General features: G+C 53.1%; 2 protein-coding genes across 4 annotated transcripts; both read left to right on the plus strand.

The window, feature by feature from the left end:
* Positions 1–27,663: 27,663 nt before the first annotated feature.
* WHRN (whirlin) lies at positions 27,664–90,421 on the plus strand. Of its 3 annotated transcripts, XM_067309118.1 has the most exons (12): positions 27,665–28,324; positions 48,733–48,948; positions 61,582–61,707; positions 72,569–72,771; positions 73,217–73,253; positions 75,674–75,886; positions 76,297–76,509; positions 84,327–84,398; positions 84,817–85,414; positions 87,466–87,644; positions 88,343–88,465; positions 89,594–90,421. In XM_067309118.1, the coding sequence occupies exons 1-12, from the start codon at positions 27,728–27,730 to the stop codon at positions 89,774–89,776; spliced, it is 2,760 nt and encodes a 919-aa protein (XP_067165219.1). In that variant the 5' UTR covers positions 27,665–27,727; the 3' UTR covers positions 89,777–90,421. The 3 variants fall into 3 exon arrangements, with proteins under 3 accessions (XP_067165220.1, XP_067165219.1, XP_067165221.1); XM_067309119.1 differs by lacking the exon at positions 84,327–84,398 and having other exon boundaries at positions 27,664–28,324; XM_067309120.1 differs by lacking the exon at positions 61,582–61,707 and having other exon boundaries at positions 27,739–28,324.
* A 1,084-nt stretch (positions 90,422–91,505) lies between these two features.
* Positions 91,506–116,056, plus strand: AKNA (AT-hook transcription factor). The gene is made up of 22 exons (XM_067309371.1): positions 91,506–91,577; positions 98,799–99,276; positions 99,848–100,887; positions 101,010–101,084; positions 102,858–103,014; positions 103,211–103,386; positions 103,561–103,620; positions 104,603–104,721; positions 105,340–105,556; positions 105,761–105,915; positions 106,373–106,546; positions 107,260–107,515; positions 107,857–107,963; positions 108,273–108,523; positions 108,990–109,140; positions 110,275–110,445; positions 111,037–111,140; positions 111,425–111,544; positions 111,664–111,797; positions 112,450–112,921; positions 113,245–113,407; positions 113,648–116,056. The coding sequence occupies exons 2-22, from the start codon at positions 98,964–98,966 to the stop codon at positions 113,937–113,939; spliced, it is 4,707 nt and encodes a 1,568-aa protein (XP_067165472.1). The 5' UTR covers positions 91,506–91,577; positions 98,799–98,963; the 3' UTR covers positions 113,940–116,056.
* The last annotated feature ends 824 nt before the right edge of the window (positions 116,057–116,880 follow it).

Raw genomic sequence — 116,880 nt, forward strand, 5'->3', positions numbered from 1 at the left:
ATATTCACTTCAATCAAAGAAAGATATAAAGATGGGGCAAAGAGCCCTGATCACAAATCTGTGTTTTGAACCAAGCCTGGAAACTAGCAATTTGGGTAATCACAGGAACAGTTGCTGAGATGCAGATATACATGCGCGCCCACTTTCTGCCGTGATACTATTCGGTCTCACTACCACAGGTCACTTCCAGGCGTGTGAGAGTCCATGTCCCGTGCACCTGTGGCATTGTCCCACTCCCATCCCAGCCCGCTGAAAACCTCACATGGACATCTGGGTATATCCGTACCGCTCCAAAAGAGCAGTTTCAAGGCCAGCTTTCTGCCCAGTGTGGACACCCATCTTGCTCCAATTCTTAGGAGCCACTCGCCCATCTCTCACTGCAGAGACACCTGTGCAAGAGCTATGAAATCATGAGACTTTCCACTGACTCCTACAGCCTTCCAATGACGCCTGTTGTTGCTGTTTCCATCTAAACGCTCACCATTCCTGTTAGCTGCGGCCGTTGTTTTAAGATGTTCATGTGCTGCTAATTAAAGCCCTGGAGCTGAATCCACAAATTATCCCCACAGCCAAGTGTTTTGAAGGCAAAGCAACTCATTTAAATTGGTTTGCAGCAAACCATTTGAAACAGACGTGTCTCTCTCCTAAAGTTATGGTGGTCAGTGGGGCATTATTTTCCTCCTGGATGACTGATTTTCAGACTCACTGCTTCTGCCTGGAAGATAATGACACCCTTTTCTGCCACTGGAAACATCCTGGTTATAATCGCACAAAGTTTTCAGACAAAAATCCCTCTGAAAGTACAGCATGGGGTTGACCAAAAACATTTGACGAGTTTATGACAACTCATTTTGTTGCTAAACAAATGGGGTAAAAACAGTTTGTATTTAAAACAAAATTTCATTTGGTTGCACTTCTTTTTAGTTTCAGATAACTCAAATGCTAATTGAAACCTCATGATGTGAGTCACATGAGACATTTGACTCTAAAAGATGTTTCATCAACTTTGCAATTCACTTAAAATTTTGAAAAATTTTTTCTCTTGATTGGGAAAAATGTGTTTCCAATTCTTAGACCTGCATTTGCATGAATAAGAGTTGTTTGTACAGCTTTAATTCTATCTGCAATGGATTTGAAATTAATTAGCATCACAAATACTTCTGAACTTGTCATTTATTCTCCCCAGATTCATTGTACGTGTGCTTGTCACTGTATATTACAGAGGAAGAGGCTATCCCAAAACTCTGATACTAGCATCCCATTTTCTCTCCAGTGCTGATTTCTTAATACCATAAACTTGATGACTCCTAAATGTCACGTACCTCACATTCAACAGAAGACTGAAGGAAAAATATCTGTGGAAGATTAAGGCTAGTTCCACTCTCCTCCACGGGGAAATAAATTGCTCAAATCTTTCTGACACAAAATTACTTCCTCTTCTGCTACTCTGCCTCAGCTAGGCTGGCTGATAAATCAAAGAGCACAAATTCTGCCCACTGTCGGCCTTCACCAAGCTACTGCTCACCCTACTGTACTGGAATCCAGTCTCTTTGGATACATAAACCCTGATTTAAGGTATTTAGCAACATGAGAAGTTTAGTATTTCACAAATATTATCTCCCTATCTGAAGTCTGTCAGCATCTGAAGCTTCATGACGACTTAGAAGAAATAAAGAACACTGGGTGAAGCTGGTGACTCACAGTTCACAGTCAGGCTTTTTTTCCAGAAAAGAATGACTGTTCTGCAGAGTGTGAAGAAAACAAAAGCATTTTATTTTTCTTTGGCTGTTTCTACAGATCACTTTCATTAGCAAAAAATTAGACACATTTTCTATTTTTTAATTCATTTTCTTTCTTTTTCCAAAACAAAAGAAAAAAACAATCTGTTCTTTTCTTGAAAGTATTGAAGACTGATTTTCATTTTGGAATGGTATCTTTCTTCTTTTTGTTCTGCACTGGATCATAACTCCAAGCATGTGTTAAACTGGTTTCTGAATCAATAACTCAGAAGATGTTTCTAGAATCAGAAAGAAAAAAATACAGATTGCTTTCTCTTTTTGTTTTTCTTTTAGTTTCTAAGCACAAAAAAAAAAAAGTGTGCGTGACGTCTTACAATCTTGTAGTCATTAAAGATTCCAAGACACTTTTCATAAGAAATGAGTTTTTAAACATTGTGTCTGGCTTCTTTCCAGATCAGGTAATTACATTCTTCCTCTCTAAATTCCCCTGCACTTTCAATTGGATGCATTATTATTCTCCATTCCCTGACTTAAATTGTTGTGTTTTGCAATAGTCTACTCTTTTAAAAAACCTCTGTGTTGAAGCCTGAGGTATCTGTGATGATTGCCTTTTAATAGGAATCAAAGTGATTTCTGAGGTTTAATTCATTAACACAAATCACTTTGCGGCATTGAGATGATGTGACTGTTGGTTGTTGCTAATTGATTGTTGGTTGATAATAATTAATTACTCATTGCTAGTTTTTGTTTTAAACAGAACTCATATTTGGGGGGGGGGGTATTTTAAATTTATGAACTGAGTATTAGAAATCTAAGGCAATATAGCAGTAGAATTTACATGGAAAAGTCAACCAAACTTTCAACTGCACAAACCAATACTGCTTGACTGTCTCTGACATAGGACAAGAATTTGTCCTAATATCATCCCAGAATAAGAAAGAATATTTCATTTTCAATCTAGGGTTTCTTCATGATCAAGGGCAATTTAAATCCTGGGAAAACTTGATTACTGCTGATGGAATTATACCAGAAGAAGGGACCTATGTTTACAGTGTAAGAATTGATTTTCTTAACAGAATTTTCAAGAAATCATATTTCTGGTGCCAGCTCATACTAGCTTTCATTGGGACGAATGTGTTGCTTTGTGCTGCTGTGTGGGAAGCGGTGCAGGCTTGTTCCCAGAGTTTGCGCGCTGTCCATGGGGCAGCGAGTGACTTCCCACGGTTCCCCACTGAGCACAGGACTCCCCTTCCTTACCCTCTCCCGCTGCCACGTCCTCATTGCGGAGCTGAAGGGCCGCGCTGCAGCCCCTTACCCACTCGGGGTCACAGGCACCACCCTGGCTGATGGCAGGAGCTTTTCATAAAAATAAGAGAAGCAACTCTGTTTATATATTCTTCTATTATGACAAAATATTTCAGTGGAGCATATTAATACCTTCTGTACCAAAAGCAATCTCAAATCATAATTCCTTGACGTCTATTGGTGTCCAGTCTTAAGCAGAGGTTGAACTGAAAAGCAAAGGGGTTCTAATGTTCTTTGCAAGGGATGTGATTGGAAACTTTAATCCATTCTTTGAGAAACGGGTGAATGCTCCCAGTGGAGCTGTTGCCTCTGCGTTACCAGCTGCTGGTGCATCTGACATTTGTGAAGCCATTTGGGCTCCTGGCATTAGGGAGCATCACTCCCAAGGCATCAGTTCCCGTGGACTCGGCCACGAAGGTCTCAAGCCACTAAACTGTGATGACAGTAGAATTGGGGACTGAACTGTCGACACATACATATAGTCTGTCTGGACCAGGATTTTAGATGTGATGACAGCAAGAAAAAGTAGATCCTTTCATACATTGAAAAGTGGTTGTTTTTCCTATAATAAGTAGCACCAAATCTTTGACTGCTGGAGACTATCAGTTCTCCAGTTTCTGCAAGAACAGAAGTATTATTCCTGTTCTGCAGGGGAAGCAACAGTTCAGTAACATTTTCCCTATTGTAAGACTTCTCCCCTGGCTCTTCAATTCAGCTTTCCCTCTGTCCCAAAGCACTGAGTAACATTGTTGTGCACCACCATACAGCCACTGCTTTCAGGTGGCTGAATTTTGTTGATGGATGAAGCAATTCCTGCATATGTAGATTGTTTGGTGCTTTGAGAGGTGTCTGGATACATGACAGACTGCAGTATAAATCTCATTCATTATCAGTATTGCTTGGAAATATCAAAAGTGTCTGAGGCCTCAATTTAATCTGGATGCTCATTACAGGCTCTGGAGAACAGGAAAATATACTGTGACAGTAATGCAATACGGTGCAGCACAGTGATGCTGAGTAGCATCAAGCCATGGTAAAGAGTTGCTACATTTCTAGGCCACAAGGGAAGATGCGGGTGCTGGAGGGATCCCTCTCAAACAAACTCTTGTTCATCCAGACAAAGGTGAGGCTGGAAATCATCCAAATGACTGTTTGGGGCTCTAGCAAGTAGCCTGTTTCCCTCTGGGGCTCTGATGAGATATATAACAAGAGCTGCTGCTGTGTACATCCCTTAAGGGACTATTCACAGTCAGCTGTAGGACTCCTGCCTGCTAAATAAACCAGCTTTTCTTCTTAGAAAGTCTGTGGAGCGAGGCTGACGCTTCACTGCAGAAGTTTAACTGTTTTGCCCTGGGAGGAGACTTTCTCCACTCTCAGCTTAGCTGATTTAGGAGCCTAAGCTTGGACAGTGTGAATAGCTGCTAGACTAAGGATTTTCAAAGGTATATAAACACCTATACACTGAGGTAGCTACCTAGTGGAACTAATTTGCTTACAACATTAATGGAAAAATTCTAATAACAATCCCTGATTTTAGACTTTGAAACACCTTTGGAAAGCTGAGCTTTACACCCCTGTACTTATGGGCCCTATCCACTTGCACAGGACCGTGGGGGAAGGCCACAGAAGTAAACTGACACCAGCACAACCCTCCCATGGCTTTGATGCCTCTGCCAAACGAGAGTCCCAAGGATGCTGGTCCATTTTGGCAGCACTGTATACCCATTTTTGACCTTAACTAACAAAGGCAAAGTTCATTGCTGGATCAAGCTTACTCATTTGACCTGAATTACCCTCTCATTCTCTAACTGCTCTTCCTTCCCCGGATCAAAACCCTACCCCGTCCCACTCACCTCCACTGCAATTTGCCAGACATCTCAGCTGTGGAAAAATCAATCTCTTTTCCCACCACATCATCCATCAGCTTCGTGAATCTCCCAGCAGCAAGGCTTCTGCTGACAAGATATGTTCTTCATCAGCTGGTGACTGCAGAGCAAGCCCAAGGCCATTCTGTTTACTATATTAAAGACTTGCTAGTGCAGGGGCTGCAATCATCTAGCTAACTGTGCAATGGGCAGGGGTAGGAGAGCGGAGTTTGGGCTCCATGGAATGAAATAGCAGTTCAGGAGGTTTCAGTACATTAATAGTGTGATTAACCTGAAATAACCATGGTAACAAATTGATAATCAAGAATAAATCATCTTTTTACATACACATGGGTGGACAGTTTTTTGGGGTTTTTTTGCTTGCCTTGGAAAGCTGTAAGTCAGCCCACAAGACCATAATATCCTTCAGCACACAGCAATTACCTAGGAAAAGGTCAGAAGTACTTGATTAAACTCTATTTTGGGAACATGGAAGACACAGGAGGGGGACTACTGGCTCTCTGATCTTTAAGACAAGGACAGAACTAATTGACAGCTTTCATCCTAATTTCCCCCAAATCTACTATCTAGTCCTTTTGCAGAAGAGTGGAACTAGAAGAGCCTGGAACTAGAGCAAAATGGTTGTCCTGTGCTTGAAGGACACTGGGAGGAACATGGTTACTCCACCTTAAGCTATCTGGAATATGTAAAATGCACCGGGTCTCCTCAGTGATGGGCAGGGGACACCAGCACGTCCCAAAGGCCTGAACTCTCCAGATTTGCTCATGCAGCTTGCTATATACAACCCTTTGGTTAGACTCTGGGCTCTTGCTAAAGGCCCGACCCAAATCTTGCTGAAGTCAACAGCTACCTGTCCACCAGCAGTAATGAGAGTCCAGCAAGGCTCACTGTGCTGTCCTGGGATTTCTGAAGAACTTTAGGGCATCAGACACACAAGTCTCACCAAATACAAACCTCAGTTGGAAGCTGAACTCATTTCCTTTGAGGTACAAGTGAATAACTCCTACACATGGAATAACAGTCATCTGCTCTTCTCCTGATCCAGAAAGGAAACATTGAGTGAGCTCCGAGAAGGGCCCAGCTCACAGACAGGGAGGATGAGTTATTGTCCTGCCTTGGTGATTGCACCTTTCATCTGGAGAGGAGAGGCTCATTTACTGTCTGCTGTTGCATTGCAGTGCACATTCACATCACAGCCTCTGGATTGACAAAGAGCTGGAGATAAACATGACCAAGAAGAAACAAGTATGTGCCACTCAGCCCCTGACGCAGGCTATTTATAACATCAGGGAACGTATCAGGAGATAATGTGCAAATATACACAGGCACAGGAACAGCTGCAGAGAAATCAATTTGGCTTGCCATTAGCACCTGGAGTCCTCTGCTGTACCTCGTCACCAACTGCTTGCAAGGAGGCCTCAACAGAGCTCACATCACACCAGCCCTTGGGGTGGCCAGGGCTTATTTAGCTTCCAGGCATCTCCTGGGTGCTCTAAAGTATGCTTCAACTGTAGCACCCCCCTAAGAGGTGCTCAGGAGATGCTGTAGCTGAGAATACACCATCCACATCCCTTCTATCAACTGATCAGCAGTGGGAAATAGCAGATAACAGACCCCTTCATAGTCCTGCTGCCCTGGCAGGCTCTGGTGCACAAGGAGTTATGCAGCTGCTTCGTGCTCATTGTACCGAGGCTGAGCATTGAGCAGGAGTGTTCGTATAGACACATGGGAGAAGTGCCAACTGCTGCTGTTAATAAATCACATCCAGAGCAACTTCTGACATCCAGTCCAAATTGCTGGGCCACAGTTCTTCCCTTTAATTGGAGATGAATTTAAGGATGGTGACTAAAATTGGATCCAGGGCAAGGAGAATACAGAGACCTTCAGGGAATGAGCCAGGGTAAGTCTGTACCATGCGGTCTGTTAACCTGTCTTAATGCCGGCATCAGAGGAAAGACGTGGCCACTGTGGGCCATTCAGGCTCTGTGAAACTGCTGTGGCCAGGAACCCCTTGGAAACTGCTGTAAGGCTTCCCTGCATCCCATTCATTACATCCGTCTTCCCAGAAGGAAGACTTTTGTATAGACAAGTCCAGGCCAGGAGTCCAGAAACAAGTTGACAGGGTCTGTATCCCAAAGACTGTTGCACACTGCAGTGGCGGAGTCAGGACATAGCCATGCTGGAGATGACAAGGTGAGAACTTGCCCTCCTACAGCCTCAGCAGCCCTGCTCCCAGTCATGTGAGGCTCACCCAAGAGAGTAGAACAGATCACTCCATCCTATGGCATCTTCTAGCTGATAGGTTGCAGTATTTCAATAATTCAGCTCTACTGCCATCCCCAGAGCCACTGAGTCACTGCAAGCACTCCCTTTTCTCATTGAGGAGCTTGCTGGTTAAATGGACAAAATTCCTTCCTTCATCTTAGACAACTGCAATATATAGGCCATAAACTTTGATCCACTTTCCCCAGCCTGTCCACAGCCCCAGGAGCCCTTCCTGACAGCCAGCCAGGGCTCCCTGCTACCTCAGTTTGCTGCCAGGAACTGAGGATGGAGGTGGAAGGGAAGAGCGATCAGTCATTTTAGTCTGCCAGTGATGAGACATGGGATCCCAGGAGAGACATTGCAAATTCATCTTGCAGATAATAACATGATATATGAACACAGGCAATTACTTAGAGAAGGATGCAATCTGTTAGAGCAACACTGGCCCATTAGCATTACTAGCAACTGTGATTACAACCTGTGATGTTGCTTTGCATTCATGCTGGGCCTGGATCCAAGCCCCAACAGCATGGATCAAGAAAATCCATTGATTTCAGTGAGCTTTGGATGACTATCCCAATGCCCGAGGCAGAACAATGCTCCTATGAGAACTTCTTTGCATACACGAACCTTTAAAAGCAGCACTTCGATTTTGCCAGTATAAATAGGCTTTCTCTTTTCCCATGTAAGGCTTTCTGTTGGTTTGATCTTTTCATTCCCTTTTGCAATTGATATGTCTAAGCTTCGAAAGATGTGAATGTTATGGAGTTCGGTGGCTAGCTCTGATGGCAATGCTAGAGTGTTATCTGGGTTGTATCCACCTGTGTGTGACTGAACAGAACCCAGGGGTTTGCACACTTGAGATTTTCAACGCCTTGAAGAGTGTTTACCACCCAGCCAAATGGATTCAATGGTATTAGATGTCTGTGAAAATCCACATGATTATCTTAGCAAATAGAGGCTGAAATGTTTGAACAGGATACAAGACCATGCTTTTAAAACCATTTTGGCACCTACAGACAACAATAAGGGCCTTCTGGTATTCTCAGAATAAGGTTCCTAACCCCTAAATGACATACAAAGAGAATGGAGCCTAAATCCCTTAAGCCTTGCCTATACACCACAGCTGCTTAGACTTCACACTGGATCAGTTAACACCCACCCTTACTAGTATGAATACAAATACACTAGCATAAAAAAAGATTTATTCTGCTCTACATACTGCCATGGAGAAGGGAATTAATACCAGTAGAGGCATCTTCATATAAGTAAAACTGCATTCAGCCAAAGGATCATACCATATATCAGCATCACTAAACAAGCAGGACAAGTCCTAAGGTGATGGACACAGAGAAGTGAACTCCGAGGCGCAGAGCTGGAGCAATGTGCACTACAGCAGCTGCCTGCAAATGAGGTAGCTGTGCCTGTGCATTAGAAGAAGACGTTAGAAAGAAGAAAGAAAGTGCAGTTGATTCACCCAGGGATATGTTTGCACTCATCGTGTACAGGTGCATCATGTTTAGACTTGCGGTATACCTGCTGACTTATCTCAGTTTGCCACATGTTAATGCATGGGCTGAATGAAATCTTTATACCTGAGCAAAGTCCATGAAAGACTCTCACTTTGTTCCTCGCCAAAAAAAATCAGCCTTTGCAGTCCTTTACTTCTGTGCTTTGTAACCTTTATCACCCAGACATGATATTGTTGAGATGCCAGTGTAACAAATCAGAAATCTGAGAGGTAAGGCAGCACTGATTCTTATGTTATCAGGCAAGGATGGATGGTTGAGTTATCTAAGGCTATTTTAGTGGGAGCTTCTGGTTGAATTATGTAGCAAAAATCAAACGGAGGTCAAACATTCACGAAAAGAATGGAGAGTCCTTCTGGGTTCTTCACACCCTCATTAGATGCCTGAAGTATTAAGTAACAGGGACTGATCCCTGGGTAGGCCCATTGGGTGCTGCTGCAGTTATAACTGGCAAAATTATTTACTTATGGTACTTAGCTGCAACTTTTGTCTGTTAATTCTCATGATTTTCCATGGGTCGATTTTTTCATGGAAAGAAATTGCTCATTAGCACTTACTCCTGCTAGAAATGACATCCTCACATCTCCTGCTATGTGCAAACTGTGGATGCAGCTTCCCTTCTGATTCCTACAGTGCACTAAGCGTTCGTCTGGTCCACATAGCTGCCATCCTTCAGTCCTTGCAACTTCCCAAGTTTCTGCTGAACAACTAGCCAGTAACAGACAAGATAAGTGTGGAAAAAACCTGCCTTGTCATAGCATACACCTTTAATTCAGAAAGTCACTCCATGGGCAATAAGCTAGTTCTACACTGCCAGTTCTTCACTTCAGACCCATACCCCAGCACAGGGTCTAAGGGAGCCATGAGTGGTGTAGAAGCTTGATTTTTTCCTCCCAGTGATAAGAGTGCAGAGCCCATCAACATCTTATAGCTTCTTTATATCCAAACCACATTGATTTCACAACCGACCTCATGATGTAGCCTAAACAAGTCCCTTTGGAAAAGTGTATATTAAAGCCCATCCAGCTCCAGGAGCACAGCCCCTGCTCAGCTACTTGCTGTGTTGGTTGTTCTATCCAACATAAAATACAATAAACTGAATTTGCAATAAAAAGGAAAGAAAACATAAGAGAAATTTCTCTTTGCTACCTCATTCTGCTCCCAGGTAGGACTCCAGCAGAGTCCAAGCTTTAGCTCTTTCAGCCAGCCCAGCAAGGGAGATTTGATCAAAGTTTTGCTGTTGGGAGCTCTGTAGATCAAGCATGACAGGGAATCGGCAATCAGATCGCTTGTTCCTACCCATGTACATTCTCTCCATACCTCTAGGAAACCAGATACTACTACTGTTATTAGTCCTGGAAAAACACATTTATGACAGGTAAAACCACCTATTCAGTTATAGCCTGAGTTTTCTGGTATAGAAGGTTTAAACCCTGGGATTTTGTTTTCAAGAGGAGTGAGGTTTGTCTACCCACAACACTCCAGCAAAGAAGAGTCAAAGTGGCAGGCATGCTTGTAAACCGTATGTTATTAAAACAGAATTCCAGGTGTGGATAGAGCAGTTAAGCCTGGCATGGTCCTCATTTCAGCTGGAGGCAGTGTGGTGGGACACAATGGGGGTTAGCTTCCAGTTGTGTTTGTTTTCCATGCAATTTCTTTTTTTTTATTTTATAAAAAGTGTTTGTTATCAAATCAAACATGTTTCATATATACAAAATGTATACACATATGTATAAATATATACATATCAAAGCTTGCTGAGGCTTGGGGTGTATTTATGTTTTCAGCCCTGCATATCCCCTTCCTCCACTCCCTCTAATTTAGATGACATGTAGTTTTGGGCTAACACTCAATGAGTCGCATCTGAGTGAAACACCCCATGTGATCAGCTACATATTTTATTACAAAATGCTCAAACACTTTCTTTTTTAAATCCCTGCTTTCCCATGAATGACAACCGGTATTTAAACAAGCACCTGGTATTTTATAAAGCGTTTTATCCACTTTAATTAAAAACTAATATTTATAGAGCAAGGCAGATGTGCTATACACCAAAGAAAATAACACTCAGTCTCCCCTTTCGTACCACTAGCATCTTTTTGTAGTTACTAGCATATAATCACTGTTAAACTAGAGTAAGCACTATTGATTTTTCTCTCTAATGGAGGATATGATTTTTTTTTTTTTAAGAACTTGCAGTCCTGGACTATTCAAGCTCATTTCATTTATCAATTAAGACTATGAAGACTATAATCACATGTGAAAAGACAGGGTTGTATGTCATACATTGACCATTAGAAAGAAGTACCCAATACTATGACTGCCTCAGTGAAATAAAGCAAATGCAACTCTGTTGTGGAGCAACTTTATCATCACCACTGTGACTGCAGAGCTGGATTGGAAGATGCCCCATGTGCTGCTCCAGGCACTATACAGAGCTCACTTCTAATCTCCTCTGGAAGTAGAAAAGAAGTCAGCCACATGAAACTATCCCTTACACAAATGCCTTCCCACTAAAAAAAAAGAAAGGAGTAGATTAATGTGTATTCTTCTGGTATCAGCACAGAGAGAAGGCAGCTGTTTTCTGAGCCAGTCATTCAGCAACTAGTTTTCAAGGTGAAAGTTTACAGGCAAAAGAAAGCAAGCTGTTGATGGAATAAAAAGCACCATCCAAGGATGCCAAGTAGCATTTCATCATAACAGTGAAGGTCCAGTATCTCTTCTTCAAAATTGAATCTAGGCATAGAACTGCCTGCAGGCAAATATTCAAGATGGACTTTGTGTAAGCAATCTATTTGTTCAGCATTCAGAAGCTTTCATTGTGTAAGAAAATGTGTGGAGCAAAATCTCATTCCTTTTATGCTCTCTAATAAATTGCCTCTTTTTGTCCAGTGACTATTAGTGTTGCTCTACCCAGGCTCTAGGGATTTCTAAATTATGGTGCTGGCCATTGGCAATTACATGTTATCTTCTCTTGCAACACCACATTTTTATATAACCACAGGTATTCAGCTCCTCAAAGCACCATGTTTGTGCTATAGCTTGGGTAGCAACTGCCAGGTAGCAGCAAGAGGTGGCTGCCACACCAGGGAAGGAGAGCCAGGGGCTGCAGGTGATAGCAAGGCAAGCAGGACAGTAGCCTCACCAACAAGGTGCAATCCTGCAGTACCTGAACAGGAAGGGCAGAGAAGGTCTGAGGACAGCAACCAGGGCTAGCCAGCAATTCCATAATCACCAGATAAGTCCATAGTCACAAGGCAACTCCAAGACCAGGAAGCCAACTCAGCAAGACCAGGCACAACATACACAAGGAGCAGCTCAGGCAAGGGCCTGAGCTTAAATGCAGATCCAAGCCTGTGGGTGGTGGCCCCAGCTGGGGCTGCTTAGAGCAATCAGAGCCTGATGGAAGCACAGTGAGGAAAGGTACCAAATGCTAGTACCCACCAGCAAGGACACTTCATCCAAATAGTCCTACCCTTGTGCCAGGGTCATTAAGGAGGTATTAGGGAAGATCAGTCCCTCGTGATCCTTAAAGAAACTCCATCTTTGCCATCCTTGCAGTCAGACACTTCCCCTCTTGTCGGTGACCGCTGCCTCTCTCCTCTCACCAGATCCTCTCTTTTATTCTTTTCTTCTTGTCTCTGTTTTCTTCACCTTCACAAAAAATTTCCCACCTCAACCTCATAAGAAATGCTTTACCAAAGAGCACTTATATCATTTAATGCCTTTCTGTTCCCTATTAAATCCAGCATCTTGTGGAAAGAAGTACTAAGTTACTCTTGCACGTTCTTTGTCAGATCATAGCCATGTTGATTTTTATAGCGTTTTCCACTTACATCTGGACTTCGTTTTCTCTCTCAAATTTGTTCTAAAGCACTGCATGTTACTGCCATCAAACAGAAGGTCCTGTTTGCTGTTCTCAGGCCACAGTACAACAGTGCTAGGGACTTCCTCGTGTCCTGTCCTGAAGTGCCAAGCCGTAGCTGAGCACATATTTGTTGTGGATTGCTGTTTATAATGGCAGCATGTACTCAGTGTATTGCGACTTTGGGCTTCCAGTTCAACGGTGTTTGCAGTGATGTTATTTACAAGAACAGTCCTCTGTGACTTACTTCTGGGTTGAAAGGGCATAGTCATCTATATTAGAACAAGACACATTTAACTCTGGTAGCATGAAAGCATTTCTTTTTGCATTTCTGTTTCTGGCATTTCTTCTGATATTCCTTGCAAAGCATCCTATCTGTGGTGAAATAAATGGCAGTTCAGAACTTCAAAGGTTAACAATGCTAAGAGCCTCCTGGCCTGTCTGTCTGCATTTTTATGTGTATCCCGAATAGATCTAATTTACTGCTTAAATGCTCTGTTTTGTACTAGAAAAAAAAAATGCTGCTTAGCTCAAATGCTAGGAAATATCTCCTAACACGCAGTGCTAAAATGTTGCGAAACAGATCTCACTCTGCAGTGACTACGCCCCGCAGAGTTATGGGATGCTGCGTTACCTAGCCTGCTGCACGATGCTGTGAAAGCTGCAGCCTCAAGTACGGCATTGATCACTCTCAGAGACAAATTAATTTGAACAGCACCTACTTGTGCCAAAACTCAGTAAACTTGCTGTCATTGAGATTATTGTTTGCAGCTAGTGCAGGGAAGCATATAGTACCCTTCCCTGGGGGAGAAAGGGAATGTCCTGAGCAAACAAGACTATGGACAGCACAGGAATAAATCAGGAAGGGTGGGAGGTCAAGGTGGCATTGGGCTCTCTACACTTATGTGTTTCTAATAGAATAACACAGTAAAAGTCTTGCAAGCTGCAGATGGGGAACCACCCTACATGAGATACCTCTGCAGCTCTGGGGAGGCATTTCTGAACTAAAGCCCTACAAAGGTAACAGGAAACATTTCTACAGCAGTGTAGGACATACGGCAATGGAACAATGGTCATCCAGCTTCAGGACTGCCTCATAGGCACAGCACTTTCTTCCATGGAAAGCAAGGAGGAGATCAGGTGGTGGAAGACTTCAGACTGTGATAGGTGATAATTGGCACAGAGGAAGTCACCTGGCAAAGAGACTGGAGGTTATAAGAGAAGAGGGCTGTAGCTAGCTATTTCTTGTGAAATTGAGGTAGAAAAGCAATGGCTGCAGCTGCTTTGCAATTTAATGGCAGAAGGAGTCAAAGTTTTGTAAAAAAAATTCTGATTTAAGCTTGCTATCATCTTAAAGTAGTGGGAAAATGCAGCTGGTGAGTGTGCAATAGTGTGCTTTTAGTCTTATTATTGTCTTTGCTGTACTGGTCTGCTTGCATGTTCTGTGCTGGTGTTGGGGAAAGAAGAGCTCCTGAGTTAATACAGAGACTGAGAAGGTGAGTTGGGCTTGGGCAGGCACATCATTGGGAGGCTCTAGAGAGCAGAGCCTGTGCTAATGCTGACCCTTGTCATGCTGAGGGAAGCGTAGGAGAGTGTAATCTTATTGCATAAGGGCTGCTGGAGCCCTAGTGTGGCTGCCCTTATAACTCCCTTGCTTGTGCACAAGGGAAAGGAAGGTGTTAAGCTCTTGTCTTTCTCCCAGCCCATCAGTTGGCAGCTCTCCTCCTTTATCATCCTCAGAAGTTTCATTGCCAAGTCTTTATGCAAAGTAAAAAAAGGCTCATTAAATGATGTCCAAAGTACTCCTCTGTTGATGTTAAAATGCGACAACTGTGTAACTGAGCAAAACGTTCTGGTTGGGTTAGCACTTTGTACAGGTACAAAGTGACTCTGCAAGGTATAAAGCAGTGAGAAATCAAACCTGGGAAGGAAGGTGAACTGACTGAGTTTTCAAAGTATGTCAGTCTCAAAGTTTGGAGACAAGCCCAGACATCCCTGTTTTAAGTCTAGTATCCAGCCACACATGCCAGAGGTCTTCTGTTTTCTCTTACAGAGCTCCAGGGAGTGAATCCAGAGGAATAGCGATGTCTCATCTGGTTTGCTCTGATAAGTCAGTGTTTCTTTCAGATCAAGGAGGTGCAGGGTTCAGTTTCCTGAGGCCCTGAAGGTTATACTGATGCAATCCTTGAAGGTCTGGCCTTGGGGCCAGCTCATGAACTGGTGTAAATCAGGCAGCTCTCTTGCAGCCAAAGGTGCTATTGGGATTTGCACTAGGTGAGGCTCTCCTACAGCCACTTCACTGCTGGAAGTCCCTCTGTCCATCATCTCCAGGAGCATCTCATCCATAAAGCACCAGCTCAGAGCAAATCCTTGTGGAACAGGATCAGGAGTTAGTTCAAAAGTGATTAACATTTGGAGCATTTCTAACCATGAGTTTGGGTACCCAAGTGAGAACAAGACGCCTCTGAAAGGGATCTGAAAGTACCAGGGTACTGAGGTGTGTCTGCCTAGAGCAGGTAGAGAAAACAAACAGGGACCTCTCTGTGTGTCCAAAACTCTGCCTTCCTGTCAACTTAGGCACCACACCAGGATCCAGAGCAGGGGATCTTTTGAGGTCAGGTGCTCTGGTTTCTTCTTTGAAAGAAGCTAGCTATGCTCTGCTCATAGTGTGGCCAGAGCAGATGACCATAGGTGACACACTGGTTGATGGCAGCAGTTGTTCAGAAAGTGTTTGTGACTCTGATGCATCTCCAGTGTGCTCTAAGCAGGCAGTTACGGAGAACAAGAGCCATCCTGAACTGCCAGTCTAGCAAATAGTGCTCTCCTTGAAGGAGGACTCTGCAGGTTCTGGTTCTTCAGCTCTAGATGTTAGAAAAAGAGACACTGAGATGGGGAATCACTAAACTAGAGTTAAGTAAGGCTCTGGGCCTTGCGACAGTGTATCCCCTCTTTCCAGAGCTGTAACACTTGTGCACATCATGTTCTGCTGCTAAAAATCAGGAACCCCTCAAATGCTGCTCTGCCTGTGAGGAAGTTCTCTGGTGCTGTGCTGGTGCCTGGATGAATCCCCAGCACCTCAGAGCTGCCTGCTGTTCCAAAATAGGGGTGGACAGGGATTGTATCTCTTTATATTTTCACAATTCTCTTACTTTGAATGGCCTCCAAGTGTTACAGAAATGGTGGCTCTGCAGCTGAGATTTTCCCTGAGAGCAAGGATTTGATTGCTTCTCTTTTGCTTACGCTATGTAAAAATTGTTTTTATCTGTCTGCTGACAGGCTGCTGTGGAAAGCAGAGCACAGGATATATAACCACAGAACTTGTCAGAAAAAAGTGTTTAAAATATCCTTCCTCACTGCATCCCATTACATCTCCTCTCTTCATTCCCTGTCTCATTCAGGATACTATTAGCTCAATTGCTTTAGTCCTGGCTCTGCTTACAGCACTGCATTAAGTCAAAATTGAGCAACAGCTGCTTGAGATGCAGCAAAATTCATCTCAGCTCTCTGTTAGCTGGGGGCCATGGGACCACACCAGGAACAAGGTAACAACTAGTTCTCATAGGAAAGCTGAAAAAGTAGATCTGTTGTACCAGAGAGGAAGACTTAGGCTGGAGGAGAAACTGCTTACTCCACTAGTGCCTGCTGTCATTCCTGATTTTCCAGCAAGGGAGTAATGATGGAAGAGACATTGGGGGTGGGGGGTGTGTGGTGACTGTCTTCATTCAACTGCACAGGTGAGTATTCAAAATTTCCTATGAATTCTGTTGTCTTAATATAGCTTAGGCTGAGCGCAGATATTTTTATTCCAGGCTAAATGAGATGTTTTTATGTCAGCTACTAAATTATCTCAGGTAGTCTAGCTGTTGCCTCCTGTTGAAGCAATGACTGTCTGTGCATGGGGGAGACAGAATAACTTCCCTGTGAAGCTCTTCAGAGTATCCTGCCGGCAGCCTTGCTCTGACAGTAGTTGCAGAGGTGCCATATGGTTACCAAAAGCAGAAATCTTTTCCCAAACCCAGGGTAGGCACCAAGAAGCAGAATAGTCCAGGTGAGTGTCCAGGATGTTGGGCTGAGACCTGTTGCTTGTTCTGCTGCCCATCTATGGAGGGATCATTTCCTTACTTTCCCACTTAGCTTTTATAAAGCTCTTACCAGCTTTTATTTAGTTGGGAGTCTCATTAACAGTGTTTAGGGACAGAAACTAGGGTGGGCAGGCAGCACTAGCTCAAGGCTAGTGTCCTCTGGGAGCTGTTGTAACAAATCTAGTTCGGGAAATGATCACCAGCTGCCCCTGTTGACTGAGATCAGCTCCCACTTTCAGTGACTTTGGCTCTTGCATGGTAGAAGGAGGGAAACACCATATTAAAGCAAGCAGGAGGCTGGGCTTTCTTTCCTCCTTTTCTCCCTTTCCCAGATGGCAGCATTTCCCTCTTTTCTCAGAGCAAGTCGTTGCTAATGATCTCACGTGCAGAGCAGTGATTCCTGCAAGCCCTCTGTCCATGAATATGCCCCCTGGGAGCAGCGGGCAGGTCCTCAGCCTGCTTGTGCATCGAGTCGAGCCAAGACCATGCTGCCAACTGCTTTTATGTGTCTTTAGTTGTTAATCCCAGGGCCATACATGCCCTTGCAGGAAGTGGCTGGGATAAGAGGTCCAGTCTGCAGTTGACTTTGCACCTGCACTGTGTCCTGGGCTCTGCAGCGGAGCTGGGTTGCTGTTGCATTGTGGTGCTGTGTTCATGGTAGGTAGCCCAGCTGCTTGTATTTGCTGGCTTAACCACACTACAGCCCTGTAGCATGTTTGACTGTATCACTGCTGATGCTGCCTAATAAATGAGACTCTTAGCTAAGGCCTGTCTAATCTTGGAGATTTCTTAAACAACTTTGTTGTGGAGTATATGCTTATAATTCAGAGGCAGTGGATGCAGTATGTGGGGCTAGAGACACCAGAGACTGCTAGAGTTAAATCCCAGTTCCTGTGCTCTGATCTTGGACGTGCTGCTTCACCCTTATCCCTTTGATCTGGGAAGTCTCTATTCTTTGTTCAGCAGAGATTTGGTGTCACCTGCCTCTCTTGTCACATCATACACTGGCCTGTTCAGCTTGCCATGCTTAACTCAAGTATCGGAGATATGCTCAGGTTGCTGGCTGGGAGCTGAAGAACAGAGAGGGCAATGCGTGATAGATAATACACCAAGTTAAATGAATGTGAGGGTTAAAGACCCAACTCACTTTCTTTCCACAGAGCAATGTTGTCCTTCAAGTTAGACTAAGCCTGGCTGGAAAACTGCTGAAAAAAAGGCTGGACGTGTTTCAGCCTTTGCAAATGGCTGTTCTAAAGAGGCTTAGGCCAAGTGAACCAGCATCTTGAGAGGATTTCAAACTGGGGTTATGTAAAGCATTTAACACTCACAGCAGTGCACTGCCTCCTGGGCTTACTGTGCTTTGTGCATCACTATTGCATGCAGGTCAGGAAGAGCCACAAAGTCAGCTCCTAGTAAAAAAAAGAATAATATCACGTGGTATAATAGAGCTGGTGGCTTTTCTCCTTGCTTCTAAAAGGATGAGATCAGCTGCCATCTAGTGTAAAACCCTTCTCTTAATGCAGATGTAACAACACGAGCCTGGACAGACTCGGTTCTTCCTTTCCCTGCTTTGATATGTGAGATCTAAAATCCACAATTGCTGTAACAAAAGCAATTCAGTCTTTCCACCCAGAAAGCCTGCAGTAAAACTCTCTCTAAATCCCTGCTGGTGCTGCCTGCAGTGCTAAAGGGAGTATGGTGGAAGTGCAGAGACCTCTGACTTGCAAGATAAATCCATTCTTCTGGAGCCCAGTGGGGTAAATGAAGCGGGGATGGGATGGATGTGCTGCGGGCTTGGACCTGTGGCTGGGGCCAGCCAGGGTGCTTTGGGCTGTGCCTGGTGCTCCTGGGTTGGGGCAGTTGGCCAGGCCTTCTCCCTCTTTAGTTTCTGTAAAACAGTCATGGAAACAGCTGGCTCCTAGGAAGAGTGCATGGGCCTGATCCAGCCTCCATTGAGCTCGGTGGGAGATTCTCCCTCAGCTTGGATAGGAGCAGGTGTACTTGAATTTCGGGGGCAGTGCTGCGTTACAGCATGGATTGCAAAGCCTAAAGACTTATTTGAAACCCCCTTCCCATCCCTGCTCCTCTCTGGGAGGGCACAGCTTCCGAGTATCCGTTGGATACTGGCCAGGAGCCAGGTGAATTATAACTCCTATAACCTCCCTGTCCCCGTGGTAATCAACAGATGACTAGGCAATGAGGAAAAGTAAGACTCAGGAAGGCAGAAGGCTAAAACCACCCTCTAGGGACAAGGAGGGTTGGTATAAGTACAGCTGGTGGTGTTTAGTGAAGGATGTGTCCATAAATATTTATTCTTTTCCCTGCTGCTAGTTGACTTAAAGGGAGATTTGGCTTCTTGTGCTTGCAAAAGTAGTTTAAGCTGGGTGGTATTCCATCAGAATGATTGCTCATGCATTGAGGTGCAAAGGCACAAATCTGCATGCACTGCACAGCCGCATACCTGCATGTCCACACGTGATGTTGTCCCTCCTCGTGCCAAGGCATCTAGGAAATATTTCATTTAACTCTAGTCTGAAATGCAAAGTCATGTTGAGGATTAGTGAAGGAGGAGCTGATGCCTCAAAAGCTTGGATCAGAGGGGTCCTGCCCCCCTTAGGGCACAGGGAAGGGGAGGGCTGGGGAATCAGTGCATCGCTGCCTGGTGCACTGAGCTTTTTCGGAGCAGCTCTGCCAGGCACAGAGGTTCCAGGGACAGAGACAATCCTGCCACAGGGGAAGAGAGAATAAATATTTAAAAATGTAATCAGAGTCATTGGGGAAGTGTGACAGATTTAAATGATGACATACACTTGTCTTGTCTCCACTGCCTGCGCTAATGAGTGTGAATTGAGAGCATTAGAGATGCATCCACAGGCATTAGTGTGTGTGTCAGGGGATCACAGCCTTAATTAGTCTCATCCTCTACTGGCAACGCAGCCGCTGCCTGTCCACAGCAGGCAGAAATCCCCTCTGGGTGCTCTGCAGTTACTCAGGCCTCCTCACCATGCCCGGTGCAGCCCCAGGCTGCTGGCCACTGGTGTCCCTGGGCTGCCTGTGCGGCCCAGGCAGCACCAACACCTGATTGAAAGGGGGTTCTTTCCTTCCAGTCACCCCAAGAAAAAATTGAGCAAACCTTTTTCTCCCTTTTCCAGAAAATTTTGGAAACATGATAGCTCTGAGGCTTTTTTGTTTTAAATTAGTCACTTCACGCTTTAGGAGAACTTTCAGCCTTCAGAACAACTTTTTTTATTTTCTTTAAAAAAAAAAAAGGCAACATTTGTTCCCCTGAAATCCCTTATTTCTACAAGAAAATGTTTCCTTGGGGAAAAACTTCCACCAGCCCTGACTGTGGCAGAGGGAGCATGGCTTGGGAGGTAAGGGGAATCAGCTTTTTGCTCTAATTAACACTTTTTGTAGAAATATGGGTGCTCCAATTTCCTCCCTGAGACAGTGCAGAGTGCTCTGCAAGGGCTGCTTTGGGAATTAATATGATGGAGGTTGAGATGCAGAGATTTTCAAATAGGGGGACCCCAGATAAATGGTTGGATGTGTGGTCAAGCAGAGGACCATGCAGTTTGCTCTCTTGGGATAGGTCCATCTCTCTGAACTCTCCCTTTTGGAGTCCCAGTCTGTCATAGCAAACTTTGCAGTGCAAAACCCCACTGGAGCAGGCTGTCAGTGGTCCAGCTGCTACCTGCTGCAGCCTGGTTTGGTGCCGTAAGCTCAGGCACGGCAGTGGCTGTGCTCCGCAGACATGCCTGCATCTGCTACCCATACTGGGGAATGGGGACCATGCTGATTGATTGCTAGAGGTGTACAAGTAAAAGCCTGTAGGGTAGGATCCGTGGTTCACACTTGTCCTGGATTCTCTCCATGCTCTGAATTCCCTACTACAGCCTTTTCCGTGAAACCTTGTGCAGCCCAGGCAGCGAGGTCTGGCACGGCAGTGATGTGGCTACTGACCTGTGGTGGGTGCTGGGAGGGAGTGAGTTTGTAGGTGCTCAGGCAGCTGCACTCCTGGGGCTAGAGACCAGCCCTCTGGCACCCCTTGATATTGTCCCAACGGCATGAAATGCATTTTGAAAATGAAAATCAAATGGCTAATGTGATTAAATGCCTTTGCTCTGCTACATTTAATCAATGACGGCAGACATTTATTGCCTTATATACTAAAATCAATAGTGATTAGTACCTCATTAACCTATTCTCTTTTGATTGTCCTCTTGCAGCGTTGTAGTAAAGCATGGAGCATCCCTCCACATGAGAGGTGGTTCTGTAGGCTGGAGAAGGTGAGAAGTGCTGATGCTTTTGATGAGGGCTTTGACCCTGCAGCCCTCATCCTCACCAGCCCTATTACTCACCTGAGTAAGGATGTATCGCGATGCTAACTATTGCCACCAGGAGAGAGATGCTCGTAGACCTCGAGGCTCCTGTGGCACAACCTGGCAAACATCTCAGCCCTGTAACTGTGACAATGGCTGAGTGGGGAGCAGAAACCTCAGCACAGCAAGAACTCTAGTGTGGTGAATACGCTTGAGAATTGCCTGATGCCCTGGCATTATTTCAGGGTGGTCACAGCAGGTGGGAGTGAACTGTTCCCCCCTGATTTGTTTTGTCTTGCACTTACCCCTCAGATGCCCTACAAACAGTATCTATTGTGAAAGATGTAACCAAAAAAGTGTGCCTCTGTGAGCAGCTGTAAAGAGTAACCCCCCCTTTCCCCCCAGGCTCACTTATTCTCCCACAACTGTGCAATCAGACCTCAGAGCTGAATTATCCTGTTTGCTGGGCTGAGTTATGCTCCTGAGGCAAACCTCCAGAGATGGTATATATTTCCACCACTGCATGAAGTGGTGTTTTTGCCCACTAGGCTGTGTAATTGGTGGCAATGTTGGCCCATGGAGTGTAAATCCTAGCAGTCTAACAGACTGACAGACTAAAATTTCTTTCAATTAGGCACAAATTAGATTAGCTCTGGGTTTGTCAATTCTCAGTGTGAGTGAAGCCCCCGAATTTCCCACCTGGTGGGAAGCTGAATTTGTGCAAATGAGCTAATGCTCTGCAATGCTCAGGCCAGTTTTGAATTTGTCAGATATATTTAGACAGCCCTTTGGAAAGGGACTGTACTTCTCACCTGAATTCATTTGGTACTGTCCAGCCACGGTGACTGCTGTCAGCATTACGGCTCATGTGGGATGGGATTGAGAGAATGTCTGTGCTGGGCTGAATGGTGCTTGCAAGGGGTCTCTGGTGGTTCAGGTGTCTCCAGTGCAGCACCTAGAGAAGTCAAGGCCTTGGTGTGCAGACACTCAGCGTGAGGCGGTCCTTGCCTGAAGTGTGGAGTCTAGTTGGACCACCGGGCTGGGGATGTGACATGCCAGCTGGAGGAGAATTCAGGGCTGGAGGCATCATTTCTGTACCCTGGCACCCTCTGTGTGCAAGTTAGATCCCAGATGATGCATAAAAGCAAAACTGAGGATAAAGACCATGTCCTCTCCCCTCAGTTAAACCAACCTGCAACCTCATGTGCGAGTCTCCCATCTAGTCCTCCCTTGCCTTTTGGCTCATTTGTGTGATCATATTTGACTTGCTTGATGATTTCTTTGGTTACTATAAATTGTTGCGACTTCCATGAAGCTAGTTATACCACTAAAGCTGGCTCTGAGCTTACCTAAGCTACTGCTCTGCTCTGGAGACGTCACCTCTAATGCCTAAGGACAGTGAACACTCGTGATCAGGCTCTGTGTATCTTTATACACTGAGAAGTTTAACAGTCCTAACAACAAAGCTAACACACTGGCCAAATCATGGACTAGGCAAAAATAAAGACCTATGCCACTCAGCAAGTCTCTTCCTTGCCTGCTGCAGCATCCAAGCCCACATCATGAATTACAGATGACTTGTGCTGGGCATTAGAAGGAAGTCTGTGATGTAAGTGGCTTTTTCTCACAGATATTTGAAAAAGGATTGGAGAGAGCATAAGCACAAGAAATCACCAGAGAAAAGGTTTGCAGCTCTAAATTGCCTGGTGTTGTGATGCAGGGTTACAGTCAGTGGTGCTGGCACAGTGGGGAGATCACTGCAGGTCAAAACTTCTTTAGATGGAAGGATCTTCCTCCAAAAACAGGTAGCTTCATCTAAAGAAAATGCTTCCCCAAATATGATTTTATTTTAATTTGAGCAGCTTCAATGCTCTGTTTTAATATGAGAGTCTCAAAGCATTCTGATGGCATGGAAACAAAACATTCCTGGTGACACAGGCAAAATGAATGCTCTTTATTTGCTTAGCCTGGTGAATTTTTTAATATAGGCAGTCTAACTGGCTGACAAGCTGTAATCCTGTGCTGTCCATCTTTATGGAAACACCGTATCGCAGTGGTTCTGGGCTAAAACACTTGTCTTTGATCTTCTGTTGCAGACCGGGAAGCAGCAGAATTTCCGCCCAAGTGAACCTCTGTTTCAGGCTGACTTTGCTTAGTAACAGTATCAATGTTGCACTGAGCAACATGAGCGTGTAGATTATTAGACATGCAAATGAAGGATTTAAGAAGTACCTTAGTTCCCTATCTCCTCTGCCTTCTTGAACCTTACTCTTAATCATCTGCCACTGGCTGTTAGCTGGGACAGGTCAGATTAAACTTGGTCTGAGCTTGGCAATGCCCATAAATTGGAAACATTCCTGTTGTATGCTAGGTTTATGCTTGTAACTGAGCTTGGAAAATCCCCCTTGAAATGATGATTTCTCACTGTTTCTACTGCTTTTCTTTCACATCTGACTTCTGCCTGTCACCCCTGGAGCTGAAGTGATGGAGCACACATCTCCGCTGCTTGTGCAGCACCCAGCATGGTGGGCAACTTATGCCTGAATGTGCTGGATTCGGCTTTGCTGCAAGACAACCAGTGAGGTGGTGCGGGGAGCCGTGGTGGCCACCATGTCTGCTGGAAAATCCTTATAGCACTTTTTCCTCTGCATTGGCTATTTCGGTAGGCTGCTTAACTGCAGCACTCGGCTGATTCTCATCCATGCTGAGAAAGGCACATGTCTGAACTGCGCAACCCAGTCCAGCTGCCCAGGGACACAGGATTGGTAGCCAATCTGCTAAATAGGGATTTAACCAAGAGGCAGCCCTGAGTGCCAGCCATCTCCTAATACTCTCTTAAGGAGCCTAGCAGCAAAGGCAGCTGCTGCTTCCTCCCTGGCCCTTCAGCAAAATCCTCCTGCTCTGCAGCAAGGAATTTCCAACCAGAAATACCTTTCCTTGTCTTCTTGCTACAGTGCCTTTTAATTAGGAGCACAGCTGCTCTGGAAACATGGAGCTCACTTTTCAAAGAGTGCTCTGGAAAGTGATTACGGTGGATTAAAGTGGAAAAGTTAGGCAATTTATTCATCTGGCACTTAGCAAATGCATTGGATTATTTTGTGGTGCAGGGATGACTTAAAATTAAAAAAAAAAAACAAAAACATCAACCCCCCCACCACCACCTTTTCAGCTCTTGCTAGCCCTGTGGCAGTCTGCTGCACGAGTCAGCTGTTGGATCTGAAATACTGTTTGGGAGTTGAATTATGCAGAATTCAGCTATATATGGCACTGAAGGCACTGGACCGTACATCTTGAGCACTTGCTGCCAAATCTTCAGCTGGCAAAAAACTGGCAGAGCTCCCTTTTTGAAAGGGTTTTGATTTACAGTAGCGAGAAGCTGGCCTATCCAGCTGGCAACTGTGAGCCGCTGTCAATAGCTGTTGCGACATTTGTGTAGCAGCATCACTTGTGCTGAGAAAGCTTTGAGAGACTTTGCTCAGATGTGGGAACTCTTCTGTGCCTAAGAGCTGGGTGAAGCATCTCTCTCCCCTCCTCTTCCTCCCAAGGCCCTGTGCTGCAATCTCTCAACTTGTATGGCTTAAGTGCTTAAAGCAGTGGAAAGGATAAAGCCCCTAGAGATTGTCAGCTTCACTTCGGCTCTGAGGTTCTGCTAGAAGGTTTCAATCCCTTTCTTCTCCAAGGGCAAAGCAGTGTGTGTGTGTGTGGGAGGGGGCAGGCTGGTTATACGGTATAAGATGAGAATCCAACTGGGAGTGAGAGCGATGTAAATCTGTAAAACATCTGGGCAGTAAAACTTAGTGTACTTTTTTTGTATCATTTGTGAGAAGAAGCTAGAACAGGCATGAAATCCAGCCCTGCTATAAAGGGGTGCCTTGGAGCTGTCCTATTGCAACAAGCAACTGGATGGGGCAGTTGCACCATCCCTAACAGCCTCCACTGATGGAATAGTTTCCAAAAGCAGCTGCTGATGTGGAAGCTGTGAGCATTTCTGCTCGGTATCACTGGATTGAACTTGTCTCAGGCTCTGGGAACTGACTTTGCAATAGTTTCCAGAAGGGCAGTCAAAATATCAGGGAGCAAATTCCATCACAGCGCAGCTCTGGGTCTTTGCGTACCGGCAGTTGTTGTGGTTTGGGGACTGAATTTAGACGCGTGCAGGGGGATGAATCAGGGCCTTGGGAGGTGAAGCACAGAGCAGCTCACTGGGGCGCCCAGGCAAGCTGGGGTTTGCTTCTGCAGACCTGCTTAGACACCTGGTAGCGATGGTGCTGTGGCTGAACCGATGTCCCTGCCTCTCTGCATGGCATCGTGGTGCTCTGCTGAACTGGGAAGAACTGGGCATGCTGCTCCGGTCTGGGGCTCGCTCAGGGCAGGGGCAGCTCTTTTTGTATCTGCTTGTGTTAATGCAGCTTGCATCTTCTCTTAGGATAAAAACAAATTTGAGTTGCTCAGATACTGTGCTTGCGGGAATCTTAGCACTTTAAGCAGAGAAGTCCTTGAGGTGGGTTACTAGGCATTAAAATTATGTTTGAGAGCAATGCAAAGACATGCTCTACCTTGTTTTCATTTCTCTTATTTTGTTTGGTTGTGGGCGTATTTTTGTTTTTTACTCACTTTTCTGTCATATATTGTCCCTTTTTTCCAGTTATGTTGACTGTTCCATCTGCTTATTTATCACCCACGGTTAGAACCCGAATTTCAATTAGCAATCTGCTTTGTTTGGTTTTGTTTTAAATAACGCTTTGAAAGCTCCGGCAAAGCTTTAATGCATAAACTATTTGTAATGCAGCTGTTAAGGCTTTTTCATCATATCCATGAATGAAATGAATTTACTGCTATCAAGTGCATCTGATAAAGTAGGTTTAATCCTCCTCTATTGCAGTGGATAGAACACACTTCAGCAGAGACAGAAAGATTTCAAATGGCTGAGATAGCAAATTGTCTTTGCGCAGCGCTCCAGAGACATTGTAGAAAAACTAAAAACTCAAGTAATAAAAAATACTTCATCTAGCCACTGGAAAAATCTCTAGTTTTCTGCACTGACTTCTAATCTTGAAGCATCACTTTGGATCTGAAGGTGTAAGATAAGGGTGTTTGGTGTGAACTTGTGAGGTTTCTGCCCTCTTGTCGTTCTGCCTTCAGTAGCGTTACGGCAGTTTGGGGTGGGAGAGCTCAGCTGTAGCCATGTGGAAGATCTAACCTTACTGATGCTGGGGCACCTCGCGGTTCTGGTGACTTTCTCCTTTCAGATCTTGTTCTGTTGCAGTCAAGTTAGGTGGTACCAACTGAGATGAGAAGACCCTTGCGAGGCTTTCTACACTCATGGAAAGCCAGTCCACCCCGAAAGCTAAGAGCCCAAATTGGAGAGAAAGGGGAGGATTGACGTGGAAGTAGAAAAGAGGGTGGCGAGGTGTGTGGCAAAGTCCAAGACAAGAACAGGCTCGTGAGCCCTGCGGAGCCATGCCGCGATTTGCAGTTCTGGCTACCCATGGCCCTGCTGGATCTAGATCCCTGGGATCCCTGGCGGGAAGGGCTGCTGGGAGGCTAACTCAGCTTGTATTTACCAAATGCTGCCAGTGCACTTGGTTAGACCTTGACTAGATTTACCTGAACTGGTTTAACTGCAGCGTTTGGGTTGGCCTCGAAGCCTGATTTCATGGATTGCTTCACCACCTGCTTGAAGACGAGGCCATCTCCATCCAGTGCAGCACATGCTCAAATCCCGCTGAGGTGTGGTTAAAACGAAGCAAGCGCTGAAGCGCTCTGCTGAGCCGCGGCCTCAGGGTGGATGAGTTATTGGCATTAACTATAACTTAATGACAATCTCTTGTCTGGCACCCGGAGCAATGGAAAGACAGTGGCACGGGTCAAATAACCAGCTCGCCTGGGAAGGGCGCCGCGTGTCCGAGGTGAGCTATTCTCGGAGCGTAAACTGATTCCTCCCCGCTGGGCTGTGCTGCTTTTGTATGCAGCCTCCCCGCGCAGTGCTGGACAGTGGGAGCGTGGGTGGATGCGGAAGCACGGATGCGGGATGGATGTGGAAAAGGGGAGCATCCACCACTGCGTGAAGAGCAGCTTGTTCTGCGCTCTGTTGCCGCTCTGCAGGCGGGAGGCCGGGTGCAAAGACAAGCTGAGGGATTTCTCTGGACGGGGATGCTGTGGGCGCTGCCCCGACCTGCCTTTCCACAGGCCTTCAGCTAGGAAGGGCTGGCCCACCGCCTGCCCCGGAAGGCAACGGCAGTGCGGGTGGAGCTGCCTCCTTTGGAGTTGGGGGGCTGTAGCTGCTGCTGTTGGGCAGCTCACTCCTGCAATGAGCTGCACGCAGGCCTCAGCCCACCCACCATGGGATGGTGAACGGCCCCAGGGCCCTGTGCAGCGGCACAAGGGGCGAACATGGCCCTGTCCCGTGGCGGCTGGGCTGGGCGCGAAGGGGCCCCGCGGGGCCCGTTAGCCCTAACGGACGTCGCTGGGCGGGAAAGAGCCCCCCAGCGCCCGTCAGCCCCAACGGCCGGGGGCGGGGCCGGCCGGGGGCGGGGCCGGCCTGGGGGCGGGGCCAGCGGCCGCCCCGCCGCCGGGGCCGCACTGTATAAGCCGTCTCCCGGCAACGGCGGGCACGTCACTTCCCGGGGAGCCGCCGCGAGGCGCCGGCGAGCGCGCGGCCAAGCCGAGTGGCGCGTGCGGCGCCGTCCGCGGCGGCGGGGTCCGGCGCGGGCCGGTCGGGACCGGCCGGGAGGATGAGCGCGGAGCTGGACGGCGTGTCGGTGCACTCCTCGTCGTCCTCGTCGGGCTCGCTGAGCTCGGCGGCGGGGCCGGCGCCGCGGCCGCTGTCGGCCAACGTGCGGCGGCTGCACCAGGCGCTGACGGCGCTGCTGAGCGAGGCGGAGCGGGAGCGCTTCATCCTCTGCCTCAACGCCTACCACGGCCGCCGCAACGTCTGCGACCTGGTGCGCTCCCTCCGCGCCCTCCTCGACGGGCCCCGCCGGCGGCAGCTCCTGCCGCTGCTGCGCCTCGTCCTGCCGCGCTCCGACCAGCTCCTCTTCGACCAGTACACCGCCGAGGGGCCCTACCTGCCGCTGCCCGGCCGCCCCCCGCCGGCGCCGGCCCCCGCCGCGCCCCCCGGCGAGCTGCGGCAGGTGACCCTGCGGCGGAGCAAGGCCCACGAGGGCCTCGGCTTCAGCATCCGCGGCGGCGCCGAGCACGGCGTCGGCATCTACGTGTCCCTGGTGGAGCCGGGCTCCCTGGCCGAGCGGGAGGGGCTGCGCGTCGGCGACCAGATCCTCGGCGTCAACGGCAAGTCCTTGGACAGGGTGACCCACGCCGAGGCCGTCAAGGTAGGCGGCCCCCGTCCCGCAGCGCGTCCCGCTCCGTCGCCGTCCCGGGGGTGAGGCGCTGCCCGCCCCGTCCCGCTCCGTCCCCGTCCCGGGCTTTGGCCGCTGCCCGCCCCGTCCCGCTCCGTCCCCGGCCCGGGGGTGAGGCGCTGCCTGCTCCGTCCCCATCCCGGGGCTTTGGCCGCTGCCCGCTCCGTCCCCGTCCCAGGGGTGAGGCGCTGCCCGCCCCGTCCCGCTTCACCCAGGATGGGCCGCTGCCCGCCGTGTCCTGCCTCTTTCCCTTACTTCGGGCTGGCCGCTGCGCACCCTGCCCGGTTTCACGCACCCGCCCCGTCCTGCTTCACCCCCTGCGGGCTGGCCGCTGCGCGCCCCGTCTCGCCCTACCCGTGCCGGGCTGCTCCGCTCCCCGTCCCGCTTCACCGCCCGGCGCTGGCCGCCCCATGCCGCCACCCCCCGGCTTTGCGCCGACGGCAGGCGGCTGCAGCACCCCGGGGCCCCCCGCGCCGCTGCCGCAGCCCCTGCGTGGGGCACGGCCGTGGAAACCGGGTCCGCGGGCCGGCAGAGCGGCTCGGGTTGCATCGTGCCGGAGACACCGGGCTCGTCCTGCCGGCAAGCGCACGCCGCAGGCAAACGGACGTCAGCAGTGCGTGAGGACGAGCCGGAAAGTTTCGGGTGAAAATAATAAAGGATCCCTGCTAACGGCATAGGCAGTACCTAGCTCCCGGGGGTAAGTCTAGCATCGTATATAGTTCTTGGCACGGTAGGTTCTTCCCTTCAGAGCCAAATAATGCTTTTTTTTTCCCCCTCGCAACATCTCTATGAAATGTGGCAGTGCGTTTTTTCTCGCAACACTTCTATGAAACGTAGCAGTGCTGCTTGTGTCTTTTTTTCAGCCTGGGAGACTTGTGGAAGTTGGAAATCTGTCTGAGCCTGATTGCAAGGCATGTCTTTTCTAAGCGCTAGACCATGCTGCCTCTTCCCTGAGGTGGAGAAACTGAGGCACAGAGAAACAGAACAGCTTGCCCCCCGCTAGGAGTGCCTAGTGCCAAAACCGGGAACAGAGCCTAGCTCCCTTTCTGAGTAGGTCAGAGCGAGAAGGAGAACAGTTACACAACTGAAGTGCCACTGGGTCTTTCTTAGTATATGTATGCAGCACAACACATTTCCATATGCCTCAGAAATCTGTTGTAGTAAATAACAGCGGGGCTGCTATCCATGAAGGCTTCCATGTAAGGCTAGGTGGGGAAGCTCTGTAAACTGAGCCATTTTTCACCTGAAGCTCGCTGTTTTGTGGCTAAACCCATGTTTGAGCAACCCAAATGATTTTCTGCTGGCGTATAGAACTGGCTTGTTGCTGAATTGGTGGGCTCAGCTCAGAGTTTTCTTATTGCACAGCAGCCATGAACCTAGTGAGCCAGCCTAGACCCTTAGGGCTCCAATTTGTAGGCAGCGCACGGAGAGGTGGTATCTGGGGTGACAAGGCTCTTCTGCGGGTGTTTGTGCTTTAATCCTTCCATAATACATGAAAGCACTTCTGTTTGCAGCCTGCTTCTTGTGGTGCCTTCCACCAAGAGTGCATTAATTTTGCGTGGTTTTAAACAGTGTCTTATACAGTCAACCTGCATGTTCCCCACGTGGTCTTTAAATCTGTTCCTCAGGCAATAGCGTATCTTCCAGGCTGAAAATTAGTCCTGAGTAATCTTGAGACCAGAGGAAGGATTTACAGGAATTCTTTCACTTGTTGCTTTTTTTGTTCTTAATGATAGAACAAACAACGGTAGAAGTTTTGGAAGTTGGCCTGTGATTTTGTGCCCCGAAGATTCCCCAAAGTGTATTTTGTCTGCTACATTGGGATGGGTAGAAACCAGATGTCAGGAATTCTCTGTTCTGTTAATGACTTTGCTACTGATTCAGCCCGCTCTGCTGGGTAATTCACATAATAACTGTTTCAGTTTGTTCTCTAACATAATGTACGTGATGTCTTGTAGACTCTATTAATATTGCGTAAAGCTAAGTGCTTCCTGCGCAAAAATAATTCCTGTAGGATGCAATTTGCCAAGGGGTTGTTCTGCAACAAGAGCTTTATTTTGCTGGTGTGATCTTGACATGAAAGAGAGGCTTAGGAATTTTCTGCTTGTGAGCTGAACTTCTTTAAAAAACAGTTTTGTCATGCACCTGGCTGTACTGGCATCTTCTAGAACTCTTGCACTCTCCTGTTTCCAGAAGGAGTTTTATGACCCGCTTGGTGGTGGTAGGAAGCACCTCTTTTCCTTCTAAAGGGAAGTCAGAGAGTGATTTACATTACAAACTATAATGGCGCCTTTGGACATCTTAAAATTAAATGCTGATTTGTCATTGTGAGTTGCCTACTGTGGAATCGGGGAAAAACAAGGGAAATACAGAGAAGTAGATCACATTCAGACAGTGGGCAGTTTCTGAGTGATTTCCTTGAGCTTAAGGTACAAATACCTCTGTCCACATTTAGGACATCCAGGCTGGAGCTGCGGTGGCAAGAGGTGATTGATACACAGGATGGCTTGACCCTGTGTTCTCTACTTTCCCCTGAAATCCAGCAAGCTCAGACTCACTCTTGGCATGTTTGTTACAACTCGGTGAAGGCCTCTGACTGTGTCCTGGCCTCTTACACCGAAGCAAATCTCACTGACATCCTCACTGATGTCTATAATCTACTCAGTAGTAGATCACTATCTGTTTCTTAAGCAGGCTTGCACCAGAGCTGGGTTTGTTCGTAGGAATTTATGTGCACACTGTAGTCGGGATCAAATACAGAGGAATCTGTATTTTTTTTTGTTGTTTTTTGCCTTCCTAGAAAGGTTAGGATTGTTGCTTGCAAAAGGTGAGCAGAGAAGGGCTTTCTTAATACAAACCAATGGCCATGTAGCCAAATCCCCCCAAACACTGGCCACCTACTTTAGACTAGTAGGTATGGTGACCTCTCCAGCAGCAGCTGTCTGATTAAGGCATGGCTCCCATTTCTGTACGTGGAGTGACCGTCTGGCTCTCCACCTCTCTGAAAGAGAGCTTCATTTCCAGGCCGCGCTTCCATCTTGACTGTCCTGCAGCAAAAAACCGTCTCTGTGTGACAGCCTTGGTATTCGGAATATGCAAAGTGTGTTGCTGTGAGAGAAGTTGTCAAAGCTTGTTCTTAAGGGCGTAAGATGATTGCAGAGGTCAGGAAAGCTCTTTCAGTCCTTCTGATGTTGTCCTGGCCTGCTCCAAAGCACATTGCTCTCTCTAGAGTGCGACAGACAGAAAAGTTGCTTATTGAACTAGAAATCAGCTTTCTATTTGGGTGCTCTGAGATGCTGAGCTATGAATTAGGTAATGAGGCAGTTGTTCAGACAGAGCAGTGAATAAACACATCTTAACCTGTTTGTGACCTCTCTTAACGCGCACGGGCCAGTTATTGCATTCGTTTTACAAATCATAACGCCGTTGCTCTCTTTTTGTGTACGTCTGGCCGTGCAGGAGTACCAGTTCTTCTCCAGGACTTACCTCTAAGAGGAAAGAGGGACTCTCAGTGGGGTAGGAGGCAGTTGCTGTCTGCTGTCTCCTGTTTTCAGGTATCACTCAGAGCCGTGATATACCAAGAGTGGAATCATGGCACCAAATTAAAACTGCCCCCATGTCAGGCGAAGACGACACGAGTAATGAGTTGCACACTGTTCCACCTGAAAATTTATTGGTGTCCTGCGACCAGTGCAATGGGACTTGTAGATATTTTACGGTAAATTAGATAAAAAGTGGAATTCTGAATTAAATGATGAGATTACCTAAGCACTCCAAATCAATTCGCTTAATGACCAGCTTCTTAACCTTTATGTGAGTAGTGGAGTTTTGTGCGTTGTCTGCTTCATGCTCTCTGTGTTTCATCCAAATCAAAATTAAATGACTCCATTACAATTATAGCTCGATCATTCCGGCATTCAAGAGTGCAATTTAGCAAAAGATCATTGTAATTTAAATTATGGTTTAAGTGAAGAAGCTTATATTGTCTATCATATTTTTAGAACTCACTTGGCTTTCATCAGTCTCTCTACAGTACACATTTGATATTATAGCAGTAATGCTGAATGTTTATATCAATAAGCTATAATATTTTGTCCAGAGTAGTTAAAATGAAGGTATTTCTTGTTTTAGACCATCAGAATGTAACACAGGGAGGTATTTCTCCTCTACTCTGATGTTTGCTTTTAACATCCACTCTCTTTCTCCCCCATCCCTTACTTTTGCTGCTTTGTAGGAGGTTTTTGTGTCCTTTAAATTGTTTGGGGAGGAGGAAGGAAGGGGAGAGAAGTGAGTGTGAAGTATCAGGGCTGATGGATCAATCCTGATTTGTAACAAAGGAGTATTTGGCTTTAAGAGTTACTCCCAGCCTTGAAAAAGCTGGGCTGATAGGTGTCGTCAGACCATTTGGCCTGCTCCGCGTTTCTGTTTAACCAGGTGAATCCAGAGTAACTTGATCAAAATCATCAACACTGCTGGTTTATGTGCATCTGTATCTGTCTTGGTGTGATTACTCTGTCCATCTTGGTGTAAATCTGTTGTAACTTTGGCAAAGTCAGTGGACTCGCATCATATTTATTCTGAAGGAACTGGGTTCGTTTTTAAGTTGCTGATACTGTTACTGGTTCTTTAGAGTGGCTTTGAAAGGAAGCTGTGGGTTTTGCTGCTGGCGTGGTGGGGTCAGGAGAAAGCTTGTGCTAAGGCAGATTTGTTACTGGGAACAGAAGAGACTCCAGAATACAGCACAGCAATCCGTGAGCCCACGAGCTCTCTCCTGGTAGCAGGATTATTCCCTGCCGCAGCCCTGCCAGCGAAGGCTCGTCCGTGACGGAACGGGCTCCGATCGCCAGCCGGCCCCATCTCTCTGTTGACGCTGTTTGTCTCTGTTAGAGCCGGAGGTTTTCATTCGCTCCAAACCAGCCTCTCCCTCTCCCACTCTGACGGTGCCAAGCAGACATTAAAAAAAAATTAAAAAAAAATCAATCTCCTTTTAATTATTTTAATGTTCTGTTCATTTGGACCCTTGTGGCAGCTAACAAGGTGATCTCTTAAGTGACTGTAATATTTCATGTGAGGTAGAAAGGGCTCAAGCTGCTTGTGCTCTGGGCCCTTGTGATATTGCTAAGAGACCACTGAGAAATGACAGAAGAGATGTGTCGCTCTGAACCTTGGAAGTATATTTAGAACAATTTTACCTTCCAGGCAGCTTGTAAGAAAGCAAACCTCATTTCATTGCTGCTTCTCGTTGCCCAATTAATTGATTATCATTATCTGAGACTGCTTATTTGCTACAGTCAGTAAGCACCACTGTAGTGTACATGCAGTTGTAGCAGCAGAAACAAATGTGGCTTGTTTTTTTTTTCAGTTGATTTTTAACCCTCCAAGTACGTGAGGCTGTGGGCTGTCACGTATAGTCGTGGTTAGGATGAATGAGAGTGAAATTGATATATGTTTCCTGATTCCAAAAAGATATCAGACTTGTTTCTTTAAATGCCTGTTTGCTTATCTCTGTCTCTGTATTTTAGAAGTCACTGACTGATCCAGAGTCTAGAAATGTCTCCCCTTCCCAAGGGATTTCTTAGATGGCTGGAGCATGGAAAAGAAGGATGTGACCAGCACCTACTGCAATAGTTAGAGCAATAACCTACTCCTCCGTCTCTGGGTACGCTTAGAGACAAACAAACAAAAAACCCCAAACAACATACAAGAAACTGCTCGCAGCTTAAAAGGCAGGTATCTCGCAATGCCTCCGCCTTCTGCTCTGCTCTTCTGTCCTGCAAACAGTTTCCATGTTAACTTCAGCAGCCAGCTGAGCTCCGAGGGTGACAGCGGGAAGTGTAATGTCACTAGGATCTCCCTCTAGGAAAGGGGGGGGGGGGACACTCTTGGCCTTGGAGGCATTTGCATTTTAAATTGGTTTTAATGATTCTTAAAGGGAAGGGCTCTTTGCAGCGGCAGGGTATAGATCTGGCAAGCGATGTTCTTGGTTTCACAGGCGGATCCGATGACGCCGTCCCTTTGGGCCAGGCGTGAGTGTTGATCCTAACCTGATACTGAGGGTCAGGCTGCTGGGCTGCCAGCGATGTTGGTGGTCACTGTGAGCTAAGCTGAGCTGATCAAATTAAAGTAACTTATAACTAGGGCAGTGGGGTGAACTTGCATGTGCAGAAAGCATCTCCCAGGTCCTGTGGAAAGGTGGGTTTGGCTATTGCATTGGAGTAGGGACGGGCTGTGTTTGCTGCTCTGCCACCGATTTCCCACACTGCACCGTGCAAGTTACTTAGTCATCTGTTTCCCTTCGTTATGTCAGCAAATCATAACTGGCTGTATTGAAATCAAATGACATTATACTGATGTAAAAGGTTGGAATAAGGTCCTTAATCTCTCCTTGCCTCAAGTTGTAATGCAGGAATGATAATACTCTATTATCACTCCCTCTCTGTCATCTCTGTTGAAACTAAATCCTTCAAAGCAGGGGTGGCTGCTTCCTGTTGGCACTGATAATGACTTGTTCATCGGTGGTAGTACCGTTGTGGCGTCTTTGAGTTCTTGGAGTATAAATACGGTATTCATTGAGCTGCTTGTAAAGAAATATTTCTGCCTCAGTAGAGAAATTGATAAGGTAGCCCAAAGGATAAAAGCCTGTCTTCCCTCCCAGTGTCTGTCAGAAGAAAACAGAAGCGATAGTGTGCGACATAGCTGGTGGGCTAAAATATCTTCACTCGGTTCCTCTGTCCGCAGGAAAGATGATGGATTTTTTTGACACCTTCCTCAATGCCGTTTCTCCTCAGAGAATGATTGTTTTCTAAATCCCCCTTGCCTGAACTGACAACACATCTGCTAAAATGATTTGGCTTAGTTTCTCTTGACTGGGTGCCCTGTGAATTTTCCATTACTGACCACCAAGGGCTTAGTAAGTACGGGTAAAGCAAGGACTTGCACAGCCCATAGGATCTCCAGTCCTGCCAGCTCCTCGTTGCTGGGGCTCAGCAACTGCGTCTGAAACTCTCAGGATGGGATTTGTGGGCAGAGAAGGCTGGAAAGGCTCTGATTAGGGCAGACCCGGAGTGGGTGTCACTGGGCATTTAAAGTGCCTTTGTCATTTTTCCACATTGATTCTTTCAAGTTTGTTTTTCACCAGGTAACTAACCATATCCAGGCAATAAGCACAGTCTGGATATCTTGGTCGTTCTCATCATATGTATTGCTTTTTTTCAGTGCTGTGGTTGATGTGGAGGAATAAGAGGAAAGAAGGGGAAAAAAAAACATTTGGAGTTTTGATCTAGATTTTTCTTTTTTTCTCAGAAAGCACAGAACAGATTTCCAGGCTTGCATTAAAATAAAAACCATCTGGCATTTTTTGCTGTTTTAAAAATTGTACTGGGCTTGTGTGAGGGATGTACTGGGCAGCGACTAGCTTTGAGGGAGGGGAGGTGACAGAGCCATCGCCTGGAAATGAGGGTCAGCCCTTAGAGGGGCAAGAAAGCCCTGGAGCTAAGATTTCCCTTGACATTCCCAGGTGAAAGGGACATGGGCCTCCCAGTGCCTTGGAGCTTAATGTGCACAATCACCATAATTATATAGTCATTTGCATATATTTGCATAAGTGCCACTACTTGAAAACCAAACTTTTGTCACCTTTGCCTTGGGAGAGGAGGGGTAGGTTCGAGCGGGCCTCCTGCAATTCCCCTGTGTCTTCCTGAGGGGAAGTACAGCTTGTGCTCTCCATCTCCTATCTCTGAGCTACCCCCTGCTTTTTCTCTCGTTCCTCTCATCCAGCACTCCATCTGGAGTGCCTGCACTTCCCCTTTGTATCTCATTTGCTCTCTTTCTCTTTTTCCACCTGCATCTACTCTGTGCTGTCATTTTCTTGCACCAGTTTTCTGCTTCCCTGCCCACCCCAGCCACACGTCCTCCCAGACGGATGTCTCGGATTCACTGCACTGAAGCAGTTCCCCTGGTCTTTGTCAGGCAACATGGGAAGGGGATACCCTTGATCCGCGGCATCTCGCTTACAGCTACAGCCTCAAGACTGTAAGGCCAAATGCCATTTTACGTCTTCCTTGGCATATGCTGTACCTGGGGGAAGAATACTGCCCCATCCCTAGAGTAGAGCTATCCGAGCTGATTAGGATATGGCCAGCCGTTAGTGCTGGGCTGGATTTACTCTCTCTGCTGGTCTCAGCAAGGTCTGAGGTTTTTTAGCACGGAGGAAGGCTCTGAGCTGGCTGGCTGCGGACCTTCTGGCAGCTCTTCACACCAGCACAGCATGGGCAGTGGTTAGCATCAACAGTGTGGCCTTGCCAGGCTGCCTTCTCCCAGGCTGGAAGGACCTGTCTCTAGAGCCCTTCACGCTCATGCCCAGACATTTTACATTCCCTGCCTGTGCTGCCTGTCGGAGCTTACCAGGCTGTGATCTGAGCTGGAGGCTGGAGTGCCAGGAGAGCGTTAAACCTCAGGGTCTTTCCCTGGCTGCTCTTGATGTGGCCTTGGGGCAGTCGCACTCCTTTGCCTCTCTGCTTCCATCTTCCCCCTCCCAACTCATTTGAGCGATTAAGACTGCAGTCTGGGGCAAGGGACAGTGTCTCCCTATGCATTTGTACAGCGCCTGGCAAACTCGGCTTCCAGCCTTATCCTGAGGTGCCTGGTTGCAGCTGTAATAGCCTTATAACACTTGTGCTGGCTGCAGAGGATCCTTGAAGGAAGCCTCCGGGGGTCACACAGGCAGTGCCTCTGCCTGCCGTCTTCTGCTCCATCCTTTCCACCTGCAGAGGAACCCTTTAGCCAATAAACCTCAAACAAACTCATGGAAAAGGTCTGGCAGTCCTGCATCCGCAGTCCTCTCACCTCCATAGCAGAAACAGGGAGCTTCCTCATCCCCACTGGCAGTGAGATGGTTTTGCTCAACCTAACTGAGCCCACAGGGCTGAGATCAACCTGGATCCCCCTGGATCTAATGAGAACATTGCAAGACAGCACAGGAATAGTGGTTAGACAAACTTCTGCAAATTGTTCACTTCAAAGCTCTGAAACACGCTGTAAAAGCTCCCTCTGCCTCCCTCCTGTGGTATCCCTGCCTTTCTCTCCCCCTCACAGTTTTTCCAAGTCTGTGCCTTACTTTTTTGGGCTTAGCTGGTGCAAAATTGTGTGGGACTTTAATGATTGATAACCTGCGCACTGACCTTTGCAGCTTGCAAATGGAGCAAGTGCTTGAACACCCATTATTTGAGCAGCCCGAGAAGCCAAACAGCTCTGTCGAGTCTATTATTGTCGGAAGAAAGCAGCTTGCGTCTGTAGCAAGGGGGAGGATGGCTCATAGTTAATGCTTCTTGTATCAAACTGCGATCTACCCACTAACAAAATGAATTGGAATAGATTGCTCATTTCATTAGTAGCGAAGGTGAGTGGGCTGCATCCGAACAGGACGCGTATTTTATTCAGGCTGCCAGAAGAATGCTGGTGATTAATTGTCATTGATTTCTAACATCTGTCTTCCTACTGGGGGAATTTTTGAAGGCCTGGAAGATGTTTTTGGGCAGCCTTCAACCTTTCAGCTCCCTTGAGAAGCAGAAAGAATGAGGGGGGAAATTACGGAAGAGGAAAGCTGCCATTGGTAATGTGAGACTCGATGGGCAAGCTCAGCCTTGCGGAGGGGTTTCGGGAAGGTGGCATCTGTCAAGGCTAGGCTATGTAGGAGCCCAAAGCCACCCCTCGCTCCCCCGATGTGTGTGTGTGTTTTTTTATGGCTCTGAGGGGTAGCAACTGTTGGGCAAAAGTGTGATTTTTTTTTTTCCCCCTCCCCCTTCTTTTTTCTTTTAAAGGTAATACCTTGTGTGAGCACACGAGATATGCGTGTGTGCATGTTTTTCTTTTTCTTTTGCTTATTTTGAGCAATTACTTTGCTCTTGAAGGACTTGATGGATAATTAAATAAAGTAGTGTCAGAGGATCAGTGGCCTTATGGAATCAATCTGCCCTTCTCTCTACCACTTGCTGATTCTAATAATACAACTAGGCAATCAGTGGCTGTTTCCTAGCTAAATGTTTTGGCAGCAGTCCCCAGATTCACTTGAATTATTTCCTTAAGCTTTTCTTCTACCAGGTGTGCCTGCGCACTCTGATGCCAGTGTTAAACTTTTCGTGCCATGGTCTCCACGCGCATTATAGATGGGGCAAAGCCAAATATATCCGAGTCTGGAGTGGAGCACAGCAACACTGAACAGCATGTAGCAGGTCCCTGAAATGGTTTGAGAAAGGAAAGGGAGATGCAGTCTGCACCTGGCTGATGCTGCAGAGGAGATTAAGGAGGTGGAATTATTTTATTTAATGGTCCAATGCAAATGGGTTGGTTCAGTCTGCCCATCGAATAGCATACTTTCTCAGAGAGCTTGCAGTCTGAATTATGTTGGTACTTTTGTTGCGGTGTCTCTGCTCTGATTGGGCCCAAGAGAACTTGGGTGTCTGTGGGGGAGTTCTCCCTTGTATTATTCACACCCGGAGCCTGTCCTTTGTCTCCGTGGCCCCCCGCTTTTTCTGTTAGGTGAAAGCTCTGATCTGAAGAACTTCCTTCTTTGTCACATGGAGCTGGGGTGACCTGCTTCATGGAAAGTGCATCATTTGTGTGGGCAGGCGCTGGCCCTTGCTTGTTTTTTGTTGGCACCTCTCCCAACCCAGAAGGGCAGGTAGAGGGGATCTCACTGTGCTTTATTTCGTAAGTAGGGCTGATGGCAACACTGAGGTCAGTGGACTTGTGCACTGGACAACCTGCTGGCACTATGGCACCTTGTTGGGAGTGGGGAAAGGGGAAGTGTTAGATGTTCAAGCTTTAGCTGGGCTGCCAGGCACATAGACAAGCGGCCTGAAGGCTTACAAGAGAAGAGGTTGCAGTGAGGGAAACCTGCCATAAACCCCCTTCCACCAAGGGGCCAGTGCACCTGGCAAAAAGCCCTTGCTCAGGTGGATTTTTGGGGCCCTGTGCAAATGTGTCCTAAGAGGCCAGAGTGGATGTACAGTGGGGGAGAAGCCAAGGAGGTAGGGCTAGAAATAAATTCCTGCTGATAGTTTGATGTTCAAAAAGACCAGCTGGAAAATGGATCCTGCTCTCTGCCATGGATGTGGTCCCTACTGGTCAAAATGCCTGCGTGTTGGCAACGACAAATGTGTTGAGGAGGCTGCTTGTGCAGCTCCTGGTTTCTGATTAATTAGTGCTTCTGATCCCCAGATAGTCAGTTGGTCCTTTCTCGCGAGCCCTGAGAAATTAAACTGAAAAATTAAATTGAAAATGAAACAGAAAGAAAAGAGAATAATCCTGCTTCTTGGAGCAGCTGGGCGAAGATGAGGAGTCTCGAGGAGTCCCTGGTGTCAGCCAGTGGCATGAAATGTGGACGGAGAGTGCCAGTTCCAAAGGCATGATTCCACATGGGGTTGTGGAGGCTCCAGGGCAAAGATCTCTTCAGGCCTGGCTTGTCCGTGCTGCCCAGCTCCTTGCCCACACCACCCCGCACTGCCTGCTGTGTGACTACTGCCCATGCTGGGGCAGCGCAGTTGGGAGGGATGGGGGTGCGGGATGTTGTAGGTGAAGGTGGCAGCTGGGGCATTTCAGGCCTTGGAGACCTGCCTGGGTTTCCTCTTCCTGATTATCAAAGCTGATTAACCCTTGTGAGGCCAGAGCTTTGGTTCCCTTCCTGGCTTAGCCTGTAACCCCCTGTGTCATCATGGCTGAGCTGCTGTGACCTGCCATGTCTCAGCTATATCCTACATCAGATGGAGGAAATGATATCACTGGCACCGGCAGAAGGGTCCATGGAGCCTGTGCGGTCCCCTGGAAGGGAGAGGGCACAGAGGGGCAGCTGTCGACATCCCTGTGGAAGAGGAGGGCAGAGTCTGGCCTTAGATACTTGTATGAAGCTGCCCATCCAGGATGGTCTCCACCCACGTCCTGGGGTTCCCAGTGGGCTTAGCAGAGCCGCACTAGTTATTTCTGACTGGGGAGGGAAGATAGCTTGAAGCCCCTTGTGCCTATGGTCCCAGCAGTGCAGCGCTCCAGCCAGAGGCTGTATTTGGACTCTGTTCATCAGCATGAAGTTGGGCTGCCCTGGCTCTAGGCTCTTGCCAGGAATTGATAGGACTCTGTCCACACCGTGTCTCCGGGGAGCAAGGCTGGCTGGCAGCTCCTGCTGCTGAGGAAGGGGCTAAGGCAAGCAGAGCTGTCTCCTGTGAGCAGCAGTGTCTCTTGCTGTGCTCTCCGATGCCCTGGCATCAGCCAGCTCCTCTCTCTGTGCTGAACAGCTTTGGCCCTCTGTCCTTAGCTTGAAAACCTTCCGTGCTGCCAGCGAGGCTGAGCTGCCTGTTTGTAATGCAGCAGTCATTGTCCCCTGGCACTGGTACCTCCCCTGAGGGCTTGTGGAGACTCCTAATGCTCTTGCCTCTCCGGCTCAGGCCATTAGCCTCTGCTCTTGCCTGCTTCGATGGCTATTAATGATTTTCATTTATGCAGCACCTCTCTGCTCAAAGCACTTTCTTTTATTAGAAGCAAGACTTTAACCTCGAGTCTCATTCTGAGGTTGTTTCCTTAGGGCACCCTAGCACCCTACAGCTATGTGCTGAATCAGAGCAGAGCACTGTGTGAAGCACTTTGCAAGCCTCTGGCTTACTCAGAGGTTTCTCAGCTAGGAGCCATCCAGACCTAGCCTTGTTTCATTTGCAAGGGGGGTGGGGGTGTGGGGGGGGGTGAGGAGAGGACCTAAGATCCTGGCCTGATGGTAGCATAGCAGCAGGCTGCACCTCATTGCCTCAGTAGTGAGCATAAATGGTCTCATTCAATCCATGCAGTGTCCCAGTGCTGTAGCAATAAAATTGACAGGACCAAGCTGTTTTTAAGAAATTTACGGCAAATGCTCCACGATGGTGGTCTCTTGGATTCTTCACAGGAGCCAGTGATGAGGCTAGAGCATCCTTCAAGATGAAATCTTCTCCCTTAGCACTTCATAACTGTCAGAAGAACAGGTGGCAGGAGAAAGTCATTATGTCTTATCTTGTGCTGTTAACTTTCCAAAGGTACTGGATAATCATGCTCAGTGGATGAGAAAATTACCTACAAACTTTTTCTTTGGGATGTCAAATCAGTCTAGGTCCCTTCTGACTGAAAGCTACTGAGAGCCTGATGGAAATGTAAGTCAGCAGAACTGAAGGGACTAACTGGGGTGGAGCAGTGTAGGAGCTGCTGAGTATACCCATCTCTTGTGTCCCCAGCGCGGTGGGAGAAAGATTCTTCCTCAAACAGTAAAGTAAGCCAGATACAAGCTTTGCAATGCATGGATGGTCCCCTGCCATCTGGGATCTGGACTGCTGAACCAGCCTGCCCCTACAAGAGAGCTGTACACTTCCAGGAAATGGCGTCCTTCTGGCAGATCCTGTTCTGTTCTGTTGGTGGTGGTCCAGGAGGAGCACTAAACGTTCATCTTGTGTCCTGCTGCACACAAGGGGCTAGAAAACACTTCCAAAAGCTCACCACAAATTTCTCACCTCTGGGAAAAAAAGAGTCAGGTCAGTGTTCAGAAAGATGTCTTCTACGCCACAGAGAGCATCATTTTTCCTTTCTGTTCCTCACAAGGGTAATAAACTTCCTCTCCTTGGATACCAGTAGGGGAACTTTTGCAGACCAGAAGATGAACAGATGCTTCAGCTTTGGTAAAGCCAGAAAAAACAGAAGGGAAATTGGAGAGATTCTCCCTGTGCCGGAAAATGGAGGAAAAAGCTCTGTTCACTTGGAGCTCGCAGAAGCGGCTGATAGTGATTTCTGACTCTATTTAGACATAGTGTGGAAGCTTCTCCCATTTGGCTCACCTGATGCCTCGTAATTTTGCAGCTCTGTGTGCCAAGTGAAAGTCTAGTTCAGTGCGGGGATGTATGCAATCACTTTACAGGCCTGTGCCAGATCTCATTCCCATGCCTGCTGTGCTTTGTTATAGAACATGTGTGGTGCTATTTTCCAAGGGAAAACATTGCTTCCCATCTCATCTCCTCTTGCAGCCATGTGAACTTTCATTTGAATCCCTAACGACTGCCTAAAGAATAAAAAGCTTCCAGGAAGCTGGGATGTTTGAGCAAAACTGGTTCTAATGGTCACCACACTGGAGAAACGGTTTGTGCTGACTTTCCTGTGACTTTGACAAGACTCTGGTGGCCCGCAGGAGAATCCAGGTGGTGCTGAGCAAGCCTTGTGCCCCTCATCCTCCCGCTCTAGTGCTGGGCCCCTTCCTCAAGTAGGATGGTACTTTGGCTTACTGGAGCAAACACACTTCTTATGGGGGGTTAAAAGTGGAGATTCCTCAGGCAATTTGTGCTTGCAGTAAAAGAAGGATTTGTCCCCTGAGCTGGTAAAACCTGGGCTTACCCTCAGCTCAGGTGTACTGCTGTGGACAGTGACAGTGTGGGATATCACTTGCTGGGTTATTCTCTACTAATACATATATTGTCTAGCTCTGTAGTATAGATCGTGAAGATGCATTTCCAGACAAACAGCCATCTTAAAAAACAAACAAAAAAGCTTTTCTGAGTTGATGCAAGCTAATGAGTCTAAAAATATACTTATAAATAGGCTTAGCTACAAATGTGCATCACTGGCTGATTTTTTTTCACACCTATGCTTAAGCATATTATAGGCAGATGCTTAAATACTTGCTCATTTAAATGCATGCCTGAAGGCTGTGTTGAATCAGGGCTGTGGGAGACTGACTTGTAGGAAAGAGCCAGCTGAATTTTTTGCTTCCTCTCTCACCTGGTCCTATAGTGTTGCTGCATACTGTTAAATGGCTACTGCTTTTTATCTGAAAGTAGCTATGTCTCAGTGTTGCCTGCAATGGTTTGTTATATATCCGCATACTTACACTACTGTATACATGTTTGGTGTGGTTTGGGGATGCCTGATGGCCTGTAGCACTTCTACCGGCTCATAGTTATGTGAAGGGTTTGCTCGTGTTGTCACATAGTTGTTTCATAGATTATTAAGCTGATAGAGTGGGATGGCAGCTGTATGAAAGCTTCATATGATGGCAATAGCCATCTGCTGCAGGCTGTGAATCAGGATGGGAGCAGGGCTCGAAGTGTAGACTGACTTGTAAAAGACAGCTCTGGAAAGCAGGTCAGAGATACAGGGAGAAGTATGGAGACTCAGCCACACGCAGAGGCGGTTATCGTCTGGTTGACATGACACCATGCCCAGTGAGAGGCGCTCTCTTATCAACCTTCACAGGGACTTGTGCTGTCACCTTGGACAAGGTGGTTCCTGCATCACATTTCCCCTTTCTTCTTGCTTTTCTTGCCTGCGCTTCTTGAGATGAGGACCATCTCTTTGAGTGTGTTTAGCACCTAGCACAAGGGCAGGGCTGCTGGGTAACTTGCCTCCCTGCCTACTGAGGCCAGTGTTACTGCGTTACCATCGCTCAGCCACATGGCCGGCCCCACTGCCTCACAGTGGTAAGGCAAGTCCTTTGTGGGTGCCGTAGTCATCCTCCACCTGTGATCATCCAACAGCTCTCCAAAAGACGGTCTGCATCTTGTGGTGTTATGCTGTGTGAAGGTTTTGGGACATGGCTCCTGCAGGAGGATCAGCTATCCATGACCTTACTCCTGATGACTGTGAGGTTTGCTGGGCCCTCCCCCAGATACTGGCATTGGACTTGGGGAATGGTGACACCAGAGCAGCTCTGGGCCTCAGAGCAGTCTAAAAAAAGAGGCTGCATTGCTCTTTTCAGGAAAGAGCCTGACTAATCAATCTGGAAGCTGCAGGAAAGGATTTATCAAGGGTTAGTGTTGTTGGCTGGTAAATGTTACTTTTGTTGAGTAAAGATCTAGTTTAGGTAACAGGATGTTTTCAAGACACTCTTGTTGGTGGTAAAAGAGGCTGATTAATCTGCTGTCTCTGGCAATTAACTTCCTTGCATAATGCTGCAGCTTGAAGTAAGCAGCCAGTTGTTTATAAAAGCTAAGATAGGATTTTGTTAGTGGAGGGCAAAGATCCAGTAGCCACTTGCCTGTGGAGTTAAGGGCCAATGGAGCTATTTCATCAGTATTCAAGAGGAAACCACACTGGATCCCATTAGAAGTGACTGCTTAGATGTGGAAAAGGCAGCACTGGGATTGCGGGACCAAATTCTTTTTCTTCTTCTCTGTTTTCTTTCTTTTCCTAACAAATTACACCTTTTGCTGGTGCAAACACAACCCAAGCGCTGTAATAGGACCTCTTGCCTCTGTCAGTGAGGTTTGTGCTCTCTCCTAGCTCGTGGCAAGCCCAGCTGGGCCCTTGGGAGGGTGGCCTTGTGCTGGGAGTTCCCAGACTGGTGTATTTATGTGCTGCTCTCGCCGGTTGCCCTGCCTGGCACTAACCTGGCTGCCTGCATACTCAAGTGGGGCTTTCGGGGTATTTGGGCAGTGTTTGAGTATCACTCAGAGGAAGCTTGAGCCTCACTGCAGGTAGTCATAATGCCCCAGGTTATACCTAAAGACTGGTAGATCTGATGAGGATGCTGAGCACATGTGGGACTTTGCCGTGTGAGTTGTCCCCGCTGGGCTAGGCTAACCTGGACTCCATTTATCTGGGCAGTAGCATTGACAATCTGCTTTGATGTCCACTTTGCTCAATAGCGCCTTATCCTTATAGCTAACAGTTCCTTCTGGCAGAGGGTCTCGGGGAGAGAAGTGGAGAAGCAGTGTGGTCTGGAGACGTTACGCCATCAGACATACTAACCATGTCAGCCCAGCCACATGAAGTTCTTCTGAGCAGCCATCCCCTTACTGTCTTCCTCCTAGTCCTGGGCCCCTGTTCCCGCAGAAACCCTTGGTCTGTCACCCACTTGAGCTGCGGTCGTGGGTTAAGATGAGGTCGGATGGTGTGTTACGGCTGTTTCCTCTGCTATGCTTCTGTTGACACTCCAGAGTTTGGGCTACTGAGGACATGTTTCCTTTTGTGCCAGTGCAGGGGGCTTGGAGGCTGGAGGAGCTGTGTTCTGAAGGGCTCCTAAGTGTGGGGAAGGTCTCTGTGGTGGGGTAGCATCATGGTCCTACACTAGCTCTTCATTTAGACATTTGCAGTGGGGGCATGTTGAGAATGATCCTGGAGAAACACTGCATTGGCCAGGAAACCACTTCACTTACTGAGTCCGTGAGATGCCTCAGGAAAAAAGTATAAAAGACTAAGTAAAGCAGCCCCAACCACCACCACTCCTGGGCTTAGGATCAATGAGCTGTGGGGCATGCTGCAGCTCTCCCTGCTCCTGGGAGAGACCGTTTGCAGTGACATCCCAATGGGCACAGCCGGCAGCTGTTTGTTCCCTCCTTTCCCGTCTCCTCTTGTACTGACGCTGCTGGAGAGCCCTGGCCCAGCTTGCTGCCTCGAGGCACAGCCCAGCAGCTGCTCTCCTCGTCTCCTGGCTCTCTGCTGTCACCTTCATGCATAAAACATCTCCCTGTTGACTGAGATCCCATCTCCTGGCGGCCCCGTCAAGGGAGCTGCAGGGGGACATAAAAAGTCCCTTGTAAATCTCTGGCTTCTTGTCCCTGGAAACTTTACTGTGCCTCCTGAGAACAGGTCTCCGGTTATTCCTGCTCTTTCAGGAGATGACCTTCAGCTGAAGGGACCAGGCAGCGCTCTGCTCGCCTCACCTTCAGCAGCAGCCGCTGCCCTGTGCTTGGGGCAGGCTGTGCCCTGGTGCTGCCACGCGTTCCCCAGAGCAGGGCAGGGAGCCCTGCCTAGGCGCGCGCACGCAGCGCCTGGTGTCCCTGCTGTGTAATGAAAGCCCCCGATGGCGCTCTCCAGTTCTTCTTCCCCTTCGCTGGCCGGGATGCTCTGAGGAAGGGAGGAGGTGGGATGCCTGCATCAGTCCCAAGGTCCCAAGGAGACCCACTAGGGTACTGGGGTGGCAATGAATGCAGGGAGAAAGGGGAGAGAGCAGCTCAGGGAAGGGCCCCATGTGTGCTGTTGGCCCAGCCGCAGCTCTGAGAGTTTTCCTTGCTCCTTACTTAAGTTACGCTGACATTCAGCCCCTGGCTCGGAGGCTCCGTATGAACATATGCATGTGAGGAATGCCCAGGATCAACATAAACATTTCTCAGAGAATCTGCTCCTTCATTTAGGGGGGAAAAAGGGTGGGTGCACAAGCGTCAGTCAGAGAGGGTTGCACAGCATCTCCATGGCAGAGGGAGGACTGGATCCTATGTCTCATAGGACACGGCTTGCTAACACTGTGCATTTGGTCAAATCACTGATGATCTTCGTTATTTGCTTGTGTTTGCTGAGGAGTTGCAGCCTCATTTAGAGATGAGACTTTGCTCATGGGACAGTGCTGTTTTGCTGTCTCGGTACCTGGATAAATAAATGGAGGCGTAAAAGAGGATTTCATAGAAATGGCTCCAATTTGAATGAATGGAGAAAGAAGTTGTTTCTGCGGGATGTTGTACTCCAGCTCACAGGGTGTCGTTCTGCACTGGTAGCTCTCGGGAGGGTGAGAAGCCCCACCACCACCCCCAACTCATCGATGTGGGGTTCAGACTGTCCTAAGTCTGTCTGCGTGGCAGCTGACAAAGGGGCTTTGGGCTGAGGTGCTGGGCTGTGTCCTGAGGCAGGGCTAGGCCCCCGCTCTGCGGTGCCTGTTTGAGAGTGGTCCCCCACGGCCGACGGGGAGGGGGTCAGAAATAGCTCCATCGTCCCAGCAACTCGACTTGTCTGCCGTGCAGTGTGGACCCTGCATGCTCTCGCAGGGAGAGGAGGGGTCATGGCAGATGAGGTGTTTGAGGGAGAAGCCCCCATCGCAGATGTGGGGCTTGGTTAGGGGCCACCCAGTGCTGTTTGCTTGCAGAGCGAGAGCATAACATGTAAAAATGTGCCAGGAAGCAGCAGTGGTACCCCGGGCGGAATGGACCCTAGTGGAGCAGCAAGTCTCCTGCTTTGCACATTTTGGAAAGGCCAATTGATTAATTGTGTGTATCGGTTAATGAAAGCTTGTTCTCTGTTTTAAAAATGCTGATTCTTATTTATGGCAGAGTTTATTTTTCTGGACAGGGCCGCTGTGAGCTCTCCTTGTTTCATTTTCTGAGGTATCGTGCACTGGACTGGGATCTGCAGCATGAATTCGCTGTGGGATGATGTACGGCCAAGGGTGCTACATTAGAGGGGCTGGGGAGCTAAGGAGGCAGGGGGCTGGAGTTAGAGAGCAGCCCAGGAGATGAAAGGGCTCTACATCTCTTCTGATGGGGCTGTTGGTTTCACAGTCCTCATTTAAGCTCTCCAGGCCAAATGACCTTGGTAGCATGTAACAAATTTGCAGCCAAATTGCTGTATATGATGGAGACTCTGAACTGGGAATTGGCTAGCTGGATTCTTTCTAACCCCGGCAGGGAGGAAGAGGAGAGCTGCCAGGTCAGAGCTGGGATCCAGCCAGCCCAGTATTACTGACAGTGTTACTCTTTATCCAAAAGCTGTTAGTATTCGTTCTTCCCTGTCGTGAGTCTCCCTCGGCAGCCGCTCTGCTCAGTGGGGAGAGGAGACCTTGCAAGAGTAGTTCATCAAAAGGACACATATGCAAAAAAAATTCAAAGCAGTCCCTTTCTGAGTGCAGATCCTGAGAACTGATGTTCCTGAGGCCTGAAAAGGGATCAGCACGTACAGCTGTCCCCAGGGAGAACTTCTTTAAAGTTAATTTAATTTTACTGTAAAACCTCTGTCAGCTTCCTGCAGTGCAAGCTGGAGAGGCAGAGGAGTAATTGCAAATTCATCTGGATCTCAAGGTCATCTTGGTGCATGCGGTTTTAAATATATGTATATATTTATTCATTATCGTATTCATTAATTGACTACTTGTGCTGGAGAGGCTACTGGTAATGAAATGGCAATGGAAGCTGAATTTCTGGGAACATTGTCGACTGCCTTTCCAATGACTTAGTGAGTTTGGGATGAAGCCATGGGGAGCAGCGCTGCTGTTTTCCCCAAGCATTGATCCCTGTCCTGCTCTGATCCCCTTCCCTAAGTGGCAGAAACTGCTCGGTCTTCAGAGTCAGTTCACACTGGAGTTTCTCTTGGGCACCTCGCTACCCAGCCTGCCTTCCACGCTCCGTGCCACTCTTCTCTTTCCCTGGCTGATAGGGAGATTGTAGTTTTTGTGTTAGCACCTGCAACCTCCCCTGGATACTGTTGCGGTTCAGGACAGAGAAAAATCCCAGGTCTTTCACTAGCTTTGTGTAGCTCACTTGTTCCATAGGTGTTCGCTGAGCAGCCTGAGATCCTCCAACCCCAAGGAAAGACAAAGCCACATCACCCCAGAGCCCTGAGGCAGAATCGTCCTCCCTCCTCCACTGGCATTAACCCCCTTCTCTCCTTGGTTTGTCTTCCAGGCACTGAAAGGCTGCAAGAAGCTGAACCTGTCGGTGCATTCAGTGGGACGCATCCCCGGGGGATATGTCACCAACCACATCTACACATGGGTGGACCCGCAGGGCCGGAGTGTGTCCCCGCCGACAGGCCTGCCGCACCACCAGAACAGCTCGCTTCGCAAGGACAGCGAGAAGAGGAGCCACCTCCAGCTCCTGCAAGAGGGAGATGAGAAAAAGGTGAGCAAGGGGGATCAGCCATGGGTCTGCGGTTACCTGTCAACCATGTAAGTGCCTACCCTCTTCATTCCCTACGTGATTTACCTTCCTGTGCTTCTCCCTCAGGATGGTCTGTCTCTCCTTTAGGATACACTGGGCCCTGTGCAGTGTCCAGTGCTGCCCAAGTAGTGAACAGCATTTAGCCCTTACTCCGTGTTAGCGCAGTGACTGCTCAAAATACATGATAGGGGAGAGTCTCCCAGCCACCTCCTTCTTGATTCATCCTGCTTTGTCCTTATGGCCCTCCAAGATCCCAGTTTTCTCCCAGGGTCTCTGTCTTTGGCTCCATCTCCCTGGAGGAGTCCTGCAGGGCAGGATGGGTTGGCTTCATTCCTGTTTGAGGTAAGTAGAAGCTGAGCACACAAGAACCTGAGCAGTGACTCTGGGGAATGGGAGCCTTCAGGCTCAGACAGGAGTCCATCATCCTTCCTGGGCTGGAGACAAGACGTCATCCAGGTGGAGACATGTCTGACAGTGAAGGTGCTGTTGGAAACACCAGTCAAACCAGAAACTGCTTTTAAGGCTTTTCCCAAACAGGTTGTTAGTTTAGCTGGAGGCCCATTACCACCATAGTCATTAAGAGAATGACACAGATGTTCTTTTCAGGAGGGCCTGGGGATTTGGAGAGCTAGATCTCGGAGTGCGTAGATCTCAGAGTGCCTTCTTCCTGCATTTTGGATCATTCCTAAGGTGTTACTGTAAGGCTTTGCTGGCTCTCTTTAAAGTTTTGCCCGAGGAAAAAACAATTTTTCTCTTCCAAAACTACTATAAAATAAAATGGATGATTTTTCCATTTGCGGAAAGGCAGGCTGACCCAGGAAGGCCCTGGGCAGTGCCTGTGCAAAGCCCCGTCTCTTGGAGATGGAGCCGGGAAGGGAATGGCTTTCACGGCGTTATCCAGGGAATCTGGCGGTGTCTGACCAGTGCTGGCCCATTCCAGTGGAGCCTAGATCCTAGGACTTTGGCAGAGTGGGAAGCATGTCAGCACATCTAATTCCCAGTCCTCTTCTCTTACTGTGAGTCTACCCTCCTTTGAAATAGGCCATATTATAAGTGATCCAGCAGAGGATATGTTCAAGCTGCCTTGTCTGGTCCTAGGGATTTAGTGTTTCTTCTCCCTTGTGCTTCTCATGCCCGGAAGAGACCCTAGAGATTTATTGTAGCTGCTGAGGAACAGTGTCCAGATGCCCTTGTAATGAGACCTGGGGCCAGAGGGGCAGACACTGCTCTCTCTGTCAGCAGTAACGGATAGGGAACCTGTTTGTCCTGTGGAAGCAGGATACGGTGTTGCCTCACCAGTGTTCACGGGATATTCAAGTACTGTCATATGAGAGAGCTGGGCACATGCTTCCCAAAGGTACTGAGTTGCCTGGAGCCTTGACATGTTTCCATCCTGTCATCCTCAGATCTCTCTGGCTGCCCCCAGCACTTTGGTTTTGTGCCCAAAATGCCCTTGGGCCAGCCTGCTAAGGCTGTGGAGGGATCTGTAAGCTGGATTCTCCCACCTTAGCCAGAGAGGGAAAAATCTATTAGGGGATAAGGCAGTTTGCTTTGCTGATGAAATATTCATGTCGGCCGCAGGGGAGAAGGGCCCATTATTTCTACTTTAAGGAGAAGAGAAAAGCAGCTGCCGCTGGCGTGCTTGTGTCCCCCACCCCCTGTTGCTCTGTGTCACCTTGATACAGCCCCTGCGGAGCTGGCAGAGACTTTTTGAAGCTCCAGATAGGAGGTGTTTCTCTGCACATTTTCCTTTGTTCCTTTCTGTGTATCAACAGGAAATGATTAGAAGCCTCCAGGCATGTCCTTCCCGTCGTTCCTTAGGGGGATGTGATGACAGGTGCCGTAGCCATCTCTGGCTAGCTTGGCCACTGCGCGGGCCAGTCATCATCAACCAAAGCACCCTCCACCGTGCTGCTCCTGGTCCCTGAGCTCACCAGGGCTGTGTCCCAAGGGGTATGCAGGAAAACGAATGCAAGTAAACTTGGCAAGTAAAGCACAATGTGGACATGCTTGTTCAGAATTAAAGCAGCCTTAATTACTGTAGCTTGATTTGCTCTGGAAGGGAATGAATCCAAGTTGAATGAAGGCCGCATTAAACTTCTAAGAGCATCCGTGCAGGGCTTGGATACTGTTGATCTCACTCACCCCTAAGGTGCCAGGGGCCCCCGCTCCAAGTTGCTGCGAGTGGCACCATTCTAGCTTCAGCCTGGCTCTGGGTCCTTATCTCACATCCTGCATGTACAGCTGGAGGCTGGCCTGTGCTGAAGGGCAAGACTCTTCCTTTACTCTGGCAGCGTTCTGTGTGCAGGCATGAGGGGGCAGAAGAGGCTACTGTTGTTGTAAGCTGGGCTTCTCTGGTACCATTGCTGTGATGCCTCTCTTTGCAGTAGCACTGCGCTTGCAGGGCACTGGGAGGATCTGCCAGCCTTGGTGTGATGCCCAGTCTTGCATACGGCTACCAGCTCCTGGCCTGCTGGTTTCAGGAGCTCTTCTGCCCAGCTGGGGAGTGAAGAGCTTTACTCTCTGCCTGGCTCTTCCCGAAGCTCATTCTTCCGTTCCCTGGTGCCCCCCTTCCCATGGGCTGGGCAGACAGACAGCCCTTTGACTTCTTCTAATAGAGGATCACGCTTTGATTGCAGAGCTGAGGGGTGAGGGCCCGTCTGTTAATCTGGAAACAGTCAATTACAATTACAGAAAATGTTTGAAGCTTATAGAAATGCATGCGCAAAGATCTGATGCGGAGGGCAGTGTTGGCATCATGCGAACAGACAGTATTTAACCTTCTCCTGGCATTACTTGCGTGTGGCAGGTCAGCACTGACATCTGTCATTATCTGCTGTTCCCATCCTGCTCCTCTGTGCCACGTTGGCCGTATACCGTACTTTTAACAGAAGCTATTAGCCATGTGTTGTTTCAGTCCCGGGATCCCCAGACAGCTCTGCTAATGGCTCTTGGCTTCCCTCTGCTATTCCAGACTTGATCGCTCGTATCAGACTTCCAGCATGTCTCCCGTTCCGCTGTAGAGCGTCTGTCAGCGCTGCCTGGAGGCCCTCTCCTTGCCCTGTTAATGGGCCTCCATCCTTGCTGACGATGAGCACGATGAGCACAATGCGTCTTTCTCCTTAGCCTGCTTGCTCAGAAGTGCTTTGAGTGATAGTTCTTAGCGCTGGTGGGACCTGGGGTTACTCGTAACAGGGCCCTGACCTCTCTGCTTTTTGCACTGCCTTGTAATGTGCCTTTCAAAGCCTGCCCCTGAAACCAGCTCCTTCTCACTCTCCAGCTTGCTTGTGTCAATGTGCAAGGTTTGGCATGCACACTGTGAAAACTTCCGCTGCTGAATTCCCATCTGTACGCTCGGCAAAAGAAAACTATTGGATGCCACAACTTTTAACTGATCAAGGCCACCCAGACACTTTTTTATCCAAAGGTGTCTTGCTTTGCCGTCTGGCAATGAAAGCAAGCCCCACCGTGATCAAAAAACTATCAGGGAGTGAGGGAGAGCTTGCCATATCCCATGGATTTGGGAGGGGTTATTTAGTGTGACTGCAAATGTTGTTCGTCCAGCCATGCACTTCAGGGCTAATTCAGATGAATTAGCTGAGTTGCTTTCCCCTGGCTTATCGTGCACACTGAGAGATGAGAACATGTCCCAAAACACTGGGAGACTTTGCCTTTAGATTTTTCTTTTATGTATGTGTGTATATATATATATATATATATATATAAATCTCCATTATAAATGGTTTTTTTCTGTTCACAAATACCATGCAAATAAATGCAACATGCAACATATCTCGGGTTAACCAAGCCCAGTCAGCCAGAATTGACAGATGCTGCCCCAGGGGCTATCTGATGTCTGGATGGCTTTACATTCCAAGAGAAGGGCTGGGGATTAGGCTTTTTCCCCCTCTCCCTCCTATTTCTAATCAATCTGGATGTCCTGGAATACATATGCAAAAAGCTTTCAAACAGGCACTGTTTGTGAAAGCACCATTTGCAAAAGTGCAGGGGAGAGCCAGAGGCTGAAGCAATGTAAACTAGCAAGTTTGTTAATGCTTTCTTACAGTTCAGTAAATCTGCAATGCCGCTGTAGTTAAGGTGATGTTTCCAGCTTTTGCAAGGTTAAATTCAAGGTTGGTGGAGGCATCCAACATTTGTCAGGCAATAGAGATATCCCTGTCTAGCTACCTTTCCCTCCAGCACAGCTGTTCTATATGCCTGAAAGGATGTTGTTTTGTAGCATAGTTTAACGAGTTTGCTTATCTGTAGGCAGAAGCATTCATTATCGAAGAGGCTTGAAATGGAAACTGCTGCTGTTGGCATGTGTGTGATAGTGTAACCGATCCGTCTGGAGGAGGAGGGATCTGGCACGTGGCTGTGTGTGTGGTGGGTTGGAGGTGTGGAACAGACAGACTGGACTGGTGTGTGGCCAGGTCAGTGAGTCTTTCAGCTGACAGGTGGGTCTGACGTCCTTGCGTAGCTTTGCTATAGCCCGAATTCCCAGCGCAGAAGCCAGCCAGCCTTGCTGGCCCAGGGCTGGCACATTGCTTGCCCTTGGAGTTATAATGCATTCTTGTGTGGACACTGGGATTCCTTTGCAGTCTGCTGTGGGAGAAACCATTTCTGGGATTTGGGAAGTTACTGGTGGACTGTCAGCTGTCCACTGGCTTTGCTTTCACCGTGCCTTTCCAGTCAGTGTTTCTGGGTCAAAATCAAGATTGTGCCAAGCTTGTGTCAGAGACTATTCTGCATGGACAAGCAGAGGGCGAATGCCGAGATCTGGGTCAACCATTCAGTGTAGATGTGACCTAGTAAGAATGACACCTAATGGGAAGGTTCGAGAAGAGGTGTGAGAATTAACAGGAATGGAGGGATGAAGGAGATACCAGAGTGTACACACCTGTGGTTGTGCAAGTTGTGTTGCAAATCTTGATGCTGTCCCCAGCCAAATGAGAACTGGGCTTGCTGAGAGCTGAGCATTGCTGTGCCACTCTATTGCTTGTCTCTTGTAGAACTGTGTTTTTTTTTTCCTGGGGACTGTGCTGCATCTTAGGCTCTATGTTACCAGGATTTAGAGTTACGTTCTCTGTGTTTGTGTTGTCTGTGGCAGATTGAGAGATGGCCGTATCTACCCAGTTTTATATTACTGGATTTCCCCTTGGCCACAAACTGGCAGACTCCCCTGTAGCAAGAATCAGTGGGGTTTTGTGGTTCATCAGAGACATGTGCTCATCTTCCCCATAGCTGAAGTAGCAAGTGGTGATGGTCAGTTGTGTGAAACGAAGAGTTTGCGCTAGTGCAAAGCTGTGATGAGATGTTCTTGGAGCCCTCTGTCTCCAGGATGGATAGAGCAACAGCAGTTCACAGTCCCCCAGCATGACTCTGACAAAGGACTTAACCTTCATTCTGGAAAGATGCAGCCTGTTTGTAGTGGTCACCATGTGTTTCAGAGCAATTTACTTTCTATGATCTCTCCAGGCTTAAGTCCTCCAGAGTTTCACAAGAGCAAGGAACATCTGTGCTGTGAATTGTCATTGATGTACTTCTGGGATCAACAGCTTATTTCGTTAAAAGCGCTTTGGAAACCATCAGCCAGCGACAACTCTTAGGTGCTGCTGAGCTGGGAGGAAGATGAACTGTGCAGAGTGCTCTGCAAGTGTCATGCTGCTAATTCTTTGAGAAACGCCATTTCATCAGCCGAATAGTTGCTCTAATGTGCTGATTGCCAAGGGAGCTGGTTATTCCTTAAGGCTTTCGGTGCTGCAGAAGAAAGAAAATTCAGGCAAAGAAAAAGAGAGTTAGTGTGAACGTCTCCTTGCCTCCAGGCAATTCTGTATTCAGAAGCAGATATGTTTACTGCAAAAATAAAAGGAAAAAAATGTATCTGTGATAGCAATTGTGTGACTTCAATGTTTTTCAGAAGCTAATGGTGACTACTTGAGCATGAAGGATAAGAGATGCAGGAGAGACAAGGAAGGATTTCTTTTTATTAGATTGTAATGACATTTTCAGTGTAAAGTAATACAATTCCCCATGCCTCTTGCGGGTTGCCTGCTCTGACCTTGGTGGGGTTTGCTTTGATTTATGACTTGAAGCCTGTTTCTGCTATTCAGCGATGTATGGTCAGTTCCCCACCCATCTGCAGGTTTCCTGCAGGGACAAGACTATGTCATGTGAGCCCCCAGTCCCTCAGTTCCCTGGGGAAAAGGTGTTCCTTCTGCCTTGGGCTGTCCTTAGCCACCAGCCCAGCAGGCCTTATCCTAAAATGGCCTTCAGGTCAGGCTTCAGCACACCTCTCCCATGCTGGTGGGCAAGAGTGCCATCTCTTCATTATTTCAGACACTTTAAGCTGAAAAAAAAACCATTAAAAAGAGATAATTATGCCTTAGAGCTGTGGGGTGCTGCATGGGTCAAGCACTGCTCAGCCAGGAGGCAGCCATTGGGCTCTAGACAGCAGTGGCCCTCAGCAGCGTGCCATGAGCTGGGCAGCAGCGCTGGGCTGAGAGTTGTGGTCAGACCCCATGGCAGATGTCTTGAGCAGAGGAGACTGTCCCCTGCAGGGTCTGCTGCCTGCCTTTCTCTCTGCTCTACATGTCACCCGTTCATCGGAGATGCTTGCTTCCCTGACACACACCTACTGCAAGAGCCAGTTGGTAAATCAGTGCCTCAGGTGTGCCCGTTGTGTAGCCAGAGGCAGCGCTGTAGCTACACTACCGTTCAACACACTTGGAGGTGACTGCCAGCATAGCTATGACAGCAAAGGACCCAATACGGGCTACAAAACCTGCCCTGGAAGGTGGGTTGATGTTGAGGCAGCTCTGATGGATCCAGATCCCCTAGCAGCTGTGACTCCGCTTCTCCTCAGTTATGTGGTTGTTAGTTGGCTCTAAGTTCTTGTGAGCTATGTTTACGCGTTTGAATGATGTCTAGACATAAGCCAGTGGGGTTTCCTTGCTAAGCAGGAGGACGATGGGTCCTGTGTGCCTCCTTAAGTGTTGTTTTCTTGCATGTTAGCCATAATGACATAGAAATGGCTGTTGGCATGGATGAAACCTTCCCAGCCGCTCCTGCAGCGGGACTGAATCATACTGAGGCAGAGTAATTTTTGTCTGAAAGTGCTTTTTCTAACAGTAAAATTGAATCTGTCAACAGGTAATTTTATAAATCCAGAGAAAAGAAATTCTGTGCAAGAATCAACTCAGAGCAAATGCTTTATTGATTATGGCATTTTTCTCCATTGCTTGCCATTGGAGGAGGCAGATGTTGCAGTGTTAGAACTGAAATTAAAATTGTGGCCCTGATCTTCCAAGTACTTGTGTTGCACATCTGGGAGTAGCCTAGGGCTGGAAGGAGATTTGATATGGAGCAGGGGGAGGAGGTGGGGGCTGCACAGCATCTTTGCCACCATGAGCCTAGGAGTACGTGGCCTCTTCAGTAGGGCCTGGGGGATTACCTTGCCTCGATGTCCTCATTTCACCGCACAGCCAGTAACTCTATTCCTGCACATCTTCACTTGCTATGTCCATGTTAGGGTGGTGTTAGGACAGCTGTGCGTTTAGGAGTTAGGAGCAATCCCAGCTCCCTCTAATGTCAGTCCCTGAGGTATATTAGTTTCTCTCTCTGAGCTTTGGGCTGGCAGCAGAACAGGTGGTGAATTGCGGAAGGAGAAAACGTATAGCAAAAATGTCACCAAACTGCCCTCTTTTGGGACAAGACTTGCACAGAAACTTTAATCCTGTATGTGCAAACCAGCTCTGTTTAGCTGAGTGGAAAAATTCAAGCAGAAAGGCCTTGGTCTAGGAAAGCGCTGTGTGTGCTTGGGGGTCTCTTCCCAGCGGGGCCCAGGGACGGCACTTTCTGTTGTGGGGGACAGAATCAAGTCACAGTGATGGGAACCACTAGGAACAGCGGGTTGGTCACATCGCACGTCTTTAGCTCCCTCCTTGTGACTGCACAGCTTGGCCTGGGCTTCAGTGCCGTGCTGCAGTCTCCCTCCCGCCCCGCAGACGTGTCTGGAGAATGGGGTTACGGAGTGGGAGAGATGCTCTCGATGGGGTTCGCGATGGACGGGGACAATCTTGTGCTCGGGGGGAGCCAGCAAGACAGTGCCAACCCCAGTTATAGGCTACTGCTGTCCCTGCGGTGTGCCACATCACGGGAGGCAGCTTCTCTGAGGCAGGAGGTGCTTGAGAAATCTTGTGCAAAACCAGCTCCCCTTTTATCCCTAAGGCCCCAACACGGGGAGCGACTCAGCCTTTGCCTAGCACTTGCAGTCAGCATATCACTTGGTTCGGCTCCTGGAATACTTTCTCTGCGTTCCTCCTTTCTGCCTCCCTCGTCCATCCCCAGTCTGATCAGCCTGAGCCTCCTGCGTTCACTTTATTTCTTGGCTATTCCCTAAATCTGCAGTTTGTCAATAAGGCGAACGCTCTGAGAGCAGTTATCTCCTCTGCCCCTGCTGCTGGCTGATGCTTCTCCTGGCAGCCTGAGTTTCTATTGCAATTTCTGCAGGGTTTATTTTGAGAGGCATAGGTATTTGTCGATTAAGAAATGCAATTAAACCCTCGCCAGCCCAGCCTCTGGAATTGCTGAAGGCAATGTATTTTTAAGTAACGCTTAATTTTTTTCCACAGCTTTGGCTTGGGGAGAGGAAAGTCTTTCAGGCCTCTGTTGCTCGGGGCTGTATTCATTGCTTCCTGCTCCTTGAAGCCTAGATTTGCCTGGTGTGTGTGTAAATGTGAAATATCTCACACATAAAGTAAGGTTTGTAGGGGGATGGAGTATCTTTTACTCAATCTGCTGATATCAGAGTGAGGAGACAAACTTTCCAGCTCACAAGCCCTTCTGGACGGTGTTAAAGGGGGAAATGTAAATGTCCTGCTACGGAAATACAGCTCCTGCTGCTAACTTCCACACAGTGCTGGAATATCTATTTACTGCTCAGAGGCATGTAGAGAGGGACTGCTGTCATTTACCAGTCTGGTTTGATCCTGGTCTGTGATTGCATGCGCTTTGCTGCATTTTTCCTACTTGTATTTTTCCCAAAGTTGGGGAATTTTTGAAAGCTATGGGAATTGTGTGGGAAGAAGTTAGAGCAGGAGGAAAACCTTAAATGTCAGTGGTAAAAGAGAGAAAAGGACTTTGGAAAAGAATATTTTTCCAGTTTAAAAAAAAGACACAGTGAAATTTTCCATGAAGTAATCGCTCTATATCCAAAGCAACATTTCCATGTAAAGTTAAACAAGCCCTTGATTTTGACAGGCAAATGCTTTGTTGGGAAGATAATCTGCCCCCCTTTCCTCTGTAGTCTGAGCTACAAAGGCCTCTTTATGGGTCATTTATAATGCTTGAATCCGAAAATTGTTTCCAGCGCTTCATGCACTTTAAAGCAGGAGCGGGATTAACCCAGCGAATTTCGGCTTTGTGTAGCCCCAGATAAGGGTGGTGGTACAGGCAGTTAATTATTTCTTGTAGTTCTCTCTCTCTGGCTACCCAAGGTAGAGCCGTTTCGGGAGCGCGGGGAGCACGGGAGGGTGGATGCGATGCTGAGAGCCTGCCTTCGGCGGTAGCTCTGCCGGTGGTAAATGTGATGATGACTCTCCCTTTTCCTTTCTGCCAGCCAACAGCAGTGGGAAGGAAGCAGAAGGGAGGCAGTATTTTGGAGCAGGGCACAAAGCACCATCCATTCATGGGATCATCCCTATGTTAGCTTGCAGATCCATTAAAAAAAAAAGCATACAGCTGATGGAGCATTAGCAGAGTTGCCAGTCAGCTGTGATACCAGTACATAAAAGTAGGCGTTGTTTTGGCATCCTTTTCTTAAAGTACAGAATTTTGCAATGAATAGTCCTGAGGAAGATGTCTGTCCTGCCGCTTCTTTATTACCAAGACAGAAAATGAGTTTTCAATGCCAGACCCCCTAAAGCTGGGTTGGATTCCGCACATGGTGCAGTATCCTCCAGAAAGGCAGGTTAGGGAGTTGAAGCTGGAAATGATTTTCCCATCCCAGGGAAGTGCACAAGCTTTTGATTTGATTGGGATGAAGAGTTTAAATATAAAAGCCATTCACAAACAGTCTGGTTCTAGTTGTTTCTGCCAGCGTGAAACACATTTTGATTCTTGAGGTTCTTTCTCATTCGTTTTTATTCCTGCTGTCTACTTTCCTCCAAATGGACTTAAAACTTGGGACAAAAGCAAAAAACATGGAGTTATTCATTTAGAAAATGTCGTGCAGAGACTGAACAAAGGCCGTTTTAAATTGAGAGTCCTCCAGGGAGCTAAATGCAGGCTGGCTCATCCACTCTAAATTCTTGCCTGAACTTTGCTAGGTCGTCAGGCCCTCTGAGTAAGAGAGTTCGGAAGAAGGCAGATGGGAAGCTGGCTGATAGCTTTGTCACACCTTGCAAAACCAAGCCTGCAGCCAGCATTTGGTGGGGGAAGATGGCTGTCCAAGCGCTGCACCATACATTTACCTGTCAGGGGTCTGTGGAAAACACTGAACACCTGTTGCGGTATGTGCTGGCTGTTCTGGGCAGGACAGATGGAAAATCTGTCCCAGCATTATTAATTAGAGGTAATAAGGCACAGGGTGTTCAGAGGATTCCTGAAAGCCTTCTATGCCACGGGCATGCTCCAAGGACAGGTGGGTGCCCGGGTGGCACGTCCTGGTATGTTTTAGCTTGAGTTATTGCCGACGTGCTGTTACGGCGGAGGGGATCCTGGATCCCTGCAGGAGCAAGGCTCGTCGATACATGGGGGTGCCCTCCTCCTCCTCCAGCAGTGATTGCGAGCTGCCCAGGCATTTTGAGTTTCCCCATTTAGGACCTGGAGGTCTAATCTCTGCTCAGGTCCTGAGGCTGAGCTGAGGATTGGGACCAAAGCAATGCAGTGTACAGGCAGGACTGGATACAGAAGAGAATTTAACCTCCTCGGCATCACTTGGTGCTGGCGCCTTTGACAGTGACAAGGGACACCAGGCGCTGTTTGCTGAGACCAGCAAGGTGGTGCCTGGTGCCCCTGGCATGGCTATGAGATACAAGACTTGCTTCAGTCCTTGTGCAAGCAGTGAGGTCATTCCTGGACGAGGACTGCAGGATGGACTGGGATCAGAGCATCGCTTCCTTCGACAGCAGTGGGAAATTCATAGCCAGCGCTGGCTGGCATCGCTCCATCAATGTCAGTGGCGCTATGGGGATTTCTCTCAGCTAAGTACCTAGAAACTTGGCCACAAGTTCCTGTCCGCTCTCTTGACTTTTCCTCTGGCCGCTCATTGCCCCTCATGTAGTTGGATCCTATCCTTCCTCCAGAGCTGGTATTTCCATCTGATCATCCCACAGCAGCTGCCTTGCCTGTCTGGCAAACAGACGTGGAGGGTGTACAGCTAGCCTGGCTGTATGCCCTTCCTCTCCCTTCGCTTGCTCGTTTTTCTCCTCCTGTTTCTGAGATTTGCAGTGGGGCAGAAGGGGCCTTTTTAGTGCTGTTTTGTCACTCTGCATGTCCTGTGAGATCTAGGTCTCAGCCCTCAAAGGGATAAAGGGGGCCTGAGCAGGCTGGCATCCAGTCAACGCAGCTCCGTCCGCTACTCCATCTGGACCTCGAAGGTGTTTGCCGTAAACTGTAGTAAAACCTGTGCCTTGTTTTTTAGTTGACGATTTTTGCTGATTTTCTGCAGAGGCAGCTGTGCTGTGGAACAGATGGGAGGAGGAAGGTGGTACCCAACAAAACTTCTGGCAGTCCCTTGTCTGGCCGATATCTTGGCTGGGCCCTAACCCCCATAATGGTCTCAGTCCCTAGCTAAGTCGTGGCCCCTTTCTTAAGTCCCACACCCCTCCTGAAATAACATCGTTTGCTCCACATGAGGCTGTCTGGTGCCTGTCTCATATTAACATCCTTCCAGGCCAATGTTTTGTTCCAGATTTGCCACCCAGGTCCTGGATGTCATTCTGCCATCTTTCTCTCTTTTTCCATGTTCTCCTTTCAATGAGGCAGTGTCTCCCACATCTCGACATGATCTGGTCTTCCACCCTGCTTGGCCCTCCAAGTCATTGAAAATGTGAGGGGAAAAAAAAAATGAAACGACTAAATCATGATGTGCATGTTCTCTGTATTCCACTGGAAAATATCCCCTTTAGAAGCATTACCCCTTCTGTCTTTCCCCTTAGTCTGTGGTCAGTGGTGTTGTCCTCTCCTGGCACACAGGGTATTGCCCATCCTGCAGGCCCATTTATCTCTAGAGGATCCTCTGAGCCACAGGCAACTCTGTTAACCTCTAGGTGTGGGGAGATGGACCAGCATAGGAAGCCATAAAAGAAGCTAAACCTGCTCTCTTCCCTCCTTTGCATTGCTAGAGGAGCTGGCTGTAGCAGGGAGGGGATAACTCTGGTTTCAGGCTATGTCTGGGGCTGCAGTTGTCTGTGGAGGCATCCACAGAGATGGCTTTGTCCCAGGGTGTGCGCTGCTCACTACTAAACTGGAGTAAGACCTGGTGGCAGCAGGGGGGACATGGCTGTTGTCAGAAGCATTGGAGTTGAGGCTGCTTTTGTGCAGCTCTCAGATGCCACCTGAATCACTGCTCCTCCTCCTCCTCCTCTGCAGGTGAATCTGGTCCTGAATGAAGGGAAGTCCCTGGGCCTCATGATCAGAGGAGGGGCAGAGTATTCCCTGGGCATCTACATCACTGGTGTGGATAAAGGCTCTGAAGCGGAGAGCACTGGCTTAAAGGTAAGAATGACCCCAGAGTGGCCTGGTGCAGGAGGGAGAGCATCGCACACTGTGGATGCAAGGGCAAGGCCATGTCGCTGCACAGCTGCTGCTGTTCTTGCCCTTCAGCCCCTGGCTAAGCAGGACTCTTAGCAGAGAGGTAAATGTTGCATTTCTGGGGATGGTTTTTCTGGGCAAGTTTTCAGCTGTTTTGGAAACTAAGCCCCGGAGGGAGCAAGGATGCGATGCAAAAAGAAGTGCAGCCTTACAACTTGTGGAGTAAGTTGTACCTGCCTTCTGCTTTAGCCCGCTCCCACACCTCATTTCTCAACCTTGAGATAGCCTGGGGTTGTTTGCAGTGTAGATGTCTGAGGCTGCAGCCCAAACTGGGCAGGTGAAGAGAAAAAGTCACTCTCACCTCCCTGAGCTGGCAGGGGAGAGTTTTCTATTAAAACTCCTGGTCCTGTGCCCTCTTCCTGCATCTCGAATCCGAACCCATTATGTATGGAGCTGACGCAAGCCAAGTTTTGCACAAGGTGCTCTTTGCCTGCCTGCAGGGAATGTGTTCAGTTGCCACGATAAGGGGAGGCCAGGCTTGCTGCAGTGGGAGCAGGTGCGTGCTAGTTTTCTCCTGCAGTGCAGGCATTTGCAAGAGTCGTCTCTTAACAAGCAGACCCAGCAGGGTCAGCCTCAGGGCTAGATCAGAGCTTATCTATCAGCAGCCTAACCTGGTGTGACTTCCAGCTATGCCAGGCTCCCTCCATATTCAAATGGTTTCGTAAAGGATGCTCTGTGGCTTGTCTTGGAGAGCTGGTATTCACCCCTCTGAGGTGGGACTGCTCTAGTCCTGAGTTGGCTGCACTTTAGCTATGGACCTCTTGTAAAGCAGGACCATGCATCTCTTTCACGAGTAGAAGGCCCTGATCATCTACACACGCACACCCGTCACCTCTGGGCTCCCCTGTCCTTAATGCTGTGCCAGGTCTCAGAACAGGATGAGATGTCCTGGGATCTCAGCTGTGCCCAGAAGGGGCGTTGGGGGATTAAGATTTTATATGTCCTAGTAAAATAAGTTGAAAAGGGAGCCACTGGACTTCGGGGAGTATCTCAGTGCTGCTGATAGATGGGGCATGTTTGAGATGCAGGTTCAGGCTGTAGTTTTACTTCACAGCTCGGAGGCTCTTTTTTGAGGTTTTTCTCCTCTCTGAATGACCCAACTCCCTGCAAAAACATTGTGCACCTTTTGCTTCCTTGCCAGTGCAGTTCTGTGGGCTCTGAGGGGGTTTTCTTGGATGTTATCTCTGCTTCTGGTGTCAGTGAAGACTTGATGGATATTAATCTCCTTGGTATTCTCTCAATTGACTGCAATAGTGCTGGGCTGCTGATTATCGCAGAATAATCCGCTCTGATCCCCTCTCCGTATCATGAAGTGATATGTCTCTCCCCGAACCAACCCTGGAGAGTTTAGGACCAAGCCTTCAGCTTTGTCCAGATGGCCAGATAAAGTCACTGTGCTAACCTGTCAGGGCTGGTGGGCTGAAGAGGGACGGTCTGGTGGAGAGGGCTGTGGTTTGGGTTGGGACAGACACAGTTCCCCAAGTTGCTTCGGAACGAATAAATTATGTGTAACCTGGGCACTGAGGTCACCAGGATTCCTGTTGCAGGCAAAGGAGAAAGAGGGAGGCATTTGGTGGGGTAACTCAACCATTTCTGAACTTAATTGTCCACTGCAGGTTCCCATTTCTTTCTGCTGACTCTCAGGCCTAGAATGAAAATACCTCTGATTTGGAGGTTTGGCTTGGAGCCTTAGTCTCTCTCTCAGGTGCTCAGCAGGGAAATAGGTTTTCGGGCCTTGCCATGTGATAGGGGATGTTTGGGTACTAGATATAAGGGGCTGTGCGAGTGTCCTAGGGAGATGGCTGAGTTTTTCTCTGCTCACCATTCCTTTAATCCAGCAATCTCAGGCTGTGCTGCAGAGATGACAGGGGAGGGATGGATGCTGAAGACGGCTGCTTGTAAGGGGCTGCAAAAGATAACTGGGAAAAGCAACAGTTTGCAGGCTGGAACCCACCCTTGAAGGGCCTGAGCCCTTGCAGGGAGGGGGTCCACAGATCAGAAAGACGTGAAAGCTGCTGCTGTAAGCTCCCCGCTCCCTGCAGACCGTCCTTCTCTCCCGGAGCGTACACTGCATCTCTGGGGTGGCCACCTTGAAACCACTCTGTCTGCACGCTGCGTCAGGATACCCAGCCATCTCCTGGGGCTGTTGATGAACGCTTGCTCGTTAGCACAAGGTCGTGGTGAGGGGCAGCAGGGACAGTGCTCTGGGGCACAAGGATCTAAAGACAGAGATGGTAAGAGGCACAGGACAATTTGCCTCTTCCTAAAAGAGCAGTAAAGAGCGTTGTGCGGGTCCCTTTGCTGACTCAGAGGACCAGCCATCTGGCAGCAAGCCTGTATGTCCCCAGTGCCTGTGGTCCCAGGGCCAGAGTGTCAGCCCCACCTCATAAATACCTGAGAGATTAAAGGTAGGAAAAGAAAAAAGTTGCATTTTTTCCCAAGGTTATTTCTACTAGCTTTCATGTTTGGTGCTTCCATATTGTTTCCAAATCCCTCTCTTCGCTGCACCGGGAAAATTGCTGCTTTTCTTGGTTCGGTCAACCTGCTGGTGACCTCAGCACAGGTAATGGCACACAGCATGGTCATACGTGCAGGAAAAATCATAGCAGGCTTATCAAGAATGCAGCTTTCTTTTAATGGCTTTTCTTTTGGTTATCGTTATGTATAATACATGCCATTATCTCTCCACCTCGTTTCATCTGCGCCACAAAGGCGAGAAGATAATCGCACGCGCTGCCGTCGACGGACACGGTGTGATCCGTGCTGCTCCCCTCCGACTCTGCTGAACAAGGTTTCCCGGGACCGTGGCAGTCTCTGTGCGAGGCATTGTGCAGCCAGCGTTTTTTCACACTGGATCCTCCGCTTATTGATTCTTTATGTGTCTCTCCTTGCTGTGCTTTTTTCTAGTAACTGATTTGTGTGTGCCAGCAGCCCAGTGCTTTCCTGAATGTCAGGCACCATGCAATTTCAGATACACACACACACTTCCCTCCCTGATTTGTGTATGCTACAGGCCATAAATTCAGAACTAGTTTGCGATTCGGAGATAAAGAAAGGCCTTTTATGTTCTGCTGTTAGACACAGTCTGGTACAGACTGCATCCACCCGCTCCCTAAGCTACTCCAGCTGGTGGTAGAAGGGATGCGATACCACAAGCAGGGAAAAACTGGTGGTTAAATGTGATTTCCGGGTAACTTGTTGCACGCTAAAATGGAAAGATCGAGTTTTTGTTCGATGTGGGCGCGATCCAACCTTACTGGAGTTGATGGACAGGTTCCTGCTGGTTCCACCAGCAGTTGGTCCTTCTGTGGGTTATGCTGCTCCCCCTGATGTTTTTTTTGTCTCGCTCACCAGATACATTAGAAATGTTTTGTCAGCAGATAAGTAACTACAGCCCTTTTAAGCATTATCTCAGGGACAAGGAATAAAACCTCCTTTATGATGAGCTTTTGAATCTGGTTTCTAAGCCCTGGGTTTTGTTCTCTGCTCTAGCCCAGATTCACTGTGACCTCGGGTAACTCGCTTTGGGCTAGGCTGCAGAAGTTTAGCATCCTATGTGTTGGAGGTACCTTTAAACTCCGTTTAGTTTGGTGCCTAAATGGGACTGGGCTTTTAGGAAATCTGTCTCTGACTTAAAGCACTGAAGAGATGTGCTGTGACAAGGGCACAGACGAGACAAGAATTCCTAGGAAGCAAAGACTGGGCAACATGTTTTTATGTAAAACATTATTTGCTTAAAAAAAAAAACAAAAAAACCCCACAGATTGGACAGCACTGAATTTGTTACCAGAATTTTTTGAATTGATTTTGTCAAACTCTTCATTTTAGGTAAAGAAGTACCCCAGAAATCCCTTTTGCGTCCATGGTTCCGAATCAGAAATTTTGAATGTTTTAATAACACTTTTGAATTTTCTTTAACTGTTTAAAGGGTGAACAACTGGTGATGTTGAAAAACAGTAAAAATCAAGGAACTGCCTCTCAGGCCTTAACAGCTAGACTTGCTTTCAGCCGCTACAGAAACAGGGGCTGCGGCCACAGGGAAGGTATCCCAAAAGGAGATCTAGCCCCCGCTGCTGCCAACAGGTTAAAATCACACCGGTTTGGATACCACCGCTCCGCTCCCCCGGCTTCATGGCCACGAAGCAGAACGCTCTGCAGGTACCAGCAGAAAACAAGCTGGATCGCTGCAGCCAATCAATATTTAAATATTCATATTCTTGGCTGTGGCCGCCTTTATGTTTATTCATTCACGAAGCGTCTGACAATGTGTTCTTCGGGCATGTTTTAAAATATGCTGCCTGGGTGTAAGTTCTCAGGCTGAAGAAATGCAGGTTAGCAGAGGACTGCAGAGTAGAAGTGTGCGCTGGTCTTGTTTACTTTCAGCTTCTGTCATTTCTGCCTGCTCCGTGACTTACGTAGTGATGCTGTACAGGAGCTAAGCCTGTTCTGTTGGAGATCCTGGCTCTACACGTCCTGATTTTTTTTTTTCCCTCATTCATTTTTTTCTGGCCTTGTATTGTGCCTCTTTTTTTTTTTTTTTAAGCATTTTTTTTCCTCCTTGACCTTTACATGAGAAATAGCAGGTTTCACGTAGCTTTCTTTAGACAAACAGCTCAATATGAGTTCCCAGCACAAAGGTTGGGGTAAAAAAAGGCTACCACAATCCATATACGTCCATATACAAGAGAAAGAGAGAAAAAGAGAGACTGTAAATAGGAAAAGGTAAATGATTTTACATCATCAATGGTATTCATGAAGCTGCCTCTGGAATGCTGGCTTGTATTTTGGGGTCTACACATTGAAAAAGATACTGAAAAAACAAACTGAGAGCATCATGGCTGGTTCAAAGGCTGGGGAATAAGCGATATAGTGAGGAATGTAAGGAGATGCGTGGTTGTGGTATGCAAGATGTAACCTTTCCACCGAAGGCAGTGCCAGAGGCAGCTGGACGGGTCCTTGACATGATGTCCCCATTTATTGGGATAGACGTCTCTCCCGAAATCTCTCCTCTTCGGGGAGGCTGCCAGAAACCTGTGCACAGGAGTGCTGAAGCCACTGGTTACTCCAAGAGGCCGTCTTCTCTCGTTGTGTCCTTTCATTCCCTTGTCCCTCATCTTATATTTTATTGTGAGGTGCTTGGGGAAAAGACCATGTTTTCAGCGGCATGTGGCATCTTCTGCTCCCTTTCCTTGCTCCCAGATCTGTTCCTGATCCTTCTGGTAGGGTGTGTTGGCCTCGCTTGACATGCATCGTCTGCCCTGGCCTGTTCAGCCCAGCTGTTTCCCAGGCTGAGTACCGATTTATTTTTCCCCAATTCTTAGTTCAGCTGTTTCCAAATTGATTCATACTTTTTCCCACTCATATTTTTAATTTCTTAAAGAGTGCTTTTGTTAATTATTTGTGCTAGAGAGACTCCTTCTGCAATAGTGGTGTCCATGAGTGCAATTTAACCTCTCTTCAGGCACATTAGTGGCATTAAAGACTAGTGCTAATGCCAAACTGTTTGGCATGCTGTTAGCCCTGTTATTCCCAGCTCAATTTGGTCTTGTTTAACATGAACTCTCGTTTAAAATATCTTACATAGTTTTCTGTCCACATGACTGAATTTTTGCCTGAACCGATTTATTTTTAAGAGGTTTTGGATATCAGAACCCTTGTCTGAAGTCCAGAAAGATTCAATCACATCCCTCTTTGCCATGTTATTCTGCCTGTCTTCAGAAGAAGCAGCCAAGCCCATCATCAAGATATGTTATTCCTAAACTTCTGCTTCTCATTTGTGGTTTATCACCTTTTGTGTGTCATGTTCAACCCCTGTTTCAGGGTAAATTTTCCCTTGGAAATGAAAATAATTCCATTTTCAGAAGAGTTCAGGCACTCAGCACGTCCCGTTATGTTCCCCTGCCATTTTCTGAGCACAATTGAAAATTTGCTTCTGAAATATCCAGGTCTAACTTTTTTGTGTGTTTTATTATTTCTTCCTGTATTCGGTGCTGGTTAGGATCTGTGTGTCTAGCAAATAATTTGCCAGGGTCAACCTTTGTTTTAAGAGACGCTGCGTTTGCATCTCTGCAGTCTTTTGTTACTTTCCCAGTTGTCCTTGAGTTTGGGAGGAAAAAAATGATTATATCTGTGTTAATTAGCAAAAATCCTCTCCTGCCCTAATAGGAGTGTATCATCCAGACAGGCTGATTTGTAGGCATTTGGATTGTTCAGTGATTCTTTTATCTGCCCTTCACCAGCAGTTATTCTTGCAAGGTCTTTTTTCCCCGCACTAGGTGCACAAATCCAAGTATTTTGTGGCAAGTTATTCTCACTTGTTTTTAATATTGTGTGATCACTAGGTAGAGGTCTTCCTGTGGTGGGTACCGTACTAACGGAGTGCAAGAGACCACAGAGCCGCGAAGGACTTTGAACAAACAACGAGGAAGCGATGGAGGACAGACGGAGCTAGATGAAGTAGTTGATCCAGGGCCATGCAGCAGATCAATGGTAGATGCAAGGTTGCTCCATAGTGCTCCTGATGCGAAGGCAGTGTCCCACTGGCAGAACAGCCCGCCGGAGCAATCGCTGTCCTGGATTTGGGCTGTCCTCACCTCGATGCTTAGCTGTATCAGGCGAAACACCTTTGCTGTACTACACCACCACGTTGTGCTTTTCTGCTGCTCCAGCACCTGCAGTGATGAGTTTGCTCATAAATTTAGGACTCATGATGTTCTTTTCTCCTCTTTTCCACATCCTGCCCCAGGGTCCCTGTTATTGGGAGGGCTTTCCAGGTTCCTTTTGTCCCATTCTTGAGGAGAGAATCTAAAGAATGGCTCATTAAATCTGTTTAACTGTCTTGAACAAAAAATCATGAAAGTTTAATCCTTGATAGGAAAAACTATTAAAGATTCATAATTTCAATAGAGCTATCTAATAGAATTTGAATTTTCATTGTTTCAGTGCTGCAGTGAACCCAGCACTCCTTATTCTAGCAGCAAAATCCACTCCAGTGTGAATTGTCTGGTGCATTAAAATGACCTGAGAGATGATACTCATTACACCTGAATGTGTATTTCTCTTGGCAGTTTAGTCACCAGCATAATTTACGCTCCTTGTTCTGTTGGTGGTTAGCAATGTTCTGACAGTTGGTTTAAAGCTGACAGAGCTTGAAGGGAATGTGAGGTCTTTCCAGAGTCGATGGTTGGGAATGTGGTCGTTTGTGGTGTTTGCCTTCCCTAGGGCTCTCTCCCTTCCTCCTTTCTGTTTCTTGGTCTCTGTGGATCAGCTCAGATGGAGCGAGCTGTCTCTGGGTCTCTTTCTGCCTCTGGTTTGTGGAAGCAGGGCTGGCCCCAGGCTGCCTGTCTCTCAGAGCAGTGAAGTTTCACATCCCCGGCACATGATTCTGGCTGCTCATCTGTTCCGCAGTCCACTGGGGCCAGGTGTGAGTATCCTGCCTTGACACAGCTCTGCCCTCTCCCCTCCAGCCAGCTGGTGCGAAGGGCCACCGTCCTCTTGTCATAACCTGCTGAGTCTGACCCAAGCCCGTGCTGTGTCTCCTCCTTCCATGGCAAAACCAGAGGAGAGAAAAGCAAGTTGAGAACAAACGGCTCCTTTTGCAGGGCCTGTTGCTTTGAGCCTTTTATTGGAACCAAAGGAGAAGGTGCAGCAGGACCCCAGCTTTGCCACAGCCAGGGCCTTGCAGTGGTTGTTGCAATGCATCTGTCACGTGTTCCCTCTTCCCTTTGAACTTCAGGCTCAGATCCTTCATCAGCCCATCTCTGGGACTCAGAGGCCTTGGCTCCCATCTTGACTAGCCGTAGAACCTTGGGTTTATCTCTGATCTACACCAACTCTTTTGCCTCATTAGCTGTGCAGCTGTCCCACTGCATATCAGCACCAGTCTGAGCTCCCTTCCCATGTGCTGCACTCCAGCCTCACCAAGCATCCTCTGTCCTTTCATTAGGAGGAAGAATAAGCAGGAGCTCTTGACTTCTCATTATTGCCGGCATTATTTTCTGTACCTCCATGATGTCCCCACACATTTATCTCCTCTCTAAATTTAACAGGCATAATCTTTTCAATCTCTCCTTTCACAGACACCTTCATATGCCACTAATCATTGTTGTCTCCCTTCTCTTGAGCTTTCCTTCCTGCCTCTCCTTACTTGGCAGGCAGGGCTCACAGCAAGGTCGCGCAATCACTTGGATTATTATTATGGCATTACATTAGTTCTAGAGCTATTTGTGATGGGTTTCTTCCCACAATTTTCCATCATGTGTTTTTGTTGTGGGCTTAGTTAATCTTTCTCAAATCACAGCTGCACACTGAGCAGTAGTCCATCAGCTGTCATTTCATGTGTCTGCTCTGTTCACTCAAGAGGCATCAGTCATGTCTCAGCCACTTGTGAAGTCCTGCCTGGTTCTTCAAAGCACCTTTATCAGCCCCTTCCAACACCTGTAGTCTGAACCAACCAAATCAGTTACTGCTGGCAGATCTTGGCTTTTCATGGGTTCACTCTCACATTGCTGCTAAAGGCATTTTAGGATTTTCTTCTCTCTTCCTCAGCTTCTGGATGTTCAGTAATCCTCAGGGTCCTTCATTTTTTTTTGTGTCTTTTCCTTCACTATCACTTTTCATGGAGATCCTGTGCCATCTCTCCTGCATCCAGAGCATCCACAAATCTTGGTTGCTCCTGCCTAGATCAATGTAGCTAATTATACACCTGCTCTGTCAGAAGGGCTTTTTTAAGACCAGAGAAGTACAAAGATCACCATGTACTACCCTGTGTGTCCAAGCATTTGCCATGAGCAAGGAGCAGAGCAGAACAGACCTTCCCAACACAAGTGGTCAGGAGTGCCTCAGGCCCCTCTTTAGTATCTATCAGCTAATTCCCCCTCCTGTTCACTTGCTTCTCGGTGCCAGGGAGCCCCTTTCTGAATGGCAAGGTGGAGCTGCAGGCCTTGAACCGACCCCCGGGAACTGGGCCAGGGAGGCATTTGCCTCCTTCCTTCTTCAGCTGTCAGGGTTTTGTGGAGCTCTCCTCAGCCCACGGACAATGAGGCAGTCTCAGAGCAGCCTGGTTGCCGTTCAGGTGTGCAATTAAATGAGCAGTTTGCACTTTAAGGAGCTGAGCAGATTACAGCAACAAGATGACAAGAGAGTCGGAAAGAGAGGCATGCGTCTCTGGCTGAAGGTGTGCCCTGCGATGGGATTACCTAATGCAAACAGCCCTGTAAGCTCTGGAAGACAAGGGGAGCCAGACTGAGATCCGAATGTGATCGCTGTGCAGAGGGCTGGCCTTCCCGGGGAGCTGGGAGATGTTCAGAAAGGCGTATCAGAGAGGGGAAAAGTTGGAAAAGTTTCTGGTGCCCACTGGCCTAAGGTAGATGAGACATTAACTCCACACACACATACCAGCATAGTAACAGAGCGTGGGTGTGTTTCCTGAGTGGACGGCCCAGGGTTAGTTTGAGCAGTGAGACACACAGGTGATTCTGCAGAGTGGGGTGCACATGGGGCTGGATCGTGGCCTCTGCTTTGATGGGAGCCCTTCAGGCCAAAACCCTCCAAACTGAAATGGTTGGTCATGCTCCTGTTGAAACTCTGGCTTGTGCTCCCTGTTTCACCCTTGCCCAGTTATGTTGCAGCTGGAACAACCTCTGGACACTGGCTGACTGTCCTTGCACGTGAGTGATGACAGGGTCAGGTCCTGCTTACAAAAAGCTCTTGCCCCAGCAGGACCCTGGGGACTGTGGTTTGCATCAGTTTCAGACAGCCTGAGGTAGGTGGGTGGCTGACAAGGTGAGCATGGTGCCACGGGCCTCCTGCCCCCATCACCTGTGACTTGGGTGACAGCAGAATCACAGCCCACCACGTAGATCTGGCTGTGATCAGTCACTGTTTCTCACTGGAGTGCATGACTGTAAGTGTCCAGAGAATTATCTCCTGTCCTCTGAAGTTTCCTTGACACAGTAGCAGAATGAGATGGGCTGAGCTGAAAGAATTAGAATTGATTCTCCATTTTATTATTTTAGCTTCAGAAATTGTCTCCCATCCTTCTTTTGTCATCTTCTTCCCCAAGAAGGGACTAAGTTATTTAAAGAATGTCTCATTCTGCTTGCACTGCAGCATAAAGAAAATAAGTCTGTGTTTTGACAGAGCTGAAGAGAAGCCTATGGTTAAGCAAAGATATGAAAGAGCAGTTTAAAAGAGGTGCTTTATCAGAAATGGAGCAAATTGTGATACGTGAGTGAGGAGGAGCTGCATTGAATGCCCTAGAAGCAAAGAGAAAGAGGACCTGGGATGAAGAAATGCTAGATGAATGCTATGTCTTGAATAGGGCCAGGCTATTAGGGAAGCCCCTGATTACAGTGAAGGCCTTGGCCACAAATGAAAGCTACCAGGAGCAGCAGGGGAAGGCTGGGGAGGAAATAGGATGAGAGGAGAGAGATGAAATCCCAGCTGTCCCAGACCCCAAAGTTCACATAGAATTGAAAGTTGGGGTGGGACACTCAAATTGACCTCCCCATGCTGCACAGAGAGCTCTGAGGTTCATAGTTTCAGCAGATGGTTCTTGGCCTCCCAGACCAACAGGAGGGATCAGGGCTGGAGGTCTTGGATCCTATATTGTTGGGGGGCCATTTCTAACCAAGTGGGTCTGCAAACCTATAGAGGGGGACTGGGCGGACTGGTCTGACTTGGGATCCTAAATACAGATTCTTCCAAGCTTTACAGCCTGGTCCGTTGCTGGCTGTCAGCTTTAATGCTTGGTCTGACTCCACAGGTAGGAGACCAGATCCTGGAGGTGAACGGCAGGAGCTTCCTCAGCATCCCCCATGACGAGGCAGTGAAGCTGCTCAAGTCTTCCCGCCACCTCATCATGACGGTGAAGGATATTGGGAGGTTGCCCCACGCCCGCACCACCGTGGATGAAACCAGGTGGATAGCAAGCTCCCAGATCGGAGAGACCCTCGTCAGCTCAGCAGGGTATGTGCTTGGTGCTAGCCCCATGCAAGTTTTCCATGTAAGACTTCCAACTCAGAGCTCCCCATAGGGTATATACAGTCGCCAAGGAAGGGTGTAGACCAGCAGCATGTCCTTTGCTAATGAAAGTCTGACAGCTTGATGCCCTTTGATATGCATCTGCAACCTGTCTATGGAAACACCCCCAGTGCCACCATATCTGGTGTTTGGAAGACAGCATCTGTGGCCTGTAATGTGGATCAGGTCCAGAGAATATGTTTCTGCATCATTCAGAGCCCCTTCCTTGTGCCCTCAGGCCAGGAGCTTACCCCAGTGTTAGCTTACAGCAAAGGCACTGAGAGAAGTGAACATAACAGATCCTGGGCCAGGCCCCAGGTGATGACTGCTCTAGGGTTGCTCTGATGGGCACACAACACTCGGTGCTAACTGATCTTCTCCCTCCTCACAGGGCAGTGGGCAACCACGCTGCGGAGGCAACAGCCAGGGTAAGAGATGTTAGGCTTTCCTAGTGCCTTGTGAAATGGGCATCATTGTCTCCTGTTTTCCATGGGAGGGAGGGCTGGCTTTGTGCTCCTGGTTATAAAAGGGGTGTTTACACAGACTGGTGGACGTTAACTGGCTCTAGCCTTTCTCCTGCCCATCTCACTTTACCAGCTGTGTTTCTGCAAACAGTGACATAATGGATACCCCCCACTCCTGGATCACTGGTGGGGCTGTTCTGCAGCAGACTGGGTGCTTCCCAGCCTGGGAATGATGACATTAATGACACAGTGTCACCATGAGCCAGCCCAGCCTGCCCCTGGAAAGGAGAGATGTGCCTCTGCCCATGCTGACCAAGGCCCAGATCGTTTGCTGTTCAGCCTGGATGCAGGCTGGTCTAGTCTGGCTTGTGGTGCAGGAGGAGGAGGTGAGATCCCTCCAGGGATGTGTGTGCATATTGGGGGCAAATAGTTGTCTCTGGGAAGGAGACAGAGGGATTTGGAGGGCAAGCCTGGCTGAGAGGTGATGCTGGAATGGATCTAATGCATGGTGAATGCAGGGAGAACTGCAGGACAGAGTTGGATCCCCCTTTCTTCCACACACTGGCAAGGACAGAGAGGGGATACCTTCCGCTCTGCAGAGGCGATCCTGATGCCTTCAGGTTGGTGGCTGTCTCTGGGCCTTGACAGCTCTTGCGACCTTTGCCACCCTGAAGCGGAGCTGAGCCAGCCCTCCGCAGCACAGCAGCTGGTGAGCAGGGTTTCAGCAGCAGCGTGGATTTGCCCAGTGGTGCGGTGATTGCAGCTCTGCATCAGCATGTCTTCCCCAAACATCTCTTTACAAAGCGCATTCCTTTTAAATGGAAATGAGGCAGCGAGGTATTGCAGGTGGCTCACACTGATAACAGCTTTGCTCTGTTCGCTTGGCAAAACCTGCTTCCCAGCCTCGGCTCCTCAGTGTCCCTGGGATAGTCAGGGCCTTGTCTGGCTCCGTATCCCTACACTGATTGTGCCCACGCTGCCAGGGAGGGGAACAACCAGGAGCTTCTCTGTTAGAAATCATTAGAAATCAATTTCAAAGAAAAAAACCTTTTGCCTGCAGTCAGAATTGTCTCTCCCTGGGACTCCTTTCGGTGCTGGTGGCTGTTTTTTCACCAAGGTCTACTTTGAGCTTGCAGCAGGGGTGGGCAGCAGGAGCAGTAGTGCATTTTACACAAGATGTGAACACTGACTCTCTCTAGTGGCACCAAGTTCCGCAGGTCTGCTGTGGAGGAATACACGCTGCTATTAAATCAGTAGCTAGTCAAGGGACAGCATCCACGCTTGCTGAACGGAGGTGGGATGCTGTTTTGTTTATTCAACTGGTGCTGTATAATCTCTTGGCTCTGGAGTTACTCAGACAAGTAGTGACGCTTAAGCGAGCAGCCATGCTGGTGAGTCCGCGGGGGGATCTGCCTCCAGTCACTCGCTGCATCCCTCTTCTGGTGCTGCTTTCCAGCATAGCCACCGTAGGGTCAGAGCAGCAGTCTGAGGCAGTGGGAACTTGGGCTAGTGGATAGAGCATGGGGTACAGGGTGAATTCTGGGTCCTGCTTTTGCTGCCCATCTCTCAGCACTCAGTCAATGCGTTTCAATGGCATCTGCCTCGCAGCTTGTGACTCACAGCCTGTCCCCATGTCCCTGTGGTTACATTCTGCAACCAACACGCAGGACCTCTGCACGGCCTTCATCCGCTGCTTTGCCTCTCCTCTGCTGCTTGGTGCACTTCCTCACCTTTTCCCCCAGCCTCCAAGCAGCATCTCTTGGGGAAGGTCATTAGAGAGCAGGGTGCTTCCAGATGAGGTGGTCAAGGCAGGGATTTTAAGATGTGCTGACTGCAAAGGAACTCAGGCAGCTCTACAGCATATCTGGCGTCTTTGAAAGGTGACCAAGCCAAATCTAGCAAGCTCATTGCCAGTGCCACCACTGTGAGAAGCAGCATCTATTTTGATGTGCCACAACTGAGCACACTGGCCCCATTTGCCAAGGAGATCCAGAAGTCCAGAGCCAACATCACAGGGCTGTCAAATGCTATTAGTAGGCAACCGACCCTTGCCAACACCAGCCCATCTTGGGGCCTGGCAAGGTGGCAAGAACTGACCAGTCAAGGCCACATCACTTTTCTGTCTAGCACAGACCTGCTCTGTCCAGGCTGACGTTTGGCTGGCTGGTGGCAAAGCAGGTATAGGAGAAGAGGTTCTGGCATATCTCTTGTCATACCCTCAACAGAGAGACTCCCTTTTCAGGCTGACTGGCCTTTCAGCGTGTTTCTCCTGAGGGTGGGGACAGGACATAGTTGTTCACATGGTTCCACCCTCTCTGGCTGGTGGGTTTCAGCAGCTGGTTTCCTAGCATCCCAGGCCAAAGCCTATTTCATGTCTTCTGCAGCCTTTGTTTTACCGAGGCCTGGCAGGCTCCCAGGTGACACTGAGCACCATGGTAAACCAGACCCGGGTTATGCTGGAAGAACAAGCGCGTCACCTGCTGAATGAACAGGAGCGGGCGACCATGGGGTACTACCTTGACGAATATAAGGAAGGCAACATCCCCGTGGATGCTCTGGTCATGGCGCTCTTCGAGCTACTCAACACACATGCTAAGGTGAGGCCCATGCTAAGGTCAGGGATAGCTTCTTCCACCCCATGGAGTGAGCAGAGCTGTTGTCACAGCGTGGCTCAGTGCCTCCTGCCAGCCTTTCTTGCCATTTCAGGAGATATGAGCCCCTTTCCAAATGTGAAAATGAGCTATCAAATAAACCCAAAGTTCAAGGCTATCTGCACGGGATCAAGAGTGAGGGTATGAAAGCAAAATCTAGAGGCAGGACGTTATGGGGGATACAGTTTGCTGTTCAGTGACAAAGGGACTTCTGGGCAAGTTTAGGACCAAACCTCCTTATCCCTGCCAGAACATCTCATCACCTCGGCTGAACAGGGTGGGAGGATGGGTATTCACCCACGTGGGAGTATGGTCATGCTCCAATCTCTCTTTGGTTGTCCCTCTGCCTGGCCCAGTTCTCACTGCTTTCAGAGGTGCGGGGCGTGATCTCCCCACAAGACCTCGACCGCTTCGACAACCTAGTGCTGAAGCGAGAGATTGAATCCATGAAGGCCCGGCAGCCCTCGGGGCCCAGCGTTGGCACTGACTCCTACTCCATGATGTCCTACAGCGACACCGTCTCTTCCTCCAGCAGCCACTTCACCTCTACAACCGTCAGCTCAGCCAGGGTAAGTCTCTTTTGACTGTTCCTTTTTCTTTCAACACCTTCTGCTCCTGGCAGCCCTACAACAAACTCATTTCCTTGGAGGTGCTATTAATGCATTTTTCCCTCAGGAAGCCTTGTTCAAACTGCTTCCCCTATGGATGCCCCAAAACTCTCTCATCCCCTTACAAGCTGTGAGGGGTCATCTTTCCAGGCTGCCGGCTTTATCACAGAGCCACTGCTTTCCAAGGCAGGGGGAAAGAAGACAGCCCCTAGAGTGGCAGGAAAAATCAGCATTGTTTCTGCTGTCTGTGAAATCATGGCCTTGCTCTGAAAGCCCTTTGCCACGTCCATTTGCTTTGCAGCAGAGACACAGGTGGCTAAAGCAGAGCCAGGTGAGCTGGGAGGAGTCAGAAGGGGCTGAGCTAGCTGTGGCAGTTGTATGGAGAGCAGGGAGTGCACATGCAGGCACAGCAGTGCCCCAGCTTTGGCTGCCCGCTGATGGGATCCCATGCATGTTCTGTGCCCCGTGTCAGTGCTGCAGGTACTTGACCTCCAAAAGGCTCCGAGATCCTTGCAGGCAAGGTGCACAGCGTGATTTGTAGGTACAACAAGGAGACACTATGAGACTTGGTTGGTATTTCTCAGTGTCCTTGAGACTGAGATGCCACTGCCCTCTGCACGGGGGCTGGGCCTGGTGCTAAGCGTCACTTTGTCCCCAGCGAGGGGAGAGGTCTGCTTCCCTTCCAGGATCTCTACTGAGCAATGCAGGCTGCATCCACGCAGAAACCTCAGGAACTTGCTACTGCCACCCCTTGCCTGCCACTATTCAGCAGCTCTGGTTGTCCCTCCGTGAAGCCGCTGGCTGCCTGCTCCTCTGTCCCAATGGGGACCACTGCAGCCACGCCATCTGTATCCTGTCCCAGGCTCCATCTCCCCCCATCCCCAGCATTAAGCAGCAGCACTCCCACGTCTCAGTTCCAAGCGTTCACTGCACGCAGTCTAATTAAGTTATCATAATCACCTCTGAGAGTGCAGGCACACAGACCTGAATTAATTTCCTAGCCATAAAATGCCTTTCATCATAAATGTATTAACAACCTTGGAAATTAAAACCTTCATGAAAAGAACAGATGACAATGGGCTTCTGCTAGTTTGGCAGCAAGCAAACCAGCCCACGTCCGGGGCGAATGGGACTGCGCTGTGGAGGGCCCAGGCAACACAGCCAGCGGGGCAGAGAGGTGGGGGGGCTTTCCTAGGGCTGTGGCTGCCTTCGCGGTTCAGTCCGGCCTGGCAGGAGGGCTCAGTGAGTTTCAGAGCGTCAGAGCTGGTTTTTTGTTGGGTTGACTTCACAAATCCCTGTAGGAAAGCCATCTGCTCCATTCAGGGTGGATTACAGTGAGATCCTTTCTGGATCAGGGTGAAAAAAGAAAGTTTCACGCTGCTCTAGGAAAGCCTGCTGGGAAAATCTTTCCAAAGTGGCAGAGACCTAGCAGAGAGGTCTGCCGGGATTTGCGCACTGAGTGTGACACCCAGTTCCCTTGCTGTCCCCGTGCCCAAGACTGTACCGTGTGCTTTGGGTTCGCCATGCTCTCCCTCCCACTCCACGAAGCCAGTGTGGCTGATGGGCCTGATGTGTGAGCAGTGACCCAGCCCTGCCTGGCATTTGGGCCCAGAGATCAGCGAGGGAGACCAGGGGACAATTCTGGCCACAGAGTGGGGAGCAGGTACCATCTACCAGGCCTTGTGTTTAAAAGCTTCCTATAAGAACGCATCTCTCTCGGTTACACTGCACATCCTCCTTGGCGGGGTGACTCCTCTATCCATGTCCTGTGAGCGTGGATGTGAGAACGAACACCCATCTCCAGCTCTGCCTCACGTGTTGGGAACACTAACTTGACATGTTTTGGCAAGCGGTGGTAAGCAACTGCCAAGCTAAGAGCATGGGCTCTTTGTAAATGGGCACTTACCTCAGCTCGCAGGAGAGAGAGAAAAGGGCAGAACTCCCAAACTGGCTGCTCTGCACTTTCCTGTCCTAATTCCGCACCGCTGTCACCCTCCCCAGCACCTCTCAAGGGAGAGGGCTAATTGCAGCCTTCATGTTCAACCTTGAATACAGCTGGATGTGGATTCTGTAGGATGGGTTTGAGGGAGGAGGGGTGCATTGTGCTGGGGTTTGCTTGTCTCGTTCATTTGTTCTGCATCCTCCCTGATGTTTTATTTTCCCTTTCACGCTTGTTTTAATCTGCTTTTCCCCTCGCACACCCCCAGGAGCGGCTCTTGTGGCTAATAGACCTGATGGAGGTAGGGGCTGTCAGCAAGATGGGGAGCTCGAGTGCTGTGGTTGCCATAGTAGATGGGTTGAGAATGTGTGAGAGTGTGTGTTGGGCGGGAGACGGGGGAACAGGCCCTTCCAGAGGCCAGCATGTGTCTCAGCCACGTGAACAACCGCCTCGTTTCTCCCATGTCTGCTTTCTCTTCTTCTGGCTCCGCTGAGCCGTTCCTGAGTCCCTCTCCTGAGCTCAGGGGCTGCTTGGGGCTGCAGTGTAGACAAGACTCTGGTGTCTTTTCCAACATATCATTAATCCTGAACCAGATCCAGCTGGCACCAGTGTGCTGCTTGCACTAAAGCCGCATGCGCCACTAGCAGCTCAGTGCTGGGGTGTTAGAAGGACCAGCAGTGCTGATGTCTGATGGACCCCAAACTGCCCTTCGTGCCTTGTGGTCCCGTTGTGCCTACTCTTCCTGCTGTTGTGCTGTCTCACCATATAGGCACCCTGGCTAAATACCACTGGGCTAGTCGCATCGTGTCACACATCCTCAGAGACTGGGGAATGATTTGCCTGATAAGCCTTGGGTCTGCAGAAATGTGTGTTCCAGTGCAGGAGGGATCAATGTACTTACGTTATGGGTGTTCAGCTTTAGATAAATCCACACGCATATGCTAGAGAGGCTAGATGGGCAAGGCTTTCTAAAAATGGATGTGGGGAGAACCTCGAAAATTCCTCTGTCGTAACAGAGCTTTTGGTTGGAAGGAGGTTGAGAAGAGCTGCATGCTTGTGCCCTGCAGCACAGCTCTGCTGTGCATAGTGCTTTACCTCCTCCGCATGGTTGCCTGGGGTTAAATCACATGGGTCAGCAGGTGGAGCACACAAACCGAGTGGTGGAGCTGGGAGCTGCTAGTACTGCTTTGGGAAAGAGGAGCTCTGGCAGCTGTGAACCTGTCCCAAAAGCTACATCCCTCTGGGAATGGCACTTGCCTAAAAGAAGAAAGCTGTGGCATTGCCAGAGGGAGTTCATCGCAGACACCCCAAACCTTGGGACATAGTTTGCTTTGGCTTCATGACCAAAGTCACTGACACTAGACCACACTCCCATCCCCTCTGTTCTCAGTGGGTCAGTGGGTGAACTTAGGTCAAAAAAACCCAATGTGAGGCTGAGCAGGACCTGCCAAGCAAAAAGTGATTTCATCATGGGATGCTTGAAGGTTACTAAGAGATGAGACAAGGCCTCATTTGATTGTGCCACCCACTGGATGTCTGTCTGCTTCACTAAGCCGCACCTTCGCCTCTTTTTTATGGAAGATTTGGATCTCAAGATGAGTCTTGCAAAGCAGAGATTTATTGTAAATTGGAATAATCAGATGCAGCTTGTCTGATCAGAGCAGTATGAATTTCTAATTTGCTTATAACCGAGACAGTCCTCTGGGGATTTAACATTTGCTTTGTCCCTGCCTCCTGCCCCAGCCCTCATTGTTATAATTAGGGAATTGAAATCCCTGTTGATTTTATTTTTCTTCTGTGCCGCCTCCTGGAAAATGTGCTGCCACAGAAGGTGTCTCCTCCTCCCAGGGCCTGATTCCACAGATGTTAGCTTGCTCCCAGCTCCCTGAAGCTATGGTGCTTGCAGGCACAGGATCAGACCCAGCATGGTAACCCAGTCACTAACGTTTGTGCGCGTCTTTAGGCTCTGTTTCACAAGAAGCAGAAGTAAGGAGAGAATGGCAGTGTGGGGCGTGAGCCGTTCCTCTCTTTGAAAAGTGAATGTCAAACACAAGAACCCACAACATCCTTGGCAGCTGCCAGACAATCTCATGTCTCCAGAGAGAGGGTAGAATGAGAGCAGAGAAATGGGGGACCTCATCCAGCTCCCTCCATTACAGTGGCAGGGCAAGCAGCCCCTGGGAGAAAGAGAGACCTTTGTGCTGTGTCCGAGAAGAGCATTGCTGTTGTTTGATGGGCAGGGAAACCGAGGCAGGGAGCTGGCAGTGACTCTCCTAGGAGTCACCTCAAGCCAGGGGCACAGCTGTCCACAGTGGCCCTATCCTGAGCTGCGGAGCAGTGAGCGTGTTGCTCTGCCTCCTCGGCACCACTCTCACTTGCCACGATGCTGTCGGGACTGAGCATTACCCCACCCTGTCTCAAAGATGCTCTCCAGCTTCACTGCAGCACCCGCGGGCTCAGTGTGAGATAGGAAGGGTGAAAGTCTCCCAATTGTGCCTTGCAGAGGGATTGGAAGAGCCTCGCCTGGCCTCCAATTTCTATAAATAACCAGAAAATAGGAGAGAGGAGCAGAGAGTCGGTAAGAAGAAGCAGCCCCCTCAGTAAACACTCGTTTTTCTGAGCAGTGGCACGTGGATTCGATGGGTCTTTCAAGGGAGATCCAGGCAAGCACAGTCTTAAAACAGCAGATTCCTGAAAGCAATTGTGCTTAGTTTAAAAGCCATTACATTTTATAGCCAGGAGCAATTTCTGTTTAATTATTTTTGCCCCCAAAGTAGTAAGCATTGGGGAAGGCAAATCTGCCACACCTCAGCAGAAGAAAGTGCCCTGAAGAAGATGAGCAATATTAGTGTCACTGGATGTTCGGGAAGAGCAGAGCCAAGGCAGCGGGATTAGGACCATCTCGCCGAGCTGGCAGGAAGCTCTTGGCACCGCTGTCTGGGTTCATCCAAGGTTTGTCAGAAGGGTTCAAGCCTCCATGCTGACTAGTCCAGCTACTGGGCTGGGACTGCAGCACCTTCCACTGGCTGACATGAACAGCACGTGTTGCACTCTAGGAAGAGTCCGATATCATGGTGATGGGCACAGGGCTCACTGGCAGGACAGGCGGAGATGGCACTGGCAGATGTCAGCAGGGCATCGGGCAGATCCTCTTTCAGTAACGGTGTAACTACGGATAGTGGGGACAGGGGGATTTGAAGGCAGGCTGCTCCCAGTCGTATCAGGAGAGTCATTTGGCAAAAGCTCAGTGAACGCTTGGAGGCAAGTTGAGGCTGGCAGAGGCAGAGCTGGAGAGGGAAGTGTTAGACACACAGCTGAGATTCTCCCAAATGTGGTACGGCTGGTGCTGAAATGCCACCGCCTTGAGTTCAGCTCCCTTCCTTGTGTACACAGCCCTACGGCTGGATTAAAGGTTCTGGGCAACATCTAGAGATGCAGGGATGTGCTACTTGGGCAGCTTTCTGCAAAACAGCTTTCTTGTTAGAGGAAAAGGGTGGCGGAAGGAGGAAGCTCTGAGAAGAGGGCACTGCTGGCATGATTTGGTGCTGCTTACCAAGCACTGTGTTTGGCCCTGTTCACCTAAGCATTCGGGTTCCTTGGTGTCACGTGAGGAGGTGATGGCACCCATTTGCACTTTGATACATACTGAAGTCCCAGGCTAGCTGTTGACCTGACTGCTAACGTGTGCATAGACCAGAGCAAATCTCCCTGAAACTGGCCTTCCCTGCTACTCACCTGCCCACCAGTCCCCAAGCACTGGAAACCAGCATGTTCTTTCCTGGCTTGTGGGAGCAGTTCAGGATCATTTTAATCAACATAATTGGAGGTTGCTTTTGAAACTGCCCTTTTTCTTCTTGCAGCCTCAGCTGTATGTTCTCACACCGTCCTTCATGCCAGCCCTTGGATTTGCATGGCCCTGTGGCGAGTTGGATCTGGTTGAAACTTGAACTTTCTGTTGCTTCTGCCATGTGTTTCAGCCAGATCCGTTCTCTCCCCTGGCTCGCTGCACAGTCAAATGAATGCAGTTACACATGGGGTAGGGGATTTTGTTTTTCAAAAGCCACCTGTCTTTATGTTGAATTGAACTGATGATGAAATCACCCCTCGTCAGAGGAAGAAATGGTCTCCCAAGCTAATTCTTTCCCTGCCAAAGTTTGAACAAGCCATTTCTTTTAGCTTTCTCATTTGCCAGGGATCCCTCTGAAGCCACAGAGATAAAAGCACTTTCCATCAGTGTTTTTGCTGCTTCTCTAATGCTTTTAATTGTCTTCTGTGTCTATTTTGGGACACTAACATCTTACAGGCAGCAGCCTCCAGCAGATGGGAAAAATGCAGATGCACCAGCATTTCAACTAATCAGTTGTTTACCCTGCAATAAATAACACACAGTTAAACACAAACTGTACCCTGCCCTTTACAGCACAAATGAACGAACATCCTTGTTAATGTGATGGAAATGAAATATGCCCTTTCTGAACGGCAGCAGCCCCGTCTCCAGATCAGGAGTTGCTGCTGCTGTGGGTTGCCAGGTTAGTGATGTGACTGGGGATGGCACAACCTAGCTAGCTCAGGCTGAATTCAGCAACACCTCCTGGACAGTCCAGCAGTCACCCGGAAATGTGCTGCTGTCTGTCCTTCCCAGGCAGATACCATGCAAAGCAGGGGTCCTTCAGGGGTTGACAGGGCTGTGGCAGATGGAGGGGGAAAGAGGCAGCAGTGTGGAGCCACAGAGCACTGGGGAACCGCGATTGGGCAGCAAGAGGGTGCTGGGGAGAAGGAAGCTGGGGAACTGCAGCATGACGGATTTTTCCTCTTTGTTTCTCTGCCCGGGGATCACACTGCCTGTCCCCAGGGCGGTGCTGTGGTCTGGGTTTGCTCTTGCAGGGGAACCAGGCAGAGCGGTGCTAGGCAGCACTGGCAGAGCATCCCTCAAAGGGAACCTGGTGCCTTGGCAGCACTGGGACAAAGCAGCAGAGCCGTGGCCCCAGGCTAGACACGGGACCACTTGGGCTCAGTCCTGTTGGTGCCCAGAGCAGAGTCCATCGGCAGGCCCCCACGTCCTGCAGGCTGGGCACAGCTCGCTGGGGCAGAGCCGTGCCCACCTCCAGGCCCCAGCCTCCCTTGCGCGCCCAGGAACACCACATTCCTGCCTTTGCCTGCTGTTACTTAGCCAGGGTGCCTGTTTGCTCTGCTTGACAATACGTGTATCCTCTTCTCTGGTCCATCCTGATTGACAGCCACCCCTGCACAGACGGACTGACTACCTTAGTCCTTCCTGATTTCTGGCACTGCGATGTGTTCAGCACTGTGTTGTGACATTTTCTAATGATATTTTGCCTTGTTATAAGCAGTGGAAGTGGCTTCTATCCTTTTGCATCTGAGACCAAATGCTCTGGGTTTTGGGGGAGGGAGGGTTTAACTTTCTCATTGGCCTTCTGCCTGGAAAGATCTATCTCTGGGCATTTAACTTGCAACCCTCAGAGCTAGTTCTTCCCTTCCCCATCTTCTAAATTAAATATAGAAAGCTGATATTTGGGCTAAGAGGAGCGTGTTCCTCTACTGTAGAGGAAATAGCTTCTATAGATGAGGTTCACAGCTTGTTCTGAGCACTCTTCTTAGCTTTGGAGAGGCTGTTTCCTAGCCAGGTTGCTTTGCCTATGTGGTATGTGAGTCTCCAGGGGAGCTTCCCAGGCAATACGAACCTTTTTCACTGGGTGAAAGACCCTGTCACTGCAGGGGCTTTGGACAATGTCCTGCAGCCCTCTGCATGCTCCCTGTCACTTTGATGTTGCTTCTTGCTGTAGTAACTGGGTTCTCTCTTCCTTTTTTGCCCTGTCAGAACACATCAGAATTGGAGGGAGGTGGAGACAGCCATCAAAGTAGCATCAACACCTTGCCAGACATCTCCCTGGTAAGATACGGCAGCATGCTGCAGCGCCTCGAGTGGGAGCTGGAGGCAAATTGATGATACTGAGTTTTGCCTCAGCTTCTGTAGCTATTTGCAACATCAGCGACCTGTGGGTGTCACTGCAGCAGGGTATTACTGAAGCAAATTAATTAGACCAGTTAGGAAGAAGGATTCGAGTTGTCTGAATAAGAGTAACATGCGCTTATAGGAACTAAAGCAAAACTTGGGTGATTTGTCCTCTAACCGTCTTCATTTATGAGTCATATTCTTATTGCCAATAAGGTCAGGGAGACATTTCTATCAGAATCAGCTAGTTTTCCTGTGATCACCATGGGAAGGCAGATACCAGGTGACTGTAGGACTAGGGAAGTTCTTGTGCCTGAGCCTGGTATCCTAAAGGCTTCTGTTCTTGGTTTGACAGGATGATCTCTCCTCCTTCCCGGAAGAACCACCCAACTTCAAGCCTCCGCCTCCTCCTTCAGCCCCTCAGAGGCTGGACCCCTCTGCTGCCCAGCACAGGAACCCAGGAAAAGACAAGTCGAAGCGCCCTTCCTCTGAGTCCTCTCAGTCGGGCCTCTTCTTTGTGGCCCCCCGAAACCCCACACCCCCTCCTAGCCACCCCGAGAAGGACACAGTCAGCCTGACCTCCTCTACTAATTCATCCACTGAGGAGTCTGCCCCAAACGCTGTCTACGCTACCATTTCTCCGGCCCTGCACAGCTCTAGGAGGCAAATGGATGCCCAGCTCTCCTTGGTCAGCCAGCACCCCATCGGTCCTTTCCCCAGGGTCCAGTCCCCAACAAGGTTGAAGAGCCCATCCCAGGAAAGTCCCGCAGCTGGTGGGCTTCAGAGCACCTCTTCCCCATCCCCTCCTCCTCCCCCAGCCCACCCAGCGCCCCCCCCGCCAGACAAGGGCAGCCCACGGTCAGTGGCCAACCAGCATTTCATCATGGTGGAGGTACACCAACCCAACAGCGAGCCCGACGTGAACGAAGTGAGGCCCTTGCCCCAGGCCAGAGGTGGGTGTCCTGGTGGGACAAGCTGTTCTACTGTGGAAGGTCACCATTGCCATCAGCTTTTCTGTTTTTTGGGGATGGCGACTGTGAGCCTGGTTTGGCTTTAGCGCAGAGCTGGGCTCTGACTGGTTTCGCAGTCACAGTACCAAGCTGGGCTGTGGGGTGGAAGCATGTCCGGCAACTGCTGCAGGAAGCAGCTACCGATGGTCCAGCCTGCCATCCAGACTGCATGGAGAGGGCGTCAGGGTGGGTGTAGGAGGGAGGCTGCACACAGCGATGCCCGTGCCCTGTAAGATGTTCAGTGCACATTGTCAGCCTTAGGGTGAAAAAAGCCCTCTCTAAGAGAGAGGAACAGCAGAAGAGGCAATTCTTAAGGGCAGCAACTGAGGGAGAGGTACCTGCCTGAGCATGAGGCTCTGCTGCAGAGGTTTCCCCTTCCCGGTGTGTATGTGGGCTGGCAGAGTGTGCCAGCGAGGGGCCGTGACACCAAGCTTGGCAGTTTAGCTCCAAGTTAATGGAATTTGGAAGAGCCAAAGTGCCTGGATCAGTGTGGCAACATGCTGCTGTTTGTTTCATTGATTAGCTGTAATTTTGTTTGCTTTTTTCTGAGACACGTTTTCAATCGCAGAAAACAGCTTTATAGCATCATGGCAAAAGAGTGAAAATCCAGGAAGCCCATAAAGCCCTCCGCAATGTCGTTAGCAGTAGTGCTAGTATTAATCTCTCAGACAAAGCCCTCAGCCTTGACTTTTGGCAGTCCTGGAAAACCTGCGAGGCCCACAGTCACAGCATCTAGCTTCGCATCGGCATTCAGTACGTTCCTTAAAGCCTCCCTAGGTTTCCAGCGCAATTTAATCTGACCTTTACTTAAAGACCAAATTTGGGTAGGCAGTTGATTGCAACTTGTCTCTTGTGTGGGTTTTTCTGTGTTATTTAATAAAATCTGCCTCCGGTGGAATTTTAAAAGCAATTCTGGGATTTTCCCATTAACGCCTGCTTTTGGAAAAAACTGATTGTGCCCTCACTGAGCGTGGGAGTCAGGTTTATCCTGAGCACATCCCTGAAAAAAGAAGTGTAAGTGTGGGGGAAGAGTGTGCTGGGCTCAACAGGTCCCTCGGCAGATCCCAGCAGGAGTGAGAAAGGTGGTCCCGGAGGGCTGGGGATGCCCAGGGAGGGCACACGCTGCTTTAGGCTAAGGCCCAGCAGTGCTCTCGGGTACCCCAGCATCCCCACCCTGTGAGCCCCCCAGAAACGCCCCGTTGCCTTTCAGGCGATGCGAGTGGCGTTGTCGCCCTCCCGTGGCACCGGCCTCCCACTGCAGTTTGTTCATTAATCTCTTAATGTATGGAAATGAGATTAAATGCCGGCTTCTCATGCTAATAGCGGCTGGATCCTGCTTGAGAGGTGTCAGCCGTGTGACCCCAACTCTTCCAAGTGAGAGATGCGATTTCCCAGGGCTTCAGTCCTCTCCGCAAATGCTGTAATATTGCTGTGCCTGATACTCATTTCCAGAGGCAGATCCTAGATCTGCACCCGGATCCTCTGACTTTGAATGGACGATGGCTCCTGCCTCTCAGCTCGTCCTTGCTTGGATCTGTCCCCATCTCCTCCCGGGAACTGGAGGTGATGAAGCTGGTGTTGAGCATGGGCTGGCCCAAACTTTGCTCGAGCGGGATCCCTGAACCCACCACCCTCTTCTGTGATCCCAGTGCAGGATCTAGGTTGGATCCTGGACCCAGATACCCAAGTCTGAGGTCACATGTTCCTTGGTGCTCCACATGCACAGCTCTGCTCTTAAGGACAGGTTCATTTGAGAACCCTGCTCTAATTCCAGGTCTCCAAAGGTGTTGGGTGGACACTGAAATACCTCAGGGGATCTGGACCACACTCGCTTAGGTCTGTCTCTGTCCCTAGGTCAGCATCCCAAGGGACCTGCCCAGCCCTGGGAGTGAGTGAGATGTTCTGTTCTTCTGGCACATGGTCCTGTGGGTGCTCGACTGGCCATGGAGCCGCGCTGCCCAGCCTTTCCTCTAACAGCCCGCGTCTCTCCCCAGCCTCCACGCTCTCCCAGCTGTCGGACAGCGGGCAGACCCTCAGCGAGGACAGCGGGGTGGACATCGGGGAGGTTGAGATGAGCGGCAAGGACAAGAGCCGGCAGCCGGTCCCCGGGAAAAGCCGAAGCCTCAAGGAGGCCGCGAGGAGCGAGGGGGCGGCAGAGGGGGCCTCCAAGCCGGTGAGGCTGGGTGCCCAGGGGCCTCGGGGAGGTGCCGTTCACAGACCATACCCCCATGCCGTGCTGGTGGGAGGCGGGAGGTGGGCACCCGCCGCTGCCGAGGGGCAGTGCTACTCTCCGCTGCTTCAGCCTGAGGCGGTGCACATCTGGCTCACCAGCCAGCCGGTTGTGCTCCCGCAGCCTGCAGGCAGCAACCCCCATTTTGTCTTGTTTTGTCACATTATTTTCCCCCTGGTGTAACAATCTGAGGCAGCTCACTGTGGGGCTGAGCTGGCAGGAGGGGAGCCAGGAGCAGCTGAAAGGGGGACGGTGGGGCTGATTTACCCCATCCTGGGTAAAACAACCCTCGCAGCTCCAGCAAACAACCGCTTGGGACATGGTAGAGTTCCTGGCTCTGAGGGGACATCCCCAGGGCAAAATGTCCCATGGCTGAAGTCACCTGTCACCCTGGGAGGAGCAGATGATACAAGTTATCAGAAGCGAATTGGAGGGTTTCTGATCTCTGTGACGTTGGGGGGTCTCGGCAGGCAGTCGGAGAGCTGCTCTGCTCCTCCCTAAGTCCTTCCAGGCCTGCAAACGGTTGGGATCATGGCTGTGGATGCGAGGAGTCAGGGAGCCGTGGGGCCCTGCGTAGGGAGCACAGCAGGGAGAGACGGGTGCCCAGCCTCCCTCGGCAGTACTGCCGTCTCTTCCCGCAGCCCGGGCTCCTGGAGCCCACGTCGTGTCTGATCCGAGTGTCCAAGAGCGCACCAACCTTGGGAATCGCCATCGAGGGTGGAGCAAACACTCGGCAGCCGCTGCCCCGGATCGTCACCATCCAGGTAGGGCAGGCTGAGAATGGAACAACTCAATGCATATGCCATCCCTCTCCTCCCTATCGGCTCTGGACAGGCTCAGGAAAGCCCCTCAGCCATGTCTTTTCAGCCAAGGCAGGGCCAGAATGCAGCTGCAGCCCTGCCCCAGTGTGAATTTTGGGGGTGTACTTTCCCCGTGATGACCCCGAATCTCCCCAAATGCCAGGGGCGTCATTTTGCTGCGGGGGATTTGCTGAGCTGAGGATCTTGTTCACATGCTGTGGCTGATCCCATATCATAAAACATGTCCTGGAAACTAAGGACTTGCTGCAGACATGTTGGAGGGGATCTGGGCGGCCCCAAGAGCTTGGCTGACGTCTCTAGATGCCTGGAAACGCTCTCCTTCTGCTCAGATAGGGATGGGATGGGATGGGATGGGATGGGATGGGGTGGGGGGTGACGGCTGGGGAACTGAGCCCACAGCCCTGCTCTCAGGAGCTGTCTCCTCACCCTGTTTCCTCTGCTGTTTACTTAGGGCAAAATTCAAGTTACACATAGAAAAAGGCAAAGCTGACTCTGCTCCTTGGTTATTCTTGGCTGTCCCAGCTGGCACCGTGCTGACAGCCAAGAGCAGGCAGGAGGGAAGCCAAATTCATCTGCCGTTTCCAAAATGTAAAATGTTTCTTTTGCAAAACATTCGCCCTGACCCAGCAAAGGCCGGTCTCTGCCTGCCAGAGGGGCCTGGGGCGCCTGTGTGTCCCCTGCCGCCTGCGGGCAGCCCCGGAGGCCTGGCCTGGGCCAGCCGGCGCCCCGCGGGCCAGGGGCAGAGCCGAGTGGGTTCCTCGGCACGTCGCCTCCCCGTGCCGCTTCCCGACTCGCTGCTGGTACAAGAGCCTGGAGCGAGCCCAGCGGGGAGCTCCTCTGGGTTCCCATCACGGGAATGGCACTCCGCCTCTCAAACAGCCCTGTCTCCTCAGCCCTCTCCTCTCCCCCGAAGCTCACGAGTCGTGCTGCAGCCCACGCTTGCCTTCTCCTCGCCTTGCTCTGTTCCTCCCCAGAGCTGGCTGCATTTCAACGTGTGGCCGAGCCAGGGAAGAGGAGCATGAACTCTCCCTTCTCCCCCGCTGCTGACCACCTTCTTCCCTCCTCCCATAGCGCGGGGGCTCTGCCCACAACTGTGGCAAGCTGAAGGTGGGTCACGTCATCCTGGAGGTGAACGGCACGGGGCTGCGGGGCAAAGAGCACCGGGAAGCCGCGCGCATCATTGCTGAAGCCTTTAAGCTGAAGGAGAAGGACTACATTGATTTTCTGGTCACAGAATTCAACGTCGTCCTTTAGGAGCCAAACGAGTTTGGGAAGGAACGTGGCAGGTGAGGAGAGCGCCCAGACGGACGCAAAAGGCAACCCAGGGGTACCGGTGTGGGAAAAGGCAGCACCCAGCCGCGTGGAGCCCACACCACCCTCTCCCACTGCACCACCCTGCCCACGCAATCGCCCCCAGGGACCCCCAAATGTCTCCCATCACAGATAGTCACTGTCTGGGCAGGGCAGGCTGAGGATGGGTAGAAATCAGTGCACATCTCTTCCCTCTCCGCTGAAGGCGGCCGTCCCTGCCTTTCCGGGGCTGGGGGCTGCCCTTGGGAGCAGCGCTCTCCCCTTGGCGCTGAAATCCAGGCCCCGGCTGGGGAGCGAGAGAGGGGACGACGAGCCTGGGCGTCCCGCTGTCCTTTTAGTGCCACACACGCAGAGCGGGGCGGTCGGCGGCCCTGCCCGTGCCGTGGCAGGGCTGGGGAAAGAGGAAGGTCGAAGGGTTTCTTGGCTGGGCCCTGCTCCCTTGGGTGCCTGTCGCTGCGCCCGGGCAGCGGGCGGGTGGCGCAGGCCGCGGCTGAGGACGCGGAGGGCAATCGGATGCCTTGTAAATTGCTGGCGATGTCATTGCATTTATATATACAGAGCTTGTGCTTTTAATTTTTCAATAAATCTAACAGGTTAGAAAAAGCCTGGGTTCGTGGCCATTTCTTTGGGGCCTGGGGGCTGGACCGGCACGTGCTGGAAGGGCAGGGAAGGCTGCGGCACCCCGGTGCTTGCAGGGCTGGTTAGGATGCGGCGGCCCGAGGGAGGTGGGGAGCAGCCTTGCACACGCGGGGCCTGGGGAGCCGAGCCCCGATGCCGCCAGAGGCCGGGCTGGCTGGGAGCAGCCCAACGCTGGGCTCGGGGTCCGCTGGGGCTGCTGAGTTTGTCCCGAGGGGTTTTACCCACACTGGTCGCGTTTAGGGTTTCTCTTTGGAGGGGGCGATGGGCGGCAGAGCGCAGCAGCGGCAGCCTGGCCCAGCTGCAGCCGGAGCTGGGCAGCCTGCAGCCATCTGTGCCGGCCTCCTTCCCAGCCCCAGCCACGTGGTGACCCGCAGTGACACGAGTTTGCCTGCTCTCAGAGCGCAGTTGTTCCCGATTAACCCTTCCTGCGCCTGCTGCGGCAGGGCCACGGGCTAACGGGCCGACGAGCTCCCGCACGGCAGCGCGACCGGGAGAAGGCAGCTGGCGGTGCCATTGCCGCACCAAGCGTCCCGGAGCCCAAAGTTAGGTTTACAGGGATGTGCTCGTCCCGGGGGCAGCCCGGGGATCCAGGCCAAGGGGAGCTCTTGCCCCCCCCCCCCCCAAGGCGACACCCCCCTTTGCACCCCTTCGCCCCCCGGGGCGGGCAGGGTGGGGGGTGGCTGCGCCCCGCAAGAGCCTCCACCAGGGGGCGCCCGCGCTGCATAAATTATGATAATGAGCGCCGTCTGCGGCGGCCGTGATTGGCCGCATCCCCCGCGCTATGCAAATATGGGAAAGGGCCGGCTTTATGCTAACGACCTTCCGTTCCCTCCGCGGCCGCGCGCTCGGATTGGCGGAGAGGCCGCCAGGATGCTAATGAGGGCGCGGGCCCCGCCCCCCGCTGCCGGCGGGCCGCGCGCTATTGTCCGGCGGGACCGGGCCGCGGAGCAGCAGCTGCAGCAGCAGCAGGAGGAGGAGGAGGAGGAGGAGGAGGCGGAGGAGGAAGAGCAGCCGGGCCAGGCCGGGCCGGGCCGGGCCGGGCCGGGGCAGCCGCACGGAGGGGCCCGTGCAAGGCGAGGGAGCCGGCCGGGCCCTCGCTCTGCAGGTGAGCAGCCGCGGGGGCGGTCGGCGGGGCAGCTGTTGAATGCAAGGCGGGAGGATGTCCATCCAGCTGTGCACCTGAGCCAGATGTGTCCCCCCGCGGAACAGAGCCCGAATCTTCCTCCTCGCTGTGCCCTGGGAGGTGCCTGGGGCTGCCACAGCACCTCCTCCTCCCTCCATCCTTCCTCCGTCCTAGTTGCACGGGGCAGCTGGAGAGGAAGAAGAGGGAAGTGGTGGGGCACAGCTGGATGCACAGCTGGGCACCCAGGGCTGGGCCCCGCCTGGGGCAAGGGCTTCCGGGAGAGCCGGGATCCCGTGCCCCCTTCCCTGGCAGGGCGGCTCTGCAGATGGGACGTGGGTTGGGGCCAGGCAGGGTTTGCGCCCCGCAGGGCAGCAGAGAGCCCCAACCCTCCGCTGGGCAGCTGGGGCCCAGCACCGACCCGCTGCCGGGCCGCGCTCACCCCGCCAGATGTGGCTGGAGGACACGCTGCTTCCTAACTTCTCGCCAAGGCGTTTCCTGCCGAAACCACCAAGCGTTGCAAGTCCCTTTACGGCCCCGGAGAAACTTGTCAGAAGTTTCTTTTCCGGCGCTGCCTCCTTCGTGCCCCGAGGCTGGCTTTGCTGCGGCAGCTCTGCGTGCGGGAGGTGCGGCCGGCGGGTTGCAGGACAGTTTCGTCAGCCTGGCGCGTCCGGGTGCGCCGAGCTTGGCGCGGGGATTTCGGGGCGCGGGGCCCTGCTGCCGCCCGCGGCTCCGCGGAGGAAGCCGCAAGGGCCGCGCTGCACTTCGGCTCCCCGTTTCGGTTAGCGGAGAGCTCTGAGCCTCTCCCGTTCCTTCAAGGCAGGTCAGCGGTGCCACCTGGACGTCCGAGGCTTAACTCGCTCTGCGGGACCCTTTCAGTACAGCCCCGGCCGGAGAGGCCGAGGTGTTTTAAGGGGGAATCTCCGGAGAGCGGCGGAGCAGGCGATAAACTCTTTACCGCAAATCTGCCCCATGCTGGTTAACCCCGGCGTGAACTCCCGGCACCGCAGGAGCGGGGCTTGGCGGGACGAGGCGGAGGTCCGGAGCGGGGCCGGCCGCCCTCTAGCATCCTCCGGCGCCGCCCCACCGTTAATACGGGATCTCCTTGCCGCAGGCTCCCCCGTTAATACGGGGATTAAGGCCGCCGTCGGCAGCGGTATTAGCGGTGGGGAGGCTTGTCGGGCCGGGTTAGGGTGACCGGCCGCCCCGCGTCTCCGCACCGTCTCCCGATCCCGCGGAGGCTCCCGCGGGTACGTCCGGATCCGCTCACCGCCCCGGGGGGCAAAGCCGAGCCGCGGGTGGGAAACCGGCTGCGCTTGCGGTGTGCTCGGAGCAAGGGGAGCTGTCACGTAATTAAACGCGTGTGTGTCTGTAGAGGACGCGGAGGAGAATTGGCCAGGCATTTCCCCACGGTGATGATTTTCTCCCCTTGTTTTAGTGTGAACTAAGAAAATGGCATTTTCACTTCTCTGCTCTCTTTTATGCTCGTAAAGCTTGACTCAGCAGGCTTAAAAAAAAAAAAGAAAAAGGGGGGGGTTATAAACCAGGAATTATTCCCTTCTGAACGGCAAACATCCCTTGCCAAGTTTCAGCCAGAAGCGCATTCTTTTGGCCTACTTAAAATCCCCCCAAAAGAGAGGGTTCGAATGGAAACGCTGACGAAGGGGAACCGCATCCAAAAAGGGCACCGCGGGGACGAGCTGCGGAGGGACAAGGCTGCGCAAGACCCGCTCCGTCCCGCGCCGTCCGTTCGGGCAGCCGCGACCCTGGCGGGCTCAAAGGATAGCGGATATCGAACGCCGCGCGGTATTGGGCATAATGAGATTTTTGACTAACGACCAGAAAGATATATATATATGTGGTGCCGTGTGCTCCTTCCCTGGCCGTTCCCGCTCTGCAACGCCCTCGGGCTGCGCGGGGACCGTGGTCGTTGCTTGCTAGCACCGAGCCTGGGGCTGCGGGTCCCCAGCACTGCCGAAACGACTTGCTTTTCCCTCGGGAGCCGTGCGGGGCCTGCGGGTCGCTCCGGGGCTGTAGGTGCTCGGCCCCTCCGGGATATCGGGCGGTTGCTGCAGCTGAGCCGAGCCACTAAATTTCGGAGCGGGTGGCTCAGGAGCGTGAAACGTCCAAGTCATCGCGGGGGGGGGGGAGCTCTGTCCAGGTGCTTGTCCCCGGCACCCTCAGTTTGGGCAGCCGCCCTTGGAGACGACGCCAGGGTCTCGTCTCGATCCTCCGCTCGGGCCGGCGCCGGCTGCCCCGGGGGGCCGCGGGGTTTGGGTGCTCCCGCAGCGACAGCGGGGTGTGCAGCGACGCTGGCGGGCTCCCAGCGATCCTGTCGGCGTGGAAGAGCCTGAGCCCGGGATGAAAACGTGGTTTTGATCAAACTCATGTTCTGCACTTCGAGGCCCCGCGGAGCCGGGCCCCCGCTGGGACCGTGGTGCTCGGCCGCGGCGGCTGCCGGCAGCACCCAGCTAGTGGGTTTTATTCGGGGTTTCGAAGCTGCCCTGAGCGGGGCTGTGGCCCCGGAAAGGTTTTGGGGGGTGAGGGGGGGGCAGGTTTGGTGCCTCCCCTGCGCATCCCACGGGTGCAGCTTGGCAAGCGCGGCGCGAGGGCCGGGACTCCGCGGCTCGGAACCGGCGGCCGCGGCGGTGCCCAGGGCGTCCCTGCGCCTCGGGGACACGGGACAGGTCTCTCCCGTCGCTCTGGGGCTGTCGCCCCCCTCGCTCTGCAGGGATGTATAGGCCTCGGCTGTGTTGCCGTTCGTTCCGGGCTTGCTCACAAGTGCAATGAGTTTGGCGGTCTCAGCCCATGCCGTCGTCCTTCCCGGAGGGGTTTTGCAGAGGCTGGAGCGGGGCGGGAGGGCACTGCGAAACGTCCCCGGCATTTCGGGGACCGAGAGACCCAGCGACGCTCATCACTGCCCTGAGCACCCTCCCTGGGCACCCCGCTCCCGTGCGAGCAGCTCGTAGCGGGAGGTGGGTAGGGAGATTTTGGGGCAGTGAGGGACAGCGATGGGGGATAATCGGATCAGCGGCTCCGGCGGCTCCTGGAGCTCTCCCTGCCCTCGATCCCCATGGCTCCGGCGGCGCCGTCCGCAGCAGCGCGGTGCAGGGCAGGGGGAAGAGAGGCTTTTAACAGAGCTAACCTCACTGGTGAGGTTAAGAGACACTTTCTAACAGAGAGAGGTTTTTAAATTTGGGGTTTTCAGTTCATCCTCTGCTTGCGTTGTTGCAAAATGCAAGGTTTGAAAAAACAGTATTTAAAAGAAACGCGCACACACACACAGACGCGCAGACGCACACTCACGCTTGGGATTGTTTTCATTCGCTTTGGGGGTTTTGAGTAGGGAGCCGCATCATTTTCCAGGCTTTCCTGTGCTATCGCAAGAGCTAGAAAGTCACTGAAAAAAAGAGAAGAAGAAAAAGACTTTCACGCCCATGTGGCCTCCGGTGGCTGGGACTTTCTGCAAAAGCGATAAACGCGGCCAAAATGGCAAGGAAATCCCACCGCCTGGCGCTGCCGCAGCACGGCCGAGGCGACGCCGCGCTGCTGGGGGGCCGGCGGCGGCGTTCGGAAACGGCGGCGGCGGCGAGGTGGATTATCCACGGCTCGTCTATAAATGACGGGCTGGACCCGCGGCCTGGCACCGCCGCCGAGGCCGGGGGGCGCCGGGAGGCCGCGTCCGCACCGCGGGCACCGCAGCGAACGCGGGGCGCCGGGTGTTAGGGGCTGGGGGCGGATTAGGGGGCTTTTTCCCGCGGTTCCCGCACGAGCGGCGGTGCCGGCGGCTGCTTGGGGACCCCCCGCCGAGCGGCCGGGTTGCGATAGCCGCAGGGGGCTTGCGCGAGCCGTCCCCCGCGTGGCCCTAATTACACGGCGACGCGCCGGGTTAATAACCCGCTGGCGAACGCGCCGCGGTGCAAACCGGGGCTACGGCGGGGGCTGGAACAAGCCCCGGGGAGCTGGTGAGCGTCTCCGAAGCCGCAGACCCCCGCGGGAAGCTGTTTCCAGGCCGGGTTGTCCCGTTCGAGAGCCGTCTCCTGCCAGGCAGCGTCACGCGTGTTCTGTGCCTGGAGCCTCCTTCCACGTTAAGCGCTCGGAGCTGGCTGGTCCGTCCCGCCGTGGGGCTGCGACCGGAGTGGGGCGCAGGGACGGGCAGCGAGTGCTGTGCCGGGACGGGTTGCGTTTGCAGGATGCCCGAGGGCCGGAGCAGGGGAGATGGAGCCGAGAGCCGCCACGGAGAGAAGACGGGGAATTGCTCGGGGTGCTTTGGGCGGAAGAGACCTTCCGGGAGAAAAGTCTTGCGAATTATTTTGCCTCCCCCGCAGCCGTTCGCCAGCCGGCTGCGACCTGCGAGGGTGACGGCCGCCAACGCCATGTCCAGCAGCGCGGGGCTGTGCCTGCATTGCCCGAGCGACTGCATCGCTCGAGTCCGCCCGGGGCTCGGGCCTGCCGCGCAGGGCGCGAGGGGGTTAAAGAGTTTGCGCCGGCTCGCGGACTCGTAGGAAACGTGCTCCGGTGCTTCCTGCTGCTGCGGAGCCGGGGGCGGGCGAGACGGGCGGCCGCGGGGCTCCCTCGGCCCCACGGCGCTCCTGGGCCCGGCGCCGCCGGCAGCCCCCCGGCAGGGCTCTGTGGGAGATGGGAGCCGCTTGGAGCGGGGCCGCCGGCAGGACGGGGCCCCCGGAGCCGGAGGGTGAGTGCGCCCTGCGCGGGGCCGGCTGCTCCGCCGCTCCCCAGATGTTGCAGCACAGCTGCCGGTGGGGCTGGATACGCCGCTCGGCGTCCCGCCGGGCGAGCAACGGGATGGGGGCGCCGGGCTGGGACACCCCCGGGTGACCTTTGCGTCCCTCGGCACGAGCGTCGGGGCCGTCCGCCCCCCTCAGCCTGCCGCACCGGCGCAGCAGCAGCATTTTATGGATTTTAGCGGCTTTCCCGTGCGCGCGGGACTCGGAGCTTGGCCCGCGGGATGCACCGGCCGCGGCTGCGCTTTGGGGAGAGGCGGCGGGGGGAGCCCGGGCGAGGCGGTCGCTTTGGCGGCGGCACCGCCGGCTCCGCTCCGGCCTCGGTGGGAGCGGGGAGAGGCCGGGGGGCTCGGATGTGCGCGGCTGCCGGGCCCTGGCGCCAGGCCGCCTGGCTTTTCGGGGGCCGGTTCGCGGTGCAGTCCTCGGTCACCTAAAAGCCACCGGCTGCTATGGAAACCCCGGCCAAAACAATAAGTAACGCTGGGGAGGCAGCCAGCGGAGAGGGGAAGTTCCTGCTTCTAGGTCATCGGTGCAGCGAGTCTGCTGGGCCTCTGCCATAACCCCTCTCCCCGTCAGACACCGGCCGAGCCGCCTTACGTGCAGATGTGTGGCCGCGCAGGCAATTCTCCTTCCTCCTCTTTAAGTTTTTTATCCTCCCCTCCCGTTTTTGGCTCTGCTCCCCTCAGCAAAGCTTTCCAAGAGCGGCCTCCCCGTGGCAGCGCCTCGCCTGCCTGGGTGCAAAAACCCGAACCGCTGCGAAATATTGCCCAAGCTGGAAGGGTCTGGGGGTGCTCGAAGCTCAGCCTGCACCATCCCACACCCCGCCGCTGCCGCTGCGGGGGGCTCGTGGTGACTTCGAATGGGCCTGGTTTGCGGTCGCTTGTGTTTCTCGCGGCTCCGTGCTGCAGTCCCCCTCGCAGGGGGACGTGGGCAGCCTCGGGGACATGCCAGCGCCCCGGAGAGCTCCCAGCCCCAGCCCTGGCCCTGTGGCCAGCCCGCGCGCCTTGCCCCGGGGTGGCCGCCGCGATGCCCTGCCCCGCAGGAGCTCCCCCGGCCGTTCGCAAGCGGGGAAGGCGCCCGGCCGCATCCGGCTGTCGCGTGTGCAGGATCGGCGCCGTCCCATCCGTGCGCAACGTGCTGAGCGCCGGAGCGAACGGGTTGAGAGGCCGCCGCCGCGGTGGCCGCGAAGCCCTCGGCCCCGTTCCTGGGGGAAGGGGACGCGCGGCCGGGGCAGGGGTGGCGCCGGGCCGTGCCGCGGAGGCAGGCTCGGGGCCGAGCCTGGCGCTGGGCGGCAGCGGAGCCCCCAGCGTGGGGTGAGGCCCCTCTGCCAGTTGTAGCGGGAGCCGTACCACCGGCTCGCCGGGGCTTTGTAGGCAGCGGCAAGTGCTATGAAACCGGAAAACCACAAAGTGTGTTGACGGGAGGGGGTGGGCTCAGTCTGCCTCTTCTTCTTCTTCTTCTTCTTCTTCCTGGAGCTGCATCTGGCGAGAGGGCGAGGTGTTATGAGTTGTGAGTTCTCAGCTGCAGCGTGGCCAGCTTAGCTGGGAAAGCGCCAGCCGCGTGGGACCCTGGGCGCCGGGGAAGGGGTGCTTGGGGCAGGTAACGGGGCCGGGTCGCTGCGAGACCGGGGGGGGTTGGTCTGGGAGGGCAGGCACGAGCACGAGGCAAGCGCCTCGCTTTGGGAAAGCCCCTCCGGCAGAGCGCTGGGGAGGGCTGTTATTACCGGAGCGGGAGGAAAGCGCTGGGCATCAGCTGCCGAAAAGCCTCTGCCGGCGCTTCCCGCGCACAAAGGCCGGGCACAAAGGAGCCTGCTGCTAATGGGAGCCGGAGGCGAGCGGCACGGCCGGGCGCCATGGTGCTCCCCCCGTCCCCTGGCGGAGCCGGTCCCCCATGCCGCGGGGGACGGATGGGCTGCCGAGCATCGCTGGCCTCCCTTCTGCCACGCGGGGCGGCTGGAGGGGGTTTCCTCGTCCCGCGGCGCTGGGGAGGGTGCTGAGCCAGGGCATCTCCGTCCGAGATATCAAGGAGGAGGCTGCTCCCCTGCTCCGCGTAAAGCATCAGGCTGGGGGCAAACGTGCCCCGCGCGGCTCTTCTTGCAGCTGGAGGGGCAGCGGCTCCTGCCCGTGTTTTTGGGGTCATGCTGGAGGGCTCCTTTCCCACATCCGTGGTCCCCGAGGGCACCTAAGGGCCACCGCTTCGTGGTGCCTCTCTGCACGTTGGGGTGAGATGTGGTGGACGGACCCCTCATCTGGTTGGGGGTGGCTGGCCGGTGTCCCGGTCCCTGCCCACGCTGTGGGACGTAACTCTTGTCACCCCAAGTCCTGGGACCGTGCCAGGAGGATGGGGAAAGCCCCGGCAGCAGCCGACATCTCCGTGCCAGGAGCAGGGGGAGGGTTGAACAGAGCCTGCTGTGTCCTCGCTGGCTCCTGCTGAGCATCTTCCCCTCTCTCTCGGCTGCTGTCAGGATGCTGCAGCGCTGAGCACGGCGGCGATGTGACCTACATTCCCGCGAGGAAGGAGCTCCCCGTCCCGGGCACGCGCCGGCCTTTCGCTGCAGCCACGCCATGAAGCGGCGCAAGTGAAGCGAAGGCTGTCGCCACGTTGGGCCACACGCGGGAGGTGGCGGGACATGGCCAGCTCGGCACCATGGCTGCACTGGACGGAACGGGACCTGGGCAGCGGCTCCCGGGAGCCGAAGCACTGGGAGGAAGAGGAGGAGGAGGATTTTGAAGAACACATGGATGAGAACGGAGTCATTGGCCTGGAGGACAAGCTCGCGGCTGTCGCCGGCCGGCCGAGGAGCTCCTGTTTCACGGATGCGCTCGGCCGACAGATCCTGGATCCCCCCGCTCACACCAGGAGTTTCAGCCTCGGCAAGCTGCAGGAATTTGGTCTGGAGGAGTCGGGCACGGACGGGGAGGACGCCAGAAGCCCACCACTGGGTGAGTCGTCTCCGCTCCGCTCCTCTCCCTCCCGCACTCTCCACGCGCCGCTTGTGGCTGCGTGGGCACAGGAGGTGCCACCAACCCCTTCCCGCGTCCGCGTTGCAAGAGCCTCAGGGGACCCCAAGGGCTCTCGTGTACGGGGGGCAACGTGGACCTCGCCGCCCCGGCGTGGAGGCTGGGCGTGCTCCCCGGGGACAGTTCGGGCTGGCTGCGAGCGTGCACCGTTCGCAGCTGGGACCATGGCAGCTTCTGGGGAGGCTGCTGGAGAGCTGCACCAGCCACCCGGCTGCCTTTCGCCGCCTGCCACAAAACCTGCGCTGGTGGGGCCTAATGATCTTCAGAGATCCAGGAGCTGGTTATTTGGGAATCCGGGGAATGCGGGAGCACCCCAAAACCCCGTGTAGGACCCCACCGGCCCTGGCTGGTGCTGTCCATCCTACAGTGGTTTCGGGTTCCTCGCCCACAGCCCCCTTCCCCCTTCCTCGCCGAGTGAAGCCCAGGCTGCCGGGAGGCTCCGGAGCCGTGGGGGAGCCGGCGCCCACTTGGTGACCGCAGGTTTGTTTTCCAGGGGACGGCGAGGACCCTGGTGATGGGACACAGGAGGACCTGGCTTACTGGCACCCACGGGAGGACGTGACTGTGGAGGACGAGGAGCAGGGCAGCTTGGGGGATGAGGAGAGGCCGGAGGGGACCTGGGGGGCCGAGAGCGACGGGGAGGCCTACCCCGAGCTCTCCTACGAGGGCCAGTGCGGCTCCGAGTGCAGCGGCAGCCCCGAGGTGCCGCAGGACGGCCCGGCTCTTCACGGGCCCTACGAGAAATCGCTCAGCTTCAGCACAGATGGCGGGGAGACGTCGGTGCCTTCGGACATCAGCCCCGGCCCTTCCCCGCCAGGCCGGAGAGCGTCCGGTGGAACCTCCGGGAGCCCCTCGGGCGGCAGCCCCCGGCAGAGCCCGCCGACCAGCTCCGGCCACTGGAGCCTGAGCCGGAGCCTCCTGCTGCACCTCTCAGCCGACGACCTCCGCGACGCCCCCAGCATCGAGGCAGAGCCCTTCCCCGAGTCCAGCGCTGAGAGCGGCGAGGAGCCGCCCGGGACGGAGCCACCGGCCACTGCCGGGGGGTCGGCGCCCGCCGGGGAGCGCCGGGGCGGCGGGACCCCCGCTCCCCCACAGTGCCGGGGTGGCCGGCCGTGCGGCAGGCCTCGGGCGGCCGGGGACGCGGCGGCAGCACGGCGGGCGCCCGAGCTCGGCCGTCAGTCCAGGTCGCTGAGCCCCCGGCGCCCCGCCAAGGGCTCGCCCAAACCCGATGGCCGCGGGGCGGCCGAAAGCCCGCGGTACGGCCGCGGGCCGCTCAACTACCCGCTGCCCGACCTCTCCAAGGTGGAGCCGCGGGTGAAGTTCGACCGGAGCTACCGGCCGCCCCGCGGCAGAGTCCTGCCCGCCCGGGCGGCCCCCGTCGTCGTCGCGGTCAAGTCGCCGGCCGAGATCGTGCGCGAGGCGCTGCTGAGCGGCGGGGGGGGCTCGCCCCCGCGGCGCCCCGCGCCCGCCGCCGGGCTGCCCCCCGAGTTCAGGTGCCCCAAGCGAGCCACCGAGCTGGTGCAGCAGCTGCAGGTGACTCCCGGCCGCCCCGGGGCGGTGGCGGGGGGGACGGGGGGGGGGGCGGGGGCGCGGGCCGGGCCGAGGCGCCGTGCGGCGGCGCCCTGACGCCCCTCGCCCTCTCTGCGCCCTCGCAGGACGACTACCGCAAGCTGCTGACCAAGTACGCCGAGGCCGAGAACACCATCGACCAGCTGCGGCTGGGCGCCAAGGTGGGCGGCGCGGCGGCGGCGGCTCTTGAGGGGGGGTGAAGGCTTGAGGCAGGGCCGGTGCGGTGGCAGGGGGGGACGACGGCACGCGCTGGCTCCCCACATCGTCCCCGCCGCCTCAGGGTCGCTCCGCTCGGGCCTCGCTTCCTCTTTCCGGGGCCGCCGCGGGGGGAGGCCTCCGGAAGCGCAGCGGCGGGATCTCCCCAAAATGGCGGGGACGGCCATTTCCTGCGGGGCGCGTCACCGAAATGGCGGGGCGGAGGGGACGCCGCGGGGCTTGGGGATGCTCCCGAAGGGGACACTGTGGTCCTGGGGGGGACGTGGGCGCCTTGGAGGAGGATGCGGAGGTGCCGCCTGGGTGTGGGGGACCCCCCTGTGAAAGCTGGGGGTTCCCCGCCCGTGGTGGCCTGCTGTGGCTCATGCCCTTAGGGGCAGGCTGAGCGGGATTTGGGGAAGAAATGGCTCTTTTGGGAACAAGAGACAACTCTTTTCCTTAGAAGAGGCCCCCGAGGCTGTTGGAAAGCCTTGCCGGGAGGTTTTGGGCTTGCAAGCGAGGAGCAGCTTGGCTCTCCTGGTGGAGAGCGATGGGGGACCTTTCCTGGCACGGTCCCTCTGCTCGCTGTCCCCTGCCCCTCCTTGAAGGCAGGTCCGGCCGCCGGTGTAGCGCCGAGAGAGCTGGGCTCTCCTTCGGCGGGGATCCTCCGTGCCCCCTTTCCGGCCCCCCTCGGCATTTTTGTGCCGGGAGCGTCAGGCTGCACCTTTCGCCTTTCAAACCCCGCTATCTCCCGCCTCGGCCGTATCCAGGTCCCGGGCTGCGTTATCGGGTGCCGAGGGAGGGAGGAGGCCGCTGGCACCGGCCGCCGTCTCTGGATCGCTGCAGGCGGCGGGGAGGGGGGAGCGCCTTGACCCACTGGCATCCAGGCAGCCGGGCGCCTCCCGAGGAAGTCCCGACGGGTGGCCGGATCCCAGCCTCGAGGCAGCCGAGGAGCCGCACACGAGGAGCGGGGCAGCGCCTGCGCCGCGGGGAGGGCGGCCGGGGGGCCGGTGCCAGGGAAGGGGGGGGCCGCTGGGGCCGTGCTCGCTGCAGGGATGAGCAGCCTGCTCCCTCCTCAGCTCCTGGTCTCTGAAATGCAAACTGAAGCTCTGGCCGGGCGGTGATTTGCACTGGGTCTGGTGGCCTTGGGGGCAGCCTGCTGCAAACGGGAGGGGGAACGATGCTAAGGTGGCGTCTGGCCCCAAAGGAGACAGGGGTCGGACCTCTGCGCATCTCCGGTGTTCGAGGTGAGGGTGTGTTTGCTTCTCAGCTTCAAAGAAAGGAAGGTGCTGGGGAAAAGTCCTCCATCCGGAGCCGTTTGGGGCTCCCGGGCGGCATGGCTGGGCCCGTGGCCGTGGGCAGATGGTGGGATGGCTGCAATTCGCCTTCTGCTTGTAGAGGGCTGGAGGAGCAAGCCCTGGCATGGAGCAGGGTCAGGTTTAAGGACTAACCTAACCCTCTGGTGAGGGTGGGTTTCCTGGTGCTGAAAGGGGAGTTGGCAAGAGTTTTTCAGCAGAAAATGGCTTAACGTGAGGGTTTGGCCGGCTGCCCTTGCCTGCCCGGGGGGTATGGCTGACCTGATCAGGGCAGGCGCGGTGGGCGCTCCACAGCGGAGCCACTGGCCCCATGACTCTTACCATGATGCTGCATGGCCGGGGTGACGAGGAGGGGACAGGGGACACCCATCCCGCAGTGCAGTTCTTCCTCTTGGATGCCCCAAATCCTTTCTGCCTGCCTCTCAGGTGAGCTTGTACGCCGACCCGCCGAAGCCCAGCCACAGCGTCCACATGGGGACCGTGGGGACCGGCTCCAAGGTCATGGCCTTCAGCATCCCGCAGGCGAGGACGGCGGCGATCAGCGCTGCCCCTGCCCCAGCCCTGCAGCCCTCTCTGGACGGAGGTAGGTTGAACTGCTTTTCTCCATCCCTCCCGACCAGCTTTGGGGAATTTCAGCTCCTTGCATTCCCACTGTGGCATTGGGGAGGGTTTCAGCCAAGACCCCCTACCCAGGGCTGGACCACAACTTGCCCCATGGCTGGGGAACCAGGTGCTCCTGGGGGTCACCTACATCGCCTTGTCTTTGCCTTTCGTTGCAGAGCCACCACAAGGACCAGTCAACCAGGAGACATCACCCCGGCCTCGTTCTCCCCCTTTCCCCAGGGCGGGCTGCTCTGCGTGCCCGGGAGAGCGCGGGTGCCCAGAGCAGCACCCGTGGCCGGGAACCCAGCTCACGCGGATGCTGGCAGGACAGACCCGCAAGTTTCAGGCTCAGGCAAGTCGGGGCACAGCAACCCCAGGCAGTGGAGGGAGCGGTGGGGCCAGATGCAGACCTTGGGGCTGCTGGATGTTGGGGGTGGCAAAGAGGTCCCATGCAGGAGAAAATGGGTTTCTGCCCCTATGGTACCTCCAGGGCAGGGCTCAGTTCACCCCTTTCTCTCTTGACCAGGTGGAGTCCTTCGAAGCCTGGGTCCAGGCGGGAAAGTCCACGCCACAGGAGCAGCTCCAGGTATGTCAGCCCTTCCTGGGACCTCAGTAATGCCCGAGACACCCCGCAGAGCGGAGGCCTGGCTGGGCTCACCGAAGCTGCCGTGCTCCTCCGCTGGCAGAGCCCGTTGCTTTTCTCCCTCGGCACCCGGGTTTACCATGTCCCCCAGGCTGTGCCTTGCGGGGGCTGGAGGTGTTGCAGAGCAGGAGAGAGGAGCAGCAATGTGGAGGGGACACGCTGCACCCCGGGGGTGGGTTTACATGGGATCGCACCCGGTTCAGCTCCGGGTGAGAGGAGCCGGAGCTAAAGTTTCGCTGCGTCTGTGGCTGGGAGCCTCTTGTTGTCCGTCTGGGACGCTGGCTGTTTCTCTTTCGGGTGTCAGGGCCGTAATGAGGTTTGTTGCCCCGGGATGTGGTCGGATCCTTATTGCAACTGCCGGTGCTGTAGCCAGTGGTGCTTTTGCGTGTGCTTGTGTGTCCCCTTGGGAGCAGTCCTCCCATCGAGGAGTAGCGCCCCTCGCCTGGTCCTCCTCAGTGGTGGTGTCTGCCAGTGCGATGGCCAAGGCTCGTTGTCTCGGCTCTCATGGCCTCTGGGGCTGGGAGCCCTGCCGACCCCACGGATGGTGTCAGTGCCACACTGAACAGGCAGGCTCGGAGAAGTCCCTGTCACACTCGTATCCTGAGCAGCCTGCCTGAGCCCTCAGCCACATCCCAGAGGGTGCAAAGTTGCATTTGAGGATGCCTTGCACTGGATTAACCTGCTCAGCTTGCAGGGCCCCTCTGGGACCTGCTTTGAGACTCCCAGTGTGGAGGGTCCATGAGACAGTCCGGGCCGCAGGCACCCCAGGAGACACAGAGGCGTAGCTGTGAGCGTGGACGGGGTGATACAGGGTTTGCCACCCCAGCACACGGAGATGGGGTTGGAGCCACAGCCGAGCAAGGGGTGGGATCTGGGCACGCAGGGCTGAGATTTCCAGCTTAGATGTGCTGCCTTTGTGCTGCAGAGGTTTAGGAAGCTGAAGGACACTCAGGACGTGCTGGAGCGAGCATATTTGCAAGCGCGGGAGGAGAACCGCGGACTACAACAGCACCCAGGAGCCTCAGGGGAGTTTGATCCAGACCGGTAGGTGTTTTAGCCCAGGACAGGAGGGACAGGGGTTCAGTTCCCCACTCTGCCATGCTCTTTGCTACCACCAGCAAGTCCCACAGTCCTGTCCTGCATCGTTTCCCCACGTGAGTGAAGGTCCCAGCCATGTCCTGCCTCACCGGGCAGGGGGGCTGTGCCCTGGCGGTGTGGGGTACCCACGCACTGAGGCTGCGAGGCCACGTAAGTGCCCTGGAGCGATGCAAAGAAGGAAAATGTTGCTCAGACAGGGACAGGAGCGTGGCGGGTCCTGACGCCTGGGTGTATTTCAGCAGGGAGGTGCACACGTGGATGTTTCAATGGGCCGGGCTGAGCCAGCGCTGATTAACTCATCCTCATCCACAGGATGGTAGTACTTTGCCGGGCGTACGCTTATTTATTCTACCTGTTTACATTTCCTGGGGATGCTAGGGGCTACTTAAGGACTGCGTGAGGCCCATGAATCTTGCCCAGTAGCTTGCTGCCCTCTCCAAACCAGCAAAGCCCGGCAGCTGATTGCTCCTGGCCCTTCGCAGCTCTCCTGAACCCCGGCCCAGGCTCTGTTTGCCGGCTGTCGGCTGTTTCTCCGGCCTGGGCTGATGGGCGGCTGTCTTTCAGCGCGGTGGAAGGGGAGATATTCTGCCTGGGGATGCGCCTGGAGGAGCTGAAGGATCGGCTCGAGCGAGCGGCTCAGAGCCAGCTCTCGCCACGGAGCTGTTCGGAGCCGGGCTCTTCTCCCGGCCGCTCGCCGGTGCCGCTCTCCGAGACGCGCATGTCTTCCCCGACTCCCTCGCTGCAAGCCCCGGTGCCAGCCGCGCGCACCCCCTACCCCGAGGTAAGCTCGGCAGCCCGGCAGGTCGCTAACCCACGTGGCTGCCGCTGGTTTCGAGCCGCGAAGGGCAGATTGGGCTGGGTGGGGGGGTCCCGGCGGGGCTGGGGTAGGGCGCTGCGACACCTCCCTCTGCCCGGCTGCCGGCAGCGGGCAGGAGCCGCAGGGACCCTGCTCCTCCAAGCCCCCCGGCCTCTTTGTGCCCTGCAGAGCCCCGCGCTGCAGGAGACCCTCCCCGGCGCCCGGCCGGGCACAGGCGCGAGCTCCGCGAGCGGCGAGAGCGAGGCAGGAGGAGGCGAGCTCCCCGGGCCCCTCTGGCCCAAGCAGCTCCAGGTGGAGGAAGACTTCGGTGACCTGCTGGAGCAGTAAGCATCTGTCACGCGGGCGCCGGGCGCATGCGGCCCTGTGATGGGGGAGGCGATAGGCCTGGGTGGGCAGCTTAGATCTGGTGTTCACAGTGACTTTCCAGGCCGATACCATCACGGCAGGCTCCGTCTCGCTCCGGCCCCCCCGGGCCTGGGTATCGCCCCAGCAAAGCCCCGCGTCATGACTACATTCGCTGCCTCCCCCAAACCGAACCACCTTGCCTGGGCCCTGGGGCAGTTCCTGCACGGCAGCTCCTGCATGGAGACGTGACCGTGCGCAGGGAGCTGAGCCCCACGCGCAAGCTGCTCCCCAGGCACTGGGTGCCCCCACCCGGGAACCCAAAACCTAGCAGGAGCTGGAGCATCCCTTGACAGCGTTGAGCACAGTGAAATCCTGCATGGGGGTTTGCCGTCCCAGGCAGCTTAGAGCAAGCATGGATCTCCCTTTGGCCACCAGGTACAAGCACTTCAAGTCCTTGCCGGCGTCGCTGAGCCTGGAGCAGTTGAGCCTGGGAGGGAGCAGGTCCCCGGAGGAGGCGGATGGGCCTGCGGCAGGGGAGAGTGGCCCGGGCAACGTCCCCTGCAGGACACGGTCACTAGAGGAGAGGACAGACCTCAGGACCTCCCCCTTGTAAGTGTTTTGGGAGCCCAACTCACCCACGCGGGGCGAGCGGGAGGGTCTGAAAAGGGGTTGGAGGATGAAGGAAACACGCTGCAGGCCCAGACTCTCAGGAGAAATCAAAACATGGCTTTTACTGCTTTTTCTCTGTAAATGTGTGTTAAAAGGTATTTTACATCACTTGTATGGTGCACTTTGGGCAAGGCAGAGATTAAATCGCTTGGGAGAAGCTGATCAGCTGCCTCAGGTTTTATGCCATTGACATTGATAGGGTTCAGAGTGAACAGCCTCCATGGGACGCATGGCTGCATCAGGCTCCTTCTCCACACTGGGCAGCATTTGAAAGGTTTTCCTTGCTGCTGTCAGCGCCCAGGTTAGACCTGGGGAGCAGCGGTTGTTCGGGGTTTCCCGTGCGGGGGGGTTTGTGGGCGTTCTCAGCACTTTGCCCCATCGCTCGCACGGGAGGACGAGCGTCGGTCACGGGAGCACGTTGCGCTGGCTGCTGCGAACACGAACCAGCCTGGTGCCTGGAGCACTTGCAGCCGCAGGGGCTTGCGGGAGCATCTCGGATTGTCCTCCCCAAATCTCTGAGATAAAACGCCGCGTTTTTCAAAGCCCGGCAATAACAGGGAGTGACAGGCAGCCGGGAACAGAGGAGATCTCCGCCCGGGGGCTGCTCACCGCAGGGCTGCGGGTACTCAGCGGTGTTTTGTCTCCTACCCCAGGCAGCCCCCAGAGAGGAGAGCGGAGCCACTGCCCCGCGGGGAGCAGCCGCGGCCGGCGGGGAAGAGCGGCCGCCTGCCCTCCACCGGCAGCGAGGAGCCGCTCGCCGCGGCCACGACGCCCAAGTCCCCAGCGGGGCTCCCCGAAACGCCGCGGCCGCGGGCGTCCCTCTCCCGCCGCAGCAGCGGGACGGGCAGCGCTGCCTCCGAGCACCGGCTCCGCGAGCGTTGCCGACAGGCGAAACCTGCCCCGACTGAGGTGAGTCCGCAAGGCCAGGCACCGGGCTGGGGTCCCCCATCGCCGGGGGGTGAAGTGGGGGTGCAGCCTGGCCCTGAGCACCCGGGGGACGGCGGTGGTCTCGGCTGTGGCTCTGCAGTGTCCTCCCTGGGCATGCGCCACGTCTTTACCTCTATTTCCCGTATGCCTAAACAGTCCCCACTCCACGAGCATCCTCTGACACCCCTTGGAGGCAGGGCAGCCCCGTCCCTGGGGAACCAGGGAGGCGACCGGCAGCCCAGGGGCTCCCCTAAGGTCTCTGGGGCACGCGTGTCACGGCCAGCGCCGCCACCGCCGCGACCCGGCTCTCCCTCTCCTTGCAGGAGCAGCGTATCGTGTCGCCGGAGACGGACAGCGGGTTCGTGGGCTCCGAGGCCAGCAGGGTGTCTCCGCTGATGCACACGCCGGAGCACCGTCCCCTGCGCGCTGGGTATGGCTCTCCCTGGCCCCATCGCCCTCGGCCCCGGGGCAGGCTGCGGGGAGGCAGGCTCTCTGCTCCATGGGAAGCGGAAGAGATGGATTTGGGGAAGCAGAGGGGAGCAGTGGCTGGGAAAGACGCCAGCAGAGGCACCAGGAAGGAGCAGGGCTGGAGAACCCAGAGACGTTCCCAGCATGGGTCGGAGGTGTGCAGGGTGACTCGCAAAGGGGACGAGTCCGATGCTGGATGGGGCTGGCCAAGCATGGACAGGCCGGGGGGGGGGGGCTTGGGGGTTGTGTCCATGACCCGTCTTGTCCCCAGGACGCCCAGCTCGCTGGGAAGATCTGGCCCCATCTCCACTCCCGCAACCCTCCATCCGCTGCGGAAGAGGGAGGCAGCCCCGCTTCCCTCGGAAAAGGCACTGATGGGCATCTACACGACCTCCGGGCACGGGCCGCCCCGGGCCGCCCCGCGGGGGCCCAGCCTGCCCCCCAGCACTCCCTCGCAGAGCAGCTCCCCTCCCCAGTGGGCAGACAGCGTCGCCAGCGAGGTGGCCCCCGACGCTGACGGCAGTGAGTAGGCAGCGAGCAGGCAGCGTCCGGCCCTGGGCGGGGGCAAGCGGCGTGGGGAGCGATGGGTCCCCGGGGGCAGCGACCTCCCCCACCACGTGCCTGGGTGAAGAAGTATCTTCCACCCTGAATTATTTTATAGCTGCAACTGATGGGATTTATTCAGTGATTTATTCTCTGGTCCTTCCTCCTCCCTAGCAGCTCTTTCCCACCCCCTAGATCTGCCTGGGCCTCCCGGAAAGAAAAGATCTGGGGGATCCCAGCTCCAAGGGTGAAAGAGGCTCCAGTTTATGGGCTGGCACCCACCAGTGGAGCCGTCTGTGCTTCTTCGGGGGCTGGCTCTGATGGGTGCCCCCGCGCAGGGATTGCCCTCGTGCTGCTGGCTCTGCTCTCCCAAACATCTCCTGGTGGGAAAAAAACACTTCCTACATCGCCCACCCGGATTCACCGTGTCCTCCTTCCTCCCCAGCTCACACGGACTCGGAGGCGGAAGGGAGGAGCTGTGCCAGCGCTTACAGCCACCCACCTGGTGAGACCGGGGGTCCGGCCGGCTCGGCCACCACCACGTCGTCCCTCAGCCAGGCTCACCACGACCTGCTGGGCTCCCGCATGGAGCGCGAGTGAGTGTCCGTCCCCCCCTCCCCACCAAAGATGGGCCGAACCGTGGGGTGACACAGGGTCCCGGGGACGCCGGGGTGGGGGAGCCAAGGCGCAGATGCAGAGCAAGTCCCAAGAGCACCAGTGCCTTCCCTCTTGGTGGGAGCCTGGTCTTCTCCTTCTGGGAAGCCGGCTTTAATGGCTGTGCTTCCTCCCGGGGAGACAGCTCACAGCTAGAGGCCAAAGCTTGCCGCCTGCTTGGGCTGAGGTCGCCAAACTCATGACATGTGTGGTGAGCTCTGAGCCAGCCGTGGACACCCCAGTGCAGAAAGGCCCTGACCTTGTCTGGAGGGACCATCGTGCCGCTGAGCTGCTGCATCCCGGTCACTGGGTTCGTCTCAGCAAAGCCGGAGCGCGGCGCATCCTTGCGCAACGTTAGCAAACGCTTCCGGGAGCGTTGCCGGGCCGCGGAGCGAGGGAGGCAGCGGAGCCTGGATATGGCCGTGCCGGTCGGCAGCCTCCCCGTCGCGTGCGTACGGCCGCCGGCTGGGGTGTGGGGCGGCACAAGGGCTGGGACCAGGCGGCGAAGGGAGCCAACCCCCTCCCCGTGCCCCGGCACCCATGGGAGCCCCCGCAGGGACCCGGGGGCGCGCGGCTGCGGGCCTGAGCTCCCTGCAGCGGAGGAGCCTGCCGCAATGATCCGGCAGGGCCCTGGGAGCTCCTCAAATCCCTGCTGCCCTTGGGTGCTTGGGTAAAAGGTCCCTCATCTTCCTCGCCGCTGCCTGGTGCTCGTGCGGGGAAGCGGGGGGAACCGTGGCCCCGGAGACGGGACCCCCGAGGCCCCTCGCGCCCTGTTACGTGGGCAGCGTCTCCTGGCGTCTTCCCCGGCGGGTGGGTGATACTGAGCTGCGTGGCCAGAGGACGGTGCCAGCTCGTGGCAGGGATGGGCTTGTGTTCCTCCCCTGCGCGCTCAGCCGTGTGATGAGTGTTGTGGGTTCTCCATAGAAACCATCTGTGCGTGCAAACCGGCTGGCAGCTCCCCCTGCTCCGCTGCGCCCCGTGTCACCCTGGACTGGGCACGGCGGGGCCGGGGGTACAAACCTCCCCGTGCCTCCAGGCCGCTCCTCACCGGCTCTTCCCCCCCCCCCCCCCGGCAGCCAGGCCATCCGCGCGCTGCGGGACGAAGTGTCGCGGCTTCAGCAGCGGCTGGAGGAGAGCTTGCACCGCTCGCGCAGCTATCCGGAAGGAAAAGCCTCTCCGCGTGCTGCAAAGGCCCGGAGGCAGGCGCCGGCGAACGGACCGTCGCCCAAGGACTCGGCACCCTCCGAGTAGGTGGCAGAGCACAGCGGGGGCTTTCCCCCAAACTGCACCGTGCCGGGGCAGACAGCAGCCACCTCTGGTGGGGGACAGGACCGTTTCGTGGGGGTTAGACCCTGCCCGACCCGTAGGCGCGGGGAGATCCCCCATCCCCAGCTGGCCCAATTTCTGCTGGCACCTGGAAGAGGTTCGGGGAGGGGAGAGACCAAGAGCCTGGCTCGGTCGGGATATTAGGCCGGGGGATTGCATGAGGGGACCCCGAGGGATCTCACGGATGTCATGAGAGCAGAATCAGGCCATTGCTGCGTAGGTTGCAGGGATGCAGCTGGAGAAGGGTCCCTGGGCGCCCTCCGAGGCAGCTGCACCTCCAGGAGGTGCGAAGCAGCATCCCGGGCTGACTCGCAGCCGTCAGCAGCCACGGGCACCTCCAGCTGCTGCCTCTCCCAGCAGCGCCTCGCTCGCGCTGTGGGTCCCGTAGGCAGAAAACTCCCCAGACTGCCCCCACGTCTCGTTCTGCGTTCGTGGCTCCCCGGTCCCCCGCGCGGTCGCAGTCCCCAGCCCTGCGTGCCGTTCCGCTGACAGCAGCTCCATGCCATCCGCAGGGAGCCGAGCGCTGCAGCGCGGGGGAAGCCACCGCCGGCGACCAAGCCAGCGCGGAGCGGGAGATCAGCGTCGCTGCCGCGGGACGGGCCGGAGCCGGACCGCGGTAAGTGAGACTGCGCCGGTCTGCGCGCTCGGAGGGGCAGCGGGGACAGGCTCCTCCTGCCGTGCCCCTTCCCCCTTCCCCAAACAGAGCGGGGGTGCTGGCAGGGCTGTGGGGGGGCAAGGTGCCTTGGCAGGTCCCCCCAGGAGGGCTGGGACCCCCCCTGCACCGCTCAGCGCAGGGCAAACCCTGCAACGGGTGCTGCCGACGCTACTTTTTACCGTGCCGAGCAGGGGTCCCTCGGTGCCGAAGGCTCCCCGCCAACCCCCCATCCTTCTCTGCCGCAGCCTCCGAGTCGGACCGCTCGCCGGCCAGGCCCCGGGATGGGCGGCCCAGGGCCGTGCTCTCCGCTCGGAAGAGCCCTCGGAGCCCGCCGGCCGCGGTGACGTTTAGGGGCCAATACACAGGTGGGTGCGAGCCGGGCGGGTCCCGGCCCACGGCGGCGATTGCTGCTGGGGGGCGACGGCAGCCTCCTCGCGGGGGCTTTTTCCGCGTCTGCGGGCGAGCTCCGGCTGTGCTTTTGCAGGGACACGGTACCACGCGCCGCCGCTCGCCTCCCCAGCACCGAGAGGAGAGCTGGGCGCCCCTTCGTGCGTCCGGTGCCGCGGGAGCCGGCCGCCGTCCGGTGAGCAGCCCGGCACGCGGCCCCTCGGGAGCGGGGCGCGAGGGTTCCTCTGCCCGTGCTCGTCGCATCCCAAGCAGGAAAATCGCCTTGTTGTCTGCGCTCTCCGGGGGCTTCCCAATTGCCTGTTAATGGAGCTGTTAATGACTTCAGACATTAATTCATTAAGTAACTACAGACTTACAAGACCCGGGGGAGTGAGACATGAGACCACTCGCCGCTGGCCTTTTTGGGTGGGATGGGGATGGGAAAAGGCAGTCAGAGTCTGCAACGGGCACGGAGCAGAGCGGGGTTTCCTCCCTCCCCTCTCTCCGGAAAAGGTCTGGCTCTGCCTGCCAAGCGCGGGGCTGAGCAGAGGCCGCTCCGGCCATGGGATCTCCCCGGGGTTAGGAGAGGACACGAGGGCTGCGGTGCTCCAGAGTGAGGGCCAGCTCGACGCCATCCAGGGACGCTGCCTTTGCACGGGGACCTCAGGCCCTCCGTCACTGTCACGAGCACCCCTGGGCTCCTCTGCCCTCCCGGCGCCCCTTGGCCGGCCTCCCTGCCGGGGCAAAGCCGTGCGCGGGCCTTGGTCCTTGCTGGGGAGCCCGCCCTTAGTAACCCAACGCGTTCCTTGTTTCCTGATGCAGCTTTTCGCGATGACCTGGGGACACGCGGGGATACGGGTGCAACCCTTTCGTTCGGCTAAAGACGAGCATGAGCCCTGCCGGGCTCGCGTGCGTGCAGCGCCCTGCTTGCACGCAACCGCTTTGCCTCCCGCCCGGGGCCTCGTGCTCGCCGCGCTGCTTCCAGGTAGCAGCAGAGAGCAAAGCTCTGTTGTGTCCGGTTGCTGCGAGTAACCGAACTAAACATGTGCCGTGCGCTTTCCGCGTCCCTTGGCAGAGCGTTTTGCACATGAAAGGGCTTTGTCTCCTTTCCCAGCCCGCAGGAGGCCGCGCTGCCGTCGTTACCGCTTTGCTCTTTCCGAACCGCCTCGTGCGTCCTCTGCGAAGGGGGGGAGGGTTTTTACAGGCTTGCTTGTTCGCTCTCTCTCCAGCCGGTTCCTCGGCGGGAGACGCGGTGAGACGGTCCCAGCAGAGCACGCCGAGGAAGACGCGCTGTCCCACGTGCCGTGCGCCCAGGGACGCCCCCGCACCCGACACCAGGGACAGAGCAGCACGCGGTGGGTGACCGGAGCCAGCACGCGTTTGCTAGAGAGCCACAGCTCTCTGCGTAAATCACAGCTGATCCACTAATGGGGGCTGGGAGGGGGGGACAGAGCAGGACCTTAAGACCCTTCCTGTAAGTGCTGGCACACTTCCCGGGGGAATAAATGACTGCCTGAGTCCCCCAGCCTGTCCTGTGGGGCACTCGTGTTCCCAATAACGGGTGCAGGCTGTGTCCACCGGTCAGATTATCCCCGATTTGGCAGCCCGGCATGGCCGCCGGAGGTCTCCTCCCCACGCGCATCCCCTGGGTGACGTCTGACCGCGTTTCTCTCCGCAGCGGAGCACAGCTCGGATGGCGTGTCATCTCCAGGCTCCCGCGTTGGTCCCGGAGCCGAGAAGCTGGAGCAGCCTGGACTTTGGTACTTGGCAGCCAGCCCTGCCGCAGCCGCCGTCGGCTACCTTGCACCGGTCCCCCTCGTGCCTTACGCGCCCTCCGTGCTGTAAGGATGCCCTGCGTTGCCTTGGGAGGGGGACCGGGAGGCAGGTGGGAGGTCAGCATTCCCGAGGGAACGAGGGGCAGCTCCGGGAACGGCTGGGCCATGGGTGTCCTGGCTGATGAGGGGGTCCCCGAGCATGATGTGCAGCATGCTGTGGCTGTGCACCCCTGTGGGCTCCCTCCGACCAGCCAGGAAAGCCCACCCCGTCCTGCGACCACCCCAGTGTCCTCTTCTTCTTTCCAGCTACTGCTCCCCAGCGGTATCTACCTCAGGCCCAGCCCTGGCTAGCCTCCCCCTCCATCACGCCGCCGGCTACCGGCTGGCAGAGCGGACGCCACGGGCCACCCACCGGCAAGCTGCCAGCCACCGCCACCCCCTCACCCTGGACCTCGATGGCTTGGAGGACCTCAACTGGTCCCTGTCCCGCGCCGTGGAGGCCGCCAAGAGCATGAAGTTCACCACGAAGCAGATGAGCCGGTCGCTGACCTCTGAACTGAGCAAAGCCCGGGACCTCCGGGGATCCTGCCTCTTCTGACAGGAGCTGGATGTGGCTGGGGTGAAGCTCGGAAGCTGGCAGAAGGCCAGGAGAAGGCCTGGGGAGTGATGTGCCGAAGCGACTCGTCCGTCCCTGCCTTCTTGGCAGGCAGCAGGAGGATCCTGCCCCTCTGCGCCAGATGCTCCCTAACAGATCCAGAGGCACGTCCGTCTGAGCCGAGGCTGGAAGCATCTCTGCCAGGTCCTAAACCTGCTCCCAACCCACGTCACTGTTGCCTTAACCCTCCCCTCCCGCGTCGCTCATCCGTGGGGAGGGCGCCGCATCCGCCCCCCCCCCCCAAGGTGGGATCTGCCCCCTCCACTCTGAGCCAAGAACATTCAGGCTAGTTTACATGTTTTCTGAGAGCAGTCCCTATTCCCAGCGCCCGGAACAGTTCCCTTGGGCTCCGTCCCCTCCGCATCCCTCTCCATCCGGCCCCACACCACCCTGAGACCCGAGAGCTTCCTCGGGATGCTCTGCTTTTGTGTAGGTACTATTGCAACGAGGGCCGAGACCCTGCTTGCAGCCGCGTTTACCTCATGTCCTCCTGCAGGAGAAGCGTGTGCAGAAATACCCGGGATCCTGTTTCATTTCCAAAGGCAGATGCCGAAGGAACTGCGTTAGAAACATCCGGATAGTTTCATTTATGTTCCCGGCTTTCTAGCCCCGCACTTTTTAAGCTTCGCGTCGCTGGCGCTGCCTTTGCGACGGGCGAGCCGTGGCGCTGCCAGGGGCTCTGCTCTCCCCGTCACGAAGGACGTTTTCCCTCCCCGGCCCCTCTCCTCCCGCTCCAGTGCCATTTATAGCTCCTGCTGGGAATTTCGGCCGTTTCCGCGAGCCCTTTGGCACCGTCATCACCAGAGCGGGCGCTAATGCCCTGCTGTTACCGGCGGCGGAAGGGCCTTCTCCGTGCTCTCAGCGGCTTTTCAATCTTCCCTTTCCTTTTTCCATTCCTCCACCGGCAAAGGGAGAGGGATGGGAGCAGGGTCAGGAAGAACAGGGACAAAACCGAGCGCCACAAAGTGGCTCCAATTGGAAAAGCGTCCGTGGGGAAGGCGAGCGGGGGGTTTGGCCCATGAAGGTGTCCGCGTCCCCGGCCCTGCCGGAGACGCCAGGTTGTCCCTGCGGAGCAGCGGGGCCGCGGGAGCTGTCCGAGCATCTGCAAAGCCCCCAGTGGCTCTGCCCCACGTAGCCCCGGCATTTCAGCTCCCTGCTCCGTCGTGTGACTCGGATCGGGTTGGATTTAGGCCCTGAAAAGCTCATTTGTGTGTTCACATATGATTTTTTTTTTTCCTTTTCTTCAAGGTAGCTAGTAAGTAGCTAAATCACTCTTTTGGGGTTGATTGTCAGTATACGATACGTGTGCGTGTATATATGTATATATATATATACATGCATTTTTATATGTATATATATGGGGTTTTTGTTGTTTTTTTTTTACTTTCCAGCATAATCCTAAGGGCATTGGCGTTTTCTCATGTAATTTATTGCTGCAGTTTTTAACTGGCCCGTGAGCGTGTGTTTACGCGTGTGTGTTTTACGGCTGTGCCTGGGGGCGTCAAGCCCGCGCCGGCCGGCACGAGCGGCACAGACGGCAGGACGGCGGCGGAGCCGGAGCGATGCCTGGGCGGCTCCGCAGCCCCTTGCGCGTCCCTCTCTGCGCGCGGCTGCTCCTTTCTGCCGGCGGCGGAAAAAGAGGGAGCCGCGCACGGCCCCGGGGCTGCGCCTCGAGGCGCCCTGCGGGCAACGGCGGGGGGCGAAGGGCACGCGGGGCAGCTTTTGGAGCGCATCTGCGCGTGCGCGTGTGTTTGCATATGTGTGTACCTGTGTCCAAAAAAAAAAAAAAACCCCGGTGGAAACCACTGATGAGAAATAAAAATAACCCGATGCCCCGCTGGGCTTTCGCGGGGTGACGGCACCGAGCGCGGCCTCGGGGCGAAAGCGGGGAGCTGTGATGAGCCCGGCCCGGCCGGCGGTGTTCAAGTGTCTGAAATGCAATAGCAAGAAGCCAAGATGATGTTTTTCTGCATCTCTTATTTTGTAATAAACAGCAGAGCCGTTTGGACAGTATTTTGTACTAAGATAATTGCCTATTTTTTAACAAAATAAATGTGGTCGTTTTGCTTGTTGGGGTTTTTATTTATTTATTTATTTTTTAAGCTGTCTCCTGTGTGTCCTTTGGCCGCGGCAGCTCCCCGCGGGCGCCTGGGCGGCGCTGGGGACCTGGCAGGAGCCGGGCCTGGGCTGTGCCCGCGGAAATAGCACCGCGCCGCCCTGAAACGGGAACGGGGAGAGGAGAGGAACCGCGAGCGCCCCTCGGCCAACGTGGGGTAGGTCAAGGCCGGGCTGGGGAGTGAACCCGGGCGCCCTGGCGCTTCGGGCCGCTCTGCAAGCGGCGTTGGTGCGCAGCCACTTTTGGGACCCCTCGGTGGCCCTTGGGGACAGGTCGGCAAAGGTGTCCCAAAGGCTCTTCCTCCTGCCATCCCCAGCAGCCCCAAAGCAAGCCGCACGGCACAGCCCCGTTTGCACTATGTATGGAGATCGCATTTATTTAGTCACTCGAGTGCTTTAGTACAGAAGAACAGATATACAGAGATGATACATGTTTGTGCTTCAACACTTTCAAACATTTAGATTCCAGTAATTTCAAGGTAAACAAGTTCCAAGACAGACTAGATTTTTTTTTTAATTTTCCTTTTTGATAAATTATTTTTTATATAAATAACTGTAACAGAAAAAAAAAAAAAGGTCCAACATACAAGATCCTGAAGCATTTGCATTGCTAAACTGAGAGAGAACTCAAAAAAGGGGAGAAGACCAAGGAGGAACCAACAAATATCAGTGCAATGATACAGCCTTTGCCCTAAAAATATATATTTAACTTTATGGGCAAGGAATAAACGGGGAGAGGAAGAAGGAAGGGGGGGGGGTCTAACCACCG

This window comes from Apteryx mantelli, chromosome 21 (genome assembly GCF_036417845.1).
Source record: "Apteryx mantelli isolate bAptMan1 chromosome 21, bAptMan1.hap1, whole genome shotgun sequence".
NCBI lineage: Eukaryota > Metazoa > Chordata > Aves > Apterygiformes > Apterygidae > Apteryx > Apteryx mantelli.

Excerpts from the sequence above, each read along its gene's own strand:
- WHRN (XM_067309118.1), top strand. The coding sequence starts at position 27,728 with ATGAGCGCGGAGCTGGACGGCGTGTCGGTGCACTCCTCGTCGTCCTCG. Across the intron at positions 28,325-48,732 it reads CCCACGCCGAGGCCGTCAAG|GCACTGAAAGGCTGCAAGAA; the intron begins GTAGGCGGCCCC and ends TTTGTCTTCCAG. Across the intron at positions 87,645-88,342 it reads CAGAGGGGGCCTCCAAGCCG|CCCGGGCTCCTGGAGCCCAC; the intron begins GTGAGGCTGGGT and ends CTCTTCCCGCAG.
- AKNA (XM_067309371.1), top strand. The coding sequence starts at position 98,964 with ATGGCCAGCTCGGCACCATGGCTGCACTGGACGGAACGGGACCTGGGC. Across the intron at positions 103,015-103,210 it reads GCAGCCCTCTCTGGACGGAG|AGCCACCACAAGGACCAGTC; the intron begins GTAGGTTGAACT and ends CTTTCGTTGCAG. Across the intron at positions 106,547-107,259 it reads GACCTCAGGACCTCCCCCTT|GCAGCCCCCAGAGAGGAGAG; the intron begins GTAAGTGTTTTG and ends CTCCTACCCCAG.